The 144,179-nt window shown below is 45.0% G+C and overlaps 1 protein-coding gene across 2 annotated transcripts; it reads right to left on the bottom strand.

Annotated features, from left to right (window-relative positions):
- Positions 1–25,473: 25,473 nt before the first annotated feature.
- Positions 25,474–79,545, bottom strand: TBX5 (T-box transcription factor 5). 2 transcript variants are annotated; one of them, XM_063593702.1, is made up of 9 exons: positions 78,917–79,545; positions 74,846–75,030; positions 72,915–73,009; positions 70,603–70,722; positions 69,658–69,805; positions 65,814–65,966; positions 56,890–56,981; positions 37,705–37,931; positions 25,474–27,650 (listed from the first exon to the last, which is right to left on the bottom strand). In XM_063593702.1, the coding sequence occupies exons 2-9, from the start codon at positions 74,990–74,992 to the stop codon at positions 27,076–27,078; spliced, it is 1,557 nt and encodes a 518-aa protein (XP_063449772.1). In that variant the 5' UTR covers positions 74,993–75,030; positions 78,917–79,545; the 3' UTR covers positions 25,474–27,075. The 2 variants fall into 2 exon arrangements, with proteins under 2 accessions (XP_063449772.1, XP_003832475.2); XM_003832427.6 differs by lacking the exon at positions 78,917–79,545 and adding an exon at positions 76,722–77,256.
- Between the last annotated feature and the right edge of the window lie 64,634 nt (positions 79,546–144,179).

The following is a 144,179-nucleotide window of genomic DNA, read 5'->3' on the forward strand; positions in this document are numbered from 1 at the left end:
AATCAAAGGACGAGCAAAGCTATGCCTGGACTCCTGACCCACCAGAACAGTGAGATACTAAATGTGTGCTATTTTAAGCTGCTAACTTCGTAATTTGTTATATAGAAATAGACAACTAATATTAAGCTTTCTGTGGGGTTGGCTAAAGCCTTCATTAAGACTGTATTACATGGGAGGCTGAGGCAGGCAGATCACTTGAGGCCGGAAGTTCGAGACCAGCCTGGCCAATATGACGAAACCCCTTCTCTGCTAAAAATACAAAAATTAGCTGGGCATGGTGGTGTGTGCCTGTAGTCCCAGCTACTTGGGAGGCTGAAGCCGAAGAATCACTTGAACCCAGGAGGTGAAGTTTGCAGTGAGCTGAGATTGTGCCACTGCACTCCAGCCTGGGTGACAGAGCAAGACTCTGTCTCAAAAACAAAAACAGAAAAGACAAAACTGCATCACAGCCCCGCTCCTTCCTCTGTTTACTCTTGCTTCCTTTCCTTCCCTTTCACAGTTGTTGGTCCTAAGAACACTCCTGTCTTCGCTCACTTTCTGCTGCTATAACAGAGTATCACAGACTGGGTAATTTAAAAACAATAGAAGTTTATTTGGCTCAATTGGCTTACAGTTCTAGAGGCTGGGAATTCTAAGAGCATGGCACTAGTATCTAGTGAGAACATGAGACAGAGACATGTGAGGCATTAATCCATTCATAAGGGCAAAGTCTTCATGACCTAATCACCTCTTAAAGTCCTCATCTCTTAATACTATTACAATGGCAATTAAATTTCAGCATGAGTTTTGGCCAGGACATTCAAACCACAGCAGTTCCCTAATAAATCTCTTGCACTCTAAACTCTTAGGGTCTACTTCTCAGAGAACCCAACCTGTGACACCTATTTAATATGTACTTGTTCCCTTTTCTGTTTTGCTGTTAAACTCTGATTTTTATATTTGATTCTCCTTGATATGACCACATACTTCCAGAGAGGCAGGCCCCAGCCCATGGATCATTGGGGTGGACAGATGGATGAATGAGTTAATAGATGGATGAGTGGAGGGAGAGAGTGAGAAAGAAATTGAAAGATGGATGAATGAATGGATGGTTGGATGGATGGATGGATGGATGGATGCATGGATGGATGGATAGATGAATTGATGGATAGCAACACTTTCTTCCTTGCTGCCTGATGTCCTTCACCAAGGTCTGATATTTCTCAAACCCTTGCCTATAGGCCTAAGCTAATGTGTGTGGTCATTTTAAGGACTTTTTATTTCCTCTATGTTAATGGCAACACAAAACATGAGACTTCTCTTCCCTAATGTGCCTCATGTCTCTGCAAATGGAAAATGGAGTGGGTATGCACATTTTTTTAATGTTCCTGTTATCCACTGTCACCTTCCCATGGAAGCACAAACAAGAGTACCAGCCTGGGATATGCTAGGTTCCCACTGAGACCAAGGAGGCAGAAGTTTTCTCTGTCAGTGATTTACTGTGTGACCTGTGCCAGCCCCTTCCCCTCTCTGAGCCTTGGTTTCCTCCTCTGTCCAAAACGAGCATCCAATGAAACAGTGTCTGAGCTCCCCATTCTCCCTGTCATGCCCTATCATTCAGGATGTGTTCATGTGCAATGAAAAGACAAATAAATATAGCAATAGTAAAATGTATATTAAAATATCATTAACGATTAAAACCTCCAGAGCTGTTGTTGCAGCTGCTCAATAAGACTTTTTCTTTTTTTAATTTTAATTTTAGATTCAGAGGGTACATGTGAAGGTTTGTTATAACGGTATATTGCATGATACTGAGGTTTGGGCTTCTATTGATCCCATTACCCAGACAGCAAACATAGTACCCAACAGGAAGTTTTCTCAGCCCTTGTCCCCCTCCCTCATTCTCTCCAGTGTCTGTTGTTCCTAACTTTATATCTGTTTGTACCCAAGATTTAGCTCCAATTTATAAGTGAGAAGATATTTGGTTTTCTGTTCCTGTGTTGATTCACATAGGTTGATAGCCTCCAGCTCCATCCGTGTTCCTGCAAAGGACATGATTTCATTCTTTTTTATGGCTGTGTAGTATTCTGTGGTGTATATGTACCATATTTTCTTTATCCAGTCGGCTATTGATGGACATATAGGTTGATTCCATGTCTTTGCTATTGAGACTAATACCTATGCAGACTTTTTCAATCCTTTCTCTTCACCATATTTAACATGTTGGCTTCCAGTCTCATTCTTGTCATCTCATGGTCATATTATAGCTGCCACAGCACCAAATATCACACTTCGCTCTAGTGTCCAAGTCAGGAAGGAAAGGCCCAACAACAAAAAAAGTGTTTTAACAGGAAGGAAAACTTTTATTAGAAGCCCCCCAACAAGATTCTTCTATGTTTCTTTGGCCAGAATTGAATCATGAGGCCACATCTTGCTGTAAGGAAAGCTGGGAAAGCAAGTACTTGACAACAACAAACTGGGATTTCCATGGGTGTTTTGCTGCCTTGATCAGGGCAAGGAAACAAAATATATTTGAGGGAAGGAACTGACAGCATCTGCTAGGGAGGCCTCAAAAGTGGGTATCAAGTCATCCATGCTCCAGTCTACTCAGAAAGACAGAGCAGCCATTAATAAAATCATTTGAGGCCACAGTGAACACATGTGAGAAAACAGGGCAGAAACAGAACCCTTGAGTACTGAGTGGCTGTGTTTGAGGGAATGGAGGCAGGGAGGAATTGGAGATATTGATTGGATGGGGATGAGCATGAAGAAACAGGAAATCCTGACCTCTAGCTCATCCTGCCTGGGTTCAGGGCCCTTCCTTTTGTCCCCACATTTGTACTTGCTGTACTGAAATCTTCCATGTTCCCTCCTGATGGAGACCAGTGTGAACTTGCCACAATGCTCCCTTGCTGAAACCCCTGACGTTGTTTTCCATGTTCTGAAGAGTAGAGAGGAAATTCCTTCAACCAGTTTCCAAGGCTCTGTGTGATCCCGTCTCTGCCAACCTCACTGGCCCTCACCACCTCTGCTCTCCCAGCTCCCTGTGCTCCAGCCACACTGACCTCTTCCTGTTCCTAGAATTGATTTAGCTCAGTCCCACCTCAGGGCCTTTGCACATGCTGCCCCCTCTACCTGGAGAACAATTGACCCTTATTTTTCTCGTTAATTCCTACTAATCTTCCTAATTGCAGCTTAAAGAATACTTCCTCAGAGCAGCCTTCACAACTTTCCTAAATGTCACAATTATACCATGACATAAATCAGCCATATTGACAGGTGTTCACCTAAGTCTATCCCTACCTCCCCCACTTCCCATACATTTGCATTTCAGCTCCAAGAGGGCAGGAATGATGTTCATGTATCTTGCCAAAAGCATAATAGTGATTAAAAGTGGAGGCTTTAGGGCCAAGCTGCATGGATTTAAATCTCAGCCATGCCACACACTAGCAGAGTGACCTTGAGCAAGTTTCTTAACCTCTCTGTGCCTTACTTTCCTCATCTGTACAAAGGTAAGAATAAAATCTACTTCACAAGATTATTATAAGGATTAGATGAGTTAAATGTATATTAAAAGCTTCACATAGCACCTCACACAATATGTGTTATACATGTATTTGAAATAATAATAGTAGTTAGTATTATTATTATTGCTATCTCCACATTCCCAGTACCTAACAAATGCTGGCACATAGTAGGTGCATAAAAAAATACTTGTTGAATAGATAAGTGATTGTTTATTTCTATCACTCAAGGCAGAGATAATTATGCCTTTTTATTTCTTTATTCCCATCATAGGAACAGGACTTGGCACATAGTAGTTCTGCAATAAATGGGGAATGACTCAATGCCTGAAAGTAGGAATGATTCCTCCCCACCCAAGCCAGGTGGACTCCCAATATTGCTATCTGCCTTGAGCCTTCCCCCTTCCTTCTTGAATCCAGGTGGGGATCTTCAGCTGCCTGGCCATGGGACAACCTCCCCAGCCCCCTTTGCATTCCCCTACCCCAGCCAGAGATGCAGAGCAGCTTTGATCACTGACAGCAGCCTTCTTGGAAGAAAGAGAGAGAGAGAGAGAGAGAGAAGTCTGGCCATTTAAGCTCCCTGATCTTGACACTTATTAATAAAGGGAATGGCTGTCAGCTCTGCTCCAATTAGTTATCCATCGTGCAGGGCAGACATGGAGGCTTCAGGGCGGCCACAAAGCTGGAAGTTGGAGGTGGGGGGACAAGTGAGAAGTCACTGCTTTCAGATATTAAACTCAGGAGCAAGCCTGGGCTTGTGCTACTCAGCTGAGAAAGGCCTGGTGCCCTTAGCATTCTCCCATCTCATTGGATTTTGACAGCCCTAGGTACTACATCCCCAATTTCCTCCTGTTTTCCTATTGTCGTTAAGTGTTTTGTTTGTGTTTGTTTTTTTGAAACAGGGTTTTGCTCTGTTGCCCAGGCTTGAGTGCAGTGGTGTGATCATTCATGGCTCACTGCAGCCTAGACCTCCTGGGCCCAATCGATCCTCCTGCCTTAGCCTCCCAAATAGCTGGGACTACAGGCATGTGCCACCATGCCCGGCTAATTTTTGGGTTTTTTTTTTTTTTTTTTTTTTTTTTTTGTAGAGATGGGGTTTTGCTGTGTTGCATAGGCTGGTCTTGAGCTCCTGGGCTCAAACCATTCCTCCACTTTGGCCTCCCCAAGTGCTGGGATTACAGGTGTAAGCCACTGTGCCCAGACTGTCATTAAGTATAATTATACAATTAATACATGAATAGGTTCTTTTTTTTTTTTTTTTTTGACGGAGTCTTGCTCTGTCATCCAGGCTGGAGTGCAGTGGCGCGATCTCGGCTCACTGCAAGTTCTGCCTCCCGGGTTCACGCCATTCTCCTGCCTCAGCCTCCCGAGTAGCTGGGACTACAGGTGCGCACCACCATACCCGGCTAATTTTTTGTATTTTTAATAGAGACGGGGTTTCACTGTGTTAGCCAGGATGATCTCGATCTCCTGACCTCGTGATCCACCTGCCTCGGCCTCCCAAAGTGCTGGGATTACAGGTGTGAGCCACTGTGCCCGGCCTGTTATTAAGTATAATTATACAATTAATACATGAATAGGTTCTTCTTGCTTAATCCTACAGATAAGGGCATATGGGCCCCACCTCACCTTGGTCTTCTCATTGTCTCCCAAGAAGTAACCATTGATAGCATTTTGGAATATCCGTCTCTTTCCAAAACTTCTTTTATGCCTGACTTTCTCTGTACCTCATTCAATAGATAGGCTTATTTTGCATGTGTATATATGAATAATTAGACTTTTCAGTTGGAGTGTGTTGATTTGCTTTGTTTTTCTTTCTTTTTTATTAGCACTATCTTGAACATGTGATTCTATACCTGGTTTCTTTTGTTCAACGATGCCATCTAGGTCCATACAGAACAAACTCATTCTTTTTTACTAAGGCATAGCATTCCTAAAGGTAGATAAATCCTAGTTTATTCAACCCTAGCTGCATATTAATTACCAAGGGGTGTGTGTTTATGTGGGGGAGGGAGGAGTCCTTTATAAAATATGGATGCCAAGGCCCGTCCCTAGCAGAGTTGAATCAGAACTCCGAGGCTCAGGCCTGGGCATCAGTGGGCTACAATCCCCTAGTGATTTTAATGTGCACCCAGGGTCAAAGCTTATTCATTTAGCCAGTCCCCTACCAGTCCCCTATTAATGCATATTCAAACTGTTTACAAGTCTTTGCTATTGGGAAAAAAAAAAAAGGCTCTCTGGGCATCTTTTTCATTCTTTCCTGTGCATCTGTGCTGGTATTTCTCTAGGAGAGGTTTTGAACCTCAACACTATTGACATTTGGGGCCAGATAATTCTTTGTGGTGGGGGCCTGTCTTGTGCATTGTAGGATGTTGAGCAGCATCCCTGGCCTCTACCCACCCAAAGCCAGGAGTACCTGTGCACACACATCACGACCATCAAAAATGTCTCCAGACATATCCATGGTGGGGGCGGGGAGGGCAAAGTCACCCCTGGTTGAGAATGACTGCTCTGGGGAGGAACCCAAAAGGGAAGTTGCTGGATTATATGGGACATGCACTTTTTCTCCTTTCTCCTTTCTTTCTTTCTTTCTCTCTCTTTCTTTCTTTCTTTCTCTTTCTTTCTTTCTTTCTGTCTTTCTTTCTTTCTCTCTCTCTTTCCTTCCTTCCTTCTTTCTTTTTTTTTTTTTTTTTGACAGAGTCTTGCTCTGTTGCCCAGGCTGGGGTGGTGCAGTAGCACAATCTCGACTCATTGCAACGTCTGCCTTCCAGGTTCAAGCAATTCTCCTGCCTTAGCCTCCTGAATAGCTGGGATTACAGGCACCTGCCACCACGCCCAGCTAATTTGTGTATTTTTAGTAGAGATGAGGTTTCGCCATGTTGGCCAGGCTGGTCTCAAACTCCTGACCTCGCGTAATCTGCCTGCCTCAGTCCCCTCATAGTGCTGGGATTACAGGCATGAGCCACCATGCCCGAGCAATGTGCACTTTTTTTTTTTTTTTTTTTAGAGACAGTACTTCAAACTGCCTGCACTCATTCACAATCCCTAGTTTCCTAAGAATATCCTTTTGATGATCTTTCTATCTCTTTGTCCCTGTAAGTTTGGATTTAGAATTTGGGCTAAAACCCTAAGCATCTATCTCCACGTCCCCACTGCCTCCTGCAGCCCCCAAACCCAAGAATGCCATCGTGTTTTGGGATAGAATTCTAGAATCTAGAATATGAGTCTCGAGGTCTGGGGTGGTAGATGAGACTATCAAATAAGAGTGAGAACAAATTGATTTTCTTTTCTTTCTTTTCTTTTCTCTCTTTTCTTTTCTCTTTCCCTCAATTTCCTTCTTCCTCTCTTTCTTTCTTTTTTCCTTTTTTACAAAGCAATTCCGGCTGAAGGGGAGGGGTGGATTCTTCCTTCTTCCTGCCCCCACCTCGAATTTCCAGAATCTACTCTGTCTCGTTAAGATCGCTGCCTCTGTCCTGGTTTTTCTGAGTTTTATACGTAAAGAGAATAGTGGACAAGAGGGAGGACGATGAGGTAAGCTGTATTGAGAGACAGAAAGAGGCTTCCCAGGGACTCTGTGTGTGTTAGTGTGCACATGTGTGCGTGTGTTGAAAAGAAAATCAAATTCACAGGCTGGGAAGGAAGAGGAGGGGGAGAAGCAACAGGCCCAGCCAGTCGTGTCTCTTTAAGCAAGATAAGCCCCCTGGCCCATCCATCTCTCCTGACACTATCGGCCTGTTGTCTAAAGTACTTACAGTTCTCTCTGGGGGGGAGGAGGCCTGACCTGGAGATGCTGGGGGAGGGGAGGAAGTAGGGCCTCTAGGACAGGGCACCCTGGCTGGCCCACTTCCCCAAAGAGCAGGGACGCCTTGCAGACTGAGGAGGTCACCCCTCCCCTCCTCCACCCTCGGTCTGGCCTGTTTTTAGCTCAACCCTGAGTGCTGGAAAGATGGGCTGGTGCTGGCTCCCTACCTGGGGCCCCATTCCCAGGGGAATGGAACCACTTGAAACTGCAACTTGTCTTTCTCAAGTGGCCGGGAGAGAGTGCGAGCCCCAGGATAGAGAGAGTGAGCAGAAGGGAAAGGCCAAACCAACCTCAGCCCTCCTGCCTTTAATGGGTCCTTTAAAAATTCACCGTGATTCTTACTACCCTATGAAATAGATATGATTATCCTTTAAAAATCCTTTATATGACTAAATAGGTATGAGTATGCTCCCTGTCTCAGAGATACACTGAGACCCAGAAAAGTTAAATATCTTAACTGGGTTCACAGAGCTAATCAGAAGCATTGGGTAGGATTAGGACTTGGACTTCTCTAAATTACAAAACTGGTGGGGCGTGGGGGCTCACAGCTGTGATCCTAGCACTTTGGGAGGCTGAGGCGAGTGGATCAGTGGAGGTCAGGAGTTTGAGACCAGCCTGGCCAACATGGCAAAAACCCCATCTCTACTAAAAATAGAAAAAATTAGCCGGGCATGGTGGCAGGCACCTATAATCCCAGCTACTCGAGAGGCTGAGGCAGGAGAATCGCTGGAACCCAGAAGGCAGAGGTTGCAGTGAGTCGAGATTGCGCCACTGCACCACTCCAGCCTGGGTGACAGAGCAATAATCTGCCTTAAAAAAATGATAATAAAAATAAAATAAATTCCAAAGCTGACTTCTGGCCTCTAACCAGGGTATTTCTTGCATCTCCTCTGTGATAAGAAATCGTGTTGTGAATGATTGGTCTGAACTGATGTTTTCAAAGATCATTGGCTTAACCAGACTTTAGTCAGGTTTCTGAATCTTTTCCTGGGCCAATCTGTGTACTTCCTTGTAAAATCCATCTTTAGCAAGAGCCCTGCTAAGTCAGGTTAGCCAGTATCTTCACGCTGCATATCTGATCACTCTCTGTATCTGATCCCTCTTCATATGTGACCAGGTTCCTCACCCTCCACCTCTCCCCAGGTGATGTCTGACCACCCTGGCCTGTCTTCAGCAAGACTCTTGTTAGGTCAGTTTAGCCAGAATCGCCCTGAGCCCTAATGCTTCCTTTCAGTAATATTCCATCCACTGACCCCCAACCCTGCTCCTTGGCTATAAATTCCCACTTGCTCATGCTGTATTCAGAGTTGAGCCCAGTCTCTCTCCCTGACTGCAAAATTCCATCACACTGGTCCCTGCACCTATTGTGATTGTTCCCCCACCTTGAACAGGCTGCTTTGCCATCTTGAACAATCATCATGAATGATTTTTTTTTTAATTTCAACTTCTGTTTTAGATATGGGGTACATGTTCAAATTTGTTACATGGGAATATTGCACGATGCTGATGGTACCGATCCCATCACACAGGTAGTGAGCACAGCACCCAGTAGGTAGTTTTTCAACCCATGCTTCCCTCCCTCCCTCCCTCCCCTCTCTAGTAGTCCACTGTGCCTATTGTTCCCATGTTTATATCCATGTATGCTCAATGTTTAGCCCCTCCTTAAAAGTTAGAACATGTGGTATTTGGTTTTCTGTTGCTGTATTAATTCATTTAGGATTATGGCCTCCAACAGCATCCATGTTTCTGCAAAGGACATGATTTTATTCTTTTTATGGCTGCCTAGTATTCCATGGTGTATATGCACTGCATTTTCTTGATCCTATCTACCATCGGTGGACACCTGGGTTGATTCCATGTCTTTGTTATTGTGAATAGTGCTGTGATGAACATATGAGTGCAGGTGTCTTTTGGTAAAATGATTTGTTTTCCTTTAGGTATTTACCCAGTAATGGCATTGCTGGGTCAAATGGTAGCTCTATTTTAAGTTCTTTGAGAAATCTCCAGACAGCTTTCCACAGTGGCTGAACTAATCTACATTCCCACCAACGGTGTATAAGCGTTCCCTTTTTCCACAGCCTCACCAGCACTGTTGTCTTTTTACTTTTTAATAGTAGCTATTCTGACTGGTGTGAGATGGTATCTCATTGTGGTTTTGACTTTCATTCCTCTGATGATTAGAGATGATGAGCATGTTTTCATATGTTTGTTGGCCATGTGTATGTCTTCTTTTGAGAAGTGTCTGTTCATGTCCTTTGCCCATTTTTTAATGGGGTCATTTTTTGCTTGTTGATTTGTTTAAGTTTCTTATAGATTCTGGATATTAGGCCTTTGTCAGATGCATACTTTGTGAATATTTCTCCCATTCTGTAGGCTATCTGTGTACTCTATTGATAGTTTCTTTTGCTGTGCAGAAGCTCTTTAGTTTAATGAAGTCCCATTTGTCAATTTTTGTTTCTGCTGCAATTGCTTTTGGAGGACATGGCCAAAAATTCTTGGCCAAGGTCAGTGTTAAGAAGAGCATGTCTTCTAGGATTTTTATAATTTGAGGTCTTACCTCTAAATCTTTGATCCATCTTGAGTTAATTTTTGTATACAGTGAGAGGTAGTGGTTCAGCTTCAATCTTCTGCATGTGGGTAGCCAGTTATCCTAGCACCATTTATTGAATAAGAAGTCCTTTTTCCATTGCTTTTGTTCATTTGTTTGTTTGTTTCTTTGTTTGTTTTATTTTTATGAGACAGAGTCTTGCTCTGTCACCCAGGCTGGAGTACAGTGGCAGGATCTCAGCTCACCGCAACCTCGACCTCCCAGGTTCAAGCGATTCTCCTGTCTCAGCCTCCTGAGTAGCTGAGATTACAGGTGCCCACTACCACACCTGGCTAATTTTTGTATTTTCAGTAGAGATGTGGCTTTGCCATGTTGGCCAGGATAGTCTCAAACTCCTGACCTCAGGTGATCCGCCCACCTTGGCCTCCCAAAGTGCTGGGATTACAGGTGTGAGCCACTGCACCTGGCCCCATTGCTTGTTTTTGTTGGCCTTGTCAAAGATCAGATGGCTGTAGGTGTGCTGCTTTATTTCTGGGTTTCCTCTTCTATTCCATTGATGAATGACGTTTTTTTTAATGACGTTTAGCCATTCATTCTTCATTCATTCAACAAACATTGCCTGCAAATCACCTTTGTGACAGGCTCATCTCTGAGTACAGGTGATAAAGGCCTGGCCTCAATTGCTGACCAATTTCTATTAATGTCTGCCTAGATTAAAAGACCTGCAGGCTGGGCGCAGTGGCTCATGCCTATAATCCCAGCACTTTGGGAAGCCAAGGTGGGTGGATCATGAGGTCAGCAGATCGAGACGATCCTGGCCAACATGGTGAGACCCTGTCTTTACTAAAAATACAAAAATTAGCTGGGCATGGCAGCATGCGCCTGTAATCCCACCTACTCAGGAGGCTGAGGCAGGAGAATTGCTTGAACCTGGGAGGTGGAGGTTCCAGTGAGCTGAGATCATGCGACTGAACTCCAGCCTGGCTGGAGAGCTAGACTCCACCAAAAGAAAAAAAAACCCTGCAGAAGGAGCAGAAAACCAAATACCACATGCTATCCTTTATAAGTGGGAGCTAAAAGATGAGAACTCATGGACACAAAGAGGGGAACAACAGACACTGGGGCAGTGGAGGGCGGGAGGAGAAGGAGAGGAGAAGAAAAAATAACTACTGGGCACTGAGAGCTTAGTACCTGGTTGACGAAATAATCTGTACAACAAAGTCCCATGATATGAGTTTACCTATATAACAAACTTGTACATGTACCCCTAAGCCTAAAAGTTAAAAATTAATTAATTTAAAAATGTTTTGATCAATAAAAATAATTTAAGCCTTAAAAAAAAGACCTGCAGAGACCTTGTATATTAGTCAGCGTTCTCTAGAGAGAAAGGACTAATAGGATAGATGTAAATATGAAACAGAGTTTATTAAGGAGTATTGACTCACAGGATCATGAGGTGAAGTCCCACAATAGGCCATCTGCAAGCTGAGGAACAAGAAAGCCAGTCCGAGTCACAAAAGCTCAAAAGCAGGGAAGCCAACAGTGAAGCCAACAGTGTAGCCTTCAGGCTGTGGCCAAAGGCCCAAGAGCCCTTGGCAAACCACCGGTGTAAGTCCAAGAGTCCAAACGTTGAAGAACTTGGAGTATGATATTCAAGGGCAGGAAGGGTCCAGCATGGAAGACAGATGATCAGAAGACTTAGCCAGTCTAGTCTCTCCATGTTCCTCTGCCTCCTTTTATCCTATCCACATGGGCAGCTGATCAGATGGTGCCCACCCAGACTGAGGTTCGGTTTGCCTCTCCCAGTACACTGTCTCAAATGTCATTCTCCTTTGGCAACACCTCACAGACACACCCAGGAACAATACTTCGCATTCTTCAATCTAATCAAGTTAACACTCAATATTAACCATCACACCTTGATAACCAGCCCTTACCATTTTGGCCTCCAAAACACTACATTTCCCCAAATTGTGACTTGGGATTTTGTAGCACATCTAGAGAACCCAGGAGAAACAGTCCTATTATCTTTGCTGTTGGGTTTACCATGATGGTATCATGAAGAACATCATCAAAAAATTACTCAGCACTGCAACATCTTTACAAGAACCCAAGGGAGAACTTGCTCCTGGTTTTTTGCAAACATCTCGATTTGTTTGTCTTTTATGAACTCATGAGCTCTTATAGCTGACTATAATTCTCAACTTGTTTTGGCAGCTAGGAAGCTCAGAGCCAAATATATTTCTATTAACTACACAGAATGTTCCAGTTCTGAAGGCTAAGAAGTAAAATACCCTAAAACTTCATGGCGTAAGCAAAATACCCTAAAACTTCATGGTGTAAAACAACCATTTATTATGCCTTTGGATTCTGAGGTTGGCGATTTAGACAGGGCTTAACAGGGGCAACTTGTCTCTGGACCATGATGTTGAGACTTGAGGATGGAATAATCTGAAGGCTTTTCACTCACATGGCTGATGGTGGATGCTGGGTTTAGGCTAGGGGTTTCAACTCCTTGCCACGTAGTCCTCTCCTGTGGTCTCTCCCTGTGGGCTAGTTTGGGCTTCCTCACAGCATGGTGGCTGGGTTTCCAAGAGCAAGTGTTCCAAAGGGGGAAATTAGGTGGAAGTTGTACCACCTTTTTATGATCTAGCTTCAGAAGGGTTGCAGACTTAGGAGGTAACCCCCATTTCGCCCAGCCTAGTGCCTGGTCTATTTTTATCTCAGCTCTTAGTGCTGGGTAACATTAACCCCCTACCACATCCTATCTGTCAGAAGTAAGCTGCTGGATCCCACCCATAATGAAGTGAAGAATCACATTCCACCCCTTGATAGACACATCCAGGATGTGAAGGAGAAGGAGTGTAAAAATACTGCTGTGGCCCTTTTGAAAAATAATGCCACACAAGACCAAATGGAACTCATTGATAGGTGCTCATTACTCTTGGCTTTATCACTATTTTGTACATTGTCGTCTTTGTGGGTGGCATGTATTTTTGCAAGCAGCCTCAAATTATTTATGGAAATAGGTAAAAAGTAGACAACAGCTGGGACCAATGCCGTTTTCTGAGTATTTGTAATGTGCTTGGCACTGTGCAAATAGTTCTTTCCTGGTGCCTTCACTCATTTAATTCACAAACAGCCTCTTATCAATATTTTGCAAGTGAAGAAACTGGAGCACAGGAAATTAAAGTTTACCAGATCTGACATCACTGAATAGTGGCAGAGGTGGGGTTCGATTCCAGGCCGTCTGATTAGCTCTGCCTAGGTAGTCACCTCATACACCTTCATTCTTATCTTTTGAGCCTTACTCCACACCAAGGGTCTGACTTGGTGTTGTAACATGAAGGTTACTCAAGATTTACCCCTCTCCTCTGCAAAACATCTCCACTGACCACCAAGTGTTCTGAAACGCCACTTTTGCCAGGAAATAAGAGTATTCAGTGACTCCTGCATATTCATCAAAATTAGCATTCTCTCCAACTTAGATCAGTCAGGCTGAGGGAAACGAGGCAGAATGTGTCTGAGCACCCACTTCTGGCCCAGCCCTGAGCTAATGCTCACAAATCAGAAAACAAAGCAGTCCACGTCACACTGGGCTGAGATCTACTTGAGGGCAGGGATTGGGGTTGTTCGGCTTTGTAGTTTGGCACATTACAAAATGTATCTAGTATGGTGAATGAAGAAAGTGAAAGTGTTTGTCTATCCCAAGAATGAGACCTTAGCTGTCTCATTTGACAACCCTCTAAGCTTCCATTTCCTCATCCATAAAACAGGGATAAGAATATTTTCCTACACACCTCACAGGGCTATATTGGGAATCCTTTAACTGAGTAGGTCTCCCTCTGGCTCTGACTTCCAAAAAGCTCAAAGGCAGTTTTGAGACCTATGCATGATAATCATATAAAATGCTTAGCATGTAATCAGCCCAAAATAAACAGGGCTTTGGGAGCACTCTGGGTCTTCTGCTCCACACCCCATTATAGTTGATGGCAAAGGGGAAGAAAAGATTGAGTGAAGTCATTGGTCTTCTCCCTTCCCCACCTCTGAAAGGGGCAGCCTCAGTGCAATGGGATGGAAACTCGGGCTTTAGTGTTTCAAGAACGAATGGAAATCTCCTAAAAACCTATTTTTGTAAACCTTTGATCCTTCAAGCCAAGATCTTTGGGCCAAATGTCTGAGTTGGTGGATTTAACCAAATGCAGTCCGTGATGCTCAGAGGTTGCAGCCTCTTTGGGGTGTGCCTAGTGGAGGGGTGTTGAGTGAGCAGGTGGGGATAGCAACCTATTTGCAGAACACAAGAAGTTAGCTCCAATGGCCAGGTGTTGCTTTGTCTCTCTTGGCCCAATTAGCACTGACTGCTATTTTTATTTTTGATGTAGGATGTGGCTGGTGAGTCAGGAAGAAAAGGGCGCCTCATTATTTGTTCCTTGCTTGCTCTTGGAAATATCAAGAATACTTGGCCCTCAAGACAAACCCCAGCTCTGGGCCTAAAAGCTAAGTCCAGATATGTTATATATTTATTCAAGGCAGCAATTGGCCAGGAAACGACTATAAAACACACATTTTGAATAAAAGAGGGAGATTTATGGTGCAATGGCGAATCTGAGTCATATCTCTCTGCCTCCCCCAGGCCAGGATCCCTTAATCACTAACATACCCCCAGCTTGTACACTCGGTGGGCACAGAATTGCTTCCTTCTGGTCCCGTCCCCGCTAAAGATGTTATGGGGATTGTGCTACTTTATCTGACAGTCGGTAAATGAATTGCCAATTCATTCTGAGCTTAGATGGGGGCTGGTTTTTTCCTTGGGAAGAAAAAAAAGTGGGGTTCTTTCATATGTATCTTTGATCAGTTGGGACTTGACAAATTATTTTCCTAGGAATTTCTCTATCCGTAATGCCACTGGGAAAAAATGGATTTACTCTAAAAGAATAGCTTTTATGTTTCAGAAATTAGAGCAATGTAAAAGCTTTTACTGAGTTCCTTTCTCTCTCTCTCTCTTTTCTCCCTTCAATTGTATTTTTCTCTAGAGCAAGGAGGCAGGTAGCAGAAAGAGCTAGAAAAGTCCACTGATAATAGCTAGGTTTCTGGCTGCTTGTTTCAAGTGTATGAAAGTAGCAAGAAAATAAGTCTCAACTTCCTTATACAATTGGTATTGAAAAAGCAAAGTCAAATCTTCTGCCCCAATTTTCCCTTGTAATAGCTGAATTTTTCTCATTAGAACTCTTGTTTTTGGACAAACTTTAACCTGAAGAATATCTGAATTGTATTTCAGCAGGATGCAACCACGCCACAACTATCTCATTCCCAGGGCTTAGATATTAACTTACAAAAGGCAAAGGGCTGGGACAGAAGATCTTGAAGTTATTTTCATATCAAAGTTTTTATCAGCTATAGAACAACCTGAAAGAAGAGAATGTATCGAAAATATAATGGCACAGAACCACATGAACAGTTGGGTAGGTTGTGCACTGCACAACTCCAAGAGGCACCATTGAGATGGACTATCAATGTGAGTGACTTACCCTTAGGATTGTGCTGTGCACAAGCTGTAAAACTGTGAATGAAAGATTTGAAAGGGAACTCAAAGATAATCATAACAAAGGGCAATCTTGGGGATCTGGATCAGAGGAACTAAAAAGAGTTTTGTTAGGGATTAAATGAGCACCAGTAGTTTTGGTCTGTTTATTTCTCCACTCAAGATTCTCTCTCTGGGAAAGAAAGTCTATAAGCTCCCATGAGTCAGCTACTCCTAGCCCCTTGTCTAAGGAGGAGAAAGCTCTCTGGTTAACAGCTTTGCTTTCTTAGTAAAGCATACCCTGAGATGAGGATTTGGATGCAGCATTTTATTTGGATAAGTGGTTGGGAAATGAGACGAGGAAGGGAAGGAAGCCAATGTGTTATGATAGTAATGTGCTAATGAGTAGGTCACCTCTGTGTGCAACTGAGGCTTGCTTGCAACTGATCCCTGCTGGAGACCCTCTGAAAGTGTGTGGAACATGCTAAAAATTTTCCCACCAAGGGGACAGAAGGCTTGGATATTTACATACCAACTCCCATCTCTCGTTACTTAGGGGACACTCTAGGAGGCCTTAATTCTCTGGCATTTATAGCCTGACCCACACACAAGCCAATTACACATTTGTGGCCAGAGAAAGACCTCAGGCAGAGAGACATAGATGCTGGAGGTAGGAAGTCATTGGCCTGCATGGGAGCTACACACTGAAGCTGCAGGAGACCTGGAGGATGGGCCCAGCAGATAGGACCAGGCACTGACAACATCTGCGTACCTGCCAAGATCAGTCATAAAAAGAGAAAGATAAATGCCTCCCACCAAAACAATTGGGGTGGCATCTCCAAAAGAAGAATAAATGGATTCAGGGAAGTCACAAGGCACCCAACGGCAGTCACGCAAGAGTTCCAGAACAAGTACAATTTTGCCCAGGTTTTTGCCCCATCTCTGCCACTAAACAGCCCTATGACCTTGAGCAAGTCACTGACTCCACTCTGGAGATACTCAGGCCTCAGTTTCCCCTTCTCAAAACTCTGTAGAAGATAATATCTGACATTTCCAGGGGCCTCAGACCCTGGGGATAAAAACAGGGGCTCCTCTCCCAGTGGTTTTGGAGCTGTAACATAAAGCAAAGGCTAAGTGAATTGCTCTCCAGCATGAGATGTCCACTAAGTGTCTGCCCCACTTCATCAGATGGGGGTTGAGAGTTCACATCACAGCTGAGCTCAGAATTTGCCTGCAACAGGAAGGACCTTAGATGGGAGAGCTCGTGTGGGGTCTTAAAAAGCAGAGCTGAGGCTTCCCTAAAGAGAAAGAAGAAATTATGCCTGTGGACAGCAGCTTTGGCCATACCTGAGAGTCACAGCCTGCCAGTTACCGACTGAATTTTGCCCAGCCCCCACTGCCAAAAATTCATATGTTGAAGCCCCAACCCTCAATATGACTGTAGTAGAAGATGGGGCCTTAAGGAGGTAATGAAGGTCAAGTGAGGTCATAAGAGGGTTCCCTAATCTTACAGAAAGAGGGAGAGATGCCAGATCTCTCTGTCTCTCTTCTCTCTCTCTGTCTCTCTCTCCTTCCCACCCTCATGTGCCCACAGAGAAGAGATCATGTGAGGAGACAGCCAGAAGGTACATTTATACCATGGAATACTACTCAGTGATTTAAAAAGAAAATGAATGAGCTATTAATACACCCAGTGCCTTGGATGAATCTAAAGGGAATTATGCTGAATGAAAAAAAGTCAACCGCCCAAAACTTATATACTGTATAGTTCTATTTATGTAACATTCTTGAAATAGTCCTATTTATATAACATTCTTGTCATTTATATGTTATATAAATGGGTTAGAAAAAGGGTTGCAGGGGTTGTATGTGGTTATAGAAGAGTAACACGAGAGATCGTTGTGGTGATGGAAATGTTCTGTGTTTTGACTGTGGTAGAAGATACTACATGTGTGATAAAATTGCATGGCACTAAATGCACACACCCACAAGTGAGTACAAATTAACTGGAGAAATCTGCATAATATTGGTGGTTGTACCAGTGTTAATATCCTCATTGTGCTAAGGTTTTGCAAGGTATTATGATATATGGGTAAAGGGTATATGGGATTTCTCTGTGTTTTCTTACAACTGCATGTGAATCTACACTCATTTCAAAATAAAAAGTTTAAGAGAGGCTGGGCACGGTGGCTCGCACCTGTAATCCCACCACTTTGGGAGGCAGAGGCAGGTGGATCACTGGAGGCTAGGAGTTTGAGACCAGCCTGGGCAACATGGCGGAACCCCGTCTCTACTAAAAATACAAAAAAAAATTAGCCAGGCATGGTGGCGTGTACCTGTAATCCCAGCTACTTGGGAAGCTGAAGCATGAGAATCGCTTGAACCTGGGAGGCGGAGGTTGCAGTGAGCCAAGATTGGGCCACTGCACTCCAGGCTGGGTGTCTCAAAAAAAAAAAAAAAAAAGAAAAGAAAAGAAAAGAAAAGAAAGAAAGTTTAAGAAAAAGGGAGAGAATACAATGAGGCTGGTGAAGGAAGGCCTAGTAAGAGCTGGTAAGACCCTGCCTTAGTTTGGGCTCACCCTGAGGGCAGGATTTGGGAGGATTTGGAAGGTGATCTCAGGGAGGAAGAAGGATGAAAGGAGAAAAAGCCAAGTGATTGAGTTATTGAGCTGATTACCACTGTGAGCAACCAGAGTGCAGGCCTCTGAGGACCCTCTGAGGAATTGTGTAGAATGTACCTCCAAACTGTCCCTCCAAAGGACAGGAGGCTGAGGCCTCTCTCCACCAACTCCCCACCCACTCTACAGAGACTGTTCCCAGAGTCATTATTTCTGGGCTGTGCCTGCCTTCAGGCCGAGGGAGCCTCTCAGCTTTAGAGACAGCCCTGCTGCAGAAAAACAGATTTGTGGTGGAGCTCAAGGTGAGATGCTGTCAGCATGCACTGAGCCTTCTGCCCTAACTATGTCTGAAATTAGAGGTGGGCAGAGAGGATGCAAGACATAGCACAGGAATCCTCTGCTACAGCAACCTCGACATGTAGAACCCTGTCCTCCAATGAGCACATCTGGTGAGTCATTCTTAATCCATTTATTCAGATCATAGTGAACACCTTCCACGGTGAAAATACAAGCAATTAAGACTGGAGCAATCCTGCCTCCATGAAGCTCTCTTGGTCCCAGGAAAAAATCTACAGTTCAATAAATGAGAAGATCCCAGTACTTTGAGAGGCCGAGGTGGGAGGATCACTTGAGCTCAGGAGTTCAAGACCAGACTGGGCAACATGATGATACTCCATCTCTACAAAAAAAAAAAAAAAAAAAAGAAAGAAAAAAGAAAAGGAAGGAAGGAAGGAAGAAAGGTAGGCAGGCAGGCAGGCACGCAGGCAGGCAGGCAGGAAGGAAGGAAGGAATGTTAACTGTGATTAATGTTTAAAAAAAAACAAAAGAGAGAAGATTCTCCTAACTCGTTATGTCATGAGGTTGTGTCATGAGGACGGCAAAGTCTTCCTGAGGGAAGTTATAGTTTTTAAGCCTCTGTTATTAAATGTGTAGAGAGGGTCAGATGCCCTGCTGATTGCTTTACATAAACTCTCTCCTTTTATCACTACCTCAGGCCTGCAAAGTAGATCTTATCACTTCCACTTTGCAGAGATGGAAACTGAGGCTTGGGGCAAGTGAATAATTTGCTCACACACTAGAGGGCTAGCTGGGCTTCCAAGACCAGAAAGGCAGTCTTTAGCCACAAGATTACGAATCCTCCTTTACTTGTCCTGAGGTTGACATCTCCAAGGACATGCCACCCAAAAGCACTGCTCTGTCACACTCCAGCCACCATCTCCCTCTGTCCCTCCCTCTCTTCTTTTAGGCCCATGGGAAAGGACAGAGATGACATGAATCATTCCATCCCCTAAAGGAGCCTGGGCAGCGTGGAATGGAAGACAAGCCACCATGAGCTGGGTAACACTGGACGATCACCATGTTGCTTGGTATAGGGACTAGCACATGGTACATAAATGAAAGCTATTATTGTTATTGCCACTACTATTATCAACACTGGAGGGACATCGGTAAAATATCAAAACTCTGCCAGGAACAATCTTCAACTTGCACACCAGGCTGTCTCCTCCACCCTAACACTCACAGTTTCAGGAACTGGAACCAAGTATGCCTAAACCAACATATTCACTAGGATTAACATGCATGACTTCTTTCTAAGTGGAATAAAAATGAATTCTGGCCAGGCGAGTGGGCTTCTGCCTGTAATCCCAGTGACTCAGGAGGCTGAGGCAGGCAGATTGCTTGAGGCCAGGAGTTCAAGACCAGCCTAGGCAACATAGTGAGAACTCATGTCTTTAAAAATAATAATAATAATAATAATAATAATTAGCCAGGTATGGTAGTGTGCACCTATAGTCTCAGCTATGCGAGAGGCTAAAGTGAGAGGATCACTTGAGCTCAGGAGGTTGAGGCTGCAGTGAGTTGGCACTGCACTCCAGCAGCATGGGCAACAAAGCAAGATCCCATCTCTAGAAAAAAAAAAAAAAAAAAGGGTTCTGAAGTTGAAGTCAGAAAAGAAAAGGTGAGGTGCTGATAATCAGTCTTTAGAGACATAAAAGCTACTCTTCCTTCTTTGTGGCCACAAAGGTCCAAAGTTGACAGTCACTTACAAAAGCAGCCATTTATTTTATTTTATTATTTTTAGAGAGAGAGGGTCTCCCTCTGTCACTCAGGCTGGAGTACAGTGGCTCAGTCATAGCTCACTGGAACTTCCAACTCTTGGACTCAAGCAATCCTCCTGCCTCAGCCTTCCAAATAGCTAGGACTACAGGTGCATACCACCATGCCTGGCTAATTTAAAATTTTTTATAGAGATGAGGTTTCGCTATGTTGCCCAGGCTGGTCTTGAACTCCTGGCCTCAAGCTATCCTCTTGCCTCAGCCTCCCAAAGTGCTGAGATTATAGGTGTGAGCCATTAGCCACTGCACCTGGCCTAAAGTCAGATATTTAAATAAGATTTAAGATGATGCCTGTGGGAAAGCTATGTTTTAATTACTGTTGAAAGTGATGATACTGATGATGGTAGTGGTGGTGGCAGTGGTGGTGAGGATGTTGATGGTGATGTTTTCTAGCCTCTACTGAGCTTAGGTCTATTACAAAAATAGTAGAAGATTATAGGGGCAAATTTTCCAACACAGAAGAAAGAGGAGAAAGACAAGAAGAAGCAGCATTAGTAATTATAAATCCGGCTGGGCATGGTGGCTCATGCCTGTAATCCAAGGACTTTGAGAGGCCAAGGCTGGTGGATCACCTGAGGTCGGGAGTTTGAGACCAGCCTGACCAACATGGAGAAACCCCGTCTCTACTAAAAATACAAAATTAACCGGGCGTGGTGGCACATGCCTATAATCCCAGCTACTCAGGAGGCTGAGGCAGGAGAATCTCTTGAACACGGGAGGCAGGGGTTTCGGTGAGCCGAGATCGCACCATTGCTCCAGGCTGGGCAAGAAGAGCAAAACTCCATCTCCAAAAAAAAAAAATTATAAATCCTAGTTAATCTTTTCATGAGCTAACAGCTGTTGAGCATTTTCTCTATACCAGCTGATATGGTTTGGCTGTGTCCCCACCCCAATCTCATCTTGAATTGTAGCTTCCATAATCCCCACGTGTCCTGGGAGGGACCCAGTGGGAGATAATTGAATCATGGGGCGGGTCTTTCCCATGCTGTTCTCGTGATAGTGAATAAGTCTCACGAGATCTGATGGTTTTATAAAGGGCAGTTCCCCTACACAAGCTCCCTGTCCTCCCACCATGTAAGACGGGCTTTTGCTCCACCTTTGTCTTCCACCATGATTGTGAGGCCTCCCCAGCCATGTGGAACTGTGAGTCCATCAAACCTCTTTTTCTTTATAAATTACCCAGTCTCCGGTATGTCTTTATTAGCAGCTGAGAACAGACTAATACACCAGGCTCTGTGCTAAGCACTTTATGCTCATTGTCTCATTGAATCCTCAGATAAACGAGGAGTCTCTGGGATAAATACTTGTAGTAACCCCATTTTACATATGATCAAATGGAAGGTCAAACAGGTTAAGAGACTTGCCCAAGGTCACAAAGGCAGTAAATGACAGAGTGAATTTTATAACCCAGTTCAATTAGAGAACAAAGGTGAGATAAATGAGTGCCTGATTCAATAGTGTGTTGTGTTTATTAAAAGGGAATAATAGCTCATCCCAGGACTGTAGCCTAACCTCCCAAGAGGACCAAGAAAGCACATGTACCCTAAAACTTAAAGTATAATAATAATAAAATTTAAAAAAAAAAAAGCAAGCAAACAAGTAGCAATCTCAGAAAGTGAAGACAAAGAGAAGTATCCAGGCATCACCTTGTTTTTGAGTTGAATATGGAGCATTCTGTGATGAGCAGTCGGCTGATCAGTACCAGTACCCAGCTCTGTACTGATGGGGCCAATGTATCTCATTACAGGAGCTTCATCCCTTCCTCCTCAAGGTAGACAGGAGTGTCCCATCTTTCTCACAGACTCATTTCGATGAACAAACAACAAGCTAGATTTTATTTACTAATTCTACTTCTAGTTACAAAGATAATTCATCTTCATCATGAGGAAAACTGGGACATCCCAAAAGAACAAAGAAAATTTGAACACCCGCAATCCCATCACTGTTATTGTTATACGTCCTAAGAGTGCTTTTGTTTCCTTTCAAGTGTGAATGTATGCTGGTGTGTTTAATCAAATTGAGAAGCTGCTGTGCAAGCTACTTGAAGCTTCTTTAGCTTGCAGTGAATCTTAAACATCTTCTCCACAAATGTGTTTCTTCTTTTTTTATTTTCTTGAGACGGAGTCTCACTCTTGTCATCCCAGCTGGAGTGTAGTGGCATGATCTCGGCTCACTGCAACCTCTGCCTCCCAGGTTCAAGCGATTCTCCTGCCTCCCGAGTAGCTGGGATTACAGGCGTGCACCACCATGCCCAGCTAATTATTGTGTTTTTAGTAGAGACAGAGTTTCACCATGTTGGTCAGGCTGGTCGTGGACTCCTGACCTCAGGTGATCTGCCTGCCTCGGCCTTGCAAAGTGCTGGGATTACAGGCGTGAGCCACCACACCTGGCCCACAAATGTGTTTCTTAATGGCCATGTGGTATTTCATCATGCACTAATTTATTTAACCAACTCCATAGTATTGGATATTAAGGCTGTTTCCTATTTTGCATGATTTTAAAAAATCATGATAGACTTCCCAGAAAATGTTTATATACATCTCTGATTATTTCCTTCAGACCAATTCCTCAAAGCAGAATTATCAGACTAAATGATTTGCACATTAAGACTTTTGATACATTTTGCAAACTCTCCTCCCAAAGGTTTATCTAGTTTGTATTTCCAACCATTAGTTTATGAGATTTCCTACTTTCTCATTAGCAATAGGTAATATTATTTTTTAAATATACATTTGCCAAGTCAATGATTTAAAAAATTATATTTAACTTGAATTTCATTGATTAAAGTCTTTCGGCCGGGTGCAGTGGCTCACGCCTGTAATCCCAACACTTTGGGAAGCCAAGGCGGGTGGATCACCTGAGGTCGGGAGTTCAAAACCAGCCTGACCAACATGGAGAAACCCCATCTCTACTAAAAATACAAAATTAGCTGGGCATGGTGGCACATGCCTGTAATCCCAGCTACTCGGAAGGCTGAGGCAGGAGAATCGCTTGAACCCAGGAGGCAGAGGTTGTGGTGAGCCGAGATTGCGCCACTACACTCCAGCCTGGGCAACAAGAGCAAAACTCCGTCTCAAAAAAAAACATAAATAAATAAATAAATAAATAAAGTCTTTCAAGCATTTGTTGAACATCTGCTGTGTTAAATACTTTGCTGGAAACTTTCACAGATATTATCTCAAATGCACAACAGTTCTTTGAAGCATGTAGAATATCTTCTCTCTTTTTTTTTTTTTTTTGTAGAGACAGGGATCTTGCTATATTGCCCAGGCTTATTCCTGGGCTTCAGCAATCCTCCAACCTTGGCCTCCCGAAGTGTTGGAATTACAGGCATGAGCCACCAAACCCAGCCAATTATCTCCTTTTTATAGAGGAGGAAACTTAAGGCTTGGGCTAACTTAGGTTTCACAGTAAGCCCTGCCACACACCAGCTGTGTAATCTGGGGGGGAGTTTTCAACCTCTCTGAGCTCAAGAATACTAATGAGCTGACCCTCTTGAAAGTTCTTGTGTTTCTTCTGCCCTATAAGCTTGGGTCCTAAACTGTAGAGGACCAGGAAGCCAGGCGGATGCTGTAATATTCCTCTCCTGAGTACAAAAAAACCTACCATCTCACACATCCAGAGTCTGTCCTCTGCAACTTTAGAAATTACCTGGAAAGGAGCCTATCACAATTAGTAGGTCCTGTATGAGTAAAGATATCGACCGCGCATAGTAGAACCTTCCTACATGATGAAGGCATGTGAACTAGGTGATTACTACCCACTGACAAACCTACATCTCATTCCTCCATCACAATTTCTGCCTCAGGACTTTGCACAAGTTGTTCCCTCTCTCTGCAATACTTTTCCTCCCAACCTTTTACCTGATTAATTCCTACTCATCATTAGGGCTGTGCTCAAGAGTCACCTCCCCCAGATGGGGTTAGGACCCCTTGCCTTATCCCTTTATGCCATTGGGCACTCTGTCTTTGTAGTAATTTCCACCACTGCAATCCACTGAGGATGCACGTAATTTCCTAAGGGCTATTTCTCTCTCTCACTAAATCATAAGTTCCAAAGGACACAGCCCCTCTCTTTTTGTTCACTGCTGTGTCCCCGGTACTTACCACATGTCCAGTCTAAAGCAAGCACCCACCAAATACATTATAGGACTGTAACAATGTGCATTGTGTGCCTTGCCATGGTTTTATCAACACCATGATGAAACTACATTAACTCTTGGACATTGCATCCTTAATCCTACTGATTCAGTGAAAAGATCCACTATAACAATCATTTAGAACCCAAAGAGGTTAACCTGTATTGCTTATGAAATGACAGTGTCCCTTGTCTGATTTGTGAAACTTGCTGTGAACATGCTTTTAATGATTTTCCAATGGTGGCAACTGTTTGAGTGGTGGGGTGGGGACGCAGATTCCTAATTTGGATGATGTTCCTCTGAAAGCATAAGACTGACTGTTGTATAGAGTTGATAAAATTAGTTTCAAAGGCAATGTCTTCAAAGGCAACTTTTTTTTTTTTTAACTGAACCCATCAGAATAAATATCTATTTGGAGCACAGTCAGAACCTGTTCAGTGAAACTTTACTAATGCAGTCCTTTGGGGGAACAGGAAAGCCATTGACCTAGTTTCTCCATTGCACTTGAAAGAAGCTGAATTGTCATTTCTTTATAATTAATTCACACTTCTCAGGGCTTCTTTGCCTGGGAAAGGTCCCAGGGGACCTGATTAAATGAATAACTTGTAATCAACAAGCCAATTGTTTCTTTTTCAAGGGGATGTGGCATATTTGATAGCTCTTGATAATTTGAGGGTTGCGGGCATCAAAATTACAAAAACAGAACAAATTTGCTGCACAAATGTACTCACCAATTTGCTGCTCTCTTCTGTCCCATATGTGTTTTAGAGCTCAAGTTCACAAATCCTAGATCCATGGATTTAAAATCAATATCTGATTCACTGATGGTTCATAAAGTTATTTACAGTAGAACCCCCAAAACGCCTGGCTCCAACAATTAATTCAGAGAAAGAGATTCTTGAAAAACCCAAACATTAGGTGTTACATATAGTATGACCGATACCATTTTAAATCGGTTGGAATTCCTAAAGACTTTTCTTCTCCAGTGCCCACACAAATTCCATTAAAACAAGTAACCTCGTTCCAGGGATATAAACCAGTGGATCATATATTCAGCTTCATCACACTCAAGGACAATGGATCCCAAATTCTCCTGCGACGGGCATGAGAAATCACGTGAGGTGAGAAATTCACATGCAAGACAACCTCTTCCTGTTTCCTCCACTTCCTATCCCCTCTATTCAGTCGGTAGAAAGAACAGGAAAAAAAAATGGGTGTTCAAGTTCCTTGTACTTGTTTAAGCACATGGTATTTATTAGGCATTAATTGGCACACAAATATAAGGCACGAGTACTTAATCCTCACCCTCCCCCCTTAGCAACATAAAGAGACATAATCGCATAGGGACACTCACTTACAAACACACTCACACTCTCTCACGTACTTAAACACACTCAGCCTCACATCTTACCCTGTTCTCTTTATTAGGGTCTGTTTATAAAAAAGGAAAAAAAATTTCTTTTTAATCAAAAAAAGCAAAGCACATTCGAAAGAGGAAAAAAACAAAAAAACAAAAAAACACAAACTTGGTTTTGAGTATCAATAAAATTAAAAGCTCTTGGCCAGCTCCTATGCTGGGTTTCATTTCATGTTATTACTTAATTAGAATTCCTATTTATAAATAAATAGTACCTGTAAAATATTACATCCGAAGAACCCTACCATAACACTTTGCTTACACACTTTTTTTAATACTGTTTTCGGCTTTCAGTAAACACAGTTTTGTGTCGGCATTGGTGTGGGCGTGGTTTCTTTGGAGAGATATCATCGGTGACTGTGTCTTGCCTCTTCTGTAGGAATTGTGCATTTTGCTTGACATCCAGTTTGGGTTGTTGGTGATGGAGGTTTGGAAGGTTGGGGCTGGCCTTGTTTTTTTCAAAAAAATTTTTTTTAATCAGGAAGAATATTTATTTTGGCTTTTTGTCCACAACTCTTGTCAACACAGAGCTTGCACTGTTATCACAGTCCTGCCTACATGTAAATGGGGGCTTTTTAAGTTTTTCAAAGCAAGCTTTCCAGAAGGGAAGCGATAGGCCACGTTTTAGCGACAGACAGCTGGAAAGACAGAGCTGGCAAGATGGTAGGGCTGAATAAGATAGGATGCCAGGGAGCGTCAGTGTTATCCTGACTCCATGGGTAAGTAGAGGCAAAACTGAGCACGTGATATTGGAGAAGGCAGGACAAAACCAAAGCAAATGGGGACATACGGAGGCTTTTCAGAAACATCACATGGCAGAGGTAGGTGCTTTTCTTAGTGAAGGGGAAACGTAAATTTAGGTTTCAGGGATGGTTTACTTGAAGGGAATCCCGCAAGTACATATTTTGAAATATACTTGCCTCAGACCTCCCCCCAAATAAGGGACTGGGTCCCATTAAGAAAATTGAAAGAAAAAATATATTATCATTTATTATATAACAATGTCAACATTAACACCAAGACAGGGACAGACTCCAACTACGCACTAGGGAAAAACACTCAATGAGGCAAGACTTTCTAGAGCCCAAAAGAAGGAATGGGGGAAGAGATCTGGGGAGTAGCGTGAATGTGGCTGGTTGATGAGTGTGGTGGTAGTGGGGGGGTGGGACTCATCTTTTTGTGTTTGTTTTTTTAAGTTTTGAGACAAAACAAGAAAGTCACATTTTTAAAACTGTGGTTTCAAGCTACTGATTAGATCAGCATCCAGCGACCTTGAGTGCAGATGTGAACATTGGGTGAAATGAAAAATCTTGTCCGTGGGGTTCTCTTGGCTACTGTCTCTCTCCTTCTCTCTCTTTCTCCTCTCTCTCTCTCTTTCTCTAGGAAATGTCTGTTGTGAAGCAGGCCTCACTTTAGCTATTGTCGCTCCACTCTGGCACCATGCCAACTCCATGCACAGAGTGGTACTGATGAGGGGATAGAGTCCTTGGCACGCCATGAGAGTAGAGAAACTCAGGGGGCTGAAGGGTGCCAGGGGACTGCAGGCCAGTCTGAGGCCCACACTGCCTGACCACAGGCTGGTGGGCCACGGAGGTCTGGTGCTGGAACATTCCCTCTCCCAGCTGTGGGGAGCCATGGTTGGCCATGCCAGCCAGCCGAGGGACCAGGGGCCCCGAGGTGAAGTGAGCAGAGAAGTGCTGGTAGGGTAGCCTGTCCATGGGCTGCACGGTGGTGACGGTGCAGCTGCTGTAGGAAGGCATGCTTGGCCACGTGTTGCAGCTGATGTCCTCCAGGCTGGGCACAGGCTCGCTGGGGGGCGCAGAGCTGGCATACATGCAGGCCTGCCGCTGTGCCGACTCTGTCCTGTAGGAGGCACCCAGGCCCTGCTGCTGAGGATAGCTAGAGCGGTAGAAGGAATCTTCTTCACTGGGTGATGTCTCCATGTAGGGCTTCTTATAGGGATGGTCTGTGGTGGAACATTCTTCCTCTGTGAAGACAGGAGAGACAGCAGTGAGGCCAGGAGCAGGCACCAGGCAGCTAAAAGTGGAGACAGTTATTTGGCCAAAGTACTGAAGAATAAGGCCTGAGAGATTGTTAGCCCTAACCGCCATTCTGAAAACAAAAAAAGGGGGGTGGATTGTAATGGTTAAGGCCTTGGGCTATGGAGTTCTATGCAAACAGTTTGACCTTTCTGGGTTCAGCTTCTTCATCTGTAAGATGGAAAGGGTAGGAAATAGCACTTCCTACAAAGGGCAGTGTTGAGAATTAAATGGGAAAATACATGAAGCACTTAGTCCAGAGCCCAGAAACACTCAATAAATAGCAACTAACCAGGTGCAGTTGTGCACGCCTATAGTTCCAGCTGCTCGGGAGGCCAAGGAAAGAGGATCACTTGAGCCCAGGAGTTTGAGACCAGCCTGGGCAACATAGTGAGACCCCCCATCTCAAAAATAAATAAATAGCAATTATTATTATCTTTCCTCTTCTCCAGCATGTAAATTTCATAAAAGCAGGACATTGTCTGCCTTATCCATGACTATATTCCCAGAACCTAGTAAACACCTACTATTAACAATAGCATCAAAAATAAGTCAAAACAAACATATACAGGGTGTACTCTGCGTAGCACAATTCTAAGCACTCTCCATGAAGTAACACATTTAATCACAACAACCCTACCAGGTGGGTTTTACTATTATCCTCATCTTACAGATGAGAGAAAAAGGACTCACGGAGGTTAAGAAACTTGCCCAAGGTTTTACATGGCTGATAAACAGTAGAGCCAGGATTAGAATCCAAGTAGTCTGACCACAAAGTCCTTGTTTTTCACTGTCTTGATACATAGAGAAAGCATGCAATAAATATTTGTATGATGGATGGATGGATGGATGGATGGATGCATGGATGCATGGATGAGTGGGAGGGAGCTTGAATGAATGTTCAAATTCTTTCCTGATTCCTTATGTAAGCATGTGCCTAGTTAGTATTTGTTAAGTTGGTACAAGTTAATGTGTTTCTGTTTCCTGCTGAGCAAGTCCCTTCCCTTCCCTGTGTACTAGTTATTTCCTAGTGTAGGGAAGTGGAGATAGTTTTGTCTCTGAAAGGGGGTCTCCTTTCACCACTTTGGGGCCATTGTCCCCTTTGAAAACAAGCAAAAGTGTAGGGCTCTTTCCTAGAAAACTACATTGAAACACAATATTTTGAAAACTGCATGTGCATACAAGGCTTTGCATACAATTTCAGGGGGTTCAAAGACTCCCTAAAACCCAGACCCCAGGTTAAGAAGCCTAGACATGTCTGGATTTGAATCAGGCTCCTTTACTTAATATCTGTGTGATACCAGCAGGGCATCTACACTCAGAGACTCATCATCATCTCTGAATCAAAGTGAGTAATACTTACCTTACTGGGTAGCTAAGAACTAAGATTGAGCATGTAAGTCTCCTGATTTCCATCAACATGAACAGCTCTTATTGCAGGGGTAACACCACCAGTCAAGCTCATGGCAGACATAACTCACAATAATACCCTCAAAGTATTCCCTTCGGGGGAAGCAATACTTGGGGATATCTACCAAAGTATAAACCTCAACACAGACTCATTACTTATCTGAAATTTTACCTTCCAAACTGAAAATTCTCTTTCCTCATCTTTCTGTCTCTTTCTAGTCAAAAAATGTTAAGAAATTATGTCTGTCTTTGGAGAAGTGAAGAAAAATGAAACACTGGGGCATCCAGGCAACTCACTGTGATGGCTCATGGCCATGAAAACAGAATGCTGAACTAAATAACAAGAGGAAATGATCAGAGCTATTATTTATTGAGTAGCTACTACATGACCTTACTCTTCATCTCACAGTAATTCCTCAAGGTGTCTGCTGTAATGCCTGTCTCATAAAGGCAGAAACTAAAGCTCAGAGAAGTGACTTGCCCAAGGTCACATGGCTGAGAAGGAACAGAGGCTGGAATCTAAGCCAGATTGGATTGACTTTGCCTACACACCTTGCTTCCAACTCTCTAGATTTCTAATATCCAGTGCCACTCATGCAATCATACAACAGATAATTACTGAGCTGCTCCAAAGTGCTAGGTATTGTGCCAGGTGCTGGAGATAGAGTGGTGAACATGATCCTGTTTTTGGTGCATGTCCTCAATCCCAGTCTATCCTACCATGAGCAGTAAGTGAGGGAGGCTGACACTCTGTGACTGAGAGGTGGTCCTCAGATATAAAGACACAAGTAAGCCATTGACTCAAGACTAAATCCTTTGGCTTTGGACTGGTTTGTAAAATAGCTCCCAAACCCAGGTAGAGTAGCTTGGGTTTGGATTCCACCAATCAGCTCCATTTGTATCAATGTCCAAGTGACACCCACAGATAAGCCAAAAGTATCCACAAACAAAACATATCTCTTAGGGTTGTGCCCACTTAACAGCAAGTAAACTTATTTCCACTAGACTCTTTCTGGGCCACGTCTGGGACCTATAGGATACCAAAAAAATTTGTACCAAAAATAAAAAAAAGAAAAACACACTCTTCCAGGTGTTCTATCTACATCATGCCAACCATGCAGATGTTTGAAAACATCCAGATGAATGAACGGCCACATTTTTCACCTTTTAACTGTGCGGGGTTTTGTTTGTTTGTTTGTTTGTTTGTTTGTTTGTTTGTTTGTTTTGGAGGCTTGAAGATATTGCTATACTCAGCTTCTTTTTGTCCTCACCACCTCCTCCCTTGATTCCTTTCCTTCAATTCTTCCTTCCTTCCCCCAGATTCATAAACCTGAGTGTTTCCATTGTTGCTGGAATCATAACCTTTGGGTTTTCCATTTAACCAGGGTGTTACCCTTTTCAATAATAGAAAGTACAGCTGCAGGGTACCCTTGGCAAGAGGAAAAAAAAACAAGGCAAACTAACTATTCTCAAGTGTCTGATCCCCTTTCAGACTTGTTACAAGTAAAAAAGGAAGAATAATAAGAAAACGGCCGGAACACATTTTGGAAAATCGTAAAATTATACATTCCAGTCTTTAATACCCCAAAGATCTAATGCAGAGCACTAAGAAAAACTCAATCTTGGCTTATTGATGAAAGCAGGTCCTGAACATTCTCAAATTCCTCTCAGGCCTCATCATATTGTAAAGAAATTCCAACTCAAGGATCCAAATTTCAGGTCAGTCATGATAAATGCTCTGGATGTAATCTCTGTGTTTATTTTGGTTATGGCTCAGTTTCTTTCTTTTTTCTCTTCTTTGAGAGCCCAATAACTGTTCAACAGCAAAGACCTATCTCCAGCCAAGTCATGATTAACTTTCAGGGTTGGTAAATGGGCTATATTTAAGTATCAAGTCTTCTGATGAGATGAGTCCACAACTCGGCTTCAGAAAGTTGCATATTAAGAGTGGTCAGTTATATTGCAACTATCCTAAACCGAAATGAGTCTCTTAGGTAACAGTAAATTCTTCCTGATTCTGACCACTCATTATGGCATGGCACTGTAGAAAACCCTAGTAGTTTGGATTTTTCTAGATATTTTTGATTCTGGATAAAGTGACTTTAGTAATGCATCCAGGGCACAGATATTAAGGCACAGAGTTACAGCTCCAATGCTCACTGGCCATGTGACTGGATGAATCACCAGGTCATTCCAATCTCAGTTCTTGATTGTAAATGGAGATAACACCTGAACTTTTTATGAGATTTAATTGAGGTAATACTGAGGGCAGTTGAGTTTTTATCTTCCTTGCACATAAAGCATTCAAATCTTGTCTGTCCAAATGACCTGGGTCCATTCTCTTTTCCCTCTTTCTCTTTTGAAAGACTGGACAGATAGCTTTCTGAAAGTTGTCCCATACTTAAAAGTATTTGGGTAGATTACAGAGCTGGAAAGCTCACAGAGTGCTTTTAAATACTAATCCTATTGAGCAAATATTTTCATTATTCCCAAATGGGTCATTTCTCTTGCCAATTCAGTTCATTCAGATGAAGAACCATTGGCGAGTCTTCCCAGACAGAGACCCTGAAACTCAGAGTAGTAATCTTTCTAGCTGAGTGACCTTCAGCAAGTTGGGAAGGTGGCTATAATTCAGGTCTTCTGACTCACAAAGCAGTGCTCATTCTGACAGATGGCCCCAGGCTTTCCATTTCATGCAACCCTACATGCTCAGCCAACATGAAAAGGTAGCAAACCTTGACTCTTATGGATGAGTGGGTGGATGAGTAGATGGATGGATGGGAGGATAGATGTATGGGTGGGTGGATGGGTGGATAGATGAATGAGTGGGAGGATTGGTGGATGAGTGGGTGGATGGATGGGTGGTTGGATGGGTGGATGGATGCATGGATGGGTGGGTGGGTAGATGGGTGAATGGATGGGTGGGTTGATGGATGAGTGAGTGGATGGGTAGGTGGATGGGTGGGTTGATAGATGGGTGGGGGGATGGATAAGTGGGTGGATGGATAAGTGGATGGGTGGGGTGATGGGTGGATGGATGAGTGGGTAGATGGATGAGTGGGTGGATGGATGAGTGAGTGGGTAGATAGATGAGTGAGTGGGTAGATAGATGAGTGATGGATGGGTGGATGGATGAATGAGTGAGTGGGTGGATGGGTGGGTGGATGGGTGAATGGTGGGTGGATGGATTGGTGGGTGGGTGGATGAGTGGGTGGATGACTTTTTGTTGTTGTTGTTTTTGTTGTTGTTGTTATTTGTTTTTGGTGTCCCCATGCTCTTAGCATAAAGTAGGAAGGGTTGGAATGGTATCGTGCGAAGATTCTCAACGAGAAATCAAAAGACTCAGTTTGAAACATCACCTAGTCACTACCTGAAACCAATAAATTTACTTACTGGCTTATTATATGTCTCATCCAGTAAGAATTCAAGTTTCTTGAGAGTGGGAGCCTTTTCCATCATGTCCTCCACTTATCCCAAGCACCTAGCACAGTGTCCATTATACATTAAGTGCTCAATAAATAAAGATTAATCTGATGCATCCATCCCAGATCTGCCACTCATCAGCCACATAAGCTTAAAATCTAACCCTGTCTCTTGGTCCTCCATTAGACCCCTGCAAAATAGAGATGGGTGGCATCTCCCCTAGTTCAAAGACTGCTGCAGGGAACTGGAGAATCAGCAAAGGAATGGATGTGAAATCGCATTTTAAAACACAGCACTCAGAAAATGCACCCTGCAAAGCCCTTTTCCATATTGAATTCCCCTTCCCCTCTCAATCTCTAACTTTCCTTTGAATATCTGATTCAGCTCATGGCTTTGCTAGAATCTTTATTTGGGTTGCTTTTAGTTTCTAATGCGAGTGGGGGTGAGAGTCAGGGGTGGGAGGGAGAAAGACAGACAAGTTCTCTCCCAGGCCCTGGGGTCCTGGATTTGATTGAGTGGCATTGATAAAAGACCTTCCCGGCTTTTTTGGCTCAATCCATCGGGAGAGATAGTTTGGAGACAGCCGGTTCCAAACACAAGGAGCCCTCCGGCCTGCCTGGCCCTGTGACATTTCATTGGGCCTGACTCCTGGGCTCATTGGAAAGGAGACAGACAATGAGGGGAAGTCAGATAGTGGGGCAGGCAGGGGCCAGGGGGAAAACCACCCATGGAGTTATCACTTAACGAGAATCCCAACTGGAAGGAAACCTCGGCTGATTCCTTATCACTTTACAGTGTGGAGGCTGATGATGAATTGCTATTTGTTGTCTCCTAGGCAGGACAGAGAGCCCTCGGTTGGAATGTTCCCTGTCACTGGGAGCTCCCTTTTGGGGGTGGAGGGAGGTGAGAAGGGCAGAGTTTCTGGAAAGGTGAAAGGATTTCTCCAGGGTGCATACCCCATTCACCCTGAGCCCACAGGCCTCAGTATACATGCCGAGCTGGGCCACTCACGAGCTGGGTGACTTTGGGTAAGTTCCTCAGTGTTGGTTTCCAAATCCACAAAGAAGTGGGGTAATTCTTCACCTTGTTATCGCCAAGCAGCCACTAAGGCCTGATTCCACCCACATCTCCAGCTTCTCCCCACACCCTGGTCGGAGCCACCGTCTCCTGTTTCAGACCCCATGACAGCCTTTCAATGGGTCTCTGGTGCCAACTAAATAGTCCTGTGCTATCATAGCACAGTGACTGCTTCCAAATAAAGAACTTAGGCATGTTACTCACAAATTTAAATCCCTCCAATGGACGTGCACTAGTGGTAGGATAAAATCTGACATCTTTCATTAAAATGGCTTATACAGTCTGGCATCTCACTGGTCCCTGCCTTCCCCTCTAGCCCTCATCCCCCACCACTTTGCCCTTGCCTTGAGTGCCAACATCTCAGCCTTCTGTTCACTCCCCAGGGGGCAGGCTCTCCCTCAGCCAAGGGGCTTCATGCATGCTTTCCTCTATGTGTGGATACCCTCACACCTCCCCCTTCTCCTATCCAGCACTCAGTCTCCTCTGATCTCAGCCTCAATGCTTCCCTGATCACCTACCCTAGACTGACACTCCAGTTTGATATTCCTTAACACTTTGCATATCTCCTTTATAGCATTCAATCTTTATTTTATTTTATTTATTTATTTTTTGAGACAGGGTCTCTCTCTGTCACCCAGGCTGGAGTGCAGTGGTGCAATCACAGCTCACTGCAACCTCGAACTCCTGGGCTCAAGCAATCCTCCCATCTCAGCCTCCTGGGTTAGCTAGGACCACTGGCATGTGCCAACATGCCAGGCTGATTTTTTATTTTTTGTAGAGATGGAGTCTCACTATGTTGCCCAGGCTAGTCCCAACTCTTGGACTCAAGCAATCCTCCAGCCTCAGCCTCCCAAAATGCTGAGATTACAGGTGTGAGCCACAGTGCCAGGCTTCACAATTTCAATTAAGCAATTTATAATTACTTGTGTAATGTCCGACCTGCTTGCAACCATGTGAGCTTCATAAGGGCAGGCCTGTGGCAAGCACATGTTCATTGAGCACTTGTAGGTGCCAGACACTGTTCTAGGTGCTTTCTGTGGATGATCTCATTTCCTCTCATCACAACCATATCAAGCAGGTGCTATTGTTATCCTCATTTTGCACAAAAGATAGTTGAGGCCCAGAAAGGTAAAACAACTTGCCCATGGGCACACAGCTGCAAAGTGTCGTCAACTGTGAGTATTACTACAGTGGATCAGCCCCCAACTCCAGCTTCCCCAGTGGTCACTCCAAGTTGATTTTAAGCTCATCCAAGGATCCATCAAACACTCCATGAAAGTCAAGTCATAACCTAAGAGGTTTGTGAACCGTGCATTCAAAGCCTCCCTGCCGCATCCTTCAGGGATGCATTTATAAGGATGCTGCTGTAAATATTGAACCTAAAAAGCACCATGATCCTTTTTAACTTCTTCCTGCCTGTCTTTTGGTCTGGCATTAATTTAATCGATTAGAGCTCCCGAATTCAAACCTGGTGAGCTCTTAATCAGCATGTTTGACCCAGTCTCAAAGACAGATCTTCAGTGGAAAATGAAATTTTGAGATTGTAGCAGATGAGCAAAGGTAACCAAGACGGTATAGAGTGGTGGTGAAATGCACAGGTGTAGAATCTGCAGACCAGGCTGGGGTTCAAGAACCACTGGCAGTTTTTGTTTGGAACCTTTCTGAGCCTCAGTTTCCCCATTGATAAAGTGGGTTAATAATAGCATCTACTCCATAGTGTTGTCGAAAAAGCTTGGTCTGGGACTTAGGAAGGACACCCTTAAATATAATATATAACAGAATCTCTATTCAGGGACCTGTGTCCCATAGGACATTCTTAACCTCCTGCTCATGCCTAAAGAGGCAGACATATTTACAGGCATCTGGTCTCCAGTCCATCCGGCAGCAGACGTGCCGGGAGTCACGCCAGGGGGCCTGTTGGAGTGATATTGTTCAGGCCTTTGAGATTCAAGGAGTTTGGATTGGCTTCAGGTAAGTCTGGAAGTCAGGCCTCATCCAGGTCAGCTCCTAGCCCCATGTAAATACCAATGACAGCTCTTCCCTCCTTTAAAACGCAAGATTGGTAAATGTCAAATAGTCAAACTATGTTACTTTCCTCATGTAACCCCAGCTCCAGAAAAAGCTACCAAAGCATCCATTCCCATTGGTTGTTAGTGAGTTATTTTTTCCTAAAGGGCTAGGCACTGGGCACTGGATTCACAAAGGCTTGTGTTGACCACTGAGGCTGTGAGGTTCAACAGGCCACTTTGTAGATTAAAATTGGTGTCTTTTAGAGCAAAACAGCTACTACTTTCTGAGTCAACCCTGAGATAACATATGATGTGTATGATTTTTTGACATCTCTGCACCAAGCCTATGAGACAAGTCGTACCCTGAGCCCATATTTACAGATTTTTAAAAACGAGGCTTGGAAAGGTTAAGCAACTTGTCACTACTTATGAAAATTTTTAAATTGCAAAGGTGAACTTCATCCTGATTGATTCTGCAGACCACAGATGTAAACTTTAGCCTACCCCATCCCTTCTGTATCTGTCTTCTCAAGCTCTCACCTAGAGAGGCAGTCTTCTTTGGGAAGACTGATTAAATTAATGCCAGTCCAAAGACAAGAGGCAGATTCCTCCTGGGAATCACCTTCTGGAGTGATATCTGCCACATACCCAATCATAGCTACCACCTACTGGGTACTTGCTAACTATCAGATGCTTTAGGAAACATATCATTTACGAAGTGAGAAACTGAGGCTAGGAGAGGCTAGAACACCTGAGTGAGGTCACACAAGAAGCAGGGAGCAGAGATGAGATTCAAACCCGCATCTCTCTGTCCCCAAAGGCTGCAGTCTCCCCACCATACCATCTACAGCTCACACCAAGCAATGGTTCTATTGAGCTGAACTCCACCACACCACCTGTGCCAAACACTTCTATTCTGGCTCACAAGAAGGGCCACCAGAAAATTCTTTCTTTAGCTTAGCCCCTTTGGACTTGGATGACTTAGAAAAAAAAAAAAAGCCATTTATTTCTCATGTGGCAAAGAAAACTGCGGAATGCCTCAGCTTAGTAGATTTAAATGGGGGATGAGACGGGGAAAATCATTTGTGATGTGTGTGTGTGTGTGTGTTGGTTTTGATCAGGGGAAAAAAAAAAAAAAGAGTTCAAAATCCACCTGGGAGAAACACTGAAACATATGCCAGAGAAGCATTCATAGTCACAAGGGGTTTTCCTGCATCACGGCTTGTAATACCATCAGGGACCACTCAAGCAACCTCCCTGCCTACCAGAGGGAGTGACAAAATAAACTCCATTTTATCCTTTCCAGTCAATTCTTCCTCCTTAGCAGTTAAAAATAAAATAAGGCAGTCTAGGTTCATAAAAAGATACCCAAAACACATTCTAAAGTTTAAAAGAAAAAAAACAGCAAGTTGCAAAATACATACAGTGTGATTTCATCTATATTAAAAGTTTTTAAAAAAAATTTTGGGTGTGGTGGCTCAGGCATGTAATCCCAGCACTTTGGGAAGCCAAGGCAGGTGAGTCACTTGAGCCCAGGAGGTTTAGACAAGCCTGGGCAACACAGTGAGACCCTGTCTCTACAACAACAACAAAAATTTAGTACAGTGTGTGAACGCATGCCTATAGTCCCAGCTACTAGGGAGGCTGATGTGAAAGGATCACTTAAGCCCAGGTGGTTGAGGCTGCAGTGAGCCATGACTACACCACTGCACTCCAGCCTGGGTGATAGAGCAAGATCCTGTCTCAAAAAAAAAAAAAAAAAAGAAAAAAAAAAAGTAAAAATAAATCTAGTTCTTTCTCTGCACTCGCCACGTGTGTGTATGCATAAATGAATACAATAGGTCTGAACATTTCAAATAAGCTTTCTCCAAAGGAGGGGCTGAAACTGGGGGTAGGAACATGTCAAGGGAACTTTTTGTTTTAGCTGTTTGGTTTAAATTTCTTATCTCCATATATTTTTGTGGTGTTTACATTTTTAAATAAGTAAAGTAAATAAATGAATACTCCTCACCCCCTCACCCCCAACCCAAGGAAAGGAAAAGGTAAGAAAGAAAGCAAATTGACCAGGGGTGATCACACTCACCTTTCCTCTTGGTACAATGGTAAATTTGGCTATGCTCCTGGGGTAGTGGGTATGGGTTGGGTGGAGGCAGGAGGTCCTGGGAGGGGCCGGAAACACCATTCTCACACTGGTATTGGGAACCCAAATTGGATGAGGTGGAGAGAGCTCGAGACTCGCTGCTGAAAGGACTGTGGTTGGAGGCCACTTTTTGCCTCACGGTGCTCCTGGGGACCACGGGATATTCTTTACTGAAAGAGAAAAGATGGGAGATAACGCTTATCAGTGCCCTGATACAGATTTCCTGAGTGGCTGAACCAGGTATGAGAGAATCCACCAGAAAAGTCACAGAATAAGGGAAAAAAAGGGGTCTTTGATGAATAAAATGATCCAGTTATATTCATGTCCATCATATTTCACAAATGTATATTTGGGTACTAATTTTTCATGCCTTATACATTAGGCAAGTAGATTTACCAACAGTTCTATACCTCAGCAGAAAAGTAAATAAACACCCCCAGTTAAGAACCCCTTTTAACAATCAATAAACACACATGGTATTTTGAAATATGTCAATTTAGTCTATGTATGTCTTTAAATTCCCTAATTTGAAAGCTAGTTAATCTGAGTATTTATTGAGACTTAACCTGTGGGTGTCCATCTTTAAGGTGGGGCTCAGGTCATTGCCCAAAGTTAGTAAAAACTGGTAGCTGACAACCTAGGAAGGTCAGGTATAATCCTAAGTTACTCTCATCTAGATAGATTGCTGCTAGTGTCAGAATTTCCTCCTGAGCTTCTGTCCTTGTGGCCACTGATATACTTAACTTCTCCATACCTTAGTTTTCCCATCTGTAAAGTAGGGATAATGAATGTCCCCAGTTCAAAGGGCTGTTGATAGAAGAAACGGGTTAATGAGTTAACCATGAAAAGACTCAGAAATGTACATGGCACACAGTAAATGCTCAACAAATGGCAACCATCGTCATTACTGTTATTGTTTTGGGCAGAGAGAATAGAGGGAGGGAAAAAAGAGAGGGAAAGAAAATGAGAAAGAAGGAGGAACAAGGACATAGAAGATTTAAAAAGAAAGAAAGAAAAAAGAAACAAAAAAGGAAAGAAAGAAAAGAGAAAGAAAGAAAGAAAAGAAAAGAAAAAAACAGCATGGGATCTAAGATTACGCAGCTCCCAATTCAGGCCCCATCCCTATCCCTTACAGGCTGTGTGTCCATCTGACACACAACCCTCCCCTGAGCTTCAGGGCTCACACAGGCAAAGTAAGCATAATAAAAATTCCATGACATCATAGGTATAGCATCCCTCAATGTGCTCAAAATCTGGCCCCTCACACTCTTAGGACTGGTCCTCCACATTCCCTTACCTTCAGATTTCATACCAGGTGTTCCCATTTTTTTTCCTCAGAAGGACTCAGTAGAAACCTCTCCTGGGAAGAAGGAAAGTCGTGCTGTGCAGCACCAGGAGGCTCAAAGGAAATGAGAGAGGTGGGGAATGGATGGGATGTGGAAGGTTGCAGAGGAGTAGAGAGAAGGTTGGGGGAGGGGGTGGTGCTTCAAGATAGAAGGGACAAAGAGAGAAATATCCAAGTATGTGAGAGAAGAAGAGCTTGACCCCTAACATCCCATATCCAGCATTTAGGATGGGGATAGGGAATCTTGGGCATGGCATTTACAAACTGCATATATTGCTAAACAGCCATTTAAAACATATTTTGGTAACTATATTTCAAATATAATTGGCTTCTCTTGTAACCTATGTATTCTATTTCATGCATTTAATCATATTATTCTTAGAGATGATTCATAGGCTTCAACACACTGCCAGAGAGGCCCATGGCATCAAACAGTTTAAGAACCCCTATCCTAGAAGGAGCATGTGTCAGTAAATCCCAAACTTCAGTCAGACACAATTTTCACCATGACATAGAGCCATCTATTCTTTAACTTATGACATTTTAAAAATTAATCATTTATCTAAATAAGTTAAGCTTCACTATAAGTGATCATATCTGTGAAATTACAGGCTTGTGGTGCTAATTATAGTTCTTTTAATGCAATTAAGACGAATGTTTATGTGCCTATGGTCATAGCAACTCAGGAGGCTGAGGCAAGAGGATTGCTTGAGCCCAGGAGTTTGAGGCTGCAGTGAGCTATGACTGCACCATTGCACTCCAGCCTGGGTGACAGAGCGAAACCCTGTCTCAATCAATCAATCAATCAATCAATCAATGCTTAACTATTAAAATTAAAGAGTATACCTGAAATAATATCATGCGCAAAGAGCTACACGTAACGCATTTTGAAGGACCTTGAATTCATCCATTTCATCCTTTCTATGACTCTATGTGATAGGTATTATTTTTGATCTCATTTTACAGATGAGGAAGTTGAGGCCCAGGGAGATGAAGCAACTTGTTAGAAAGAGACACAACTAGAATTCTAATCCAATCATTTCCTCATAACTTTTGCATTGTCTCCTAATGATGTCTTTCAATTTTTACAACACAATATGCTTTTAGGGGAGCAGGGTTTTGGGGTACAAGACTCTTTCTACTTCTACCCCCTCAAGTGTGTGAACATCTCCACCCTATGTCCCTGCCTTTGTTTGTCATGTGAAAGCACACCAGAGTGGCCAGGCAGGAACACAGAGCATCTGCCAAGTTTCCATGAGTCTACAGACACCCTCAGGACACCCAGGGGTCTCCTAGCCCAGCTTCCCTGTGCCATCTCAGAACCAAAGCTGGAGCCATCCGAGCAGCCGCACCAGTCAGAATCTCCCCCTGGGGCCAGGAGGCTGAAGGGAGTGGAATTAGCTTTATAGCTCTTGCTTTGTGGTTCAAGCTACGTAATGGAAAAAAAAAGGAAAAAAGAAAAAGAAGAAAAATTATAATAACAATAAAACATTATAAAAGTTGTCAAAACTTGCTGGCAATTCTATTTAGATCTATTTAGTTCCAATATTTTGCTGTCAGAGCTCCAAGAGGAAGGGGGAAATCTCTTTTGGTTTTATATTTTTAATAGGAACAGTTTTTCTTTTTTAATTAAAGAAAATAACCTCCAAAAAATGTTGGCTGAGAGAATTTACAAGAGAATGTATCAATGGACTCCGTGGAATTCTCCGTTCCAGTACAGCCAAATTGCAAAATTGCTCTCTGGAAAGGCCAAGTCCTGCTTTTGATTACTAACACAGAAGTGGGAAAAGCAATATCATCCCAATAACCACTTGTCCCTCACAGCTTGTTTCCCTCTAAAGAGCCTGAAACATCATCCCCATCACCGATCATGAACATCTCTGTTAATGCCTGAAATACAATGTCCCCAAACCCCTCTGACAGGTGTCAAAATATGGGCATGGAATGGGGAAGTGACTTCTCAATCATTATAGAATTACACATGCAAAGGAAAGAAAATGTTAGAATCAAACAACAGCGGGGCAATTTTCACAGAGCTCATCCATGGATCAAAGGAACGGTCAACCAAAGAGACGTGGTTAGTATGACAGAAATCTCTAAAGTCCTCCGGATAAGAAGATAAAACTATTTTCTTCTACAGCTTAAGAACATCCATGAAGAAGCAAGGACACAAGAGAATTAAAGTGAAAGTTGAAAAGCCCTTCTGTCTCTAGAAATACGGCAGCAAAAGGAGCCTGCTCTTTTTTTAATCATCATCATCATCATTCTCATCTACATTGTTCTTCAAGTGCCTCCTAATGTTCCAGCCACCGTACTGCTTGACTTATATGCTTATCCTGATTTGATCCTGGCAAGAACCTCATTTCACAGGTACAGTTACATTTACATTAGAGATAAGAAAATGCAGATGGGCCAGGCACGGTGGCTCACACCTGTAATTCCAGCACTTTGGGAGGCTGAGGCAGGCAGATCACTTGAGATCAGGAGTTCATGACCAGTCTGGTCAACATGACGAAACCTTGTCTCTACTAAAAATACAAAAATTAGCTGGGCATGTACTTGGGAGGCTGAGGTAGGACAATCACTTGAACCTGGGAGGTGGAGGTTGCAATGAGCCAAGATCGCACCATTGCACTCCAGCCTGGATGACAAGAGTGAAACTCTGTCTCAGAAAAGAAAAGAAAACAAAGAAAAGAAAAGAGAAAAGAAAGAAGAAAAGAAAGAAAAGAAAAGGCAGGTACAGAGAGAGAGGTCAAGTGACTTGTCCCAGACCACACAGCTAAGAGGCAAAGTTGAGTCTCACCCAGGGTCAATCCTATTCCAAAACTCATGCTACCTAATACTTTAAAAAAAGCACACACACAGAAATGTATTTTCTCATAGTTCTGGAGATGTGGGTGCTAGCATGGTCAGTTTCGGGTGATGCCTGTCTTCCTCGCTTCTGATGGCCGCCTTCCCTCAGTGTCCTCACATGCCAGGCAGGGAGGGTTAGAGTGGGGGATGATCTCTCCCTCTCTCTCTCTCTCTCTCTCTATCTATCTTCCTCTTTTTTATATGGCCACCATCCTGTGAGATTAAAGCCCCACACTTATGACCTCATTTAACCTTTTTTTTCCTATCAGTTATCATGTTTATTTTTTTCACGACATTTTTAAAATTTTTTTGTTTTGGGGGAATAGGTAGTGTTTGGTTACATGGATTAGTTCTTTAGTGGTGACTTCTGAGATTTTGATGGACCCATCACCCAAGCAGTGTACACTGTACCCAATATATAGCCTTTTATCCCTCATACCCCTCGCGCCCTTCCCTCCAAGTCCCTATATCAAGGGGAATGGTGGAATGGGGATGAGTGATAAAAGTCCCCATAAGCCCATTATATCAGCCACCTAACTAATACTTAATAATAAGCAATTGTTACCTCCATACCAACTACTTGGCAAATCCCACTTTATAAAGCATGCTGGTAATGAGAGAATTGGATATTGGCTCCACCCGGGCAATATCAAGATCTACTGATCTATCCTACCGTTTGCAGAAACTTTAGTTTGCAACAGTCAAATCTCACTGCTCTCTGCTGTATCAAGCAGCTACACCTGCATCCCATGGACAAGCTCTGACAAGAGTCTGGGACCCCCGACCCCAACACGAGCTGGGGGTCCTGAGTACCTCAGCTGGCCTTGGGTATCAGCGCCCACAGACCAGCTTCTCCCCAGCTCTGCCCTTCTCTCACGTTCTGTTCCACGTGAGCGAGTGCAATGAATGACGCCATTGTCGCTGGGTCTGGGTTGTAAAACGTTACAAGGGAATATTGAAATCCACGGCCAAACTGCATCCTCAGCCTCCCTCCAGCTAATGAACACCCGGGAGAACGTTTTCCACCACAGCCGACTGAATTGGCCTTTTCACGGGAGCAGGTGGCAGGGGCGCTGGCATGTTCAGATTTTTGTGTTTGTTTGTTTTCCCCTGGTGATCCTTACCCAATTTCTGGCAGCCTTTTTCAAACAACTAAAGCAGTGCACTGGGGCAAGGCGAGGGACTGTAAAATCCCTCTTCTCTTGGAGCAAATTCCTCTTCTCGATAGCATTTTAATCTGTGATTAAAATTAAAAAGGGGGCCACATCACCCCTTGAGAGCTTTCTTGATTTATTGACATTCTAATTCTAATACACTTGAGGAAGTTGTTCTGATCTAACATGCACGGACACGGCAGGGACTGCGGAGGGCACACCCAAGGCTGGATTTCGCCTAGTGCAAATAGTAAATAATCACTGGCTTCTTCAAGTCTGCAAAGTGCTTACTCAGTTTACACTACACCAGCAGGAGAAGGGCGCTGGGTACCATGTTGCTGATGAGAATAAGGGGACACAATGTTCTCACTTATAAGTGGAGCTAAAGAATGTGTACAACCTGGGCGTGGACATAGAGCATGGAATAACAGACATTGGAGGCTCCGACGGGTGGGAGGTGGGTGAGGGATGAGAAATTACTTAATGGATACAATGTACACTATTAAAGTGATAGTTACACTAAAAGCCCGACTTCACCACTATGCAATAGATCCAGGTATAAAAGCTACCCTTGTACTCTCTAAATTTATACAAATTTCAAAAAAGAATGGGGGTGAGGGCACAAAGAGGTTATAAAACTTTCCCATTGTCAGTTTTTTCTTTTGTTTTTAAGACAAACTCTCATGAACATAGCTCACGGTGACTTCAAGCTCCTGGGCTCAAGGGGTCCTCCTCCTTCAGCCTCCCAGGTAGCTGGAACTGTAGGCATGTGCCACCACACCCAGCCAATAGTTGTATTTTTTTTTTTTAGAGATGGGGTCTTGCTATATTGCCCAGGTTGGTTTTGATCTGGCCTCAAGTGATCCTCCCCTCTGCCTCCCAAAGCACTGGGATAATAGGCATGAGCCACCTTGTAAGGCCTAAATTTCCCATTGTTGACTCAACCATGGCTATATGATTTGAGGGGTGCCAAGAAACTCAAAGGCACTTCTCTCCCTGGCCTTAAGTACCCACCACTTGTAAAAATTTTGGTTTGGGGCCTTGGGTCCCACTTGTTAAATCTGTAGATAATATAGTATCAGAGTGGTAGCATCAAGCTCAGGCTCCGAAGTCAGGCCAGGTGAATGTGCCTTCCTTCAGTATCCAGCCACGAACTAGACCACTACGTTGCTGGCTAGTTTCTTCCTTTACCCAAGCCTCAATCTTCTGTCTATAAAATGGGGATAATAAAATAGCCACCTCTTTGGGGTTATAAAATGAAATGATGCATGGAAAGGCTTAGCGAATATATATACATATACACACACACACACACACACACACACACACACACACACTGGGGACACATTGCTCAATAAACACTATTTTGTAAATATACATTATTATATTTTGGAGCAGAGGTTCTTACCCAGCAAGGGCTTCAAATGGGTATGAATACCCAAAAATGTCAAATATTTAGAGCTGATCATTTTTACTAGGAAGAGGTTCACATTTGTATTGGCTACTCAAAAAGGGTCTGTGATTCAAAAAACGGTTTTGACTCAAACTATAGAGATGGTTCAGAAATCATGGAGAAAAGTCCTGGGCAATTCATGACATTACCCTTTGTCTCAGTTTCCCTGTTTGCATAACGGAGAACAAGAGGCCTATCTCATAGGGCAGGTGTGGATTCTGCGGGTAAAAGCCAGATGTAAAACTACAGACAACAAAGGACAATTCAAGCTAAACTTTGTAAAACTACAGACATAAAAGGACAATTCAAGCTAAAGTTTGTTTGTTTGTGTTTGTTTTTGAGACAGTCTCGCTCTGTCGCCCAGGCTGGAGTGCAATGGTGCAATCTCAGCTCACTGCAACCTCTGCCTCCCAGGTTCAAGCGATTCTCCTGCCTCAGCCTCCCAAGTAGCTGGGACTGCAAGCACCCACCACCATGCCCAGCTAATTTTTGTATTTTTAGAAGAGGCGGGGTTTCACCATGTTGGCCAGGCTGGTCTCAAACTCCTGACCTTGTGATCCGCCCACCTCGGCCTCCCAAAGTGCTAGGATTATAGGCATGAGCCACCGCACCCAGCCTCAAGCTAAACTTTTAATGAATTTACGGTAATAATTCATCAAATAGTCTAGTACTGAATTGAACAGCCAATATTTTAGTCCAGTCTTGTAAACTAACCATTTAAACCAGCTTAACTATGACTTAGGTTTAGTCTTTTCTTTTACATGATTTTGGAACAGGGGTAGGGTGGTGAGAAGGAGTCCTCCAAGGCCTCAATCCTTCTGGAAGCTGGAATGCTACAGCTTTCTCAAACTGCTTTCTGTACCAAAGGGATTGCCTTGGGGCATCCTTTGTTCTGGGGAAAATCATGTGGAGGCCACTGATGATCCAGAAGTAAGCCAAGGACTTCCTGGTGACCTTCGCTTCCGAGGATGACCTTGGCAAAGTCACCCAAAGCAACTATTTCTGAAGGAATGCTAAATGTTTTCTGTGCTAATATAAAAGTCTGCCTCATTCCCTGTTCAGAACAACTACAAGGTAGCAGGTCTCTTGGAAAACAAAATTTTAATGTGAGGATGTTAATTAGTGGAGTTGGGTGATTGGGGGACACGGCTTAGGGTGGGGATGGACAAAGACGAGAAACTTCCTCTAGGGGAGTTGGTTTCAAGCTTGGCTGCATACCATAATCACCTGGGAAATTAAAAATATATATATTGACACCCAAACTCACCCCCAGGGAATTTGATGTTATTGTTCTGGGGAACAGCATGGACACTGGGAGTTTTTAAAAGCTTCCCAGGAGAAAGAAGTCTTCCACAAAGAGTACACACTGGATGATCCTACTTATATGAAATTCTATAACAGACAAAACTAACCTATAGTGAAAAAAGTCAGGACATTGATTGCCTCTGGTGAAGAGAAGGAGGCAGGGAGTGACAAGGGGGCAGGAAATGAGAGAATTTTCTGGGGTGATGGGAATGTTCTATATTTTGATAGGGGCTTGGGTTTCACAGGTATGTGCATGTGCCAAACAGTGATAGGTGTACTTAAGATTTGTACATTTCACCCTATATAAATTCAACCTAAAATAAAGGAGTGTGAACAAAAATTGAGTCCTAGTTAATGATGTGCACACTGTAGTGTTTGGGGTAAAATGTACTCATGTCTGCAATTTAATTTGAAATGCATCAAGAAGGAGGGAGGGAGAGAGGGATGGAAGGATGGCTAGATGAATGGATGGATAGGTGAGTGGATGGAGGGATATGTGGTAGAGCAAATATATAGCAAAATTTTAATTGTGGACTCTAAGCAGTGAGTACATGGGCACTCATCGTACAATTCTTCCATGTTTCTCACATGCCTTCGATTTTTCATAATAGAACACTGAGGGGAGGACTACAGGTAATTCTAACGTTCATTGTGAGTTGAGTACTAAGTAAAGGGTTGCCTTTTGTGTAAAATGGCCCATACATGGGCTTTGTTTGCAGAAATACAATCACGTGTTCATCTGCATTCTCTAGTGCTCACTCATTCTCTAGAACCAAGGGATTACCCAAGTGTGACCAGGGGACACCTCCATCAGAGCCACTGGAGAAAACTGTTGAAGGGCAGTTTCCGACCCATCCCTGAAGCCACTGACTCAAACCTCTGAGAGTGAGACCTAGAAATCTTTTTTAACAAGCCCCCCAGGTAATTGTGATGTCTACCAAAAGTTTGAGAAACACTGCTCAATTGTGGATGAATGATACATACAACTCAATAGTGGTGAAAAAAATCCCATTAAAAAATGGGCAAAAGACCTGAATAGACATTTCTCAAAAGAAGACATACAAATAAATAAGAGGTATAATAAAAATGTACAACTTCATTACTCATTGAGGAAATACAAATCAAAGCCACATGAGATATATCACCTTACACCTGTTAGGATGGCTATTCTCAAAAAGACAAAAGATAACAAATGTTGGCAAGGATGTGGAGAAAAAGGAATCCTTGCACACTGCTGGTGGGAATGCAAGTTGGTGCGGCCACCATGGAACACAGTATGGAGGTTCCCAAAAAAATTAAAAATAGAACTATCAGCCAGGTGCAGTGGCCCACGTTCTGTCATCCCAGCACTTTGGGAGGCCGAGGCAGGAGGATCACTTGAGCTCAGGAGTTCAAGACTAGCCTGAGCAACATAGCAAGGTCTTGTCTCTACTGAAATTGAAAAACGTTAACAAGGCATGGTGGCACGTGCCTGTAGTCCCAGCTACTTGGATGGCTGAGGTGGGAGGATTGCTTGAACCCAGGAAGTGGAAGCTGTAATGAGCCCTGATCATGATACTGCACTCCAGCCTGGGCAACAGAGTAAGACCTTGTCTCAAAACAAAACAATATATAAATAACAGAAAAATAGAACTCTCATATGACCCAGGGATATATGTATATCCCTCTTCTAGATATACACCCAAAGGAAATGAAATCAGTATCTTAAAGAGATATCTACACTCCCATGATCATTGCAGCACGATTCAAAAGAGCCAACATATGGAATCAGCCTGAGTATCCATGAGTGGATGAATGGATAAAGAAAATGTGGTGTGTATATATATATACACACACACACTAGAATACTATTCAGCCTTAAAAATAAAGAAGGAAATCCTCTCGTTTGAGACAACATGAATGAACCTGGAGGACATTGTTAAGTGAAACAAGCCGGACACAGAAAGATCAACATGACATGACTCACTTATAGGTGTAATCTAAAATAGTCAAACCTGTAGCAGTGGAGAGGAGAATGGTGGTTGCCAGGAGCTGGGGAGAAGGGCAATGGGGAGATATTGGTCAAAGGGTACAAAGTTTCAGTTATTCAAGAGGCATAATTCCTGGAGAGCTAACGTACAGCAATGTGAATACAGTTAAGAGCACAGTATTGTGTACTTAAAATTAACTAAGAGGGTACATCTTAAATATTTATATATATATTAAAATATATATATATACACAAGAAAATAAAATGGTAACTATATGAGGTGCTGAATATGTTAATTAGCTTGATTATGGTAATTATCTCACATTTACATATATTAAACTATTAAGTTGTATAACCTAAGTATATACACTTTTTGTCAATTATACCTCATTAAAGATGAGGAAAAACACAGATGGGTGAGTGAGTTTCTCCCAACCCTGTTCCTGAATAGCAGATATGCTGGGGATGGGTTGGGTGGGGGTGGGGGTACCTGAGTGAGAAAGTGGGAATGTGGCGGGGTTGGGTTCTGAGCATCCATGCCTTGACAAATAACCATGACCCAAGATGAGATCCTTTCAGAAAAACATCTCAATTTTACAGCTTCACTTAGGCTGGCTCAGTTCCCCAGACACAACCCCTCTCTTGTTTTACATAAATACACTGCTTCCCTGGAGGAAACCATGTGGCTAGGTAAATTACAACCCTAAGAGGGGAGTTAATGCCATCTCCAGAAGGTTGTCTAACGTTGTCTCGAAAACCACTTCTCATTAATTGGGCATTCAGATTACCTTTAACCACAAGCACAAGAACACAAGAGTGCTAAGCCTTCAGTTTGAAAAATGATCATTTGAGGTTAAGAGCTGAAAATTAATTTAAAATCAGGAAGGAAGTAATAGAAGAGGGAAGGTTCAAATAGAAGAATTTTAACCTTTTAGGAGACCCAGGCCTTATACATCCCTTGAAATTGAATTTTTTTAATTGAGACAGCATTTTGCTCTGTTGCTCAGGCTGGAATGCAGTGGCATAATCACAGCTCACTGCAGCCTCAAACTCCTGGGCTCAAGCAATCCTCCTGTCTCAGCCTCCAGAGTAACTGCAACTATAGACACATGCTATCATGTCCAGTTAATCTTTTTTTTCTTTAATCTTTTTCTTTTTTTTTAGAGACAGGATCTTCCTATGTTGCTCTGGCTGGTCTCAAACTCCTGATCTCAAGCAATTCTCCTCCTGTCTCAGCCTCCCAAAGTGCTGAGATTACACACATGAGCCACCACACCTAGCGAGTTTTTTTCTCTATTCATATATTGTGAGTCTTTCAGAGGGTCTCTTGCTTTAACTAGATTTTCAAAAGGAGTCTTGCACCCATTTTCAGAAGCCCTACCCTACAGGAACAAGGTAGAGAGGGTAAAAATAAGCACCCACAGAGGCCGGTGAGGTTGGTCAGTTCCCAATGTGGCTGTGTAGAGTCCTTTCAATAATCAAACTGGAGCTGAGTCATGGGTGGGCTTCAGTCTGGCTGAGACATCCTGGACTCCAAACTTTCCCATCCACTCTCTGGTTGGGTGGCTTGGATCCCAGTCACCAAAAGTAGAGCCTCAAGGTACCCCTTAGGTTCAGGGACCACGCCCCTGATGCCGTCTGCAGCACACTAAGAGAGCAAGGAAGTAAAGGGAGCTTCATTTCTTCCATGAAGAACTCTGAGGCCAACCAAGTCCCCCAATCCATCATCTACTTAGCCCCTGATAATGCTCCATAAATACTTCTTATGGTGAGAAGACCAGTCATTGCTCATGGTCATTCTGTGTGAGATGAGCTAAGAAATACCGAGATGAAGGACTTTGCTATTGCTTGTTCATATTCTGGGGTTTATGGTTACAAGAAGATGAGCAGAAGCCCAGTTTAGTGGAAAGGGGGTTCTCTCCATCCTGAAGAAAGCAAGCTTGCAGCCAGGCAGGCCCCTTCATCCAAACTGTGTGACCTTGGGCAAGTCAACCTGGCATCTGGCTTCAACAGAACATGGACCGTGTCTTAACACCTACCAGCGATCGAGCGTCCCTCTGGGCCAGACACTGTGCTGTGTGCTTCCATGCCTGCTGAGGCAGTTTTAAAACACGTCGACGAATTCCTTGACACTCCTTCTAGGTAGAAGAGAGAACTTGTCCTCCCTTCTTGAACCTGTTTTCTGTTTTGTTTTGTTTGTTTTGTTTTGTTTTTTTCGAGATGGAGTTTCACTCTTGTTGCCCAGGCTGGAGTGCAGTGGCACGATCTGGGCTCACTGCAACCTCTACCTCTGGGGTTCAAGCAATCCTCCCACCTCAGAATCCCAAGTAGCTGGGATTACAGGTGAGTGCCACCACACCCAGCTAATTTTTTGTATTTTTAGTAGAGACGGGGTTTCACCATGTTGTCCAAGCTGGTCTCAAACTCCCTGAATCTGAACCCACCTGAGTGAGTCACATTCAACCAAAAGAATGCAGCAGAAGTGACACTACCTGACATCCAAGGTGCAGTCAGCAAGGACCAGGTGGCTTCCACTTCCGTGAGAAAGTCTGAACACCCTGAGTCTGCCAAGCTAGAGAGGCCACATTCTGTTTTTTCAGTGGACAACAGCTGACGTCCCATCCAAAAGCAGCATCAACTGTGGGTCACAGGAGTGTGCCAAGCTAGACATCCTGCCTGACCTGCCTTCCGATACCGGTAGCCCAGCCACCATCTGATGGTCAGCAAGAACTGCACAGCTGAGTCCTTCCAAATAGCATGACCCACCAATCACAGACAAAATAAAAGTGCCTCCCTGGTGCTTCCTGCTTCCCCTTGCACACAACGGCGACCAGCAAAGGCCTGGTCTTTTCACCACAAGCAGCATTTATGGGACATTACTGGGGGCTAGCAGATTGCAACTGTAGGGAACTTGGGGACTTTGATGGTCTGGGAGCTCTTTGTGGAAGTGTATACTTCCTTCCTCTGCTAGAAGACTCCCAATGTGTTGTTGGGGAAAGTTGTCTCAGGTGAGCCACTTTGGCTGGCCTGGATTTAACATCACACACAGAGAACAGATGGGATAGTTTGGAAGCCAGGGTGTCCCAGCCAGCCCAGCTTAAGCTTGGGAGTCATTTGTTATGCAGCAATAATAATCAGTACACACACGTTACCTCATTTCATCCTTGCAACAGGCCTGGAGGTAGGCTCTGTAATGATTTCCTTTTTACAGATGAGGAAACAGACACTCCTCGGTCGAGTAGAAAAGCCCTGGAGCTGCTCAGCGCGGCAGCCTGGACCCCAGCTCCTGGGCCTGTTTCCATCCATGGACCCTGGCCCCCTGTGCGTTGATTCATCCTTGTATGCCTAGTGCTTGGCATACAGCAAACACTTAACAAATGTTTTAGTTGCATAAACAAATCAACGGATCAAAAGCTGAATAAGTAAATGAGTCTCTGGGCCTCAGTTTCCCATTCTGCAAAAGAGAGCAAGTGGATCAGATGCTGTCTCCTGGAATCCCTTCTATCTCTACAATTCCACGCTTCTAGGAGCAGCTCTCCTCATACCTGCCATAGAGTCACTCCAGCTGGCTTTCAGAGATCTTCAGAATCTGACCCCTACTCCAGCCCCCTAGACTTTTAGACCCTTGCCCACTTCTTCCTTGCTTCAGCCCAGAAAACCCTTCTTCCCAACAGATTCAGGTCCCATTCTCTCTACGAGGTCTACTTTTACCCTCTCCATAAAGCCTACTCTGCCCCAGTCCCAGCTCCAGCCCCTTTGGCTCCTAGGAAGTTCAGAACTTGTTTGAATACGTCTTGAAGACTGAAGCAAAGTCCAAAGAAAGAGTTGTTCTATAAAAAACCAGGGCCTAGATGGTTTCAAACAGCAATGGCACTCTCAAGCCTTTCTTTGTAGGTGGTTGAGCTTTTATGCGTGTTTCTCAAATTTCTGTGGTTTGCATATTATCTTGACAATGTTCCCCAAACCTTGATACGAGCCGTTCTGCTATTCAGTTAATATTTCCTCTTTAATCAGCCTTAACTCCCCTCCCTTCCTTGCTTCCTTCTTTTCTTCCTTTCTTAGAACTCAGTCTCATTCTGAGCAATAACATCTATGAAATCACAGGACTGATGTGTCCATGGGTCTGTGCACTATCTAAAACCTGTAATTCCCATGATTTAGAAAGCCAGGACATGAGGATTGCTTGAGACCAGGAGTTTGAAACCAACCTGGGCAACATAGTGAGATTCCGTCGCTACAAAAAATTAGCTGGGCATGGTGGTATGCACCTGTAGTCCAGCTACTTCAGACACTAAGGCAGGAGGATTGCTGGAGCTCAGGAGTTCGAGGCTGCAGTGAGCTATGATTGTGCCACTTCATGCCAGCCTGGATGGCAGGGAAAGACCCTGTCCTAAATAAATAAATAAATAGTTCTTATTAAAAAAAAAAAAAAACTCCTTTGTCACCAATCTAAGGGTTCTTCAATTTGGGGAAATATTAGTTTTTAGGATTACATTTTTTTTAAGTCACAGATTGATTAACCTTTCTAAATAAACTTGGCACACCCTTTAATTGGTCTGCTTGAGACAGGATGTTTAAATGACTTTATGCTTTGTGCTTTCACATAGCTCCCAAATTTTTATAATAAGCAGTGATTGCTCCTGTAACTAGAAACCATTAAAAAATGTTGGAAAATAAAGAAGACATCATCTGCGTTTTCCAAACACAGGGAGTTGGGCCAAGAGGTAGATGGGGGAACAGCCAGACATTTGCCAAGCAAATCCAAAAGTTATTTCTGTGGAATAAGTGCAAGGTAATGCTTAACTCTCTGTAATCCCACCTCACTCCCTTCTACCAATTGTTGGAATTAGAGGATATTTCATCCCTCCTGCTTTTCTCCCATAGCCAGCTGTCACCGGGTGTGTAGGGGACAGGAAACAGAATTACAAGATTAGCAGTGAGCCTGCCGTTCCTGCCTGGCTGTTATCAAGGCTGACTCTGGAGAGCCATATTCCCCACTTGTCACTACTGACTGCAACCTGGGGGTTGGGAGAATGACCCAAAATAAATTCTGAACAAGGGCAAAATTGGGAGTACTGGGGAGCTTTCCCCCAAATTAGTTAAATTTTACTGAACATATAGACTAGGAATCAAGCACTCTATAGGCATTTGCTCATATAATTTTTACAGGAACCCTAGAAAGTAGAGGCTATACTTATCTATGCCCCTCCTGCAGATGAGAATACTGAGGTTCCATGAGGTTAAATCACTTACCCCAGGGCTCATACTGATAAATGTAGAACAAGAATTGACCCCAGGTTTGTCTGACTCCAAAGCCTTCTGTGGGAACCACTCTTCTTCACTCTTTCTCCTTCCCCAAGGACATGTCCAGAGACCTTGGCCAATGACCTCATCTACTCCCCCAACTTCATCAGTGGTTAGTTCAGCCCTCTGGTTTCCAGGGCAACTGCTAACATGGCCACAAAGACACACATGGCTCTTAGGCTGAGAGGTTTGACTCAACATGTCAATTACTGACTTTCTACCAATGACTAGCCACACTTTTCCTCCATTCCATCTGCAAAGTTCCTACCCATTAAGGACACCTAGTCCAGGCCTCAAGCAATCTGCAATACCTTGACAGACGGTTAGGACAGCCAATTCAGGCCAAAGAATAGTCATCTGCCTAAATATATAAACAGTTGTGTGACCAGCCTGGGCAACCTGGGGAGATCCTGCCTCTACAAAAATACAAAAATTAGCTGGATGCGGTGGCGTGTGCCTGGACACCCAGCTCCTTGGGAGGCTGAAGCCAGAAGACCACCTGAGCCTGGAAGGTTGAGGCTGCAGTGAGTCATGATCGCACCACTGCCCTCCAGCCTGGGCAACAGAGCGAGGCCCTGTCTCAATCAATCAATCAATCAATAAATAAGTACACAAACAAATGAACATGTGTTTAGAACTTTAGGAGAGTTGGCCAGGGGCTGTGGGTAATGTCTGTAATCCCAGCACTTTGGGAGCCTGAGGCAGGTAGATCACTTGAGTCCAGGGATTCTAGGCCAGCCTAGGCAGCATGGTGAAACCCTGTCTCTACAAAAAATACAAATTTAGGCTAGGCGTGGTGGCTCACGCCTGTAATCCCAGCACTTTGGGAGGCCAAGGCGGGTGGATTGCCTGAGGTCAGGAGTTTGAGACCAGCCTGGCCAACATGGTGAACTCCGTCTCTACTAAAACACGAAAATTAGCCAGGCGTGGTGGTGAACGCCTGTAATTCCAGCTACTCAGGAGGCTGAGGGAGGAGACTCTCTTGAACCCAGGAGGCCAAGGTTGCAGTGAGCGGAGATCGTGCCACTGCACTCCAACCTGGATGACAGAGGGAGACTCCGCCTCAAAAAAGTAATAATAATAAAATAAAAACATACAAATTTAGTTGGGTATGGCAGTGCATGCCTGCAGTCCCAGGTACTTGGGAGGTGGGAGGATCATCTGAGCCTGTGGATGTCGGGGCTGCAGTGACCTGAGATCGTGCCACTGCACTCTAGCCTGAGCAACAGAGTGAGACCCTGTCTCCAAAAAAAAAAAAAAAAAGAGCTTTTAGAAAAGACTCCCTTGATGACTGACATCTGACATCTGAGCTCTCACACACCTGCACATGCCCACCTGTCTCTACTTTCATAGCTGGCTGTCATCTGTCCAATCATCTTCCAAAGCTCCAGTCCTGGGTCGGACACAGAAAAGCCTGGAGGGCAACTGGTAACGTTTGAGGGGCTGATTCCCAGGAGGGGTCCTGGGGGAGACATGGGCTGACCACACAGTCTATGGCCAGGGAAAGCTTCTTGAAGGAAGGAAAAGCTACAAGGAGACCCAGTGATGGTTGGGAGATGGCCTGGTGAGAAGGAGGGAAAAGAGTTTGACACAGACGAAATGTGTGTTCGAAGGGCCAAAAATAAAGGAAAGAACACAGGTTTGAAGCCTTTCCTTTAGCATGATTGACACATATTAGGGGGACACTGGTGAAGGACAAACCTAGGGGGGTGGCCAGGCCAGATGGGAAGGTCATGGCTAACCAGGCAAAAGAGTCCAAACCTTATAGTGATGGCAACAGGAGACTTGGACATGTTCTCCACTGCAAAGAGAACTTGCCTGATTTGTGTTTTACAAAGATCTCTTTGGTGGCTGCCTAAAGAAAGTCCCTGGAGGAGACCAGAACTGAATTTGGGTCTCAATCAGTTAGGAGGCTGGTGGCGGCTAGAATTAGCACCCTGGCAGAAGGGGGCTGAATTCCGAGTTATGCTGGAAGGTATAATCAGTAGGAGGTGGTAACTGGTAAAGTTTGAAGGGATGATTCAACACACCTTAAATCTATTATTCACCCCCTGCCCTTGACCTTGTAAAAAGGAGGGAAGAAGTAAGAGATGATGAAACCCTTTGATTGCAGGTGGGAATGGGTGATCTCCCTTCAGCTCCCACCTGCACAGCAGGAACTTTGCCTGTAGGACTGAGAGGTGACCTTGTGTGGCAATGACTAAGCCACCTTAACGGCAAATCACCATCAGAATGGGATAGGAACAGAAAGTTGGCACTCTGAGCCCAGGGCCGTGAATTATTGAACCTCTTTCAGCTAAAACATGATATTTGTTGTCATCTTTTCCACTGACCCTATGGCCCAATCAATTTCAAAATGTAGATGCTTAAAACCAAAAATAAATTTTAAATAACAAACTCAGAACTTGCCCATTTTAGCCACAAAAAGTACCTTGTGAGTCCACAATCTTGAAGGAAACCAATTTATGAAAACAGGAATGTGCGCACAGATGTACCACACTCCTTTTTTTTTTTAATGTTTGGAAACAGGGTCATTCTCTTGTTTTTTTTAATATTTGGAGACAGGGTCTTGCTATGTTGTCCCAACTGCAGTGCAGTAGTGTGATCATAGCTCACTACAGCCTCGAATTCCTGGGTTCAAGAAATCCTCCTGCCTTGGCCTTCTGAGTAGCTGGGGCTGCAGGAACATGCCACCTGGGCTAGCATTATTTTTTAAAAAGCTTGCAAAATTTGACCTGATAAGCCCGCTATCTAAAAACAATTTTTCCATTGCATGTATTTCTAAACCTAATATTAAAACCACAGATCTAAGGTCTTTCTCCCTTTATGTTCTTAGGTCTCTTATCTTTCTTTGAATGAATATATCTGTCTATCTGCCTGACTCTCCCTTTTCACATCTTCCAGAAAGGATAAGGAAAACATCCAAAAGGATCTCATTTTATTTTGAAACACTAAACCCACCAAACAGAAAAAAAGAAAACACACACACACACACACACACACACACACACACAACACACACACAAACCTTCTTGGTCAGAGGGATCAAGATGTATTTCTAATTCGCTTGCCATATGGTAAGTTATTTTGGAAGCACATCAAGAGGTAGAGAGAATGTTCCACAAAATTGGCAATGCTTGTACAATCCTTTCAAATCAGACCAAATTCCCACTATGTACATTTGCTACAGCCCGTTCTATTCATCATATCAGCAACTATGACCACAGGATATGTAAAAATACCGAGCAATTTTTAGCACCAGCTTCCAATCCTCCAGTGCCCTGGACACCACATGGTGTCAAGTTTGTCTGTATTTCACCCTCAGGAAATCAAGTCATTAACTTCTCTTTCATTTACCAAGAGCTGTTGCCAAAAAAAAAAAAAAAAAGCATTCATCGGCTGTGACTTATGGGAAGAAAAAGAGAAAGGGTTTCCCTACAGGGAGAGAGACAGCAGAGAAAGAAGAGAAAGCTGTGCCTTTTGTTCCCTGGGAGAATGGAGAATGCTGAACTCTTTGTACCTTCTCTCCACTAGAAAATGTATTCTCCAGGTTGCCCAATGGCGCCAACCACATGTGAAGGTTATCAGAAAATGGGACAGAGGGGGCTCATTCTCCCCATTTCCATGTGCCTGGCATTCTACGGGCAGGAAGGCTGGTGGAGGGAGGTGCTGGGTTGCTGCTGGCTTACCTGGGTAATTTGAGGGGTATGTGGGGAGGAGAAAGTTGAGGAATCCACTTTCCTACCTTTGCATTCTTGACATTCTGTGCAGCTCCATGTCATCACTGCCCCGAAATCCTTTGGCGAAGGGATTATTCTCAATCTTTAATTGCGTGATCTGAAGGAAAGAGGAAGAGAGAGCAAGCTGGTTTTCACTTGATTGCTGCAAGACCACCTCAGGACATGAGCTAATAATAAATGTCATGGAAATGCAGCCTCTGGCAACCAAAAGAAGCAAATTAAGCCAGTCACGTCAACGGGACCCACCACTTCATTCAAGTGGAGGCTTTGAAAAATGTCCTCCATTGGACTGCTTTTAAAAGGGGAAAAACACCTGGGTTTGGTTTGCCCATTAATTGGAGTCATACTCTGCATCATTCCAGCTGGGTTCCTTTTTTTTTTTTTTCCAATCTTGCATTTTGTGTTTTAAACACCATCTAGGCCTCAATACTCAGTACGCCCTCCCCTTTGGAAAGCTGTGCATGTTGACATGATCGTTGCACATCAGGCAGCGTAGTCATCTCCATTTGGAAGGGTTGACCCCATCGTGTGTTTCTGCAGAAAACATGTCTTGATTATTGCATTCAAAAATTCTATTATGCCTCATTTCATGTTCATTTCATAGTTTTGCAGATAGCGTTTCCTAGTTCTGGTGGAAAATGGTGCCTAATGAAATAAACACCAATATACATAATGATAACTTATATAATAGCTATTGAACAGCACCAAACCTCTTTAATGTCCTAAGCAAAGAAGAGAGGTTTCTCTCTTGGAAATCTGTGTTGCAACATACAAGGCATAGTTACAGAACAGGGTCTTTTTGCACGTTTTGGTTCCAGGCCCAGAACTTTAATTTAATCCATCAACGCATTATATTAGTGTGAATGTACAGTAGCAGACCCAGGTGACAGAAGGCAACCATACGGAGCTTGCTAGAAGTATTTCCTAAAAATTGCGTGTGAACTGAATTTTCATAGAGAACATAGAGAATCATGTTATAGACACGAGAGCAGCATGACTCAAACTTCAGTCATTCAAGGTTTTCTTTCACTATTATTGCCATATCTATACAGCACCTGTACACTGGCTTAATATTTTTATTTAAATCAAACCACTTTTAATTTGCATTTATTTCACACAAATATGATATCACTTCTTTGTGTGACAAACTAGAATCACTTGCTACTCAAGAAGAAGAAAACAAATATATGTAATTGTCTTTACTCATATCCAAAGCTTGCCTTCTCTTTGTTGCAAGTGGAAATTAGACACTTTTAGAGAACTAGTTAACACAAACCAGTACTGAACTGAGACTCCCTCTCTAATAGAAGACTAGAAAGATAATTTTAAAAAGAACAACTTTCAGCCAGGCATGGTGGCTCACGCCTGTAATCCCAGCACTTTGGGAAGCCAAGGTGGGTGGATAACTTGAGATCAGAAGTTCAAGACCAGCCTGGCCAACGTGGTAAAACCCCATCTCTACAAAAAGTACAAAATTAAAAAAAAAAAATAGCCTGGCATGATGGCAGGCTCCTATAATCCCAGCTACTCCAGAGGCTAAGGCAGGTGAATCACTTGAACCCAGGAGGCAGAGATTGCAGTGAGCCGAGATCACACCACTGTACTCTAGCTTGGGCAAGAGAGCAAAATTCCATCTCAAAAAAAAAAACACTTTCTCTGTGATTTCATCATATTCAAGTATCCCTAAAAATCATCTCGAGTCTTTCCCAGTAGTATAGTTACAGATTTGAGAAACTGTGCTTGATAAATGAATATACCCTCTAATTTCTTCATTTGAAGAGAGGAATTCTTATCTATTCTGCCTTCTGGAAGAGATGACCTATGAGGTTTACCTCTAACCCCAAAATTATTGAAAATAAAATTATTATATGTATGTGCACCTATGTGTATTCACCATAAAAAATATACATACAATTAATATTTTAAGATATATGATTCCAACTATACAACACTCTAGAAAAAGCAAAACTATGGAGTCAGTTAAAAGGTCAGTGGTGGCCACAGGTTGGAAAGAGGGAGGGATGAATAGGCAGAGCCCAGAGGATTTTTGGGGTTGTGAAACTACTCCCTATGATACTATAAAGGCAGGTACACGTCATTATGCATTTGTCCAAACCCATGGAATGTACAACACCAAGAGTGGGCCCTAAGGTGAACTATGGACTCTGGGTGATGATGATGTGTCAATGTAGGCTCATCAACTGCAACAAATGTTCCACTCTGGTGCAGGATGTCCGTGGTGGGGGTGGCTGTGCTTGTGGTGGGGAGAAGCTATAGGGGAAATCTTGGTATGTTCTGCACAACTTTGCTGTGAACCTAAAACTGCTCTAAAAAATGAAGCCTTTTTGTTTTGTTTGGATATGGGGTCTCAATCTATCACCCAGGCTGGAGTGCTGCAGTGCGAACATAGCTCACTGCAGCCTCAAACTCCTGGGCTCATGCAATCCTCCTGCCTTGGCATCCCGAGCAGCTGGGACCACAGGCATGCACCACCATGCTGGGCTATTTTTTTTATTTTTATTTTTAGTTTCAGTTCAGATAAGGTTTTGCCATGTTGTCCAGGCTGGTCTGGAACTCCTGAGCTCAAGCAATCCTCCTGCCTTGGCCTCCCAAAGTACAGGGATTACAGGCTGAGCCACTGTGCCCAGCCAGGTTTTTTGTTGTTGTTGTTGTTGTTTGAGACGGAGTCTCACTCTGTCACTCAGGCTGGAGTGCACTGGCACGATCTCGGCTCACTGCAACCTCCACCTCCCAGGTTCAAGCAATTCTCGTGTCTCAGCCTCCCAAGTAGTTGGGGTTACATGTGCCTGCCACCACGCCCAAGTAATTTTTGTAGTTTTAGCAGAGACGGGGTTTTAACATGTTGCCCAGGCTGGTCTCAAACTCCTGATCTCAGGTGATCTGCCTGCCTCAGCCTCCCAAACTGCTGGGATTACAGGTGTGAGCCACCATGCCCAGCTGAGCCAAGTATTTTTAAAAATTATTTATTTACTTATTTTGAGACAGGGTCTCACTCTGTTACCCAGGCTGGAGTGCAGTGGAGTGACCATAGCTCACTACAGCATTGACCTCCCAAGCTGGAGTGATCCTCCCACCTTGGCCTTCCAAAGTGCTGAGATTATACGCATGAGCCACTATTCCTACCCTAAAGTCTATTTTAAAATATTTTTAAAGTATCCGTGTGTGTGTGTGTGTGTGTGTGTGTGTGTGTGTGTGTGTGTGTGTATGTACACATTCTCCCTCCCCCAACCTTTTTTTTTTTTTTTTTAGGTTTTCGGAGTGACAGAGTCTCACTATGTTGCCCAGCCTGGTCTTGAACTCCTGGGCTCAAGCAATCCTCCAGCTCTTGGCCTCCCAGATTGTTAGGATTAAGGTGTGAGCCACCACACCCAGCCCATTTTTGTTTAACTGTGTCTATTCCTGTAGCTTTCAGATTTTTTATTTATATTTTATTTTTTGAAACAGAGTCTCACTCTGTCACCCAGGCTGGGGTGCAGTGGCGCGATCTTGGCTCACTGCAAACTCCGCCTCCCAGGTTCAAGTGACTCTCCTGCCTCAGCCTCCCGAGTAGCTGAGATGACAGGTGCCCACCACCACACCTGGCTAATTTTTGTATTTTAGTATAGACAGGGTTTCACCATGTTGGCCAGGCTGCTCTTGAACTCCTGGCCTCAAATGATCCACCCACCTCGGCCTCCCAAAGTGCTGGGATTACAGGCATGAGCCACCACACTTGGCCTCAGATTTTTTCTTGACTCTTCTGAATGAGTAGAAAAATCTATAAAACCCTTTTGGAAAGTCATCTTAAGATGTGTACTCCTGTATTCACTTGTATTTTAAGAGTCTAAAAACCCAACATCTAATGGGGCTTTTCTTTCTCACTCAGCTTTTATCATAATGAAATTTCACCCAGTTGACCATAAATCATCTTTTAATGGACTTGCAAAAAGTTAAGGAGAAATAGATCATTTAAAAGTGGATGAAGGACACCTTTTCCTCCCACCTCCCAGCCTGCCCCACCGCAGTCTCAGAAGTAAATGTCGAAGATGGTGAGGCTGTGACACCAGAATTTAGTGAGGATCTCAGCATGAGAATTAGTGCTCAGTCCATGATGTCCGTGCTCCACCAAGAACTCAGAACAAAAAATTGCCCCAAGGAAAGAAGAAAAGGGTGAATTTTATGTTATCAGCAAAAACCTTTTGCTCAAATCCATTCCTTGCACCTCAAACAGATTGGCTGTTACCCAATCTTGCACTTACCATCATAGCTTGCAAAAATATGATTGCACAGGATAAGCACAATTTCTTATATATTCACTTAGGTATGTTGATCTTTACACGTAACTTCTTTTGGAAACTGATTATAGATGCCTATATGACCTAAGAATTACCCTTGAGAAATGTCAACATACAACATACATTGTCTGCAGGTCAAAATATCTGTCCACTCACATACTGTAACCATGTTTATAAAGTTCCCTTCCTAATATGCTGTGTGTTAGATCATGGGCACACAAACTGATACACCTGGATTTCCCAGTTCCACCAAAAGGCTTCACTGAAACTGACTTCTATTCACCATGCAAATGTACTCCCTTCAAAATCAACATAAAACCGGATATCCGGGAGAGATTTGGGAGTGGGGGAAAAACAAACATAAATACCAGCTCCAACTGAGACAGAGGTTGTAAAAATTAATGAGAATAATTGTTGTGAATTCTTGCTTTTGAAAAAAATTTTTTAAAACCCTCACGAGGACCAAAAATCTTAATTATGTCTCTCTATTAAGGGTTCATTTCCTGGTCCGAACCAGAAAGCTCATACCTCATAAATATAGACTCCTTACACAATGATTTAAGCAGGAGGAAAATGCCTTTTAATGGCAAAGTTAAGTTAATATCTGGGGATAGACATTGCTTGCATACACAGCCATTGTTGCAAGAACAGGGAAATGAAATGCCCACGTGACCTTTTTTTAACACCTAAATATTTCTAGGGATTGCACTGGGAGCTGCTGACAACTGCAGTGAAAACTTTACAAAAACGTGTTTCACAGAATGAACGTCGCTGGGGAAGATTTGAGTTTTTAAATATCTTTTTTAAGCTGTCAACCATCTGGGGAAATAAGTCCCAAATCCAGCCCGAGATCACAGCTGGGCTGAGGAAATGTGTCTCGTCATTAGGGGCCCAGTGGTATATGGGTATGTGATTGCAGCCTAAGAAATGAACCATGTAGCCTACCTACCTCCACCTGGTACCTACATCCAAATAGAGACAGATCATTCTGAAGGCACTGGGCCCTTTGACCATAAAAACGGTGGCCCTTATTTTTCCAAATTGTCTTGGCAATTTAATCACATGCATTGCTTTTCTTTTCCCTGCTCATTTATCCAAGGCAAAACGCTAGACAAATAGTCCTTGAATTGATGACATGATCAGGGAATGAGCCAACTAAACCACAAAGACTAATATTTGCAGTTGTTTTTCAACCACAGGAATAAGAACTTATTTAAATTCCCAGTCTTTCAGATTCTAAACTAGCCAGGAAGTTAGAATGAATAAACAAAGAGTTTTCCGAAGTCTGTGTTTTGGATGGAGTCGCCCTGTTAATAAACTGATCTGCTAAGTAGTCAATCAATGGTCCATCAATCATTACTAATGCTCTATGCTAGCTCTCTGCCAGGTCCCACATGACACACTTGCTGGGAATTATCTCACTGAATCCTCACAACAACGCTATGAGGTGAGTTCTCTTATTATCCCCATTTTACAGGTGGGGAAATGGAGTTAAGTCATTTGCCCAAAGTCAGATAGGTTTGAACCCAAGCAGTCAGCTTCCACAGTCCTCCACCTTAACCCTATGCGATGGTGAGCTCAGCTGGCTTCTACGCATGAAGTCAGAAGTCTCAACACCCAGTCCAGGTGGGACAATAAAGTAGCAAGACTGAGTCCACAAATCACATGCAACCCTGGCCCGCTTATTTAAATCACACATCATATATCCATGTGGGAAATGTTTGCAGGGGTCCTGCACTTGACTGGGAAAGTGCACAGTTTTGGATTTGCTTCTGAAAAAGAAAATAGGTGTCTTTGGTGCTCTAAAGGAAGAAGTGGGGGAGGGTAACAGAAAGCTGTCTCCCATGAAATTTCTCTCCCGAATGTCAAGGAATCTTTCAGGCTGGCTAAACAGAACTTTATGCACAGCTCAACTGGGCTCCCTGACTCAATCAATACAGAAAAAAAGCAATTATTGTGTGTGAACACTTAGTGTGGCCGTGAAATACGCATATATCCAAATGTGTATTTGGAGACACACATTCTTAGACCTGTGAGCATTCGGACACACGATTCCCTGGATTGTGCTAAAAAAAAAAAAAAAAAAAAAAAAAATCACACATACACACCCCATTGGGCAGGCAGGCATTCATGCACATCAATCACTAAATATGTGTATTGGGGAAGAAATTTTTTAAATAGCAATGTAAACGGTGTTGGGCATATTCACAAATGGCTGCAGTGACAGTTTCACAGGTATACATATATATATACACATGAAGCTTATCTAGTTGTCTGTTTCAAATATGGCAGTTTATTAGATGACAATTATGCCTCAATAAGGCTGTCAACAGAAAGGAGAGAGGGAGTGAGTTTTCCCACATCTGTCCACACCTGATGAGTCTTAAGAACATAACTACACAGAATTTAGGGTGTTTCTTCCAAAGGACCTGAGCATTCAGATGGTTTTTTAAGCAGGTCACTTTTATATGTCTACCCTTTCCTATCCTCCTGTATGAACCTGGGCTTTCTTGGGGTAGAGGGGGGAAAGATCTCATGTATTTTTGGACCCCAGTCTGGTCTGAGAGCATGTAAGTATATACATATATAGGAAGAATTGAGCTTCCTTATTGCTATTTTTTTTTCCTGTGACCGTCACCGCAAAGCTAAACACAGGTTTACAGCAGCCATTGAGGGAAACAGGTTTCAAGGAGCCAGGCTCAAACTGGCCTGAAATCGTTTTGCATCTTTCAGGGCATTCGACCCTCAGTTTTGCTCTTGCTGGTTCAACAAGTGGAAGGATACTCAGAAAAATCCTCCTACCCATTTAAAAAGGAATGGTGTTTTGAGGGGAATGAGTTTTCTTTCCGAGGGCAGGAAGCTCTCTCTCGACCTGGGTTCCCAGACAGGCTTTGTGGCCTGGAAAGGACCGTCTATCACAGCTTGGCCTGTTCACAGACAATCTGGATTTGGAGATTAGCCACAGCATTTTGGAACAGTTCCGGCCTCAGTTGGGGTATTCTCTGCCAAGCCAGCCTGCACTGGAATGACCTTCGAGGGGTGACGGGAGGATTTGGGGTGCTAAGCCTTCCTCTCATCCTTCTCCGGCCTCTCCTGTCCAGTCCTCAGCTCCTGCAGTTCCCCCTCCACCCCAGCCTTGCTGGTGGGGACAGTAGCTAAGAAAAGGGAGGGGCACACCATCTCCACATCCATCTAGGTGACCTGCCCTCACAGATCCCATATGGACCCCCCTCCCACTTTGCCCTTCCACAGCCTTCTAAGCCCAAATCACTGCTTAATACTCCTAACAGTCTACAACCGCACGAGGGCAGGGGCCCCTCCCCCAGCACCTATTGCTCGCCTCTCCAGATTCTAGAACTTTTCATACCAAGGCTTAGAACATTAAATCCCTCCTGCCACCCACAATAAAATGAATCCACATGCACTCGGGTATCTAAGGAACAGAGGTGAATCCTGACAAGTTGAGACAAACTTTCTCCTGAGGAAAAAGAGAAGATCCTCCCCCACCCTCCAACCTGCCGCTATAGGCAGCCTGCTCCAAAGTCATTGTCAAGCTTTGAAATGCCGAAACCAGTGCCTGGATTTTGAACCTCATGGGGTCTGACTTTCACACAATCCATGCGACAGCATCCCGCCCCTACACCAAACTGCAGCCACCTTCTCCCAAGCAATGCAGGTGTGCCTCCCCTCACCAAGCTGTGGTTCTGCAGGCTCTTTGTCTAAGTCCAGCTTGGGAGTGTTATCCCAAGCTGCTGGTGGTGCAGGTTGCTCTGTTTTCATTTTAACAAGGCAAACCTTTCCCAAGAATGTGGTCTGGAGTCGGTGATTTCTGAAACAATTAGGGAAGCATCAGGGAAGTCCAATCCTAAGGATCCCGGCAACTATGCCACCTGTGCTGTTGCCAGTTGAGTGGCAAAATTGGGTGCAGTGGCTCATGCCTGTAATACCAACACTTTGGAAGACCAATGTGGGAGGATCACTTGAGGCCAGGAGTTCAAGACCAGTCCTGGCAACATAGCGAGACCCCGTCTTTACAAAAAACAAAAGTTAAAAATTGGCTGACCATAATGATGGTGTGTGCCTATAGTCCCAGCTACTCCAGAGGCTGAGGCAGGAGGATCTCTTGAGCCTGGGAAGTCAAGGCTGCAGTGAGCCATGGTTGTGCCACTGCACTCCAGCCTGGGTGACAGACAGAGTGAGACCCTGTCTCGGAGTGAAAAAAATTAAAAAGGCGGAGAGGAGAAAAATGACCCCCAGCAGAAACGGTTGCCCCAGAAATGAAATGGCAGCACCAGAGCCATTAAGCAACCTTTCTTCCCACTAGGCATTTCATAAGGTCAGTGGGATGCCTTCTTGTGGCATTTGAGTGTGTGGCCCATCTATGGTTTGACAAGTTTGTTTCTAACTGGTGTGGGTGCATATGTGTGGTGGTGACTGTCAAGCCAAGCCCGTGGATGTAGTAAAAACAGCTGAAACTCTTAGGCTGCAGCTTTGTCCCCACCCCAGCACCCTGGGGTCGAAGTTGGTGACTGCTGCCATTCAGAGGAGCAAAGTTCCAGCAGGAAACCCTTGCAGATTCATGCAAAAGAAAGAGCAGACGGCCCCAGGCGCTGGTTCCTGGGCTTCAGGCTTACCTTGTGGTTCTGGTAGGAAGTCACTGCTATAAACGCAGTCTCAGGAAAGACGTGAGTGCAGAACGCTGTATTTTTTGAGCCAAATCCATTATTTTCATCCGCTTTCACGATGTGTAATCTAGGCTGGTATTTGTGCATGGAATTTAGAATAATCTAAAAATAATAAAGAAAATGAGATTGTAAGAAAATCAAAACTCCCTTTGTCTCCAGATAAAACCCTGCTCCCCGCCCTCTAAGTTCGCCTTGTTATATCGGCTCTCGAAAAATAGATATTTTTCTTCTGTTTTGAAAAGGGGCCAGGGATTTCATTAAAAAGAAACATTTCAAAAATAACAATTTCCAACCGAAAAAGCCAGGGTAATATTCCAGGAATCTACCCAAGGCACACAGAGCAGTAAATCAGAAATCTTAATAAAGTTTGCTTAATAAATTAACTCCCTGCATAGGGCACTTCCCACCCCCAACGGGAGCTGAGCAAGTCTGGATCGAGGAATCCGCGTCTGGAGGGAAGCCTGAACGGCACTTTTGGATTGACAGGTGGTGTAGGGGCACGGGGACAAACAAACAACAAACATAGAAATAACCCCCACTCCCCAAATCTCTAAGGGATGCAAGAGAAGATATCAAGTGTTTGGAAAACTGAAATAAGTAAAAAAAAAAAAAAAAAAAAAATCACCAGTTCTCTGCACAGCCTTTTTCTGAGGCTTAGGGTGGGTGATCAGACCTCATATCTGGGGCCTTTGTTTGGAGAACAAGCAAAGCAGAGTTCGTGAAAAGAGAAGATATTTGGGGGTCGCGGGTGATCTGCCCTCCAAGGATGTCGGCTCATAAGGTGTGGAGAGGAAGCACCACCCACACCCCTCAAAGAAGGGGCTGGTTGCCTTGGAAACTCCCTTTCTCCAGCTTTATCACGTTTCAGGATCCACAACCAGAATTATCTCCACGCTTGGCCCCAGACAGAACGGCTACATCTGCTTTTTCGGGAATATTCTCTTTCTACTTCCTATCTTCCCCATATTTAGGGGTGCTCCCAGGGACAAGAGGGGTCCTAACTGCTGTAGTTGTGCTGTAATTTTTACAACCACCATTATCATTAGGAAGAGGAGGAGGAGGAGGACTTCCAGGCTGCACGTTCTTGCTGGAGCCAGGGCTAGTCACAGATGAGCATCCTCACCAATAAAACTGGGTTTGTTGTTCTGATGACGCTAGTATTTACCAGAACGCTCTGATACATCCCCACCGAACTTGCGAATCGCCGCGTTTAACAGCCTGAAAATCTGGCCTGCTTTTTCCCGGGAGCTGCGGAGGTTGTCTCAGTGACTTTGATTATTTGCATTGATGACCCTGGGGCAAGATTCTTGGACCAACCCCGGAGTCCGGCCCCGATCGGGTGGAGGTAGTTGGGGGAGGGGAGCCGCGGCCGGGGGCGGGGGAGGGACGAGGAACTCGCCGGTCCCGCGGCTGCCCGACCCCGGGCCGCGCGGCTCTAATCTCCGGCCGCCGTGGCCCGGCCGCCTCCCCGGCCGATAGCGACGCCGACCGGGGCGGCGTGGCGACAAAGAGACGCAGCGGGGCCCCGCTGGCCGCCACAGTCCCCGGCCGGCGGGGCCATCGGCCCGGCTTAGCCAAATTGCTTTGACGGCTGGGGACAGTGTGGAGACATCAGCGCGAGGGCGATCTAATGGCTCCTAATTTCATTAGGCCGGCTCTGAATTAAAAGTCCGGAGTCTGGGGTGGGAATGCCTGGCTTCTAGGCAGTTCTGAGCAGCTCCGAGCCCCTCTCCCCAGCTGGGAACGTCCTGAAGCTGGCAGGGATGCCAGGAATTTGGTGGTGGGGTTGTGCACCTTCCGCAGGCATCCGCCCTAGAGAGACCCCAAAGGCACTCCAGAGGAGCAGAGAAAAAGCTAGGAGCTGAAATGAGCCTGGGGAACCGTCCCACTTCCCAGCGTCAAGGACCACGCAGGACCCCACCCAAGGGTCCCATCCTCCAGAAGGAGCCAGCCCAGAGATGCATGTGGAACCTTTAGAAATGGCCCCGGTTTTCCCTGGTGCTGGTAAGGCATCTGCTGGGGACTGGCAGATACACAGCTAGGGCGGGTCAGCCAATGCCTACACAAGCTGAATTTACAGAGCACCTCCTGGGAAGCCCAGCAAGAAGGACTCGTGGGCAAAACACCCGGGTTTAACAGAGTGGCTCTGCATTTGCCTGGGAATGCCTTCTGAGCGCTCCAAGCAGGCTGCACAGAGAGTGAATGATTCTTTTTCCTCTCCACCCACGTGCTGAGAGCTGCATTTACCCATCAGTGTGGACCCCTGAGATCCTCTTCCCATCCCAGACCCTGGGGACTTCAGTGCTTCAGCCCCAAGGCCTCAAAGGAGCAGATTTCTCATTTGGACCTTCATAAACCATCCTCCCCGCCCCCTTGACCAAATTCATTCCCTCCCAGCCCCCTGCTTTCCCTGAAATCGGCGACCATGCGCCTATCTGTTGCTCCTCTTTGAAGCTACAACCTTCCAGGACAGGGAACTCCTTTTGTAATTAGAGAGACCTAGCCGCAAATCTCTGCTCCCAAATACAAGCTGTAGGACCTTGGCAAGTCACCCCCGTCCCCTGGACTCTCCTGTGCAAAAGCTATGCCTCCCGTCCGCCCCCTAGGCTGCCGTGAGAATCAAATGCCCAAGACGAATGTACCCACTTGTATGGCAGAATCATCCAGCTAAAAGTTCTAAACGTGAATACAGAATCCGTGTTCTGTTCTAGTGATTAATTATCTTCTACGATGAGATTTGGGGACATTTTTTCAAAAATCAGTGTTTTGTGTTTTGTTTTTCTTTGGGGAAGAGGGGTGATGACCCTACTAAGAATCCACTAAAACCTACACATTCTTTTGGGTGGTGAGCAGGCTGCACATTCAATACCCTGCATTCAGTTTCAGGAAATTCACCAGTCCCCTCTCTTGGGTCCAATCCAGACTCCAAGTTTAGGACCCTGGTTTACGTTCGCCTGCTCTGGGCACAATGTGGAAAGGGAGAAAGCTGGTTGTTGGAAAAAAACAGATCTCCCCGGGAGTATCAAGCTAAAAAGTGGCACTGGCACCATAGTTCTCCTCTTATGAGTTCATTTCCCATCTGGAAAAGAGGGGGCAGGTGAGCTGGGCTCTCCCTCTCCCCTGGAACATCCCAAAATTAAGGCAGGATTGGGAAGTGGGGAGGGAAGGTATATGGCTTTCATTGTGGTCCAGCCTCTGTGCAGTCTATACTGGGTATCCACTGGGCTAGGGGTTCCATATTTTCTGCAAGACTGAAACACAGCCCTCCACTCCTAACCACAGATCGAATTCACAGACTCTCCAGGCCTGGAATGAGCGGCTTCAATCATTCCTCCATCCCTAGGCAAAGGGAGAGGGTTTGGGCCCTAGCGGCAAGGATGCAGCCCCAGACCAGGTGAGCCGGGGGCCATATCTCCAGCCACCAAGGAACGACAGACCCAGATCTGGGGAGTGTGGATCACAGGGAGGACTGCAGAGGGGCAGATGTCTGTGTAGGAGAGTAGTGGAGACAGAGGATGAAATAGTAGGAAGAAAAAGAAAGCAAAAGGAAAGCAAGTGAGAAGGTGAAAGAAGAGAAAGGAATGAGAGAATTGAGACGGAGGGGAGGAAAAGGAAGAGGAAGGAAGTCCAGATCAAGAAGGTAGAGGCAGAAAGCGACGAAAATGGGGGAAAATGGAGGAAAGAAAAGGAGAAATGTAGGCACACAGAGCCAAGAAGGGAGAGAAACCCAGTGAGAAGAAGGGAGAGAGGACAAGAGGGAGACAAGGCGGGGAATCCAGGCCACGGTACTCACATGCCCAAATGGGTCCAGGTGGTTGTTGGTGAGCTTGAGTTTCTGGAAGGAGACAAGCTGCCTCATCCAATGCGCCCCGGTGGCGGGGGAGTCTGGGTGCACGTACAGGCGGCCAGGCATGGCGGGCTCAGCTTTGCCCGTCACAGACCTAGATGAAGGAGAGGTGTACTAGAGGCCTGGCTCAGAGTCTGGAGGTAGGGCACTGCACCGAAGCGTGCTTCAGTTCACGCACCAGGTGAGGGTTGTTGAGTAGTAGCTGGGAATAATCTGGAGGCTCTCCCGTCTCCCTTAGGTAGCTGCAATCCCAGCTGCCCCAGAATACTTTGTGCCTGCGCCCAGGCAAGCCCCTGGCCCAGCCCTTTCTTCTTACAGCCTCTCGCATCCCACAAACAAGTGGCGGGTTCTGGAGGTCTGGACGTGCAAAAAGCCTTGAAAATTCCTTGAGGGCTTTCAACGGGGGTTTCATCGTCAGGCCCCTGCACTGCTGGCAGCCATGGGAACAATTCTACCCAAGAAATGGGCCTCTCCTAACTGTTTAACTCGAATACCACGAGTCGATTTTGCAATTTCATAAAAATGCATGTTCAAAGCAGGTAACTCATAAAAAATAACTGTAAATGGTTTTATGCCCCCAGAAATACCTCCAGCACTTGGTACCAATACCCTTTGTAAAAATCCACAACCTGTGGGTGCAGCGATAGACACAGGCACCTCATTTCCTCTGAGCCTCCGCTTTCTCATCTGGAAAACCGGAGCTAATTGTTGTAGTTTCTTTGTCTGAGAATGGTTAGTAAAAAGCAATGGGATAGGCGGACAGACGCCTTTAGCACACAGTAGGAACTAAAAAAAAAAAAAAAAAAAAGTTCACTGATACAACTTTTCAACTTTTCGGGAGAAGGTTCCACTTTTCTCTCTCCCCGCTCCACCTGCCACCCCAGTGCCTACCATTTATTATCTGCGAATTTGTATCTGTGATCGTCGGCAGGTACAATGTCCATGAGAAGAATGTACTTCGTTTTGGGATTAAGGCCCGTCACCTTCACTTTGTAACTGGGAAACATCCGCCTAAGAGAGAGGGACGGAGGGACAGAGGGGGGCGGGAATTAATGCCAGTATTTTAAGGCAGCCTCCGTCCATTTTAAGGGAAAAAGCAATTCCTGGAGAAACGTGGAAGCGGAAACTAGCCCCGTTCCGCTCTCCGCAAGATCCATCCCGGGTTTCCCTTGAAGTTATAGGGAGGAGAAAGGCGAAGGGAGGAGGTAACAGCAGGCGGGCAACTGTAGGTATCCTAAGCGGAAAACAAACCAGGACGCATGCGCCTCTAGAGAACGGGTTTTGAAGATGCTTCAAAGGGACCTCCATTTCAACTCTTGCTAACCGCCCTTTTCAGAGCCAGACACCTATTATTAATATTTGTGGGGAGAGGAGGCTTATTAGGTACAAAGCTAGGCGCTGATCCTAGAGGCTCTGTCTAGCCAGGTGCTTCCGCCGATCCTCGCGTTGCTAAGGTGTCACGTGTACACAAGGTGTGTGCGCCCCAGAGATGCACACGCGTGGGTGCGCACAGGCTTCCCGACCTGGCTTTGGTCCTCTGCCCCTGGAGGAGGGGGAAGGCCGCGGTTCCCAGTATAACTCGGTTAATGACCTCTGAATGGGTCTCTAGCTGGAGTTTATTCCTGAATGCCCCCACAACTTCTCCAAGGCGCCTGGAACTCTTCCTTGGAGAGTCGAAATTCCTTGGCCTTCAGCAAAGAAATTCCAGACCCTTCCAGATCTGGTTTCAGAAAAAGCTGAGGCCTGAACTAAGATCCAGTCGTTATCAAGCCGATGGCCCGGAACTCTGCCGTCTCTGCTGCCTTTCTGCGCCCTGGCGCACTCCAAATTTCCCTCCACCTTCTGAGGAGCATGCCCCAGAAAGCAAAGATTCTTAAGGCTGGCCCGGGGCGAAAAGACAAGTTGGCAGATCTCGGCTCACTCAGCGACGGCGGGAACGGTCGAATGGAGGCCTCTCCCTCCGAGCCCCGGAGCCAAAGCCTCGCAGTGTTTATCAGCCTGAGCGAGCGCGCCCGGAGGCGGAGGCGCAGAAGACTTCGCAGGCCTTTTATAGTTAAATCCTCACGGCTCAGGCTCGGGGGGAAAGAGGGACTCGGACGTGTCTTTCCTTCCTGGGGGAATAGGAAGAGGACTGCAGTTCGTTGATATAAACAGAACGCGCCTCCTAGTTCACTCAGGCCTTGGGCCGAGCGGGGAGCAGACTTTGTTTAATTTTAAATAATAATAAATGTCACTGTTGTCAGTTTATTGAGGGAGGCTTCGGCTGGAGAACGGGGGCGGGGGGCGTCTGGAAAGGCGGCTCCACCCTCCCCCTTCACACACTCGGTGGCTTGGGCCTACCGTTCGCCTGCTCCACACGCCTGCTCGGGGCATCCTCTGGCTTTTTGCTTTGCGGGACGCGGAAGACCCGTCCAGCACGGGTAGGGATGTGGCCAGGACGTCCCCAGGCCTGGGCGCGCGCGTGCACACGCTCACACACTCACACTGACATACAGAGCTGCACCACTCTCCTTCCTCCTCCCCCAGAAGTCTAGCATTTCTAGCTAAAACTCTGCGAGCTTTTAAGGGGAACTCCGGGGCGAGTGTCTTGGCGAAGCTGCCGTGTTTATTGGTGTCTGTATATAGAGCCCGGCCGAGCCCCGGTTCAGTTTTAAAGGCTTCGCCTGCTTTCTATAAACAATGAAAGAGGTAGCGAATGCATTCAACGATTCAGAGTTTGACAATCGGGTGGGACCCTGGAGCCACTCCAAGGTCAGGGAGGGTGGGAATGAGGATGGGAGTAAAGATAAAGTCCCAGATCCCTGAAACCCAAAGACCTTCTAGACTCTGTCTTCTCTGGGTCTCTGTTTTCTGTTTTCTCCTTTCCCTCTTCTCTCTTTCCCTCATTACGAATCCAGATAGCACGGCCTCCCAAGCTCTTTATTCTTTCTATATGTGAGGTGGGAGAAATGCCCAGTTTCCGGGCTTGAACTTCTGGAGTATTTCCTCCATCCTAGGAGAGATCAATGGAGGAATCTCCCTGTGCCTCTTTAACCAGGATCTATCTTTCGCTCTCTCTCTCCTCTCCTCTCCTTTCTCTTCTTTCTCTGTGTTCCCTCTCCTTTTGCCCCTTTCCTTCCCTCTTCTCTTCCAAGCCACCTTTTCTTCTTCACCTCTCCCACAATTTCTCCTCGTCCCTCTCTCTACACAACTAACCATCTCACCTTCCAGCCTTGGTTATGATCATTTCCGTGCCCACTTCGTGGAATTTCAGCCACAGTTCTCTTTCATGGAGAAACACTTTGATTCCCTCCATGCCCTGCAAGAAGGAGAAAAAAGTCACACTGACAAGCCCTGGCAGTAGTGGGCATTCCTTCCCCAAACTCCCCCAAAACACAGAGACTGCTCCTCCTTCCCGCTGGAGCCGGTGGTCTCAGAGAGTAAAAAGTGGCTTCAGCCCACTGCAGAATTATCTGGAGCACCCAACAGCCTCTGCCCAGGGATCCCTATGTAGGCTGAATCCCTGAGGGTTGCAACAACCACTTGAACCCACAGTGCTGTATTGTCTGCTTCTAATGCCATCAGCACAAGGCTATGGAATGATCACCCACCATCAGGGTGCTCCGGAATATCACTGAGGAGGACCGGAATAAGCAAAAACCAACCAAACCAACAAACCAAAAAAAAAAAAAAAAAAACAGAGCCAATTTCAATCCACTTTACCTGAGATACGGGGGGTGGGGGGGGGGAGGGAATAGACAAAAAACCTAATCTAGAAAAACTAGAAACCTAATCTAGAAAACCACTCAGAATATTCTCATGTAGACGCTCAGATGCCCACACATCAAACATACAGATGTGCAAATACTTGCTTATTCTCGGCCATGGTGAGCGCAAACCTGAACATACATGAATTTTGAAACCTAAAAATGTTTGTATTATCATATGTTCTTACAGTCCAGAAGGATAATTAATCCTAAATATCTATATTAACAAACCTTCCAGGCTCTCTCTACAAGTAGTTCCATTCACATCCAGCTATTTTGATTATAGGACACGCCTGATGCCATTTAACATTTTGGCTTTCAGCTAAAACTTAATTTACAGAACCGATGCAAATGTATATATATACACATATATACATATGTGCACACACACATACACGCACACACAAACTCTTCATTTTGGAATAATTTACAACAGTCTAAAAAGTGGGTTTGCTTTTCCTTAAAAGAAAAAAAAATCCGTAAGTTTCCTAAACTGTGTTCACGCTCTCTGCTTCTCTACAAATATACACGTTTTCCTGAAACTTAAAGGCCAAAGAGAGAAGCCGGGAAAAGCCAGGAAGGGATCGAAATCCCAAGGCAGGATTTTAGCCATGTGTAAGTGTCTCTTCTGGTCGTCACCCCGTTTCACCCCATGTGACACCTTATTTAAAAATCACCAGGATCTACTGAGGGGCCGACTTGAGCGCCCAGTGCGTCCTGGGTTTTGGGCGCAGAGCGCAAGGTGAGGCTCCTCCCTCTGCCTGGGCCCAGGTTGTAGCCTGGCGAACCCGAGGCTCCTGGTGCCCTCCGGGCAGAGCTCTGTGCGCTCCCAGCGGCCGGTGATGGCGCGCCAGCCAGCCAGGCCCCGACCGCAAGACAAATGGTGCGGCGCGCGGGTCTAGTCGGCGGCGCGGAGGAGGCAGGAGGAGGCAGGAGGAGGCGAAGGCTACGGAAGATCAGAAGAGGGGTCAAGCCATCGCTCATGCCGGCCTGAATCGGCCGCTGACCTGGCCCTTATTAAGATGCTGGGGGCCGATTCTACACATAGTGCAGAGGGAAAGGAATTATCTAGGCCATTGTTAGCTGACCCCAAACAGCCGGATAATTGAGATTTCTCGAACAATTTAAATAGATTTCAAAAATCCTTTGGCCGTAAAGATAACCGTCACAGTAAAGTAGATGGCAATACGCTAGTATCTGGGGAGACAGGGCAGAGAAAGGTGGAACTGAGTGGGAATAAAAAGGAAAAGGGATGATTATAGTTGTTGGGTTCGTTTTGGGGTTTTTTTATTTTGTTTTTGTTCTGTCCCCGCAAGAGGAGCCGAGCAGGAAAGCCAGACTCTGACTTTGATCTCTGCAAAGGGACCCGTAGCGCGAGGTCTCCTTACCTGCTGGGTGAAGGCGGCCTGCGGGGACGACGGGGACTTGCTGGGGGCCCCGAGCGCGCTCTCGGGTTTCGAATCGCAGGGCAGGTCTTTTGCGTCAGGCTCCAGAGGCGTGTGCGCCAGGCCAAAGCCCTCGTCTGCGTCGGCCATGGTGCGCCCAGGGCCCTGTGCCCGCGCAAGGTTCTGCTCTGAGGACAAGAAGCAGGGGGAGATGGGGGTGGGGAGGAGAGAGAGAGAACGAGAGAAAGGTTGGAGAGCACAATTCTAGTGACAGGAGGGAGCAGTTTGGCCCCCAGTTTCCAGCTACCAGCACCTCCGTTCCCAGCTGAAGGTGACTGCAGAAGGCCCTAGAATTATTACTGTTACTAGTATTCCTAGTAGTATTAGTATTACTTTATGAGCAGACACAACTTCTTGCAAAAGACCCGCGTCAGACCCGGAGGAGGCGAGGCCCGCATCTCCCCTGCGCAGGCTCTCCGTGATAAGCAAGCTGCCCGTCAAATTTGTCTGGACTTCTGGAAGAGCCAATAAAGATAAGGCGTGGGTATTTTTGGAAGCCACTGGGTAGGAACCAAAAACAAAACAAAACAAAAACCCAGTGTCCTTTAGAGAATTTCTTTCTTCGCCAAATTACAAGATGCCGTCGAAACTCTTTTTATTAAACCTCACAAGAGGAATAGTTTTCTGCAGCAGGCAGAAATGTGTGAAATAACCTGCCTCTTGCAAAAAGAAAAACACAGAAGGGGAAGGTTGTGCAGATTGAGACTAGGTTCAAAAGAGAATTCGTATACACCTTTTACCAGTTACAGGCCTTAACATTAAAAGTCCTTTAAAATTAAACGTCCTTTTCTTTACCCCAAGCTTAAGTAAGATTCGTTAAAAGATAAAAAGTAGCCAAACAGAAGACTAGATGAAGAAAGTCACCGTGCAGCCGTTCCGAGGGAGGCTCGTCACTGGGTGCCCGCCACCAGCGCTCTGATGCCGGGCGGGGGATGGCGGGCATTTTGTGGAGTGACCAGGCCGAAAGGGGTTTCTCTGAACTTCAGCCAGGCCTGGCTTGCTAAAACTGCAGGCTCAGGCTCAGGATTGGCGAGGACAAAATCATTCTCGGATAAGTCCTAGGCTGGAGACATTGAATCTGCAGCCCGGGTCCCCGCAATGCATAGAACGGCCCGGGTTTGCAGGCGTATGAGGTTAGAACACACAAAATAACTGCCGCAGAGCTGTTCAAGCCCGATGAGCCTGTCTCCTGCTCTCTGATCTCCTTCCAATCTCTTCTACACGCAAGTAGGAATTCCCTCTAGAACGGGAAGACTTTGGGAAGCGGGCACAAGCGATGGTTCCCCAAAACCTCAGCAGCTGCTTAAGCAAGGGGCCAGATCCCACCCTGACTTGCTGTGGCCAGAGATCTAGAAATGGGGCCGAGGAGAAGGACAGCTTCTGAGGCCTGACTTGCAAGCAGCTTTCTTCGCCTCGTTCTCGGGGCTTCAGGGAGGCGGCGACTGGAGCCCCGCAGCCTACTCACAACAAAAGAAAGCAGGGCTGGCGCCCCCACACGCGCTCCCATTCACTGCCGGCCGCGGGGAGAATCCTACGCCGCGCCCTCGCCAGGGTCCCGGGGAGCTCTGGGCTGGCGGAGGCGAACAAGATGCGGTTTGACAGAACCAGGCCGTGCTTCTGCAAACCTCAATGCCGCTCCGCCAGCCGCGGCGGCCTCCCGGACTCCATTTGCCGGGGAGCTCCGAGCCGCGCAAAATCTCTGCAAGCTGTGCTCTGCAGAATGCAAAGCCGGGCTGGAATCCGCCATTCCCGCCGCCCCAGCCGACTCGGCCGACGAGCTCCCTCCTGAGCCTCCCGGGCCATCTGCCGGGACGGTTACCTCGTTCGGTGAAGCCGGTGCATTCACCACATCCTCTGCTGCTCCTAGCAGGGAAGCCGGCGGTGAGGCGGGGGAGCAGGCATGGTGGCTCCGGGGTTTATGCGGGGTTTACTGCTTACCCAGAATAGCGGCTACTGCTGCCTACTAGGGCGCACCTACCGCTGGAGCCTCCGCGGCGACTGCCCACCTCCAACACACACCTCCTCTGCTGTGCGCTTGCTCTCCCTAAATACTTCCCAGTTGGCAAGCGCCAAAGAACACAAAATAGCCTCCAAGAGCACCGGCAACCATATAATCTCAGTGCCCCGCTCCTCCTTTACACCCCCAGGGAGGGAAAGTTGGAAGCCCAGTGAATGGTCGAAGTCCTTTCTGAGCGCAGCTTTCAGGATTAAACTTCCCGGATTCGAGGTAAGAGTCAGTCTCTCTCACTCTCTCTCCCTCTCTCTCTCTCTCTGAAATACAAGCCAACTCAGCTGAGCACAGTGACGTTGGGTTGCCTCGATGCTCACAAAGTACTGAAATCGCCTATCCAACTAGCTCCCACTGCACTCTGTCGCCCTCCCCCTTCTCTCTCCCTCCCACCCTCCCGACCTCCCTTCCCCCCACCCCAAATTTCCACTAGATTTCCCGAACCCTCAAATCACAATACGACTCTCAACCCAGACCTGCAATAACTCCCTCCTCTCTACCCCTTTCCCAACCTCCATCCATCTCTGCTTCTCTGAGCAAGCGGTGGCTGCAAAAACTCCTGCACAAATCATTTCAAACGCGGTCGGCTTCTAACCGGGAAGTAATCTCAGTGACGCTGGCGGTGCAGAGAACCGAGTCTGGACGCACACACACAAACACACCGCGGGCCTCCGCAGCCTTGCAGACATTCTCTCCAACGCTGACCTCGAGAAGGAGAGCTGCCTGACCCCGCCTGGCCGGCGCTCGCCTTCCTGACATCTCCCCTCCACCCCCTACTCATCACCCCTACTCTCAACGACTCTGGGGTGAAGGCAGGGTGAAGGTGCATTGGGATGGGGGCCGAGATCAAAGATGCTAAGAAATCGCTGCGGGCCCCCACCCCCCACCCAGTGGGGCCACCAGACCTCCCCTGCTCCAGGTGTACACAAGGCAGTGCCCAGTTTTATTAAAATAATCAAACAGTCACTGGGGACTGGCTAGGGTTTTCATCTCCCCTGGTCTCCTCTCCTTGCCCTTCCCCTCTCTGAGATGTTTTTTTTTTTTTTTTTTTTTTTAGGGTGAGTTGAAGAGGTCAATAAAAGCATAAACACAGTCAGTAGGTCTCAGCCTGAGCAGACCCAGATTGGGACACCGAATATTGGTGCTTGGAGTAAATGTCAGGAGTCCTGTTCTGTTTCCCATCCTTACCTCCTGTACCCCCATCATACTGATTTTTCTAGGGTTCTGATAAGAGACTTGGGCCTGCAAGTCAAGGTCTGGAGAAAGGGATGGAGGGAGGAGAAATGCCCCGAGATCAGCAGCTGTGTAACCCTCTGTGACTGCTCTGCTAAAATCCCAGGCCAGGCCATTGCTGCAAAATGCCAAAGTGGAGAATCTCCAACCCTGAATGTGGGGCAACCAGGGAGAAAGCCAGCCCTCCTTTGCTATGGTGCTCACTCCACCTTCCAGGTTTGTTTGCAAACAGATCTTTTCCCTTTGCCCAGGCGATTTATTTATTTGTGAAAACACCCTCACCCTCCAAGTCAGCTTGGAGGCCTTTGGGCTTGCTAACAAGGCGACCCTAGGCGGAAGACACGAAAAACAAACATGGCATCGGAAGAAGGCTGAACCGCTACATCTCCAGTAGAGGGAAAGGGAAATCCAGAAAGACCTTCCCAATCCCTTTAGGTTCTCAGAGATTTGGGGATAAAATTAATTCCCATAAATAATCTTCAGGCCCCTCCAGAGAGGAAAAATCTGGACTCTCCCAGGTAATAGCCCAGCCAGATTTGCTTAGCTCATTGAGCACAGATGGTCTGGGCCACCAAGCAAAATAGGGATTTTCAAACCTTTCGAGAGAATCCATTCTTGCCAGGTGACACACGAAGCCATTCTTATTTCGTTCATGAAAAGTAGCAGCACAGCAAGAGAAGATTCAGCAAGACCAAGACGGGGTGAAAAGCCAAGGAGGGCCAAGTGCAAAGAGAAACCTATTTCCCCCCTTAGTCCTCCAGGGTGAAACTCACCTCCAACTATCCCACCTCTTCTTTGTAGCGCAAAAGCCAGGAGTGCGCCTCGCTGGAGAGGAGGGCTCAGGTGAAGACTTTGAAAAGGACCACCAAAAGAGACCTCTTTAGGCCAGGTCTTCTTCCAACGTCTGTCAAGAAGAGCACGTACCTCCCAGCTCAAAGTTGGTTTGTGGTCTCCGACAAATTAAATATTACTGTTTATTACCAGGCATACCCCAGTAAAATAAAGAGGCAACCAGGCGATAGCGACTATCTCACCAGCCGCTGCACCTATAGGACTTGGAGACGTCACGAGTCACGCAACCGGCCCGCGCGCTGTCACGTTTGGCTGGGGGGCAGCGGCGGGAGGTAAATTTCTCTCCGTCTTCGCCTATCAGTGCCGGGTCTGCGCAGCCACAAGTCCCGGACGTCTTGGCCCCGGGAATAAATAAAGACATAAACCAGCCCGGCTTTCTCCGGAGAAATGAGGGTGATGAACATAAGACACAAATAGAGCCAAGATCGACTTTCTTAGGAAGGGGGAGAGGAGGGAACTCTTCACGAAGGGAGGTGGGAGTCCACCTCAGACCTCTATTGGAAGGAAATCGAGTTGGTCCGGGGGACTGAGGTCTCTTGCATAAGGCATGGGATCCTTATTATTATTATTTTTTTAAATCCCCCGCGGAGGAGCTCTTGGCAAATGAATACCGAGGCGCCGCTCTAGCTGGTTAGGCTGGGCATGCGATAACTCAGTGCCCTCTTGCAGACTTGCATAGAAATAATTACTGGGTTGTCGTGGAGGGGACACGAGACAGAGGGAGTTCTCCGTAATGTGCCTTGCGGAGAGAAAGGTCCAAGAATGCAATTCGTCCCAGAGTGGCCCGGCAGGGGCGGGGTGCGAGTGGGTGGTGGAGTAGGGGTGGGAGTGGAGAGAGGTGATTTCTGTAGAGAATAATTATTGTACCAGGGCCCGCCGAGGCACGAGGCACTCTATTTTGTTTTGTAATCACGACGACTATTATTTTTAGTCTGATCAATGGGCACAATTTCTAAGCAGCGCAGTGGTGGATGCTCGCAAACTTTTGCGCACCGCTGGAAACCCACTAGGTTGAGTTGCAAAACGTACCGCGTAGACGCCCCTGGTGGCGCCGAGAGAAGAGCCAGGCCTGCCCAGCACAGAGCCGGAGAGCGTCGGGCCTTCCGGAAGGGTAAGTTCTCCGCCAAGTGGTCCCGAGGGAGCTGGACGTCTGAATCTGGACTTGCCCCCAGCTTCGGGGTTCGATTCTGGGTTTTGCGCGTCCCCAACCCCCAGGGCTTTCCGAAGCATGGCCTGGCTCCAGGCCCGGTCCTGTAAGGACTGGAACGGCAGCAAAATGTGCAGGGAGGCAGTCGGCCGGCAGAGCTGCGGCGGGAGCCAAGGTCAGGCCCGCGGGGAGAGCGGGCAGCTTCCAGCGCCGGCCACAAGCTCCCAGGCCAGCTGGGCCGCAGACCCCTTTGCTTCCAGAGAGCACAACCCGCGTCCTTTCTCTCAGCCAGGCTGCAGTGGCTGCCCCGAGCTTCGCTTTCGTTTCCCAAGTTGTTAATAACGATACGTCCCCAAATCCGAGGCTCGTGTTTGCTCCCAGATGCCAAGAACGCAACCCGAAATCCTTCTCCCAAACCCCAGGTCGACGAGATGAGTTCCTACTTGACCTCTGAGCCGAGGTGGGCCGGAAACCGAGGCCTAGGCCCCGCCGGGGCTGCAAGGAAAAGGCGAAACTCCGAGCGTAGCGTCTTTTCCGTGTGGTTCCTTTCTCTGGCATCCCGGACCGCGGGCCCTGCAGCCACCTGGACCGGCGTTCAAAGGATTCTGCAAGTCCAGCTTCACAGACTGGCTTTCCCAGACGCTCCGAAGCCCGCCCCACGAACAGAATAAAGGAGAGACGAGAGATCGCAACTAGATTTGAGAATCCTCGTTCTTTTCCCCAATCGTTCGGGCAGTAAACTCCGGAGCCGGCTACAGCGCGCATCCTCCCTTCCTCCTTTAGGAGAACTGTCGCTTTCCCGAAGCTGCTCCCAGCTGGGCTTTCTCCCGAAGTTCATTTTTCTCATTTTGCAAAATTCCTGCCCTGATTTTAATACTGCAACAGGACAGCAGAGGTTCCTCTTTAAAAAGTCAAAACCCAAACCAAAGGGGCCCATTGCTGTTGATAATTTTTTTCTTCACTTTCTCCTTCCGTTTTTAAGAAAGACACTTCCAAAACTACCCATCGTTTTCCTCTCAAAAGAGAACTCGCTTTAAAATGCATCCCTTTCTATTTCTCTCCGGATATGTCCCCACCTGACCCGGTGGCAACTTGTGGGGCGTGGGGGTGGTGAAAAATAGAAGTGTGGACGGGGCTGGGAAAATGAATAAGAATTATAACAATAGAAATGATGACAAAACTAAACTTTGACCAATTCAATTTGCAAAAGAAAGGGTTGGTCTGAGGGTGAGACATTCCCTGGTTTCTCAAGGGGGTCACTTTCCCTCTCACCGAGTTAAATCTGGCTCTGTTATATTTTTTCCAGGAACACAGTATGTCTCTTCCCAATGTTTTATTCGGTTTCTGGTTTCCCCACTTTTGACCGGAAGTATGTGGGAAGAATACTGGCTGTTACTATTATGATTATTGAGTGTCCAATACTCTCCTCCAATATTTCCACCAAGAATTATTATCGCTGCTCTCCTCATTCGTGTTAGTGTTGCTTTGTGTGCTTTAGATGACAATCGTCCTCTTTCCTCTCCAAGTTTGGAGGGTGAGGGTTTTTTGTTGTGGTGGTGGTGGTGGTTGGGTTTTTCTTTGTTTTTGTTTTTTTGTTTTTCCTGTTCAGGGTAATGAAATGAGAACTGGAAGAGGGGATATCATTTCGAGGCCCAGCTGAGAAGGATCCCAATGCTAAAAATTTACACACTTCAAAGAGCAGAAAGGTGGAAGCGTGTGGTGCTTGGACACAAGGATGCCACTGTTCTTATCTCCTCCAATTTGGGAAGTGCCCAGCCTAGAAAGGTGAGGGTCCCATCTGGGAGACCATGGAGTACCCCCAGGGTCACACTGAGCCTATGAACTTCAACCATCCTGCAGGTCAAAACCCACTGATAGGTCTCCCAAAATGTTTGGGGTAGGGGGAAGAAACATAGGGCATTCCAGGTCTGTAACCCTGCAAGAGAGAGACTCGAACTAATATGTCTAGGTCTGGGGTGAAGGTGGGGGGCCTGTCTGGATACCTCCTCCCTCAATTGAAGGGCTCGTTGGAAACATAGGAACCCACTGCTCTCTGGGACTCTGGAAAGACAAATTTTCTTTGGCAAACGGAACAGTGTCGCGCTGTCGACAGAGCAGACTATTTTTCTTGTTCCCTCACAAGGTGGGGGTGGGGGGAAAGAAAAGGAAGCAAGAAAGAAAGGGAAATTAAATCCACACGTGTTAGGCTCGGTCAAAGGGCCAGAGTCAAAACCAGAGATGAAACTTCGACTCCAGTTCTGGCTGCCCGCGGGCCTCTTTCCAACCAGCCAGGCCTCACAGAGCAAGGCATCCCCACTGGAGAGAATTCGATCTGATGTTTCATAAAGCGCTTTATTTAAGGAGAAGGGGCATGGGTCTGTCTCCAAGTCTACGCTGCAGAAATCCAGAATTTGTAGCGGCAAAGAAAACAAAGAAAATAACAATTGTAATCATAATTACCCTCTTTATGAAAACTCATCTTGATGTCCTCCAAATCAAAACAACAATTCAGGCAATATTCAAGCAATGGCCAAAATCATCCAGGCCATTAAATCATCCAGGCCATTGTTTTACAAAATTCCTAAGGTCTGACCAGGCTTTCGGACTTGGGCCTAGCTGGGTCAAGAGAACCTGAAATGCTGTTGTCAAGAGACTCTGAAATCACCAGTTTAATCAGGACAGCTAATCTCTACATCCTTCAGGCCTCTCTTTTGGGGAGAGACTTTCTTGAGAGAGGACACTATAGGACTCAGCTACAGAGCTCTGCTATACATGGGTGGGAGTGGAGGCCGCCACCCCACCTGGAACTGTGAGTGAAAACTCTAGTAATGACCTTGAGGAGGTGAAGGGAGGTAGGTGGGGGTGTGGGTGATGAGGGAGGCCAAACCCCAATCTGGAAGGATCTGTCACCGAAACAATTGCTTGGTCGAGACCTCTAATTTTTCTTCCTCTCCAGCCAGTCTCCTGTGGCTCCCTGGTGCTGGGTTTCTGGCCTTTGGTGACATCCTAACAGAAGGGTCCGGAAGCAGGGACCCCAGACACCTTGCTCCCTCTCCCAAATCACACCCAAAACATACTGGGGTGAAACAACTGACAGAGGGTCTCTGTGACGAGCAACTGACTGAAGTTTCCAGTGGAAAAGTTCCTGACAATTGTTTCCGCAGGGACCTTGAATTTCCTGGTCACCATGGTGACCTGGAAGTCCCACCGAATGCTCTCAACAAGGGGGTACCCCGAGGACATTCGTGCAATTGGCTGCACAGTCTGAGGCCTGAAAAGTGTTTCTGCCCATCGTTCTTGACTTTCTGGAGCCTCCTTAGTGGGTTCAACAGAGCAGGGATTTTTAAAACTGCCCCCTTTTTTAAACAGGGGAGAAAATTGAGATTTAGTACCAGGTGGGTTCAGGTCCTGAGCAAAAGCCCCATCTTTGAATTCAGAATGCTGACCCCAGGGCGGATCGTGTAGAGCCTATGGTGTATCTTAATCGAAACCCGTGGCCCAAACATCTCAGCCAGGAACCTGGGACTTTAGGTGTCACTTAATCTCTTCACATCTGTTAACTACACCTATCTGCATAGGAGGCTCCCCACACCAGTCCAGGCAACTTTTTTCTTTGCTTGGGGCCATTTCTTCTAAATGGAAGGAGAAAAGTCTGAGCATTAGAAATTGTGGCATTAATGTCTGCAAGGGCTAATGGAGTGAAAAGAATACATTATTCTCCTTTTCTTCTTAGAAAAAAATTTCAATTGTGGATGTAATAGAAATACCATTAAAATAATATTTCTGATTGCATTGCTTTCTTCTTGAATGTTTATCAGAGGGGAGGGGGAAGTGGATCTTTTCATTTTGGGGTGGACAGTGGATAATACAGGCTGATTTTCTTGTGTCCAGTTCGGAGGCACTGAGCCTGCAGGGTCTGGCAGCGATGCAGGCAGCAAGGAGAGAAAGGGTGACAGAGAGAAGGCGTCCAGGCCTCAGGTGCCGACAGAGGTCTTTGGCGGTGGGATGGGAGCAACTCCTTCTCTGGGTCCTCTCTCAGCTTGGTTCCATTCTGCTGCCAACCCCATCTTTCTCCTGACTGCTCAGGAAAGACAAAATTTAACTTCTCTCCCCCTATTTCCGACAGGACATCTAATGTCCCTCAAAGCTGCTGGCTGGCTCTGTAGTGCGTCCACCCATTCCTTTCTCTTCTGAGAGCCCAGGCAGCCTACAGAGGCTCCCGCTTCTAACCCAAGGCCTCCTGTTTCCTTCCCTCCCCAGCATTTTGCATTAATATTTTAGAAGAGTCCTACTTATGTCTACACAGCCACTAAGAGAGCAATGTGAGTATTTTAGGCTCACAAATCTGTTAGCATTTGAGGTGCAATAATAGCTAACATTTATGGCAGGCCAGGAAAGAGCCATTGTAACCTGGTTTTGCTCACACATTTAGCTCTGAATTGCTCTATGAGAAGGGAGCTCAATTCTCCTCAACCTTACAGAAGAGGTTTCTGGCGCTCTGGCCACCGCCCCACTCTGGTGGGATTCGAACCTATCAGAAGGCAGGGTTCCTCTATCAAGGCAGGAAGGGGAACCGGGGAGAGGTCTGTTGGATTGGGGGAGTGCAAAGGGCACTTTTTCAGCATCGAAAAGCACATTTGGTTGAAAACCGGGGGGAATTGCTCCTTCTGTCACGGAGCGAAGGCTCACATCATTTCTGATGTCTCAGTCTTTTCTCCCCATTCCCACTGAGGCCCCAGAAGAGAGCCTGGGGGCAAACAGCCCAGATTCACTGGCATTAAGCAAGATGGGAGGGAGGACGGAAAGATGCTGATGTTCTCCTTTCCAAACCTCACTGTTCTATTCCCAAATCCTGGCCCACATTCATCATAGCCTCAAGGCCAGTACACACTGTCCCCTGGCTTTGAGGCAGGAAGATGGGTGGGTGGGATGGAGCCGGGCAGAGATGTGCCCGGCTCCTTTTTTTTTTTTTTTTTTTTTTTGAAACAAATTATTAGGCTGTGAGAGGGTGAGGACTTGCCCGAAGTCACACAGCTCCTGCTGTCAATGCACACAGCCCCTGCTGGAAATGCGCACAGCCCCTGCTGGAAATGCTCCTTCCCTTTCCCTACTCTCCCGCGCCTTCAGGTAGAGCGTTTAAGGGATTCCCAGCAGTTCCCGAGTACACGTGGAGGCTGCTCCCCGGCGTGCTGGAGGGGCTGCGGGCTCAGTCTGCGGAGGGCGCCCCGGTGAAGTGTGCAGTTCGCAGTCGGACGCGGCCGCCCGGCCTCTCCGTTCCAGGCCTTCCCCTCCCAGGCACTGCGTTCTGCGGCCGGGACAGCACCCGCCAGGCGCGGCCCTTCTCCTGTCTTTGCTCTGTGGCTCTTCCTGGGGCCGGAGGAGTCCTGCCGCCTCAAGGCCCCAGACTCGGCACCCGGAGGGACTTGCCGCTAGCGCTGCTCCTTCAACCTCCCCAGGCGCTCCCTTCGCTTCCCGGTGTTTCAGGCTCTTCCCACCGCCTGTTTGCTCTGGGCGCAGCGCTGGCTGTCACACTTGCAAGTTAGGAAGAAAATGACTTCTTTAGAAAGTGGGGGACTCTGAGATCCAAAGCCCTCGAGCAGCGCCTCAAAGGGAGGTGCAAGGGATCCCCACTCTCTCACTTCCCTCCCTTCGGTTCCCTCCACCCTCCTCCACCTGTGTCCTCCCTGCTTCGGAGTCATTCTTTTAGTGCCTGAGTCTTTCCACCTCCACGTAGAATACATTCCCTCCGAGGCACCCTCAGGTGATCCTGCCTCATCTCCAGGATCCTCGGCTACCCCCCAGCCCAGGCCACCCCCATGCTAGCAGACACCAGGCTCAACGTTTGGGGTTCCTCCCAGATTTCTCCGCCTGCTCTGCTCACTAGCAATGGCTCCCACAGGAGCCCCACATCCTGGTTCCTGGTCCCCGTGGGTGAGTCTTGATGAGTGCCCAGGACCCAGGAGGCTAAGTCTTAAAGACAAGGGCCAGTCCTACAGCATTCCTGCCCATGCTCCCGAACTCCATCTTCTAACAAAACCAGAGGGTCCAGGCTGCCCAGCTGGAGAGGTCTGTTTTCTGTGTGGCTGAATATGGCATTGTCCTGGAGTCTTTCTATAGGACTGAGTCATTTGAGGGGGAGCTTTACGTATCTCTCTGCTGTTGTGTTAGTTGTGTGTGTCTGTGTCATTACATGTGCTTCCTTGAGAGGGGGCATTTCGAAAATAGTTACCTATGCACTTTTTCTGTGGACCTCCTTATGTGAAAACAGCTGTGAGCCTGTGGAACATGGGGTCTTGTGCATGTGTGTGGTGGGAGTTTGTGTGAGTCTGTGTGTCATTGTGGAAGGCAGTGTGTGTGAGTGTGTGGGTGTGGGTGTTTAGAGGGTGGGGCAGCCACCGCCCAAACATCACCTCGGGTCAGATGGTTTTCTGGGCTCATAACCTAATGCTCAGTGCCCCCCCTCCTTTTATTGGCCACTTTTATGATTATTATTTTTACCGACAGCTCCAAGCAGAGGCCTGTGGGCCTGGGCCTCCTGGAAGGCAATCACTGTTCTGCCATTCAGCCTGGGAGGCCAAAGGGGCTGTCTGCAGCAGCCTGGGCCACCCGAGTCTATATTTGGAAGCAAATTCCACAGCCACTTCCTGGGAACTGGGAAAAAGGTGCCTGGGAATTGGAGAGGACAGTGTTGTCAGTGCAACTTCGTCCCTGTCCCCGAGCACGCAGGGGAAGCCCTCACACCCTTAGCAGGTTGGAAATAGCAGGTGCAAGATCCATGCTGGGCACGAACACGGGCAGAAATGCCCCCCTTTGCAGTATTGGAGGCACAGTTACTTCCTCCATAGGCGGAGTGAAAGGCGTGAGTAGGTGATATACAGGCACAACCCACCTACTGGCATGCAAAGCACCTGCACCACAGTTGTGCACATGCTCCCCGGGCACACACCTCCTGGGCCTTCCCCAGTACCAGAAGGACAGGGGAGTTGACTCTAAATCCTGATTATGTGTACTTCTTGGAAATTGATTCCAGGAGATCAGATGAACCAGTCTGGCTGCCCACAAGTCCTTTGCCCAAAGCAGCCTTTGACCTTGTCCCCGAGGGTTCGCAGACCTGGCAGACTCCAGGGAGGGTTTGCTTCTGCTGCTCCATAGATACCAGGGTGACAGCTCCAGGGCTGGCATGATTAGAGACAGCTGCTTGCAGCAAATCTTTCCTAGGCTAGGTAAAGACCTGGACTGCTGAGCCGATCCCTCTGCCAGCCACCAGCCACATGGTGAAGCAGCAGCACTGCTCTGGCCTTGGCCACCTATGACACCACGGGGCTGGGAGAAAGCTGGTTCACCTGTTCAGGGTGGCCCAGCCCCTCACTGACACCACAGCCTCAGCCCTCTGTTCCCAAGGGGTCAAGCAGTGAGATGCCCCAGACCCGGCCACTTGGGAGTCACTTATAGCATACACAGCCATGCACAGCCACCCCACTTTGTATATGGGTGCAGCCTTTCTATCTCACACACACAGGCACGCCAAGCAGCCACCCACCGCGTGTCTAGGTTCAGCAATTTTGTCACATAGCTGCCACCATATTCATCACACATTCATATAAACATATATACTATACATATATATAAATACATGCATGTATTAACATTAATTCATACATGCATAGACACAGTCACATACACATTCTAGTATTCAAAGTCACACAAAGCCACACATGCACACACCCCTGTACACACATGGTCTGATCACAAACGCACTGCCGCTCTCATGGTCATGTTCAACAACACATCACAGAAACACACTGAATCTTTGATATGCACAAACACACATGTATACTCTAACACTCAGCCTCACACAATAGGCAAATACCCACAAACATACACCTCTTTGTCCACATACACATACTCTCACACAAAGGCACACACCCACAGATACCAATTCAGACACACAATCCTGGCCACTCACAACCACCCACAGGCTCACAGCTGTGCATAAATGCACATCAGTTCAGTCACACACACACTCCCAGTCACATTTACACTCCCTGTTGTCCACCCTCACACACAACCACACACTGCCCCCCACCCCCAGTATATCTCCCCCTTCAGTGTCAGGCACACACGTCACAACCAAGGCCATGCATACACACACTTACAATGACTTCAATTTACAATTATCCAACTTCAGAACGGGTTTATCCGGGTATTAAGTGCACTTTTGACTTAACAATATTTTCATCGTACGACGAGCTTATTGGAATGTGACCCCATCTTACATGGAGTAGCTCACATGCACTCATAGCTGTGTGCACAGCTGTGCATGTCCAGCCACACACACTCTCACACACTCAGTCCCAAACCAGCCACACTCAGCATTACAGGTCTTCCCCCTGAGTCACAGACATTAGCTCATGCATACTCTTGGATCCACACATACCCTCACGGTCGCATTCAGATCCATTCATTCCGGATTCACACGGTCACTGCATCATTCCAGGGTCCCCCACACATCAGCCTCAGACCCTCATGTATCCTCTTATGTGGCCACACACACACAGGTACACTTGGAGGTGGGCTGCCCCTGCCCAGCCTGGTAGAAGGAATTGTGTGGTCACGATTAGAGACTGTTCCCCACTGGCATGGTGAGGTTAGCCTGGAGCGAACCCCTTGATTCCACAGGTCCCACTCAGACTAGAAACCACCAATTCAGGAGGAAGAAAGACATGTGGGTTTGGAGCAGGCAAAAGAAAAACCCATCTCCAGCCATGTCCTCAGTCCTCAGCCCACCCCTTAAGGTCCCAGGGCTTCGACACAGCCCCATCCTTGAGGGTGGGACCCGAATAGTCCCTTAGCAATAACTAGTCCAACTCTTTAATTTTATATATGGGGAAACTGAGATCTAGAGGTGCAGAGAGTGAAAGGAATTGCTAAAGTTCTCCAGGAGTTCGAAGCAAGCTGAGAGTGGGACCGTTTTCTTCTGCCTCCAGTGCAAACCACACTACAGTGACCTCTGGGAGATTCCTGGACCCCATTAACCCCCTCTCCTCACAGCACCACCACTGCCATCACCATCCTTCCACCCAGTGGTCCCATCTAGCCCCCAAGGATGCCTGAGCTACCTGCCACTGAGGAAAAGTGAAGCATCAGCTCATGTCCTGATCCTGTTCACAACCCTCCAAAGGTCAGGCACCATGGCTCATGCCTGGGATCTCAGTACTTTGGGAGACCAAGGAGGGAAGATTACTTGAGGCCAGGAGCTCAAGGCTGCAGGGAGATATGATTGCACCACTGTACTCAAGCCTGGGTGACAGAGTGAGACCGTGTCTCAAAACAAACAAACAAAAAGTCTTAGAATAAAACCCCAACTCTTTCCCGTATCAGGAAGGCCTTGCAGGAGCTGGCCCCTGCCTCCCCTCCTATCTCATCCTGCCCTCCTTTCTGCCTCTCCATTCCACCCACCTCCTTCTCTGATCCTCATTTGTACCAGCCTTTGCTCCTACCCCAGGGCCTTTGCACATGCCATTCCCTCTACTCCCAGCCCCCCTTGCAACTGCCTCCTCTGTGGCCAACCCCTCCATGAGGCCAGCCCTGACCACTGGCCATTGAAATTCCCTCTCTCCATCTTATCACTCTGTTTTATTTATTACATAGCACTGACCACTATCAGAAGTTATTTTACCATTATCCTTAGCAAACTAACGAAGGAACAAAAAACCAAACACCACATGTTCTCACTTATAAGTGGGAGCTGTGCAATGAGAACACATGGACACAGGGAGGGTAACAATACACACTGGGGCCTGTCAGGAGAGGGTGGGGGGTGGGAGAGAGCATTAGAGAAAAGAGCTAATGCATGCTGGGCTTAATACCTAAGTGATGGGTTGACACGTGCAGCAAACCACCATGGCACACATTTACCTTATGTAACAAACCTGCACATCCTGCACATGTACCCCGGAACTTAAAAAAAATAATAATTTTAAAAAAATTATTTTGCTTATGTATTAGTTTCTTCTCTGTAAAATGGGGCTAACAGTGGTACTCCCTTCTGTTAGGGCATTTGTGAGGATTAAGTGAATTTCTAGAGGTAAAGCTTTTAGAAAATACTTGGCGTCTAATAAGCACACTGTATTGCTGTCATTTTTTGTTATGTGCTTAGTTATTATGTTTCCACCTCGGACTCTAAGCTGGCTAGAGGTCATGGCTGTTTCCTTCAACACCGCATCCCAAGTATCCAGGATTATGCCCTTCCTGTAATTGACACTAGTTAAACATGTGTTAAACAAAATATATAATGGTGTCATAACAGATGGACTTGAACCCAGGGAGACATATGCAAAACATATACAGATGCTCCTCGACTTAAGATGGGGTCACGTTCCAATAAGCTCATCGTATGATGAAAATATTGTTAAGTCAAAAGTGCACTTAATACCCGGATACACCCATTCTGAAATCGGAAAATTGTAAATTGAACCATTGTAAGTCAAGGACCATCGGCATAAGGAATCAATAAAGTGCATAGGACCAGGGAGCTCTCCTCCCTCTGGGCGATACAAATAAGAAGATGATTCTGAATGGCGATCAGTTTGCAGGGGAAAATACCCCCCTCCCCCGCAGCATGTTTTTTGGCTTTCTGAGCCTTGCTTCCCTGAGAAAGTTCCTCTCCTTCTGCCCCAAGTGGCCCCCATCACCGATTACCCCTCCCCGTCCCCTGGGCCTTTCTTTTGGCTACCTTTCCATCTCTTCCCAGGAGCCTGGAGAAGGAGCCAGCAGATAAGTGAAAGTGGTACTTTTTATAGGCTGATAAAACCCATGCTTATCTAGAAGGCTCTGTCCCATCTCCCTGTGTCCCTAATTGATCATTTGCCCAATGCCCTCTCCACCAGGGCTGCAGACACCAGGGAAACGTGACTCAGGCCACCCTCCTTGGCCTTCTTGCCTCTCTGTTTAATTTCCCTGCCCTTTGCCTTTGTGAGAGGGGGGCTGCCCCATGCAATGTTTGCCAGGAGAATTTGAGGAATCAGGAGGGAGGTGAGAAGAGATGGGGAGAAGGATAGTGGGGTCCAGACTTTCCCAAGTGGGTTTGCTGTGCCACTATTTAATGATGCTAACTATATTAAATTCTATACTCTAGCAGCCTCTTAAATCCGTTTATGGCCCATGCTAGACCCTGAGCTATAATAATAATAAAAATAAAATAAAGGATTTATGCATCCAGGGTGTGGACCCGTCACTGGCAGAAAAGAAAGAGCTGTTTCTAGCTGATTTTGCTGGCCTGTTTCTCACACTCTGACCTCCTGTTTTCCCTGGGTGGAGGCTCCCAGGAGCAGGGAGAAGGATTGGATTCCTGGCAGAAAAGGAAATTTAGGGAGGCGAGAAAAAGCCAACTTAAAAGGAGCATTGGCTGGGCTCTTCTCAAACCAGTTTTTCTAAACTCCAGTCTCTCCACTTCCCTCTCTTGGGCTCGTGTAGAAGAATTTGTTTGTATTGTAGCTTGAGCAGACCTAAACCCAAATTGTGACTCGGAATTGAAAAGAGAGCAGACAAATGGAGTGGACATTGCTTAGAGAGGAAGCTGGATATTGTGGTTAAGCCTTAGGCATTGCCACATGTCCAAATCCTAGCCCTGCCAGTTCCTAATTGAATGAACTTTAAGAACTAGGACTTACGAACTAGGGAACATAAGTCTCTTCACCTTTCTCAGCCTCAGTTTCTCAATCCATATAATGGGTTTCATAAGAATGTTGGCTTCAGGTGGTTGTTGAGAGGAAAAATAATACAATACAGTACAGTCATATGCCACATAAAGACATTTAGGTCAATGATGGGCCACATATACAACAGTGGTCTCATAAGATTATAATGCTGTATTTTTACTGTACTTTTTCTATGTTTAGTTGCACAAATGCCACTGTGTTATGATTATTTATAGTATTCGGTACAGAAACATGCTGTTCAGGTTGGTAGCCTGGTAGCAATAGGCTATACCATACAGCCTAGGTGTGTAGTAGGCTGTACCATGTAGGAGTTTACACTACAACCAAATTGCCTAGCAATGCATTTCTCACAACATATCACTGTTGTCAAGGGATATATGACTGTATATGTAAAACATCTGGCACAGGTTTGGAGTAGGTCTTGAGTGCACTGTGCTGAAGAACGCCGATCCTCTCGAGACAAGCAGAGGCAGGCTTCACCAGAGTCCCAGCCCATGGTGGGGAGAGGAGGCAGGAGAAGGATTCGGCAGCCGTATGTGTAATTGATCTCTTGGAAAACATTAATACCAACTGATCAGTATCTGGAAGGAGAAGCTAAGCCTCCTCTGAGCAAGGTTTCTAAGAAACAGGAGGCAGGGTGAGGACAGAAGGAGGAGGGAAGAAATGCTCATAGCCTGGTCGATGGGCCTGGAGATCCCTGGCCCCCATCGGGGGCAGAGGGAGGAAGCATGGCTGTTCTGTGAATTCATAATCATGGAGCAATGGCCTCTCTGGTCTTCTGCGGCCCTGCACCCCCATCTCTGCTCAGCACTTAAGAACCTAAGTTGTAACCATTGACTTCCAGGCCTGTCTTCCTATAGGACACAGCTCTTTGGGGGCAGGAACTCTGTGATTGTTGTCTCCCAGCTCCCAGATCATCAAGAAGCGCTCATTAAGTGAATGGTCAAACGTGAGGACGGGGGCCTCTGGCTTTGTATTACTGGCATTTGGTGTGGATGAGGCCAGAGTCGGGGACTAGGAGTGAATATGTTCAGTTTTTCTGCTAGCTGTGGCATAATTCTCACTATCTGATTACCTCCTATCAGGAAACTAAAAGAATATATTTGGATCATCAAAAGAAAGGAAAAGAGTATATCAAAGAGATATTTGCACTCCCATGTTTGTTGCAGCACTGTTTACAATAGCTAAGATTTGGAAGCAACCTAAATGTCCATCAAGAGATGAATGGATAAAGAAAATGTGGTACATATACATAATGGAGTACTATTCAGCTGTAAAAAAAAGAATGAGATCCTGTCATTTGCAACAACATGGATCCATCCGTGCTGGAGGTCAGTATGCTAAGTGAAATAAGCCGGGCCCAGAAAGACAAACTTCACATGCTCTCACTTCTTGGTGGGAGCTAAAAATTAAAACAATCGAACTGACAGAGATAGAGAATAGAATGATGGTTACCAGAGGCTGGGAAGGGTAGTGGTGGTGGCGTGGTGAGTGGAGGGGTGGGCATGGTTCATGGGTACAAAATATAGTTAGAAAAAAGGAATAAGATGAGATAAGATCTAGCCTTTGATAGCACAACTGGGTGACTATAGTCAAGAATAATTCAATTGTACATTTTAAGATAACTGAAAGAGTATAATTGGATTGTTTATAACACAAAGAATAAATGCTTGTGGTAATGGATATCCCATTTGCCCTGATGTGATTATTAGGCATTGTATGGCTGTATCAAAATATCTCACGTTCCTCATAAATATATACACCTATTATGTACCCACCAAAATTAACAATTTTAAAAAAGAATCCATTTGGAGCCTATGGAAGATTGATTGCATCTAGTGACCCAATTTTCCATGCTACCTTCTACCCATGCTGACTCTATAGTGACCCCATTTTCCATGCTACCTTCTACCCATGCTACCTTCTACCCATGCTGACTCTATAGTGACCCCATTTTCCATGCTACCTTCTACCCATGCTGACTCTAGACTTGGCCTCTGTGACTCGCTTTAGCCAATGAGATAGTAGAAAACTCAACCCCTTGTATGTTTCTACACTCTTATCTCTCTGATTTCTTTGTGTGAACGATTCTGGGCTACCCTCCTGGAGGATGAGACACATGACTGAGTCTGCCCAGTTGTCTAAGCCAAGGCTCTAGATAAGTAAGGGAGTCCAGCTAAGACTACCAAAGCCACTTTGTTAACTGCAGCTGACCACAAATACCTAAGTACACTCCATTTGGCAGACCTGTCCAGCTAACCCATAGATTCATAAGTAAAAAATAAATGTTTATTGTTGTCAGCCACTGGTGGTGGTAGTAATTTGTTACGTGACATAATTGCAGCAATTTGGCTAACCAATAGAGCCTTGAGCTATATTTATCCCTGACTGGCTCCACATTTGAGTTTTGGGCAAGGAAATAAATATTGGGCCAGGCACGGTGGCTCACGCCTGTAATCCCAGTACTTTGGGAGGCCGAGGCGGGCAGATCACGAGGTCAGGAGATAGAGACCATCCTGGCTAACACAGTGAAACCCCGTCTCTACTAAAAAATACAAAAAATTAGCTGGTTGTGGTGGCGGGCACCTGTAGTCCCAGCTACTCAGGAGGCTGAAGCAGGAGAATGGCGTGAACCCAGGAGGCAGAGCTTGCAGTGAGCCGAGATGGTGCCACTGCACTCCAGTCTGGGCGACAGAGTGAGACTCCATCTCGAAAAAAAAAGAAAGAAAGAAAGAAATTTTGAGGTTCCAGTTGCAAACATTCAGCCTTACTTTAATTTCAAGGGTTGACTATTTAAAGCATCAGAAATAGAGTGGTGCTTCTGGCTTCAAAATTGTGGAAACTGGAGCTGACAAGAATTCCAAGACTAGGTTTACACTGAAGCAATTTCCTGGTTCATCTAAATCACACAGACCTGGGTTTAGTAAGGCCAAGTGAGTGGAAGCCCCTTCTGAAATCTATGGCAGGTTTTTCTGCAGCACAAGTCATGCAATAGTGGACAGCATCCATTTCCTCCTCTGGTGACAGCATCCTGAGTTTCCCTTCCTAGCTCTCATTACCCAGTAGATGGCCAATTAGCATATTCTATCCTCCAGCTGCAATGATTGGTTCAGCTGTAGGCATGTGTTTAAATTCTATCCAATCAGAGGTTATCGTGGAACATCTGCTAGAAATGTGGGGAAGAGAAGGCGTCTCTACTGGCCTTAGAGTGTTAAGGATGGAAAGCTTAGTGATACTGGCCACCATCTTGTTACCAGAAGGGGACAGTTTGCCCAAACACGCAAGTGATGTGACATCCCTAAGGCTCAGTATTTTTCATCTGTAAAAAGAGGATAATAACTATGTCCCCTCAGTATTGTTGTGAGGATGTGAGGAGATAATAAATAAAAAGTACCAGGTAAGTGACCCATAAATGTAAGCTATTGCAATTAATTTGGTGCAATATTGACCTAGATCAGTATCTGATATTTAGCTCGTAACTAAAAATGAGCCTGCGTGTGTGTGTCTGATGTTTTCCATGTTTACATGGATGTTAATAAACATATCTAAAGCATCCATTAATCTGGGCTCAAGTCCCAGCATTGACAATTACATATTGTACAGTTTTCGTAGATTAGCAAGCTTTCTGAGCCTCCGTTTCTCTATGTCTGAAATCAGGAAAATTACAGGACTCACATAATCTGTTAGAAAAGTAGATGAATGATAACAATATGTGTCAGGTACAGTGCCTGGCACAGAGTGACGGCTCAATAAATGTTCCTAGTTTTTCCCTCATTTTTTCCCTTGATAATTGTTTAAATCTCAATTTTAAAGAATAGGTAAGTACATATATACTACAGTGTACAACCTCGGAGCCGAGACCTATTGAGCAAGACAAATCACCCCAAATTTCTGCTGTGGATAACTCAAGTCTCTGGGACATGGTGGGACATGGTTTTTGGAAAGAGGAAGCTTCTAAATGAGACATCAGCTCATAGTGCATTCCCAAGGAAGCATCTACAAAGTGTCAGTGAAAGAAGCTGAGATTGTAAAATGTCTTCAGCAGGTCAAAGCCCAAAAGCAAGGATGTGGGTTTAAACACCTGGAGGTAGCTCAGGCACCATTTTATGGCAATGCAGCTGTAGGCTGTCCTGGTCCAGTTTTCCCTCAACCCCCAAAGCTTATAAAGTAGCCATGCCTCGATGTATGGGAAGAAACAAGGAATGAATGTACTTTGACCCATCTGCTATGAGAGCTCAGAAATTTACCAGAAACAACTTACATTCCAAACAAAGAAGATATTGGTGCAGACCACATGGATCCTGGGGACAACATCCTCTTCTCCCAGGAGTATCAGTCTCCATTCATTTATGTCAAAGCCTGATTTCCCCTTCCACACCCCTACAAAGGAAATCAAACAGTACAGGGTACAATATACCAAGAGACCTCTGGAGGGTTATTAAGCAATAATGAAAGACAGTCTTGCTCAGAGTTAACCTATAGTTTCTCTTCTGCTGGATTATGAAGGGAGTTCAAAGGATGGCCCTAAAGCCAAGGTGACTGGCTAAAGCATTGACATTGAAAAAGGGTCTTTCATCTTTGTGTCTACATTCTGGTTGAAAGTCATTATCATCTCTTTGGAGCTGAGTGATTGCAGGGTTGAGCTGGTGGTCACTCATCCCAGCTGCAGCTCAGTTTCCACTTCTCAGTAGCCCTGGGCAGAGTTGCCCGAAAGGATTCATTCACATGACTGCTCAAGCATTCAGTGAATATTTGTTTAGAATCCAGTATTGCAACACTTCCTGGCCCATCCACTGTCTAATGTCTCATTTCATCAACATGGAGAAAAAGGAATGGTGAAGTTTTTAGTAAGCTCTGGTGTGATGTAAAAACAACCTAATTCCTCCTGGTCTTTTGGGACTTTGGGGAGCGTAGGGGGTAGGGAAGGGATCCCCAATGCAAAAGCACATATTGAATCAAGCTTTGTAAATAGATCCCCCTGTGCAGGGTATTTTTTTGTCATGGTTTCAAGCATAGACAGGCAGATATGGATGACCGCAGTTAAGTTATTAAAACACTCTGACCCTCAGTTTCCTCTTCTGTAAAAGGGCCACGATACTACCTACCTTTTAGAATTGTTGAGAGGATGAAAAAGATTCTTATGTAAAACATGTAATGTACCCCAAACAGAAGGTTACCAAATCTAGTAGAATTGCTCTTCTCTTTTCATGTGCTCAATGTGTAGAACTAAGAAAATTTAACCCAGCGAAATAGTCTTTCAGCCTTTTAAGAGGGAAAAAGCCAATTCTGGTTAGGTTGTTTCTCAGCTTTCCTAACTGTATCTGAACAAGTGAAGCTGTGAACACCCACGACGTAAGGATATTACAAAGATTGGGGGTTACATTTGCAAAAAGTCTGGCACAGTGGAGAAACACAATAACCTGACGTCAGGTATAACTGCCATCATAAGTGACAAGTCAGATCAAGGAGCCCGTGGGACTGAATTTGCCAAGGTTTAGTTCACTGCTACTCTCTTAACATTCACTTCTCAGCTCAAATATGAGTACTTAGTTAATGTGCCACTGGTCTACCGCTAAGAGCATCTTTTCCACCCTGTTTCTCTGGACCAGCTGAAAGAAATTTATCAGATGGAGATTTGAGCTATACTTGGAATTAACTGAATGCTCCAAGTTTATCTAATTCTAAAATCAACCTCCAGGATTACCAAGTAGGGGCTTGTGATTTAAATAAACATTGACTGTCTACTACCTGCTCAAAAACTATTCCTGGGGCTGAAGTTACAACAGTCACCAAAACAGACAAATATTTCTGCCCTCAAGAAGCTCATATTCTAATGTCATACCAATTACCAATGCATAAGAGGCCTACACAACTGGATATCAACTGCGTCATGCTTTCTCTCCAGTGTCATTCTGGAAAGAACCATGCATAAAGATCTTTGCAATGGAAAGGGTAGAATTTACCCATATTGAGAAACAGATAGAGATACATATAGGTCTATATAAATACATAGCTTGAGATACAGAAAATGATCTGAGTACTGGCCCTGTATCAGGCATTGTACTAAATGCTTGACTTAATTTTAATTCAAATTTAGTCCTCACAACCAGCTCCGAAATAGGCAGTCTTCTTGTATCCTGTTTACAGATGAGAACACTTGAGGCGCAGAATAAAAGTAATTTGATTTAATAAAGAATTGCTCCAGAACTCCAACTACAGTTAGTGTAAATAAGTGCAGCTTGTGAGTAAAAGCTGGGTTACTGGAATGGATTAGAGGGCATGAAATAAATTCAGACCAGCTAGAATATGGGACAGTGGAAATGGTTTGCCTGTGCATGGTGAGATGAAGGAAACCAGGGGCCTTTATGTTTTTGCAGGAAGGCTACCTTCCTGAACAAATCTTGAAAAAGTGACCCCAAGAAAGAAGACTTATGGAGACACACCTTGCTGAAGATGACTTAAAACGGACTGTGGTTTGAAGGAAGGTCTGAAGAGTCTCATGGCTTTGAAAACCCAGCACCCATAAAGGCTTGGCCAATAAGCCTCATGAAACTATGAGCCAGTAGACACAGGAAGCTAAACAGACCTTTTCCAAAGACCACTTCCGTGGAGTTCATGGAAGGCAAAGGCTTAGAGCAATCTCATATTAAGTGTCTAGTGAAAAAGCTGTCACCTTCCAAAGGATTAAATGTTATACCTGCAAAAAGGCATGCAGAAACATTAGACAAACTCAAATAGAGGGATGTTTTCCAAAACAACTGGTCTGTACTCTTCAAACATGTCAAGATCAAGAAAGACAAAGAAAAACACAGAAACACTTCCAAATTATAGAACAACATATCAAGTAAATATAATGCATGATTCTGGATTGGTGGGAGTGGCATAGCCACAATAGCCATTATTGAGACAATTGATGGAAATGAAACGTAAACTGTGGATTTGATAATAGCGTTGAATTTTCTGATTTCAGTTATTGTGCTGTGATTGTGTAAGATAAAGTCCTTGTTTTTAGCAAATGCTCTCTGTTGTATTTAAAGAGGTACAATGTCTCTAACTTGCTCAGATGGTTCATTAATAATTATTTATATAGGGGGAGAGAAAAAGAGAGACTACTGTCTGGAATGATTCTGTCTGGTGAGGAATTCAACAGGGAAAAAAGCAGAACCAAAAGATGAAGAGACATTGTTGGGGGTCCTTTGATCTAAATATACCTGAAGCTGACATGTCCATAAGCTTCCACATTTCATAAGCCAATAATTTCTCCCCTTTAGAATTTTATTTTTGCATAAACCAGTGTGAGTTGTGTTTCTATGAGTTGAGTGAAGTCAGCTGAGAATCCATGAGTCCCGCTGATTATTGCGATGTAATATATGACCACCACATTGCAGGCACTGTGCTAGGTAACAGGTGGAAAAAGATGAATAAGACCCACTCATCTTAATGGTCTCACAACGCTCCAATAAGGAGATGAACGTACAGGCAAATTATTACAATACAGGTAATGTCTCTACTCAGAAAATCTAAATTCCAAAGCACTCCAAAATCCAAAACTTTTTGAGTGCCAGCATGTTGCCACAAGTGGAAAATTCCACACCTGACCTCATGTGATGGGTCACAGTCAACACAGTCAAAACTTTGTTTCATGCACAAAATTATTTTAAAATATTGTATAAATTTACCTTCAGGCTATGTGTACAAGGTATATATGTAACAAATGAATTTCATGTTCAGACTTGGGTCCCTTTCCTAAGATATCTCATTAGGTATTTGCATATATTCCAAAATTTGAAAAAATCTGAAATCCAAAACACTGCTGGCCCCAAATATTTCTGATGCGGGATATTCAACCAACACAATACCATCTGATTTTGCTCAATGTCTCCTTGTTGCTTGAAATAGTTTCTCCTCTTCTTTTTTCTACTTTTTTTTTTTTGAGACAGAATCTCACTATGTTGCCCATGCTGGAGTGCAGTGGTGCAATCTCAGCTCACTGCAACCTTTGCCTCCCAGGTTCAAGTGATTCTTCTACCTCAGCCTCCCAAGTAGCTGGGATTACAGTCATGCACCACCACACTTGGCTAATTTTTGTATTTTCAGTAGAGAGAGTGTTTCACCATGTTGGCCAGGCTGGTCTTAAACTCCTGACCTCAAGTGATTTGCCTACCTCAGCCTGCCAAAGTCCTAGAATTACAGACATGAGCCACCACACCCGGTCCTCTTTTTTCTACCTATCCAAATTATCATCTTTTAGGAGGCAGCCCAAGTCAACCCTCCTTCATGAGCCTATGAACCACTGTTTTCATAGTGATTAAACCATCACGCATCACTTTATGTGAAAAAATGGTAAATAATACCACATGCCTCACCATGCCAAGTGCATGCATAGCTCATTGGGAATAAAGTATATAGAAATGGGTATATAACAATAATTATAAAATGTTTTTGAAATTCACAAAACCTTATAAAAAATCTAGTTGGTAGTTGGATGAAAGGTGTGAAGGGGTATGAGGTAGTGAGGTGGGAAAGTTAATGACAATTTCCAAGAGAGAGAAGCTGAAAACAGATTCTGAGATGAACGTTTTCTCAAGCCTGATAAGCCATTTGAAGCATCGGACAACATTAACTGCATCTAGAAGCATGAATCTGGGTCAGAAGCTCTGCAGAATTCATTGCTCAGTACCCAAATGACAGAACGATTCATACCCCAAACCTTAGCCTCATGCAATATACCCAGGTAACAAGCTTACATATGTACCCCCTGAATCTAAAATAAAAGTTGAATTGAGTACATATGGACACAAAAGGGGGAACAATAGACACCAGGGCTTACTTGAGGGTGGAGGGTCAGAGGAGAGTGAGGATTGAAAAACTGCCCTTTGGGGACTATACTCACTACCTGGTTGAGGAAATCATTTGCACACCAAACCCCAGCAGCATGGAATTTACCCATATTGCAAACCTGCACAGGTACCTCCTGAGTCTAAAATAAAAACTTGGGAAAACAATTTAAAAAATAAAAAAGTTTAAAAATAAAGTAAGGCCAGGCGTGGTGGCTCACGCCTGTAATCCCAGCACTTTAGGAGATCGAGGCGGGTGGATCTCCTGAGGTCAGGAGTTCGAGACCAACCTGGCCAGCATGGTGAAACCCCATCTCTACTAAAAATACAAAAAAATAGCTGGACATGGTAGCAGGCACCTGTAATCCTAGCTACTCGGGAGGCTGAGGCAGGAGAATCGCTTGAACTTGGGAGGTGGAGGTTGCAGCGAGCCGGAATCATGCCACTGCACTCCAACCTGGGTGACAGAGCATGACTCTGTCTCAAAAACAAAACAAAACAAAAAACAAAAATAAATAAATAAATAAATAAAACTGAAAAAGAAAAAAAAGAATAAAACAAATGTCCTGAGACACTTGTTCTTACGATGTGCCAAAATCTGAAAGAGTTTGGTATTAAAATCAAAATTGCCTTTGAGTTGTAAAAGCATGTAAATGTACAACTTTATTTCAAAGACTTATATTTTCTTTCCACCTAAAATGAAATTGCAGGCTTAAATTTCATTTAGTAAAATATAAAACTTCTGGATCAGAAGTTTTGTTTTTCAACAAAAAAAATGCATTTTACAGAATCCTAGAATTCTTACCTAAAAATTAAACTGGGTCAGAATCACTGGGGATTAGTCACTCTTCCCACGTGATAACCACATTTCTTAGATGACAACATTGCTGTGAATTTGCCAAGAAGGCAGTAAGGAGGCCCTGCTTCAATGCAGGATCCACTATTTTGTGGTTTGTGCCATCGTCTGAAACTTGGATCTGAGTAGAGTCTGAGCCCATGTCTGCATATGGCTAACCACCAAGGGTGTAAACAAGAGGCTCTCTGGATATACACTCTATATGCATGGTATTAGTTTGCTAGGACTGCCGTAACTAAATACCACAGACTGGGTAGATTAAACAATGGAAACATATTTTCTCATGATTCTGGAGACTGGAAGTCCAAGAGCAAGGTGTTGGTGGGGTTGATTAAGTACTGAGGTCTCCTTCCTTGGCATGCAGATGGCTGCTTTTCCCCTATCTTTACTTTGTCTTGCCTCTGTCTGCATTTTTGTGTCCTGATCGCCTCTTCTTAAAAGGACACCAGTCATACGGACGAGGGCCCACCCTAATGACCTCATTTTATTTTCATTATCTCTTTAAAGGCATTGCCTCTAATTACAGCCACATTCTGAGGTACTAGGGATTAGAACTTGAGAACACGAATTTTGGAGGGACACGATGCACCCAATAGCATAGGTGCCAGGCACAGACACTTTACATGCTTGAGCTTATTCAGTGCTCAAAACAACCCCATGAAGATGGCAGTATCATCCCCATTTTACTGGTGGGTAAACTGAGGCTCAAAGGGGTTAAGTAACTTGAATGTAGTTACACAGCTGCTAAATATTAGTGCTGAAACTTGAGTCTGACTGACACCAAACCCTACACTCTTAACCATCACCCTGAAGTGTCCCACACCCTTGGCCATCCACAAGATGATTTTAAGTGTGTGACCAGATGAACTTTAGGAGAAATGTTAATATGTATCTCTTTATTGTAATGTATGCTATTTAAAAAGAGGAACCCAACAAACCCATAATGGTTTCAGATGAAGCCGAAATAGACATTTAGCTTTAGAAAAGTAAATAAAAGAGAAAATAGAATAGACAGTGCTTGAATATGGCAAAAGTCATTAAGTGAATTTAACAGTAACTAAATTCAGAAAACAGTGATTTCTGTATCATACAACCACATTACAAAGTCATCAGTTTGCCGTTTGTCAGCTTAACACCCAGACTCATCTCTTTCAACGGTATTTAACCTCTAACTAAAGATGATCACGAAGCCGTACTTCTGCCTAACATGATACAACTATCCCATATACAACTGAAACTGTGCTGACCCTTTCCCCACAAGAGAAAATAAACTGTCTTTGTCTTTGAGTAGTGCCTATTCTTCTTCTAGCTGATTTAAACAATTATAAAACATCTATTTCATCATGCACCTTGCCTTCTCTGTGTGTGTGTATGTGTATATGTCTGTGTGTGTGTGTGTGTGTTTGTGTTTCTGTCCTTCTCTCTTTTCAGCCCTTTTATTCCCATACCCCTAGCCTTTGGAAAAATAAGCCAGCCATTACACCATTAGGACTTGGCTGAAAGAACAGGTTTGAACCACTGGTTAAGTTTTCCTTCTAATTTCTTCCCTTCCCCCTGGATGTGCTGCATTCTTTCCCTGCCACCAACAGCAGCCAGCATCTTTCATCAGTTATTCACCATGGATGCTGGGGCTTTATTAGCAAATGAAAATGGCCCAACTCCAGCTGACATCAATGGGGTCTCAGCTAGGAACAGGACCAGAGCATTTCCTGTGGCCCCAGACTCAGACAAACCAGTTTGAAGAGGAGCCAATTGGCTTTACCCAAGCTACCAGTGAGCTATTTTTGACATAAAAGATGCTGAATTTAGCTGATAACTGATTAAAGAAATTTTAAACACAGCTAGTTTGGGTTTTAATATCTTGGCAGTCGTGGCAGATAGACAAAGGAAAGATACCAAATTTGTTCAGGCAGGTTATTTTTGAAAACAATTAATCAAATCCCATCAAGAAACCAATTGCTTGCAAAACAACTGTTTGATTGAGTTGCATCTGTGTATTTTCCTCTCTCTCCCATCTTTCTACTACCTAAATCAGTTTATGTAGGAAAACAAAGCCTTAATATTTTCATGAACCTGAAGTTGGCACAGCAATGAGAAAAATTCCATGAACACACCAATATGGTATGTTCCTTTCCTCTTCTAAGACAAACCAATTTCAAAAGTTAAGATAAAATTTTCTGAAATGTTTTGAGTATGTATGCAATAGTAAAATACTTTCTGGTATCCAGCCAGAAAGTAATATCTTTAAATCCACTTCAGATCTTTGATTTTCCATAGTTCGAAAAAAAAAATGGGGATTCACCCAGTTCTTTCATCTGTTTCTTTATAACAACCTTATCTTGCAAGGCAAGAAAGTATCATTGTTTTTCCTTAAGACCCAGAGAACAAGACACCCAGAAAGTCCGAGGGACCTGCCCAGGCTCCACAGTCATCAATTAGTCCAGAATGGTTCAGTTGTGTAGTTTAAGTCTTGGCTTCATATTCCCTCCTCTGGGTTGTTTGGTATGCTTTGATATAAAATTTTATCAGAAATTCCTTTTGCTTATTTTCAAGCCTATAAAAATGAGACAGCAACTAAGAAGAACTGTCCAGTTCAGTCCTAACGATCATTTTTGAACTTTGAAATACTTATCCTTAATTAGAGTCTGGTCAGTGCTATCACAGTATAATGCAACAATAATATTCTTATAAGGATGTATGATAGCTACTCATTATTGCAGGTTTACCACATACAGCTTTTTAAATCTCTACCTCAACCTTTATGAGCCAGCCCTCATGTTCCCATTTTACAAAGAAAGAAACTGAGGTTCAGTAAAGTGAAGGCTGCCCCAAACCACACATGCAGATGTTGACATTGAAAATATTTAGCAAAGTTAGCAGTGTGCATACTCAAAGTCCCAGCAATTCTACTCAAAATAAACCTTTCACATATAAAAATAAATGGTGTATGTGAAGAAGCAGATACAAAGATGTTTGCTGTATTGTCTGTAATGGTTTTTAAATTTAATTTAATTTTTTTTTTTTTTTTTTTTTTTTTGGAGACGGAGTCTCGCTCTGTTACCCAGGCTGGAGTGCAGTGGCGCAATCTCGGCTCACTGCGAGCTCTGCCTCCCAGGTTCACGCCACTCTCCTGCCTCAGCCTTCCAAGTAGCTGTGACTACAGGCACTTGCCACCTCGCCCGGCTAATTTTTTTGTATTTTTAGTAGAGACGGGGTTTCACCATGGTAGCCAGGATGGTCTCGATCTTCTGACCTCGTGATCCACCTGCTTTGGCCTCCCAAAGTGCTGGGATTACAGGCATGAGCCACCACGCCCGGCCATCTGTAATGGTTATGAAAAAAATATAAAAATCCATCAGCTGAGAAAGTGACCTTGGGCTAATTACTTAACTGTATGTTTCTTATCTGGAAAATGAGGATAGCAATAGCAACTATTTCACAGGTGTGAGGATTAGGTGAGTTCATTACATAAAATGGTTAGAACAGTACTTGGCACATAGAAAGTATTATGCAAGTATTAGCTGCAATTATTATTCAATCACAGGTTATTATGTTGCAATTAAAATGAATGAAATATGTTTATATAATATAATATTAATATTTACAACTATATATTATCCACCAATATGTATTAAACTCAGAAGTATAATATTGAATATAAAAGCAAATTGTAGACCTGTATATATAAGATTTATGCAAATTAAAAAACACAAGCCAAAAGTTTGTATTGCTAAGAGACAAGTGTATATTTTATAAATGTATAAGAAATTAGACTGCAAGTAATTTATCAAAATTATGACAGTGGTTTTCTCTAAGAAGAGGAAGAGGAAGGGGGACAAAATTATAAAAGGAAAAAGCACTTGAACTTTATAGTATTTTGCTTCTGTTATTAAAAAAAAAAGATTTGAAGTGAATATGACCACTTGTTAATATGTCTTTTTTCTAGATGTGAGTACATAGGTATTTGACATATTAATCTATGTACTTTTCTGTATTTAAACAGCTTTTTAAGTATAAAGAAAAAACCCACAAAGTTTATGTTTATGTTGCTATGAGAAGCTCACACTCAACAGATTTGAGATCTTGCTATCCTTCTGTTTTTTTGGCTTCATTCCTGGCAGGGAGAAGGGGTAGATTGTACTTGCGAATGACCAAAAAAATTTAAAAAACCACATCATTTACTATCCAACTGTGCAATGATCTTTGCAAAGAACTATGAAGTCATTTTCAAAACCCATCTGCAGGGAAGAGGCCAGCATTTGTCTTTGTACCTATAAAGTACAGAGACCTTCACCCATGCCCTGAGCATCAGAGACCACTCTATCACCAAGGGGACCAGAAAAGAATGCAGGGGAAATATCATATTCTAGGGTCCCCCAATATTTTACACAAAGTGAGGATTCAACTTAAATAAATGATATGTGAACACACTTCTTAAAGAGAATAAAGTTTTATCCAGACAAATTCATTTTAAAAGTTGATGTAGTTTGTGCATAACCTTAAATTTGTAAATGCCACCCTGCTTTTTAATATGACCACAAACATTTTCAAGTTTAATGCAAATTTTATGTCTTATTGAGGTCTATTCGTATACAGTGTGGCCAGATTCTGGGTTCAGGCATTTGCCTCAACTGCCTATGTAACACACATATACAGGCGTATGCATACACACACACACACACACACACACACACACACACACCCCAGAGTAGTAACAGAAATGCTAGTTCTCTTTTGTACAGAACCACCAAATACAACATTTTTCTATTTGGAAGAAGCCAGTATTAGAAAATTTTAACATCTTTCTCCTTTTTAGACATTGGAAGTTATAAGATACTTTCACTGATGGTAGAATCTTAATTCTTCACTTATTTTCTTAGTTATGGTCTAAGATACTGTCACCTACACTGCATCAGGAAGAAATTTGGTGGGGAAGAATGCACAGTCACACACACAGAATAGAACACAACTATGTATTAAGACAATAAAGTACTAATTATCTTAGCTCCTCTCATAAATAAAGGAGCATTTGTGCTAGGCCCAACTCTAGATGCTTTACATTGCTTTGTCACATTTAATCTGCATAGGAAACCTTTCAGGCGGGTATTGGTATCATCCCCTTTTTCAGATGAGAAAACCAAAGCATGGCCTTTGAGGAACCAGGCCAAGTACATAGACCTAAAAAGTCATGGACCAGTGTGTGGCTCTTACACACTAGGCCATGGCTATATGTTGGGTCTAAAAGGTAATGATTCAAATAAGAAAAAAATCAATCATGCTTAGATTATATCCAGAAAATATACAAGAAAGAGGTCACAGTTGGATGGCCTCAGAAAAGCAAACTAGAGGACTGGGGAAAGGAGCTGAGATAGAAATGTATTTTCACTGTATAACTTCTAAAAAATAGAAATCGAATTTGATTTTTGTAATAATTTGAATTAAATTTTTATAATATGCAAGTATATATGAAACTGACACACATTTTGCTACCTTGGCTGTGCAGTGCCTTGGACATCCTAAGTGTTCCAGAGCTATTTGCTGACTTGGCCACGAGTTAGTTCCATGTGCCAAAAAATATGATTCCTGGTATCTTTCTGGGGCCTTGCTGTGGTAGCAGAGGAATGCATTTGAAGTTTGGAGGCCTCACCTGCAGAAGCCCAATCCTCAGATAAGAGGAAATTTGGTTAACAGCCCCAGCTCCTATGTTTAAGGGCTCCCCGCAGGAATCTTGGCCCCACATCCGGATCTTAACCGAGAATTTTTCCAAAGCCAAATTCTCACACCCCATTACCTTTCAGGGCTTAGTGCTGGCTCCAAGAATGAAGACCTGCTAGGATTTATGGGAACTGCTGGAGAAAGAAACAGGACTTGTGAGTCCATGGGTGGGTTTCCTATGAACAGCCGAGGGACTGACTGATTTCTGTCTCCATCAAGTCTACCTTTCCATGCCGTCTGCCACCATGTAGTTCAGCAAATTGTCTTTGAATTTGCATTAGAACCAGTTGGCCTGCTTTGGTCTGGACTTAGCTGTTCTCCTTCCAGTATTTTATTTTCATTTATTCAATTGTGAGTGGTGGGAGATGGGGTGGAAATTAAGGGATGGGGGAGTGGCTGGAAGTCTTAGGAGAATAAATGGAGAAAAGAAAGAGGATATGGAAGTAGGGGTCAGTTAGATTGTAATCATTTGCTTTCGGAAACAGACTATCTGGGTTGGAAAGCATCTTATCAGGTATGTGAGCTTGGGCAGGAGATTTGTTGCTAAGAGCCTCAGTTTATACACCTGTAAAATAGGACTAAGAATGCCTCTCTTGCAGAGCTGATGTGACAATGAAATGAGGTATTTTTAAGGCAGTTGCCACAACTTCTACGTGGGGTGAGTGTTCATCAGGTGGTGACTACTATTCTGAAAGGGAGAGGAGAATGAGAGAAAGCAATAAGAAGGCTGCAGAGAAAAAGAAAAGACCATGAGGACAGCAATCATTTTCTATTATTTTTTTCAATTCATTTAAAAATTATGTATAGCATAAGTAGGACATGTGAAAGGCAAAGAAAAAAACCTGAAAACGTATAAAACAGTATACAGTGCAAAGCAGATTTTCCTTCTTCAGCTATTTAGTTGGCTCTGCCTGGAGGTAACCATGGTGACAGGGTGGCAGTGTCTTTTATGCCCCTCTGGGGAATCACTACACACACACACACACACACACACACACACACACACACACGGTTGCATGCTATACAAACCATTCTGCCTGTTGCTTTTAGTTTCATTGTCCTTTGCTTATATCCTAGAGATGCTTTCATATTCGTACATACAGAAAGCCCTTGATCTGTTCTATAGCTGCATAATATGTCACTGCCCCTCTTATTATAATCAATTTAACCAGCTCCCCATTTATGCCCACCAAGTCATTTTCAAACTTTGGCAGTGCTGCATTGAACATCCTCATACAAATGCCATTTTGCAAATGCAGGACTACATCTGTAGGATAAACACCTAGGACAAAAATTGCTATGTCAAAAGGTTGTGCTGTCATCATTTTGATGGCACACCAAATTGCCACCCCCCACAGGAGTTGTAAGTGCCCATGTTTGAGTGCTTATTACCCACACCCTCAACAACACGATATGCTAATTGAATATGTTTCATCCACACCAACCTTACTGGATTCCAAGCTTTAAAAGAGCCAGGCAATCAATGGCTAGGAGAAGGGCTCAGCAGCTTGCTGCTTGGGTCATTCCAGAAAGCCAGACTTAAAGGGCATGCACTTATGAAAATGAACTGTGATGGAGCCAGGATTTCTTTCCTGAAGTCGCTCCCTTGATCTCCACACAGGAGCGCCTGTTTCTCCAGTCTCTAGCAAAGGTCCCCAGCATGGGCCCCTAGGAAGCCTCTTCCCTTCCCTCCATGAGGATAGGATCACCCTGGTATTGCCACTGGCTCAGGTATGTCAACATATTCTCCCTGTCTGGTCTGAATTGCAGGCTGAGCTTAAGGCCTGGAAGGAAGTGACCTCTTATTAATAAGGAGGCTTTGGAAAGGTGGATAGGGGTGGAGGCTACTCCTGGGGGCAGAGTGGTCAGATGTTAATATTCTCATCACTTGGGAAAAGGAGCAGGAGTGTAGAATTCCTGCACTCTTTGTCAAACCAAAGAAGTGAAATGGTTGGAAGATGAATGTTGTTGGCTCTGAACAGCATATTATGGAACATGAACCTTTTCATTCAGGTGTATTTATGGGTTTATATTTACCCAATAAATATAACAATGGATGAACAGCTGTTGAGAAGGGGAGACCTGGGCTCCTAGGGAGGAAAAATAGAGATCTGTCATCCAGGAAGGGAGCTAGGTGGTCTCAAAAGGATTTTTATCATGGGTGGTTTATTTGTCTTCTTGAAATTCGTGCTAACTCTTAGCAAGATTTTCTCAGAAGCTCCTAGAACAAAGATGGAAATCAAATGGACAGCTGATATGCACAGACCCTGGTATGCTCACGTGCATGATAACGCACCAGTGTCCTGCTGATAACTGGATAGTTCACCCCTTCCAAATGGACAATTTCGTTGGCCATGGAAAGTTTGAGTTCTTACTAATCTTTCAGCCCCCTCACCTCTCCAATGTATCCAGCCCTGGAGAGGCTAGTGTTAACTGAATGCAGCACTTCTTGATGCTGCTATCGAAATGTTCTCCTCCCCTTTCTAATTCTCTCCAGGCCAGTGCGACCTGTTTTTAGTTAAATTTGCCATAATCAAGGAAGTTTAAGTTCAATTGCACCACATTCTGGGCCAAGACATGAAGAATTAATCATAGAATGGGAAAAGAAAGAGAAAAAAAAAAGAAAAAGAAAAGGAGGAAATAGATGGGGGATTGCGAAATAGAGTGAACAAAGAGGGAAAAAAAAGACACCAGAAAGGAGGGACTTTGAAATATTGCAAACGTGGGGAGAACAACAAGAAAATTGGGCATGAAGTGAGAAAGGATGAGGCAAGGAGAAAAGGGGGAAGAAGACCAAAAAAAAGAAAAGAAATTAGAAAGAAAGTTGTGAGGGAGGGATGGAGGGAGGGAGAAAGGGCGGAGGAGGGAAGAAGGGAAAGGAAACCGAGGAAAGAAAAAAATGAAAAAGGGGGAAAGAGGACGTAACAAGAAAGACTATGGAGGGAAAAGAAGAAAACAAATGAGACCCAGAAAACGCTAAATAATGAAAAATGAAGTCAAGACAGCTTTCTGAACTGTAAGGCTTCTGAAATTCTTTCCAAGGAACCTCTGCGACGCACTTTTGTGGCAGCACATACATCCTAACCTCTTAAACTAGCTTTAGCTCTTGGCTAGGCGTATAAAGGCACTTTCGATTAAGTCTAATTAGCCAGCCCGAGCTAAAAGGCCGCCACAGCGGCGGGGCCCAGGGAGAAAAAGCAGCGTTCCCAATTCCCATGCTTCCAGCTCCAGGTTGTCGGTCTTTTGTCAGCCTCCGAAGCCAGGGTGCTCAACCTGGCCCCCTTTCTTTCCTGCTGGTGAGGCCACCCGCTTTGGGACAGAACTCTGGGCCTGCGTCTCAGCTCTCCGTCTTAGCGCCCCGGCGCCCCGGCTTCCCAAGCCTGGGGACGGAGCCCGCAGACGCCCAAGGCGCATTGGCGCGCGCCCGGCTGGGAGTCAGCTTGGAAACCCACAACTCGCCTTTCTTGAGCGGCCAGACTTAGGATTCTTTACGATACTAACCTATAATTTACACATTACATTATATTATATATTTTATATATAATTATATTATTATATATTATACTGGAATTTACACATTTTGATTCCGCCTGTAATTTGCCCTTGGAGCTCCGATGCCATAAAATCCATGGGGTCTGGCAGAGGAACCCCCACCCCACCCCCTAAGGCTCCAGCTCTCCCTGAACTTCCCTAAGCTGCTACAAATAATCGCGTGGAAGGCGGCCAAGAATAACCAGAAAATAAACACAGCTCCCCCGGCCCTCTGAGCGCAGGCCGCGGGTCCCTCCAGGCCCCACCTGGCTCTTCTCTGGCCTAGGGGAGGCGAGGAGGCCGCGCCACGATCTCTGTACTCATTGTTCCCATGGCGCTGCCCTTAACCCTAGAAGGACTGCTCCCGGACCTCGATTCCAAGCAGGGTGACCCTCTGGCCTTTGTCCCCGCTGTCTTTCCTAGAAGGAAAACTGTCGGGAATTCAACCTCTGTCAAAAAATAAAAACAAAAAAACAAGAACAAACACCCAAACCCCAACAACAAAGAGAGAATGCGGACTCCAGACAGTTTTCTCCTTTCAACTCCAGAACTTTCCCGGAAACATAAGACACCCAGTGCTCATCGTTACACCCTTAGGTCTGCGCCTGCGGGTGGGGGCCACGGGCTGTGCCGGAGAGCATAGCCGCGGGTGTGCCCTTAATTTTCATATATATAATGAAGTGTCTGCGCGCTAACGCGCCTGCAAATAATGTGTGTGCGCAAAGACGTTTCTGTCTACAGATAATTACGCGTAAATTATCCGTGGCAAACAACGTATGCAAACGACATATGCAAACAACATATGCAAACGATTATCTATGTGCAGATAATTCCATGCCCACGAGCCGACAGATTTGCAATTCTCAAGTACTTCTATGTGCATATAATTCTACGGGCAAATTGTTCCGAGTGCAAGCGATTTGGTGTGTGTGTCAGTGATTGCACCGCTGAAAACAATTCTGTAGATGTGTCGATGCCTTTAGAAGAAAGGGCTCCAAAGAATCGTGTCTCGATGGTTGGTCAGCGCGCGCATCTGCGGCACTGGCTAAATCCCGGGAAGCAGCGCGGAGAAACAAAATGTGCTTTTCTTCCAGCCATGCCTTCTCCCTGCGGAAACCGCCTGCTCCCTGCGCCGCACGGAAAGCAGAAGGCGGAAGGGTGGGTTAGGTGTTCTGGGTTCTCCGACCTCCTCCAAGCTTCGTGCTCGGTGAGGTACGGCGCGTTCAAGTTGCTGCATCAGTTTGCACAGCGCTGTGCTGCGCTCAGTCGGGAATTGCCACAGACGCCCGATTTCCTCGGTGCCATGTGGGCTCCTAGCTGCCGCCACAGAGCGGCCGGATCCTACCAGGGTTTCCCAGTGCCCGGGTACCTGCAAGAATCTTCCCAGGACGGGAGCAGTGGGCCCTGAGCAGCGCTGCCGGGAGAAAGATGTTGCGTTTTGCCAAGCGCTCACCCGCGCTTCAAAACCCCAGTCGGTAAGACCTTGCGTCCCCCACGGGCACTAAAATGGCGAAGCACGTCCTGGCTAACGCAGTCTGTCTCTTCCAGCACGCTCACGTGCGCCTAGAATTATAATACAATATAACACATCGTAATATTGGATATTATACCACGTTTACCTCCCATTAGGATGTGTATATTGTGTTAGGCTGTGCTTATGTGTTTGTTACGACGTGCTGTGATACTGTATCTTTCAGTCTCACTACCACGTGCCACGCACCTACTCGTTTATTTCATTCGCACAATGACCCTGCAGGTAGGAGTCATTTCCAGCACTGCCTACTCCAGGCCCAGAGAGGGGAAGGCACTTACACAGAGTCACCCTGCAAGAAAGGGGCAGGGCTTGGACTGGAACCCACAGCCTGAGGACTGGCCTAGGAGTGAAAAGCAGACATCCACCAACATAGCTCGACACGAAGCTTTCCTACGACACACATTGCTGTTTCTGGAATCGCCCAACAATATATATTTATTTTATTACATTCTCACCATCTGGCTGAGAGGAGCCGCTGCCAGCGTGCATGCTGCAACCTGTTGGCTGAGGACCCAGTATGGACAGGCCTCCAGTTCTACTACAGACCAGACAAATCTTGATCCAGCCATTCCCTCCTCCTGCCTCCTTCACTGGCTCCTCCTAACAACCCTAAGAGGGGAGTACTGTTATCACGGTTCACAGATGAGAGCTAGGTTCAGAGAGGTTCAATTGCTTTCCCAACATCACTTAGCAAGTGAGGGAAGAGGTTCAGCTTCGGCATTCAGACTCCAGAGCCCTTGATTCTGAAAGCTGCATTTCCAGACCCAGACCCGCTCCGAAGTGTCCCCAGTTTAATTCGAGTTGAAGAGTTGATGGAGGACCGCCAGTGGGAAACAGGTTCTAATGAGGATACATTCTTAATGTTTGGGAGTTGGGCACATCCTTGGGATGCAATAGAATCTCTGGATGTTGCCTCCCGTGGGGAGGTGTTCCTGAACTCCAATTAAAGTCTTTAGAACCAGCATCATGGTCCAGGACCTCATTGTAATTAGCTGGAGATCTGCAGGCTGCCTTCCTGATGACAGGGCTGAGGATTGATCCTTCACATATTCCAACCTTTCCTCCTCTTTGTGTGCTGCTGGAGGAGGAAGAGGGTGTGCACACGCTTGGACATGTGTTTAATCCCCTCTCCAGCTGCAAAAGTCAGGAGTCTCTGTGCCCTCAAAAATATCCCCAACAACTGGAAGACCATAACCAACCACAGCCTTTAAGGAGCTCCCAGAGCAGGGACTTCTGGATCTTCTCTCAAACTTCCCTGTCTCTAGGCAGAGATCTACACTGGTGAAATTAAGGGAAGGGAAAGGAATCAAGATCCAGTCCAGCTGGATTATGTGGACTCCTGCCCCAGGCAGCCACACATTTCCCACCACCACCACCCACCCATACCAAAGTTGTTGGGGGAGACTTTGTGGACAGATTCACTGGACTTTGTTAGTGTAGAACCAGCCTCTATCCTTGAGGTCTGTCATAGGTTACAAGATGCAGGGGCCTGAAGAAACAAAAGTGTTAGAAATTGGTGCTTTCTGGGGAAAATGGGATCCACTGGGATTGAGATCCAACAGACATTTCCTAAATAGAAAACATCGACATGGTTGTCCCAAACCCTAGCCCTGTTCCTCTGCTGCCCAGTGACCTTGGCTCAACACACACAAACACAAACACAAACACACAGCCTCTAAATGCAGGAAGAGAGTTTCAAACAAATACAGGAGATTTGTTTTATTTGCCTTTCTTTCTTTCTCTTTCTTTCTTTCTTTCTTTCTCCTTTCAAGGTAAAAGGGGTATATTTACACTTCTCGTGACATAATGGAGATGAAAGAAAATTAGAAAATTATGTGGAAATTTTGGCCTATCTTCTCATTTCCCTTATACACTTAATTATCTGGAAATTTGGGAAAAGTTGAGACATCTAGTGTGTGGATGACCAGAGAGATTGCTTTAATTCTCTAATTTGGGAAACCTGGTGGGGCTGCCTCTGAAGCTCTTCTTCCAGCCATGAACATACTCAGAAGCCCAAGAAGCTCAGAGAAGATGCCAAGGTAACCACCACTCTCATCACCACACCCATGTCTCCCTCCCTTCTCCATCACAGCCTTGGGAGCATCGTGGAATTTGCCAGGGAAAAATAAATCCAGAAGTACTGTATCAGAAAAATTCAGGAGAGTGAGCAGGCATCCAGCCACAGCTGGAGAGCAGAACACTGTGCTAATACAATCTGGACGGTGGTCCCCATAACAGCAGATGTTGACTACCTGGCAAATCCAGGAAATTCTGGGAAATTCAATATAACATTTGGATAATTGACAGTTTTGCCTAGGTAATTCAAGAGACTCATGATGGAGGAATCCGTAATTAGGCAGCCAATTCAAACCTCTCTAAACGAGTTTAGGTTAGTTTAAGTTAGCTGTGTTTTGTTTTAATTCAGAATGCGCAGTTTTCACTGGAATTTCCACCTGGTCCACACTCACGGAGGCAGAGAACAGCCCGTCCCGGTGGCCACTTTTCTTGGCCAAGCCCCCAGAGCAAATCCCTGGGGGCCCTGCAGGGCTAGAATGGAGGCCACTGGGAGGGGAGGGTCGCTGGGCGCGCGCGCGTGGAGCAAATTTGCCCGCGCGCACCCAGAAACGATGACATAAGTGGCGCTGATGAGCGCTGCGTGGCTGAAACGCGACTACATAAAGGGTCCGCCGGCAGCGTGGGCCGGAGGGATTGCTTCACACTCCGGAATTGGGCCCAGACACATTTAGAAATGTTTTGCTGGACGTGTGCCCCGCAAGGGCGACAGCGGCAGCCGGCAGCCTGGGTGAAGCTGCGCCGCTGGTCACAGGCTGGCGCGCGGCGGCGGCCACAGAGGCGTCCTAGGTGGAGAATGCCTCTGCCTTTGCCTGTTCTCCCCTAACCCCCACGTTTGTATGCCTCCTGGGGACAGGGGTCTGTCTGCAGCCTGCAGCGCCCCAGCTGTGACCAGAGAAGCATTAAGGAGCGGCGCGGGCAAGAATTTGGCATCAAAGGAAATACTGTACGTTTCAGCATCGGTCTCTCCCGCTGATCGTCGGGCTCCGCGGGGCACAGGACCATCCTGGTCACAGCTGGGCCTCCAGAGCTCAGCACCGAGCCTGAAACTAATGGGATATTTATCAAATCAATGAATGAACCCAGAAATCAGGCTTTCAACCCTAACATTCTCCTCATTCACTATGAGACACGGAATGCCTCTCTCTGGCCCTGTCTCCTCTGTAGAGTAACAGGGCAGTCTTTCGGATTCTGCCCACGCTCTTACAACTCAGTCATAAGAAGTGATAACCACAGAATCATCTGACACTAATTGACCACCTACACTTTTCTACGAGCTTTGCAGTCACTTAATCTCCCAACAACCATCGGGGTAGATACCGTTATATCGCCATTTTACAGAGAAGCAAACGGGAGGTCAAACAGGCTGACCCAGGCCGCCTAGTTCCTGCGGGGATTTGACGACTGTGGGAATCCCGTGCTCGGAAGGCGGGCGTTGCTACAGGGCACGATGAATGTTGAGCCCGTGCCCCAATTTCGCCAGACTTAACGACAATTTCTACACAAGTCCCCCCAGCAACAAGGAGGGCCAGCCTTCGCTCCTGCTTCTCTCTTAGTTGTGTATCTGGAGCCAAGGAGTCCAAAACAGCTCACCAGCTCTAAGTGCACATATCAGGGCTGGGAGCCGGAACCGCCTGGGCATGTGTTCCTGCGCGCTTACTCCTGAGGCCAGGGAAAAAGGTTTGCCTGCGATCCTGACCAAGGCCACGCATTAAAAGACTGCGTGGAATCCTTAAAGCCTCTAAGAATCTAACGTCCTAAGAAAGACCACCCCAGAAGTAGATGTGATGTACCTAAGCCCTGGCATTCGGGCTCTGCGCCTCACCAGCGTCTTTACGCACAGGCGCAATTGCGCCGGGCACTAGGGCGCAAACCCGGATCCTGCGCGCTGGCTTCTGGTACCTCCCGGCTTCGACTTCGGCTGCTGCACACTCGTCAAAGTAATGAATGGAGAGAGAAAAGAAGGGGCGGGGAGGAAGGGGGCATTGTGAAGGGGGTGGAATATTTTGGAAATAATACCCTGAGAGAAGGAAATATGGACAACAGTTTATCAGCACCCCCGCCCCCATTGTCCGCATGTTTAAAACCCCTAAGTAATTTTAGATTGTGTCTTCAGTTAATATATCTCTCTCTCTTTCCCGCGGGCTGACAGAGAAGCGCGGTTGCTGCAAGATGTCTGCAGAAATGGGTCTTTAAAAGTTTCCACATTGTTTAGCTACACAAACGTGTTTGCGGTTCCCGAGGCCCTCCCCCTCCCCCACCCGCCTCCGAATCTCATTTCACTTTACGACTCCAATTGTTTGAGGATCCCCGCGCCACATAAATCCTGCTTCGAGATTAATCTCCCTGCTCGCTCGCGCTGGGCGCAGTGATTTTTTTTCTTTTCTTTTCTTTTCTTTTTTTTTTTTTTTTTTTGAGTTCTTTAAAAGAGGGCGCCGGGCGGAGATTTATTAACAAGGAAAAATAGTTTATTTTTATAGCCGATCTCAGAAAGGTGGGGGTGGAAGTGGGCCGGGAAGGAGAGCGCTTCATATGGATAAACAGTGAGGCTGAGAAGGCCAGGGCGGGGGGGGGTGTTAAAGACCACTTCAGCTGGCGACTTGAACTTTTCTCACTGCCCTCAGCTCGGCTGTGGATGCTTAGCCAGGGGTTTGCCGGACCAAGGCAATAACTGGGAGGTGTGCCATTGTGGGTCGGCTGTTGGGTTGTGTGTGAGCGAGGATCCCATATACTCCCTGGGACAAGCCTCTTCAGAGACATGGAGCCAAGGTGGCATTCCCCAAACAGGCTTCTTCTCCTCCAGGGCTGTGAGCTTTGGGTTAGTTGGAGTGGAGGTTCTTAACATGACTCCATGGATGGCTGTCACAGGTATTCAGAGCCTGGATGCTGGTCTCAAAATTGTATTTTGGGTGTATTTTTCTGGAGAAAGTCCATAGTTTTCATCAGTGTCTCCAAGGGTACTTTGCCAACCTAAAGGTTAAACATCTACTAGTTAAGGATAGAGCTAAGCTGAACCTTTCATCTTTTCAAGCCACTGGTAGCCTGCAAACTCAAGTTGTGGTCTTCAACTAGTTTAGCATGAGCCCTTGAAGAGTAACCATAGCCAGGAGTCCTAATCAAGTGCATTGTGGAAGCCAGTTTCTGGGTGAATTGTGGACTGGTGATTAGCTTGTTCAGAGCTAATAATCGATTAGATCTGATACTTAGCATCAGATCAAGAACCAACGGCCCATGTGTTACTTTTAACCTCTAACTGGCTGTCTGACCTTGAACCAGTGGCAACTCCTGTCTGGGCCTCAGTTTCCCTTTGGGAAGAGACATTTTTGAAGTGTGTACATGTGTGTACTGTCTTTCACAGCCAAGAGCCTTAAGGGTACATGTAAGGAAAGAACATGTCATCTTGTTTTTTGTTGTTGTTTGTTTGTTTTTGAGACAGGGTCTCACTCTGTTGCCCAGGTTGGAGTACAGTGGCACATTCACAGCTCACTGCAGCCTCAACCTCCTGGGCTCCAGTGATCTTCCCACCTCAGCCTTCCCAGTAGCTAGTACTACAGGCATATACCACCAAGCCTAGCTAATTATTTTTAATTTTTAAATTTTTTGTTGAGGTGGAAGTCTCATGTTGCCCAGGCTGGTCTTGAACTCCGGGCCTCAAGTGATCCTCCCGCCTGAGCCTCCCAAAGTGCTGGAATTACAGGTGTAAACCACCACCTGGGGCCTGTAATCTTGTAATGTTCCATCCTGCATCGACAACTCCCTGAGCTTCTGGTGGAGAAGGATGATTCTTAACCTCAGAGGGAATGTGGATCCCACTGAGAACCTGACTTTTGAAAGATGAACCAAACAGAGAGAGAGAGAGAGAGAGAGAGAAAAGCACTTACTTAAATAGGCGATTCTGTATACAGTGTTGCAGGGCCCCTAAACAGGTCTTATGAGGCCCCCTGTTTAAAGTAAAGAGAAGCCGCCTCAGCGAGCCTCTGGGCTCCGGGCCACGTGAGCCGGTTGGCCAGAGCCTGGCGGGTTCCGTGCTTGGCTAGCCAGCGGAGCGGGGTGAGAGGGTGAGAGAAGGACGCTTCTCCTTTGATTCGCAGACCCGGGCGCAGCCGGAGACCGCCCGGCACCGCGGCGTCTGTCTGTCTGAGCGCCTGCTCGCGGGTCCTCTGCTGCCCCGAGTGAACTCTAGGCGCCGCTGGACCGGGGTGAGGGCGCGCGGTGAGCCCAGGCCAAGCGCTGGAAGAAACGAACTGGGGGCCGAGTTCGGGCGGCGATCTGCCCGGGACCCACTCCTGAGCGGCTTGTTTGGGATACTGGGATTAAGGCCTCAGAGGAGCACATGGCTAACCTCTGCAGCCCTCGGAGGGTCACTGACGCCCCCTGCTTTTCCTTCCAAATGTCTTTCCCCGAGGCTGGGGACACCTGTTCTGAGCAGAAGAGGGCAATGGTTCAACCTGTTTGACTCCGCCCGGGTCTCCTTCTGCGTGAACATACAGCCCAGTCAGCTGAGCTGCCGGCTGACTTTCCCCAGACAGTGCCAAAATGTTCTCATAACAAAAGACCACCAAAAATAAGGCTTCTTCTACTTTGTAAAGATCTTCCAACTCTACATCTTACCAAACTCCAACAACCCACTTAGTTCATAATAGAACTTCTCTCTGCAAGATGAGGAGGCTGGGTCCAGAGAGATTAAGCAAGCGGCCCAGGAATGCACAGTAGTGGAAAGCCTGGACCTAAACTCAAGACTTCAGACTAAATTTCTGTCATTTTCGACTATACCACAAACAATTTCTTACAACAGCTTCTCCCACCCCAAGACAAGGCACCCCAATACACATGCTAGCATCGCGGTGGGATGGAGCCCACGCCAAGCCTGAGCCAGGAGTCCCAGGTCAAGCTGTGGGAAAGAGAAAATGCGGATCGGAGGTCAGGTGCACCCTTACCGGCAACTTGGGGTACACAACCGGGGTCCCAGCATCACCTCCCCTCGCCCCGCGCTCATGTCCCCACTCTGAGGCCCGTGGGCACTGAGGTGGCACTGACCTCCCAGGACCCCTGCATTGCCTCACACTTTCACTTCCCTCCCTGCTCCGCAGTGTCCATAAAATACCAGCCGTTCACCTGCCTATAGCGAACGGATCCGAGGGTGGAGGCAATGACTTACCTGGTTGTGGGTGGATGGATGAAGAAGGCCTTTACTTGGAGCCTAAGCCCTGGCGCGCGCGCCCCACGGCGCGAACTGCTCCATCAAGCATCCACTGGCCTCCAGCCGCGTTTCCGGTTGTAGCACTGGGCGCCCCCCGAGTGGACCCGATAAGCTATCGGCGCGGCCCAGGAGGGGCGGTCAGCGGCGAGTCAGGGCACCTCGGATCGGCTCCCGGCTCCCGGTCCGGCTGCCTGCCAGCGGCCGCTCAGGACAGAAGCGAGATGCCTGCCTAGGCGTTTCTGGTTACAATCACCTCACACACCGGCCTGCATTCCGCCTCCCCAACCCCCATCCTTACCACGAAGTCTGAAGTCACACCTTCTCCCTGGCTGGGAAGCTTTGCCAGGGTGGGGGCGATGAGTGCCGGCCGAGGTTGTTAATCTAAGGAGCTCCAGCAGGTCCGTAAAAAGGAATATTTTCGGTGGCCAGAAAAATCAACATTGAATTAGGTGTGTCACCCGCACCCCCCCGCCCCCGCCCATCCACCAGGAGTTCATTTTCTACTCATTTAGCCGGGACTGCCGTGTGTTCCTGATTATTTTCTGGAAGGGCTGAAACATACAGTTTAACGGACACTGATGTGTTTTCCTTTTATGAAGATGAAGTTCTTACAGGGAAGGAGAAAGCAAATCTTGGTTCACAGGTAGACTGAAACATAATAATCATCATCATATACGTAGCTACCATTTGATGAAAGCTTATGTGCATTAATCCTTCCAAAAAGTCAATGTGGCAGAATGATTATTTTACCCATTTTGCAGATGAATGACCAGAGGCTTGAAAAGGTGAAGTGACATCCCGGAGTGACATGGCTGTAGGGACATCACCCAGTAGGTCTGTGCTAAAGGTTTGTGGAAAGTCTGAACCCTGTTGATTGAAAGAAAGGAATCACCCCACCCCCTGCACCCGCCACTAGCTGGTGGGCAGGCATGCTTTTTGGTAGAGGGTTGAGCAACGCCAGACTCACTGGACAAGAGGAATTGGAAGATGCGCCTGGCCTATTTTGGCTTTCCATGGGGTCCTCCCTGCCAGGGCAGAGTAAAGTTTAAGGAATTATTTGTGCATAAGAATGACTCTTAACTTGCTGGGGGAGTGAGACTCTGCCAGATTCATTCTGGATAAGATGAAGTCTAGGGCTTTCCCAAACTTCTGTAAGAACCACAACCAATCCATCTGGGTTTCTCTGCAAGCCCAGAGTCCCCAGGATGAAAGCTCAGGCCCCAGTGACCCCTTTCCTCTTCCCTCTCTGCAAGTCTTATTTCTCTGTTTGGTAAGGCCTAGGAGCCAGGTCCTTAGCCATGCCTCTGGGGTCACGCCAGGCTTTGTTGAACCTCCCCCCATCTGGAGAACAGGGCTGCCCAGCATCCATAGGGCAATTAACCTCATCCACCCTCTCCCTACCAGTTTCCTTAAAATAAATGTGACAAACATGAGCCTAATGATCTGCTAAGGGAAGATCTATATGCCTCAAGTCTGTAACACATGGCTCCCTCCTTCCCCGGGTGGAGCAGGCAGCCCTACTTCAAAGAACAGCCTGGTTAGTGATATTGCAGGGTTTCCTGGCTTTCAGGAAACAAACAAACAAACAACCAAGTTCTTTGGGTCAGGATAACAGCCACAGATAGTAACACTAACGATGATGATGATGATGATGATGATGATGATGATGATAATGAGGCCGATATTTATCGACCACACGTGTCAGGTTCTGTGCTAAGTGCTTCACATGTGCTAACTCATCTGCTCTTTGCAACAACCCTAGAAAGCAGGCAATACAATTGCCCCATTTTACAACCAATGACTGCTGAAGTTGTGAAGTCAGGTACCCACACTCCTGGAGCTAGTAGGTGGGAGAGCAAGATTTGAACCAAATCCACCAGTCTCTAAATAATAATAGGAGTAAAAAAAATAAATCCTAAAAAATTATCATGTGCACTTACGCACATGATAAAAAATATCAGACAGAAAGAGTATGCAGTGACCTACGCCCTCTACTCCCTTCATTTCCCCTCCCCCCAACCACTAATATCAAAGTTTGTCTTTTGTGTATCTGTTTATATTCTTCATATATGTGTATAAAGGCATATGTTTATAAAAAAGTCTTTTAAATTGCAAATGGGGTTCACAATACAAACTGCTTTGCATTTTGCATTTTTATTATTTGGTTAACTTGATGATACATTTGCAAAGTATGGTCTTTTCATCAATAATCTTTGTACATAAAAGGAGATTCTGCCAAACAAAAAGAAGTGGATGTTGGTGGAGCTTGTTCCCTGGGGTTGGTAGAGTCAGGTTTTTTTTTTGCTTAGGGGCATTGTAGCAGCTTGAGGACAGAAATGGGGGGGTGGGGCAGCAAGGGGAGGGAGGGACAGGGAGAGAGGGAGAGAGAGAGAGAAAGAGAGAGAGAGAGAGAGAGAGAGGATATCGGGAAGTTCAGACATCTCTTACATTCCAATCAGAGATAGCAGATGTCCCAGGAACAAAACATGCTCATCCGCTCTTGGCACGGGAGTGTCACTCAACTTGCAGGAGATTTTCAAAGCCTTAAATGGTCTCTCAGAGACAGGGCAGAGCCATGTTCATTTTCCATTCTGTGCAGAGGGGCAGGCATGCTTTTTGGTAGAGGGTTGAGCAACACCAGACTCACTGGACAACAGGAACTGGGAGATGCGCCTGGCCTATTTTGGCTTCCCACGGGGTCGTCCCTGCCAGGGCAGAGTAAAGTTTCAGGAATTATTTTATGCATTTCACTCCTCACTCCCACTCCCATCCCCAACACTGTGACCACTTAAATTTTTAAATTTTCTCTTTTATTTATTTTGGTTCAAATTACTCAAACCAAGATTTTTTTTCCCAAATGGCGCTGGTGTTGTCCTTCATATGGTTTTTAAACACAGTTTCTTCCTGACAAACCCATGAAGCTCCAGAGTGAAGGCTTCCAGGCAGCCGCCCAAGTGACAGGTGGGAGAGGCCAGTATGGCTGTCCCCAGGGCCTGTGGAACCCGACTGGAGAAGTTGGAGTAGTCAGGACATGAGGCAAGGGGTGGCAGCTTGCTGAAGATCCATACTGCCATGTCCCTTGTTCAGAAGAATAACAGCCAAGGATGTTGTCTGCCTCTCTCTGTCTCCTGGTCCCCTAGTTTCCTGTTCTCTAGCAAAAGATAATGACACCTCCCTCACCTTTTTGCCTGGTCTCTCCCTTTTCTCAATTTCTCTAACTCCTATTGTCTCTTCCTCTGCCCTTATGTGAGCCAGCCTGCCTTCCTGCCTGCCTTCCTTCCTTCCTTCCTTCCTTCTTTCCTTCCTTCCTCCCTTCTTTTCTCCCTCCATCTCTCTCTCCCTTCCTTCCTTTTTTCCTCTCTCCTTTCCTCCCTTCCTTCATTTCTCCCTTTCCTTCCTCCCTCCCTCCTTTCTTCCCTCCCTCCCTCCTTTCCTTCCTTCCTCCCTGTCTCCCTTTCTTCCTTCCTTTCCCCTTTCCTTCCTCCCTCCCTCCCTCTCTCCTTTGCTTCCTCCATCCATTCCTTCATTTTTCCACCTCTTCTCTCTTCCCACTATAGTCATCATTCCCCTTTCTTATTCCTTCATCTTTTCTTTCCTCAGAGCTCTCTTATTTGGGGAGGAAACATTATAATGAGAAATGCTTGCCAAGTCTCTGGGGCCTTCCCATCAAGGGTTTGGGGGAACATGATGCTAACTGAAACAGCGGGTCCCTTTTACAATACTGGAGGGAATGTAAATGGTAACAACCTTCCTGGAGGCACTTTGGCAGTTTGCAGTTTAGTTTACAGGTTCATTTATGGCTGTTTCACTTCTAGAAAACTTTTCTACAGAAATAACACATAAAGAAATGTGGGCAAATATTTACCTGTAAGAATTTTCATAGCAGAGAAATATATAACAAAAAAGTTAAAAACTTAGATGTCCAAAAATAGGAGGTTGGTAAAATTATGTTTTATCTAGAGATGAAATATTATGCAACCATTAAAAATCTTTTTTTTTTTTTTTTGAGACAGTCTCGCTGTCACTCAGGCTGGAGTGCAGTGGCATTATCTTGGCTTGCTGCAACCTCCACCTCTTGGGTTCCAGTGATTCTCCTGCTTCAGCCTCCCAAGCAGCTGGGATTACAGGTGACCGCCACCACAATCAGCTAATTTGTGTGTGTGTGTGTATTTTTAGTAGAGATGGGGTTTCAGCATGTTGCCCAGGCTGGTCTCAAACTCCTGGGCTCAAACAATCTGCCTACCTCAGCCTCCCAAAGTGCTGGGATTATAGGCATGAACCACTGTGCCCAGCCAAAAATCCTATTTTAAGTAAGAAAAGTAAATTAAAGGTAGTCCTGTATGTATGTTTTGTTGTTGTTGTTGTTGTTGTTTTGGTTGTTGTTTTGGTTGTTGTTGTTTGAAGTTGGGCTCTTGTTGCCCAGGCTGGAGTACAATGGCGCAGTCTTGGCTCACTGCAACCTCTGCCTCTTGGGTTCAAACGATTCTCCTGCCTCAGCCTCCCAAGTAGCTGGGATTACAGGTGCCTGTCACCACATTCAGCTTTTGTATTTTTAGTAGAGATGGCATTTTGCCATATTGGCCAGGCTGGTCTCGAACTCCTGAGCTCAAGTGATCCATAGGCCTCGGCCTTCCAAAGTGCTGGGATTACAGGCGTGAGCCACCTTGCCCAGCCTGTATGTGTTTTTTGATTCCATTTTTATAAGTGTTTATCTGCATGTGTGTATTCATACACATTTAAAAGGTGATATATATATATCACCTTTGCATATATATGCACACCACCACACCTGGCTAATTTTTAAATTTTTTGCAGAGACGGGTTCTTTTACATTTTTAAAAAGGATGGAGATTAGTTCTCACTGTGTTGCCCAGGCTGGTCTGGAACTCCTGGCCTCAAGCACTCCTCCTGCCTCAGCCTCCCAAAGTGCTAGGATTACAGGCATGAGCCACTGTGCATAGCATCCCTTCCCTCATATTTCTACATTTGAAGCTGGGTGATGAAATTATGGTGTGGTTCATTATAGTGTCCTTTCTACTTCTGCATATGTTTGAAACTTTTCCATAATAAGACATTTACAATGTTTATAATTATGCACAGTTCTTCAGCAATAACAACATCATTCAAGTGCATTTCCTCTTTGGGGCTCTTGTTTAAGAGCTTCCCCCAAAGTTTTCTTCCCCGTTGCAGCCATGATTCTAGATTCTAGGGATTCCTAAGCCCGGATGACACCCTGCTAACCTGAGCAGGACCACAGTGGGAGGAGGGGGGCGCCGCCCACTCAAACTTTCATGTCTGATGAACTTTCATGTCCGGGAAGACCAACAAAGGCTACCAAGGGGGCAAAGTCTGGAGAAGTCAATTAGGTGGGCTTGCAATAAGAGGTTATTCTGAGAGGCCAGGAGTTAACATAGAAAGTCTTGTCACCAAAGGGAACTAGAAGAAGGACCTTTTAGATCTGGGGGGACATTTGGTTGCTATTATGAATGAACAAACCCAGCAAAGCTGAAACAGGAAAAACGGCAATGTTGAGCATCTCAGTGGGCTAGAGAGAGGCCCAGTGCGCCTGAGGCTAAGTAATCCCAAATGCTTTGAAATCTTCTGATAGTGGGGCCACTGAGAGCCACGGAGCAATGAGAGGATGGGAGCAGAAGGTCCCCTTACAAAGGGGCTGAGGTTCTAGGCACTGAGCCATTTTGGAGAAAGTTAATTATTGGCCTCTCTTGCCAAAACCTTTAAAGAAATCACCAGTAGATGTTCTTGCCCACTGGCCTGCAGAAAACCTGCATGCTGGCTTTGGAGAGAAGGGAGACGAGGCGGAAATTTTTCACAGCTAGAAATGAAGCCTGTTGGCTTAGCCAATGGAATAGCAGCCTGTAAGTCTCTGAAGAAGGGCCTACCTCTGTCTATGTAGTCAGCTGCTCTGCAGTGCCTGCAACAGAGTAGGCATCCATGACTCCTTGGTGTCTATGAACTAAGGAATTAATTAATATTTGTTGACTTTGTGCAAAATGGCCCCACCTTTATTGCAGCATTTCCCAGAGAGTGGTCTACAACTACCTGCTTCCCTGTCAGCTGATCTATTTGCTACAAACACTGATTCCTGGGCCCCACTCCACCCTCATTGAATCAGAACCTCAGGTCTGCAGCATCTACAATGTGAGCAGTCAGCACAGGTCATTCTTATGCCCCCCACAATTACAATACTGCTACAGACACCTTTGCCACTCATTTACTTAATTTTAATTTTAATTTTAATTTTTTTTTTTTTGAGACAAGGTCTTGCTCTGTCACCCAAGCTGGAGTGCAGTGGTGTGATCTTGGCTCACTGCAGTCTCAACCTCCCTGGCTCAAGTGATCCTCTCACCTCAGCCTCCTGAGTAGCTGGGATACAGACACACACTGCCACCCCTGGCTAATTTTTGTATTTTTTATAGAGACAGGGTCTCCCCATGTTGCCCAGGCTGGTCTTGAACACCTGGACTCAAGTGATTTGCACTCATCAGCCTCCCAAAGTGCTGGGATTACAGGTATGAGCCACTACGCCCGGCCTCGACACTTAGTTTTAAAAGATACTGAGACACAGAGGAGACAAGTTGTGCAAAGTGATGTAACAATAAATATTATTTGTACCACTCATTTTGTAATATCACAGGTAAATATTATGCCTACTATTTATTTCAGGTTTATTATGGGTCAGACTCTGCACTGAGAATTGTGTATACATTATCTCATTGCATCCTCAAAACAACTCCTTCATGGAGACAGTATACCCATTTTGCAGGAGGGGACTTGTTGCATAGATAGGTGAAGTGACTTATGCAAAGCCATGTAACTTTCAATGAAAACAACAGCAGTGACAACAATGACAGCAACAACAGCAACAACAGGTACCATTTATTAAGGGCTTCCTGGAAGTCAAGCATGGTGCTAAATATGGATTTTTTAAAACTGACATTTAATCCATGTAATTTATCTTTACATGGATTCTTTCTCTTTTTTTCTTCAGACAGAGTTTCTCACTCTGTCACCCAGGCTGGAGTATAGTGGTGTGATCTTGGCTCACTGCAACCTCCGCCTCCCAGGTTCAAGCGATTCTCATGCCTCAGTCTCCCCAGTAGCTGGGACTACAGGCGTGTACCACCATTGTGTTTTTAGTAGAGACAGGGTTTTGCCATGTTGGCCAGGCTGGTCTCAAACTCCTGGGCTCAAGCAATTTGCCCACATTAGCCTCCCAAAATACTGGGATTATAGGCATGAGCCACTGCACCCAGCCTTTTTACATGGCTTTTTAAATTTCATTCTCACAACTATTTTTAATAAAACATATCAATATTGCTTTATTAATTATGAACAAACAGGTCTCGAACAGATGTTTGAGACCAGCCTGGGCAACTTGGGTAAACCCTGTCTCTACAAATGTACCATCTATGTTAACATGGGGTATTAATAAAGGAAACTGGTTGTGTCATTCTCACAACTTTATTAGGTCAGTATATGATTATTCCCATTTTATAAATGAGGAACCTGAAGCCTAGGGAGATTCACTTTCCACGTCTACAGAGTTCAGAAGCAGGAATGCAGGATTTGACCCCAAACCTTCTGAATACCCCAGGAAGTAATGGGGGCTGAGGCTGTTTTCTGGCTATAGCAGAGAACCCTGTAGTCTTTCTCTGATGCAGCCTTTTTTTTTTTTTTTTTTTTTTTTTTTTTTTTGAGACAGTCTCACTCTATCGCTCAGGCTGGAGTGCAGTGGTACAATTTTGGCTCACTGCAAGCTCTGCCCCCGGGGTTCAAGCCATTCTCGTGCTTCAGCCTCCCAAGTAGCTGGGACTACAGGTGCATGCCACCACACCCGTGAAGCCAGATATTTTTAAATGTTAGACTGGCTTTTATTCTAGAAGAATATGGAAATGGGCTCCAAGGTTTCTGAGGAGCAGAGATGATGCGGAACAAAAATTAAGACATTCTGGATATTGGGCTTAAATTTGTGTGGGTTCATCCCTTACTCAGTTTATCCACCTGTTAAATGGAGAGATAGGCTCCAGAGAGTGGTCCAGCAAGGGTTAAATAGGAGGTGATTCGTGGAACCATTAAGGAAAAGAGCAAGGGACCAAGAGTCAAGAAACCTCAGTCGCAATCCCAGAGCTGACTCTAAGTCATTATGTGTCTTGGCCATTTGGTCCCTCTCTCTTGGCCTCAGTTTCCACAACTGCAGGATGATTCTGAGTTCATCTCTGTGTTCCTGAATCCCATTTTTCATGACCTTCCAGTTTAAACTATGAGCTCTTTCCGTTAGCTCAGAAGTTCAGTTCTTACAGAAAACAGAAAATTAAGATTTTGGATAAAAATCCTTCTAAGTGCAAGTGAACTTGGAGAGTTTTCCCAGGTCATTAAAAAGGGAAAATCAGCCTCCCTAAGAAAACAAATTCTCCTCTCACTGTAAGTGTGGGTTATCAATCGGAATTCTGATGACTTTGGGGCTGACAATTTTAACAACCACTTAAGTCTCACCCTGCACCTTTTATCTGAGTGCTACACAAACATTGTTAAACACGCAAGCCAAGGCCAGAGAAAATGGTATCATCTAAGAGGGGAGAAGACCCAGGGAACTGAAGTGTCCACAGTCCCCCTCCTCCCAGTCTTTGCTCCACAGAGCTAATCAATGGCCAGGCTAGGCTTAGCATTAATAAGTCTGGAGTCTTGCACTTTTGACCTAGCTGTTAGATAACAATTCCTTTAGCTCGGCCGTGGGTTATTAAGCACGACGAGTCAATTTGATAAATAGATGACGTTTTATTTATCTAAATTTCTGGGGGAATGGTGTTTATTTTAAAAGAGAGGAATGTAATTTATAAATAATTTATTTGCACGGGATGAGTTGAAACATTGAATCCTCATTTGGGGAAAAGAATCACTTAAAAGGATCCCTTATCCTTTACTCGTTACAAAAAAAAAAAAAAATACTGACTCTTGATACCTGGATTTTTCTCATTCTTTTCAGACTCCTCAATGCCTAATTGAACGGGATTTTGATTCACTGTTCTAATATTTTACATTCAATCTCATGGTTGAAAACACCTTTCTCATTTGCCACAGAGCAGTTGCAATTCTGCAGTGATTTACAGTTTTGCAAAAGTGGAGTCTATTTCCTAATTTAGGATGGGTTAATTAAAGGTATTATGCATGTACAAAATGGAATATGTTCTGACATCTCTGATCTCTCTCTCTCTCTCTCCATTAAGTAAAAGCAAACAAAAAAACAGGTTACAAACTAGTTTGAATGCATTGTCTTAAAATGTCTGTATGTTTTATTAAAATAACAAATGCATGTGCCTTCTGACTCAGGAATTTCATTTCCAGAGATACTTGCAAAATTGCACAATGATATTTCTACATTACAGCATCTTTTGGGATAACATAAGATTGGAAACATTTTAAATGCCCAACAGTAGGAGCCTGATTAAAGAAATTTCGAACTCCCAAAAGTGGGGGTTCACACCTGTAATCCCAGCACTTTGGGATGCCAAGGTGGGAGGATCACTTAATCTCAGGAGTTCAAGACTTCCCTGGGCAACATAGTGAGACCCTCCCTGTTTCTAGAAAAAAAACAAAAAATTAGCACGTTGTGGTAGCGCATGCCTATGGTCCCAGCCACTCAGGAGGCTGATGTGGGAGGATTGCTTGAGCCCAGGAGGTGGAGGCTGCAGTTGAGTCAAGATCACACCACTGCACTCCAGCCTGGGTGACAGAACAAGACCCTGATTCCAAAAAACCAAAAAGAAGTCATGGATTAATCCCTACAGTGGAGTGTTATACAGCCATTAAAAGAAGGAAAAGAGGAACCAGCTCTGAGATAAATTAAGAAACAAGCCATGTTTTAACAGTGGGTCTAGTGTGAGCCAGTGCATATATAAAATGAGACAGATTCCTGAGGAATGAAGACAATGGTGGCTCTGGGCTGGGGAAATGCACTGCTGGGGACAAAGATGGGAGGCAGATTTCTCACTCTTCATGCTATTTTAGCCTTTAAACTACGAACCACGTGAATTCTTATTAAAAATAAGTGAAATTACCTGGGCACTGTGGCTCACAACTGTTAATTCCAGTACTTTGGGAGGCTGAGACAGGTGGATCACTTGAGAGGTCAGGAGTTCAAGACCAACCTGGCCAACATGGTGAAACCCTGTCTCTACTATAATACAATAATTGGCCGGGCACGGTGGCTCACGCCTGTAATCCCAGCACTTTGAGAGGCCGAGGCAGGTGGATCACGAGGTGGGAAGTTCAAGACCAGCCTGGCCAAGATGGTGAAAGCCTGTCTCTACTAAAAACTACAAAAATTTTCTGGGCTTGGTGGCAGGTGCCGGTAATCCCAGCTACTCAGAAGGCTGAGGCAGGAGAATCGCTTGAACCTGAGCGGTAGAGGTTGCAGTGAGCTGAGATTGCCCTACTGCACTCCAGCCTGGGCGACAGAGTGAGATTCCATCTCAAAAAACAATGAAGAAATAAATCAAAATACAAAAATTAGCTGAGCATGGTGGTGCATGCCTGTAATCCCAGCTACTAGGGAGGCTGAGGCAGGAGAATCACTTGAACCTCTGAGACGGAGGTTGTAGTGAGCCAAGATCACACCACTGCACTCCAGCCTGGGTGACAGAGTGAGACTCTGTCTCAAAAAAAAAAAAAAAATCAAAATACAAAAATTAGCCGAGTGTGGTGGTGCAGGCCTGTAATCTCAGCTACTAGGTAGGCTGAGGCAGGAGAATCACTTGAACCCAGGAGGCAGAGGTTGCAGCCTGGGTGACAGAGCAAGACTCCACCTCAAAAAAAAAAAAAAAAAAAAGTGAAGTTACAAGTAGTCAAAGAATATGAACTTTATGCATAGAAGAATATCTTAAAAGACATACACAGAGTTGGTGATCTCTGGGTGGCTTGGTCTGTGGATGCTATTACACTTTTCCTCTTTGGTTTGTCCACATTTTCTGCTATTTCTGAAATAAACATAAAGAGTTCTTTTGTAGATTTAAAAAAAAAAAAGGAAGAAGGAAGAAAATGGCTTTCCCTTCTTTGCCCTCAGTGGTGTGGATTCCTTTATACATGTATTCAATATCTCTGAAGTAGTCGTTGTAAAATGACTGAGGGTGGTGGGAGGTCAGGAAAAGACTAATAAAAAAGAGGTTTATGGGCATTTGAGTGAGATGAGAAGGACTTCCAGATGCACAAAAGCCAAGCTTCGAGGAAAGGGAGAGAAGCCCTGCACCAGGATGAAGTGAGACATGCTTCTGAGGTTCATGGTCACCCTCTCCTGGGTCTCCCTGCTGAAGGATCCCAAATGCCCCACACTCATGATGACTGCCCAGTGGGAAAATGGTGGGGAGATGAGAAGCAATCGGGATTCCCTTTCAAGGATGAACAAATTCAGACAATGACCCCTCAAAGGTCACTGAGGACCAGAGAGAGGAGATTCCAAGTCTCTGCATAGAGAATGCCCTTCCTTTGCAGCAATAATAAGAAGAATATCTAATTGCAACCAAGCACCTAATCCATGCCAGGCACTGGGCAAACCATTCTGTATGCATTATCTTGTTTAACCTCACAGGTTGTTATGGGGATTGAACAAGGAGAATGGCCCCTGCACAGTGGACAACGCTTGCAGCAGACCATGGCTGCACTCTACCTGCTGTCTTGTCAGTAGGTTAGATCTAAGAGATAACTGTGGCCTTCTTTAGAGAGGTACAGTTAGTGCCTGCCTGTATCTGTTCACATTTTCTTTTCCAGCACGCTAGCCTAATTTCTAACTGCCAGCACCTGAAATTCTTTGCCTGCGGAGTGGCACTGGAGTGGGCAAACTCTCCCTGTTTATGGGCAAACTGGAATTGCTGTTTCACCTCCACTCCCAGGACAGCCCTCGAGTGATGACCAATGGAACGTGGTATGTAAATACTGCAGCCTTTTGGGTGGGTTAACCCTGGGGTGTGGGTCTACACTGACTTTCACAATTCGCCAGTAGGATTAAGCTCCAATATCCTACAGAGCTCACTTGCTGGACAACTCACCCTGTATTAACTTGCTCCCATCCTGCCTCACTTCCCCACACCCCTGCTATATTTCCTGGCATCTCCTCCCAAATAAATTACTTAAAACTTTGTCTTGGCTGGGTGTGTGTGGCTCATGCCTGTAATCTTAGCACTTTGGGAGGCCAAGGTGGGTGGAATACTTGAGGCCAGGAGTTCAAGACCAGCCTGAGCAACATAGTGAAACTGCCCTCCCTTCCCCCAGCACCATCTCTACGACAAGAGAAAAAAATTAGATGAGTGTTGTGGTATGCACCTGTAGTCCCAGCTACTCGGGAGGCAGAGGTGAGAGGATTGCCTGAGCCCAGGAAGTCGAGACTACAGTGAGCCATGTTTGTGCCCCTGCACTCCAGCCTGGGCAACACAGCAAGACCCTGTTTCAAAATAAAACAAAACAAGCCTTGTCTTCGGTTGTGCTTCTCGGCACCCAGCCCAAGGCAGCTACCATAACCCGTCCTATGCCCTCTTTAAAAAGTCTATGACTCAGCCGGGCGCTGTGGCTCACGCCTGTAATCATAGTACTTTGGGATGCCAAGGCCGGTGGATCACTTGAGGCCAGGAGTTTGAGACCAGCCTGCCCAACATGGTAAAACCCCCATCTCTACTGAAAATACAAAAATTAGCTGGGTGTGGTGGTGCGCACTTGTAATCCCAGCTACTCAGGAGGCCGAGGCACAAGAATCGCTTGAACCCAGGAGGCGGAGATTGCAGTGAGCAGAGATCCCACCACTGCACTCCAGCCTGGGTGACAGAAAAAGACTCTGTATCAAAAAAAAAAAAAAAAAAAAAAAAAAAAAAAAGGAAAAAAAGAAAGCAAAGGAAAAGAGAGAGAAAAAAAGTCTGTGACTCTTGTTTGCTTCCTCTTGCGTGATAACTCCCATCCATAGAGCACTTAATGAGTTTCAAATCTCATTCACATCTCTTATCACAATTCAGCTTCCCCTAATCCTGTGGGGCAGATGTGTAGGCATTACCACCCCCACCCCACTTTTACATATAAGGAAACTGAGGTTCAGAGAGGTGATGGCATTTCTCCCAAGAACACATACAGCCAGGAAAGGGCAGAACCCAAATCCAAGGCTTCCCATTCCACTCCTCCCCTCTACCCATTCTGCTATTCTGCCTTCCTCTTCTTTCATAAGAATATCTGGTTTCTATATACCATTTTATATCTTTTTTGCATAACATCTCATACAAACTTCACAAAAACTCTGTGAGGATATTATTACTATTATTATCATTTACAAGTGAAGAATCCAAGAGTCTTTGAGGTTAAAGCCATTTAGTCTGAGACCACCTGGCTAACAAGAGGCCTTTTGACTTCTTGTCCCGTTCTCATTCTGTAACCTCAGGCTATCTCTCTCCCCCTCTCACTTGCCTATTTTATGGGTCATACAGAAACACCTGTGGACACAGGAGAACTTCCCAGGAGTCCAGAACCTAAACAAATTATTGGTGTTCTTCCAATACCATGGGACAAGACCCTCTAAGTGGCATGGAACACAGTTAGTCCATGTCACTTAGAGGACAGTTTGAACTTAAAAAAAATGTCTAAGAGAATTTTGCTGTAACCTTGGTATATTTTATGGCAGGGGATTAGTTACAAGGCTAAGGCCTTAGCTCTTGCTTCTCCAGTATGTCTTGGGGGAGAGAAGGTGATCTTTGGACCTTGGGGAAGGAGATCATTATAAGGACCAACCATTATAAATTCACAGCAGTGTGAGGGAAGCAAGGTGGGTCTTCCCTGGATTACTTCTCTCAATACCATGATGTTGACCCCCATAGTGGTGCCTTCCTCAATGTGATGATGAATCATACTGACTCCATTTCCCTTGCCAGCCATTAATTTAGGAAAGGGCCTATAATCCAATTTTGGCCAATGACATATGGAAGTTTTCTGGGAGGAAGGGGGCTATGGTAGCTAGTTTCCAAAGACCCCCTCCACCAATGAATTGGGCTTCCCAATACTCATGACCTTGTGTTGTCTCCTGGTCTCCAATCTGGGCTAACCCAGTGCTTACTTTTGACTCACAAAATATGGTAAGAATGATGTTGTGGAATTTCCAAGGCTAGGTCATAAGATGGCTTGCAGCTCCCAGCTAGATCTCTTGGCATATGTGCTCTGGGGGAAGCCAGTTATCATGTGAGAAGTCTGATTGCCCTGAGGCTGCCATATTGTGAGGAAGCCAAAGTTAGCCACATGGAGAGATTGCATAGGCACAGAGAGATGCCTGGCCATCCCCTAGCTGTTCCAGACATCCCAGTTGAGGCACTAGACAAGAAGCCATCCTGCACACCAAGCTCAGTTGCCATTCAAATGATTGCAGTTCCAGCTGTCATCTGACTGCAGCCTCATGAGAGACTCCAATTGACATCTGTCCTGCTAAACCCACTCAACCCAAAGAATCATGAAAAAGAAACTTCTAGGGAAAGTTTCTTTGTTTCTAAGACAGAGATGTGGGGAAAGATGACACCACCCACCCTCCACTTGATTCCTCTGGATGTGTCAGGTCTAGATGCAGCCAGTTTGAGAACAGGAAATCCAGTTGAAGGCAAGGTCCACATGTTGAGGGTAGCAAAGCAAAAGAAATGGAAAAAAACCTGAGTTCTTGGTGGCACGGTGGCACTACTGAATCAACCAGCCTTGAAACCTACCTTACCTTAGACCTCTTGTTGAGTGAAATCTTGTCTTCACTGTTAGCACCAGGTTGAATCTGGGCTTTTTGTTACTTGAGCCAAAGACTTTCTAACTACAGGCATACCTCAGAGATATTGCAGGTTCGGTTCCAGATCACTGCAATAAATTGAGTCAAATAATTTTTTTGGTTTCTCAGTGCATATAAAAGTTATGTTTATACAATAATATTGTCTATTAAGTGTGCAATAGCATTGTGTCTACAAAAACCAAGGTGCATACCCTAATTAAAAATATTCTATTGCTAAAAAATGTTAACAATCGCCTGAACCTTCGGCAGGTTGTAATCTTTTAGCTGGTGGAGGGTCCTGCCTTGATATTGATGGCTGCTGGCTAATCAGGGTGGCAGTGCTGAAGGTTGGGGTGACAATTTTTTAAAATAAGACAATAATAAAGATTACTTCATTGGTTGACTTTTTTTTTTTTTTTTTTAGACGGAGTCTCGCTCTGTCGCCCAGGCTGGAGTGCAGTGGTGCGATCTTGGCTCACTGCAAGCATGCCATTCTCCTGCCTCAGCCTCCTGAGTAGCTGGGACTACAGGCGCCTGCCACCATGCCTGGCTAATTTTTTTTTTTTTTGTATTTTTAGTAGAGACGGGGTTTCACCGTGTTAGCCAGGATGGGTCTTGATCTCCTGACCTTGTGATCAGCCCACCTCAGCCTCCCAAAGTGCTGGGATTACAGGCGTGAGCCACTGCGCCCGGCCGACTCTCTTTTTTCACAAAAGATTTTTCTGTAGTATGGTGTTGCAAGCATTTTACCCATAGCAGAACTTTCAAAATTGGAATCAGTCCACTGAAATCCTGTTGTAATTTATCAACTAAATTTATGTAATATTCTAAATCCTTTGCTGTCATTTCAGCAATGCTCACTGCATCTTCCCCAGGAGTATATTCCATCTCAAGAAACCACTTTCTTTGCTCATTCATAAGAAGCAACTCCTCCTCCATTCATGTTTTATCATGAGATTACAGCAATTCAGCCTCATCCTCAGGCTCCACTTCTAACTCTGTTTCTCTTGCTATTTCCACCACATGTGCAGTGACTGCCTCCTCTGAAATCTTGAATCTCTCAAAGTCATCCAAAAGAGTTGAAATCCATTTCTTCCAAACTCCTATTAATGTTTACATTTTAACTTTCTCCTATAAATCATGAATGTTCTTAATGGTATCTAGAATAGTGAATCCTTTCCATAAAATTTTCAATATACTTGGCCTAAATCCATCAGAGAAATCACTATCTGTGGGAGCTGTAGACACAACTGAGACAAAACAATATTGAAATTAGGCCAATTAATAACCCTACAAAGGCCCCTAAGTGTACAAATGAAAAGGAGAATCACATGTCTCTTGCTTTAAATCAAAGGCTAGAAATGATTAAGCTTAATGAGAAAGGCATGTGAAAAGCGGAGATAGGCAGAAAGCTAGGCCTCTTGCGCCAAAGTTAGCCACATTGTGAATGCAAAGGAAAATTTCTTGAAGGAAATTTAAAGTGCTACTCCAGCGAACAAATGAACGATAAGAAAGTGAAATAGGCTTATTCCTGATATGGAGAAAGCTTGAGTGGTCTGGATAGAAGGCCAAACCAGCTGCAACATTCCCTTAAGCTAAAGACTAATCCAGAGCCAAGCCCTAACTATGATTACGTGAAGGTTGAGAGAGGTGAGAAAGCCGCAGAAAAAAGGTGGCAGCTGGCAGATCTTGGTTCAAGAGGTTTAAGAAAAGAAGCCATCTCCATAACGTAAAAATGCAAGGTGAAGCAGCAAGTGCTGATGGAGAAGCTGCAATAAGTTATTCAGAAGATCTAGCTAAGATCAGTGATAAAAGTGGCTACACTGAACAACAGATTTTCAATGTGGGCTGCTCCAGAGATCACTAGATGCAAGGTCTCAGAGCAGCACAATGTATTACCATCATCATCCTGGGGCTCCCCAGAATCTAGGGTCCTCCACAGCACATCAGGACCCCAGGTGCCTCCCCTCCACACACCTTGTTCTTCATCAGCTTGGAGGCAACATTCTCTTTGAAGTTGGTGTGTCTCACCACCTGCTCCCAATTGGTTTGAAATTGAAGTCTTAAAACCTACCAAAGTCTCCTCTTCTCCTCTGTTATATTTAATCTTCCTCCATAAACAGAAGCTCACGTATATTCAGCTCACAGAGGACTGGGGAGAGAGGAGGCTTGGACAAGCTCCTCAGGCTTCGTTTAATGAGAACTAAAGCCAGCTTTCCTGAGTGTACAGCGTCCGAGGCTGATTCAATAAAGTGGATGTGGCATCTGTACAGAGTAGAAATGATGTGGAGATAACTCACCGATCTCTGCTTGCCTTAGTAGGAGAGTGGAAAAACTAAAAATCATTTGAAAATGTTCCAGGTGCTTCACATATGTAAGCAGGTACCTCAGATGCAATTTGAGGATTCTAAACAACCGAATAGAAGAGGGGGGAAAACCAGGACTGAGTATTCAACTGGCATCCACCAATTCTATTGTGTGTGTTATTATGGCCAGAATCTTTTTGGATTCATTAATGTCTCTGCTGTATCTGTGGTTAAGTATTTTAAAAATAGCCCATGTGTCTGGGATTGGGGGCTCATGCCTGTAATCTCAGCACTTTGGGAGACCAAGGTGGGCAGGTCACTTGAGGTCAGGAGTTCGAGACCAGTCAGGCCAATATGGTGAAAACCCATCTCTACTAAAAATACAAAAATTAGCCAGGCATGGTGGTGGGCACCTGTAGTCCCAGCTACTCAGGAGGCTGAGGCATGAGAATCGCTTGAACCTGGGAGGCAGAGGTTGCAGTGAGCCGAGATCGCACCACTGCACTCTAGCCTGGGTGACAGAGCACAGGGAAACGTTTGGACACAGCCATGATTATTTCTTAAGAATAGAATTTTAGAAGCAGAGTGGTAATGGAAGAATATGGAGTGTTTAAATATTGCAAATGCATATATCTATTCATATTATGTTTAAATGTTTGTATTTTTCTTGTAGATTTATTGCTTTATAAATAAAAGCTGTTAATTTATGTTTCTATTTTCCTAACTGTGCTATCTCAATTGCATTTTTATTTTGATAATTTTTAAAGTAAAATTATTGAAAAAATAAATTTTGTCTAAGAATGATAATTTTTAAAAAGCCCATGAGAAAAACTTAAAAATCATAAATTGTATTCTATTTTAAGAAACAGAGACTCTAGGGCCTGCATGGAAGATGTTGGTCAAAGGATACAAAATATCAGGTAGATAGGAGGAAAATCTTCAAGATCTAATGTGTAACATGATGATTACAGTTAATAACAATGCATTGTACTCTTGGAAACTGCTAAGAGAGTAGATTCTCTGTGTTCTCACCACAAACAAATGATAAGTCTACGATGTAACACATGTGTTAATTAGCTTGATTTAACCATTCCAAAATGTGTACGTATTTTTGTTGTTGTTGTTGTTGTTTGAGACACAGTCTCACTCTGTTGCCCAGCTCTGGAGTGCCATGGTGCGATCACTGCTCACTACAGCCTCGACCTCCCAGGCTCAAGTGATCCTCCCACCCCAGCCTCCCAAGTAGCTAGGACTCCACCTGGGTGACAGAGTGAGACTTGATCTCAAAATAAAAATAAAATGGAAAAGACATTTAGAATTACTCTAATAAAATGGCTAGTTCCTGCCCAATCACATATTGATAAAACCTAGTAATCTCTAAACCCACACAGGCTAATTAAATATATATATATATATAGGCTTTCTCTCAGTAATGAACAGATCCAGCAGGCAGAAAATTAGTAAGGCCATGTTGAACTTAACAACACCATCAATCAACTGGATGCAATTGATATCTATGGACCACTTCACCCAACAATAACAGAATACTCATTTTTTCTCAAGGTCACCTGGAGCATTCACCAAGCTAGATCACATTCTGGGCAATAAACACATCTTAACACATTTAAAAGAATAAGAACCATAGACTATATGCTCTCAGACCACAAGATAATTAAACTGGAAATCAATAACAGAAAGATATCTGGAAAATTCCAAAATACTTAGAGATTAAACAACATGCTTCTAAATCATACATGGATCAAAGAAGAAATTTTAAGAGACACTTAAAATATTTCAACTAAATGGAAATAGAAATACAGCTTATCAAAATTTGTGGGATGCAGCAAAAGCCGTGCTTAAGGGGGAATTTGTAGCATTGAATGCAGATATGAAAGAAGAAAGATCTAAAATGAATGATCTAAGGTGGAAGCTTAAGAAACTAGGAAAAGAATAGAAAACATGTTCAAATTAAGCAGAAGAAGAGAAATAATAAAAAGTGAAGGATAGGCTGGTTGGATGGTGGCTCATGCCTGTAATCCCAGCACGTTAAGAGGCTGAGACAGGAGGATGGCTTGAGGCCAGGAGTTCAAGACCAGTCTGAACAACATAGCAAGATGCTGTCTCTATTGAAAAAAAGAAGTAGAGAAATCAATGAAACTAAAAACAGGAAATCAATAGAGAAAATAAATAAAACGTAATGGCATCAGAAGAAGCAAACAAATTCAGAATACACAGCATTATCTATGACTTGTTTCTGCAACAAGGCAATGGTGTAAAGAAAAGGAGGGTTGCTCTAGATGAAAGAAAACTAAGGGGTATCTCAACCAAATGTGACTGTGTGCACTTCAGGCCCCAGTTAGAACAAATCAATCATGAAAGACTCTCTTAGACCATCAGGAGAATTTGATTCTAAACTCAACATTAGATGATAATAAGTCAAGGTTGTTCATGCGATATTGCATTGAGGTTATGCAAAAGGCTGCTTATGTTATTTAGAGATGCCCACTAACCTGTTGTAGGGGTGAAATAACACAATGGCTGGGATTTCTTTTAAAATTGTTCAGCAATAATTTTAAATAAAACCAGGGTCTGGTCCTGCCTTACTTCATCTTATTCACCCTACCTGGACATATAAGATCTTGTTTTCATTTAACATTTAAAATATAAATGATATTTAAAATCACAGATTATTGTGCATTAATTTTGTATTTTTAAAAATGTTAAGCCAGGTTCAATGGCTCACACCTGTAATCCCAGGTGGCCTAGGTGAGATCGCTTGAGCCCAGGAGTTTGAGATTAGCCTAGGCAACATGATAAAACCCTATCTCTACTAAAAACACAAAACTTTAGCCAGGCATGGTGGCTCACACCCCTAGTCCCAGCTATCCAGGAAGGTGAGGTGGGATAATTGCTTGAGCCCGGGTGGTAGAAGTTGCAGTGACCCATGATCATATCACTGCACTCCAGCCTGGGTGACAGAGCAAGACCCTGTCTCAAAAAAAAAAATCAAAATAAAAAAATTCCATTAAAATACTATTTATCTTGATTACTGAGGTGTTCAGTGCTCCCTTAAATTCTGCGTTAGAAGTAGAGTGCCTCATTCTCCTTACCCTGCTCCTGGCACTGCATCTAATCCAAGTTGCCTTATTTCTTTTACCCTCACCTTCGACAACCAAAGCCGGCCACTGTTTTCCAGGTAATAACCCACTGTAGGTTTCTTCACCATCTACTCTCACCACATGGACATATTTAACACACTCTTCCACCCTCCAATGAGCCATAAGGAAAGACACATCTCAAATGTAGGACGTGATGGCTTGTGGTTATTAGGAGTCTGGTCAAAGGGGAACACACTATTTGCAATCCCTGCCTTGATTGACGGATCCACACTCCCAGCCTGCCTTCAGTTTTGTTAATGTTTTTAACACAGCTTTAAAACCACTGTGACCATTCCAAATGCTTGTCTCCACCATGTACTCTTCAAGTTCTCACTTTCACCCCCTTCTAACTTAATGAAAGTCACCTTCTCCCACCCCCATCCCCAGATGGGTGCCTCATGGATTATCTGGGAGTATTTCTCTGCCTTGTTTCCAGCAGTGAACAGAGACTAGAGGTGTCTTTTCCTCACCGTGCACGTACCTGCGGTCCCCTAGCTCTTAGGTGGAAGAATTCTTGTTAGATATGTAAGGTTCTGTTTCACATGTCCCTGAAACTCTCTTGGAAAATAATAAAATGGCACACTTAGAAGGTCCCTAAAGAATAACTGAATCCTGTGCTGCTTAACTTTTTTATGTGGTGGACGATTAAAGCTCTGTTAAAAGCTACATGCATCTGGGTTCAAATTCTGGCATTGTTGCTGTGGGTCTTTAGACAAGTGTCTTAACCTCTCTGAGTTTCTCTTTTATCTGTAAAATAAGGTTTAAAATATTATTGGCCTCATAGGGTTATTGGGATAGTGAGATGATGCATGTGGAATGCTTAGCATAATTCTTGAAACTAAGCGTTTAATGCATGCTAGTTGCAATTATTATTTTTGGACTCCCCTGTACCTCTTTGAGAATCTATAGAAAACTATGGAAAGATGTCTCAGAAAAATATACATTAAATGTTTACATTCTTTTGCATAAAAAAAAACAATTAACCTGGGCACAGTGGCTCACACCTGTAGTCCAAACTTCTTGGGAGGCTGAGTTGGGAGGATCTCTTGAGCCTAGGAGTTTGAGCTGCAGTGAGCTATGATCATGCCAGTACATTCCAGCCTGGGTGACAGAGCAAGACCTTGCCTCTAAATAAATAAACAAATAAATAAATAAATAAATTTTTAAAATTAATCCAGAGGTTGGGCCAGGCACGGTGTCTCATGTCTGTAATCCCAGCACTTTGGGAGGCTGAGGTGGGCAGATCATGTGAGGTCAGGGATTAGAGACCAGCCTGGCCAACATGATGAAATCTGTCTCTACTAAAAATACAAAAATTAGCTGGATGTGTTGGCACACACCTGTAATCCCAGCTACTCGGGAGGCTGAGGCACGAGAATTGCTTGAACCCAGGAGACAGAGGTTGCAGTGAACCGAGATCATGCCATTCCAATCTAGCCTAGGTGACAGAGGGAGACTCTGCCTCAAAATAAATAAATAAAATAAAATGAGTCCAGAGGTACTTTGTATTATTATTGTAAACATAATTTATGAAAAATAGTAAAAATATATATTAGTATACAGTAAGTCAATTTAATAGACAAGGTATACAAAAGAAAGAAAGCATTCATTTCCTACCTTGTAAGAAAGTGAGGGCTCCCAGCTTCCAGGTTTCCTCCATCAAGGTGGACATCCTGACACTATGGTTTACATTCTTGTAAAACTGAGAGTAGCCACAGAAGATGCACCTATTTATCTTGTTTCCCTTGCCGCAATTATTTCCCCCATTACTACATAAGCTTTCTACATATTTTTAAAATCACTGTTTTGTTCTGATCATGAAATTGTTACATGCTCAATGTATGAGTAAGGTGAAAAATAAAGTCTCCCAAATCTGACCCTAGAGATAAACATTGATAGATTGGTTTATATTCTTTCAGAATTTGCTCAGGGCAGATAGTATTGCATACCTGTCTATCAGGCTTGGGGTACATTCTGTCTACACAGAGGTGGTTTGGTAGGTGGCTGGAGGTAGAACCTTCCATGGGCCACACACCTGAGCTTGCGTGGGAGCATGAGATGGGAGCCGCATGGATTATCTGGGAGCATTTCTCTACCTTGTTTCCAGCTGTGAACAGAGACAAGAGGGGAGTCTTTTTCTCAATGCCTCCAATAGTCCTTGAATGACCTTGGACAGTCCTTTTAACTTCTCCAAGCCTCATTACCTCATCTGTAAAATGGGGGAACTAGTAATATCTAGTTTGAAAAATTGTTGCAAATATTAAATGAGTTGATGCATGCAAAGCCTTAGCACTGGGTTTCTCCCTGTTGGCACATGGACATGTGGGGCTGGATACTCTGTGATGTGCGGACTGTCCTGTACATTGAAGGATACGTAGCAGCATCCCTGACCTTCATTGATGGGATGCCAGCAGCACCCCCACCAGCTGTGACAGCCTAAGATGTCTCCAGACATTGTCAAATATCCCCTGGGGGAGGGAAGGAGGAACAGGATCACCTTCCCCACTGAGAATCACTGTCTTAGCACAATGGAGCATATTAAATACTCAATAAACTCTTCTTAATATTAATATCATCATTATAACAGGGTAGCACATTTACTGAACATAAAACATTCAATGGCTCAATTAATATAAATCCACTGGCATTTTAACTGTCCATGTAGGAGTCCAATTTCTTTTTCTACTCACAGGCCCTTCAGATCAAATACTCAGTTTAACCTCAGATGCAAACTTCTCCATAGAAGAGCTTTTCATTTCTATAATATTAACATACTGGTGAAATACCACATAATGATATGATTCAGCCACTTTTATTTCCTTTCTACCTCCTGAGTCCCCCCGCTTTGCCCACAGGTTAGAGACAAGACTAAGCCTACAATTAAAAAGCTGCTTTTCCTACTATATATACCTAATTTCTCATTCTTCATTTTGCATTAAAGTGTTTTTCCACAGAGCCCTAGGAAGATGGGATTATGTGGGTGCTTGTGTTCATTCATGGGCTCTTTAGGATCTAAACCCCCAGGGATAAACTTGGAAAATGACCGAATTAATCACTTATGATCCGCATTCAGTGCACATTATCATAATATTGATATAATGCACACACTGTTTTTTGCTTATTTCTATATTGAGTGAGGCCCTGCAGCAATTTTGAGGAAATTTGAGACTCACGCACCTGGCTAAACCCTCTCTCTCTCTCTCTCTCTCTAAATAATCCGAGTTCTCCCGGTTTGCGAGGATCAGCCTAAAATGAGTTACAGTCGCCAGAACATTTTTAAGTAGGGAAATAAATTAGAGTGGTAATAATCATAACAATTATATAATAAATGTTAAGAATTGTAAGTTCCCCAGAGGTCTTAATAACTTAATTTTGTTGTTGTGGGGGAGGTTGTGGAAATTCCATCATCTGTGTCTGGTGACATCATCAGGCTGAAATGAGAGGACAGGTTTCTTAGTTCTGAATGTCACTAAGGTGCTGAATGAGGTGGTACTTTGACTTTCCCAGCCATTTGCTGGGTTTGAATTATTAAAGTCATCATTTGCAAAATAAATTTAGGGCTTCATGAATATTGCCGGGTTGACAAACTCCCTCTACCACCTTCTCTTTGTCTTTCTTTCCCCCTTTCTCTCTCTGTCTCTCAGAGAACTCAGGGCAGCCACAGCTGGACAAATCATCTAGTTCCCCCCTCCCAATAATTCCTCCATATCCAGCTGCAAACTGAAGAAAAATAGGACTGAAAATAGACATGACAGAATGTCCCCAAACAAGAGACCCTTCCAGGAACCATGATGACTAGAAAGCCTGTTAACATTCTCAATCCTCTGTGCTGGGAGGTAGGGTTTGGTCTGGAATCCTTCCATTCAAGACACGTGAAAGAAAAAGATTCAACCATGTACAAATCAGACACAATTCATCATAACGCTAGTCAATGTTTACATGCCAGGTGTTGAATGAAACACTTTGCTTACATTATCTCTTTTTTCCTGCAGTCGGGACTATTTTTAAAGTTTTATAAATTGATACATAATAGATGATATACATATTTTCAGGATACATGTGATAATTTAATGCATTCATATAACTTGTAAAGCTCAAATCAGTGTAACTGGATTATCCATCACCTTAAGCATTCATCTTTTCTTTATGCTATGAACACTCAAATTATTCTCCTCTAGCTATTTTGAAATATACAGTAAATTATCGTGATCTATAGTCATCCTACTGATCTATCAAACACTACATCTTATTTCTCCTATCAAATTGTATATTTTGATCATTAATCAACCTCTTTTTATCTTTTCTTCCCATCACCCTTCCCAGCC

Source organism: Pan paniscus, chromosome 10 (assembly GCF_029289425.2).
Source record: "Pan paniscus chromosome 10, NHGRI_mPanPan1-v2.0_pri, whole genome shotgun sequence".
In the NCBI taxonomy this organism is placed as follows: Eukaryota; Metazoa; Chordata; class Mammalia; order Primates; family Hominidae; genus Pan; species Pan paniscus.

Bases quoted from the DNA above. Each gene is read 5' to 3' on its own strand.
- TBX5 (XM_063593702.1), bottom strand. From the start codon at position 74,992: ATGGCCGACGCAGACGAGGGCTTTGGCCTGGCGCACACGCCTCTGGAG. The intron at 70,723-72,914 runs GTGAGATGGTTA...CCTCTCTCTTAG, and splicing joins ATCATAACCAAGGCTGGAAG to GCGGATGTTTCCCAGTTACA. The intron at 65,967-69,657 runs GTGAGTACCGTG...TATTATTTTTAG, and splicing joins ACCTGGACCCATTTGGGCAT to ATTATTCTAAATTCCATGCA.